At 38.8% G+C, this 144,179-nt stretch overlaps 1 protein-coding gene across 1 annotated transcript; it reads left to right on the top strand.

Annotated features, from left to right (window-relative positions):
• The first annotated feature begins 111,623 nt into the window (after nt 1-111,623).
• On the top strand, nt 111,624-111,919 carry selenow1 (selenoprotein W, 1). The gene is given in 1 exon segment (XM_051919238.1): nt 111,624-111,919. A coding segment is annotated over 1 exon segment (195 nt). The 3' UTR covers nt 111,819-111,919.
• The last annotated feature ends 32,260 nt before the right edge of the window (nt 111,920-144,179 follow it).

A 144,179-nucleotide genomic window follows, 5' to 3' on the forward strand; every position in this document is an offset into this window, starting at 1 on the left:
CGCCTGCGATAATTTTCTTGTGTTTAATAATAATAATAATAATGCAGGTATTTTTACTTCAGTAGGTTAAGTACTGTGTTAGGTTACTTGTTACATCAAAAAATAATCAGACTATATAACACACATTCATTTTAACATTATCCTACTCCTCTCAAGATGTGTTGCTGAGCGTAGCACAGTTCATTAAGCTTGTCAACATGAATTTAATGATTTCTGAAATATTGATAAAGATTATTTCATTCATAAGGAGGAATAATGTGATCGCTTTTGGAAATGTATTTTGTGGACGCTTCTACATGTGGCTGCTGAAAGCACGTACATAGCAAATAATGCTGAGACTGACAGAGTGCTACAGTCATGCGCAGACTACAAAATCCTTAACAGTAACCCGATTAAAGGTTTACATGGCCACATAATCAGATTATTTGCACAGAAATCTACCTCAGAGGCCAATAACCATCCATCCATCCATTTTCCAACCCGCTGAATCTGAACACAGGGTCACGGGCGTCTGCTGGAGCCAATCCCAGCCAACACAGGGCACAAGGCAGGAACCAATCCTGGGCAGGGTGCCAACCCACCGCAGGACACACACAAACACACCAAGCACACACTAGGGCCAATTTAGAATCGCCAATCCACCTAACCTGTATGTCTTTGGACTGTGGGGGGAAACCGGAGCACCCGGAGAAAACCCACGCAGACACAGGGAGAACATGCAAACTCCACGCAGGGAGGACCCGGGAATCGAAACCAGGTCCCCAGGTCTCCCAACTGCGAGGCAGCAGCGCTACCCACTGTGCCACCGTGCCGCCCGGCCAATAATCTGATTTCTATAATCGGAATAACATGACATTTTTAGAAATCAGGTTTCCATGAATAATCAGGTTACTGAAGAGCATGTAAACATGCTAAATATGTATGAAGTACCTGAATGCCAGAATCACTACAGAGTATTGCCATCTTATATTGGTGGAAATTGGTGACTCAATATGTGATGTGAACTCTGTGCATCTGTAAACAACATGGCCATGAGCATGTAGAAACAGCCACGAATGGTGGTAACTGTCAACAAAGCCAGAACACAAAATGCTGTCACCTGGTAAAAAATTAATAAATCCAAAACAAATAAAACATACAAAAAAAGTTACATAAATAGTGCTTGCTTTAGCCATGTAAGGTGTAAACACAAACAGAGAAGAATCAACTATTAAGACATAATATTTTGAAATTTTGTTTTGGTAAATTATAGTGCACTGTTAGTAATATTGCTAATTGGTTTTGACAAGAGATTTTTGAGTTTATTGTTAATAGTTTGCATGCTATAAGGTGTCCTGTTTCCTTCTTTTTGTTATCATTGTTGGACTAATGTCCATAACACTTTATTTATGAGCCAGTAATAGAGACGCTTATATAATTGGTGTGGTTGTGTAGGGTCTCCTAGTTCAGCCGAGGTATAAAGCTTTGTTAAAAGACAGATATGTATTATCATTATAAGAACTTTAACAGAAAATTCATAAATATTTTTAAAATGTAATTTGATGCACAAACAAATAATTAGTTACTCTTTCTACTCCAATACTGTATTGGTACAATGAGAATCCCTTTACTTTACTTAAGGTATCCCAACTTTTGTACATATACTTGATTAGACCCTTAAACGTTTGATGGGCCGCATCAGAGGGATTAATGTTTTGTTGAGAAACATATATCTATTTATTGTTTTGCAGATTCTTTTTGTAAATAGTTAAGGCAGTAACCTTAGTAATCGTATGAAGAAGGCTCCAGGAAAGAACAGCTGGGCAGCTACATGAAATTGCCCTATGAGTGGAAAGGCACTCGCCAGGTCACACAGGTCAGAAAGGTCTACAAAGCCAGTGTGTGCCACAAGTATAAAAGTTCTGGCATCATAGATATACTCTAGTGCTACTGGAGAAAGGATGTCTGCATAGTCACTACCAAGGAGAGAGCAGTTACGCTAACTGTATAGAGAACATTCATCTGTTGAAAGGGTGACATGAGGTGAGTGTCTCTGTATCTTCGGCAGTTGGCTCTTACTAATAGCCATTGTGGTATAGGCTGTGTAGTGCCCGACACGGCACAGACTTACACAGAGGCACGTGTCAAAGGAACAGAAATCTTTTATTTTTCTTCAGCCGTGGGGCACGCCTTCCACGTGTCCCAAAGGCCCAACACAGTCCTAACACAGTCCCCAAAACACTTTTAGTCACAGACCACACTATTCCTCTGGCACCACCAATACTCTTTCCAGGCAACCTCGTCCTCTTCCTCCCGATTCCGGCCCTAAGTGGTGGTTGCTGGTTCCTTTTATGGCCCTCCCGGGAGTGCTCCTGGTGTTTGCTCACCTGTTCCCAATCGCACTCCCGGATGGGGCTGATGATTAGACCAGCTGGGCTTAACAATGTCTGCCACGCTCCCCGGAGGACATCCCAGGTCCCCACAAGGTTGGGGAGAACTCCATCTCCCATGAAACCCTGCGGGAAACTGAGGCATCATCGTCAACCAGGGAGGATGCCACCAAGCGTCCCGGGGGAGGTACTGAGGAGTCCATGGCTGCTCCCCTGGAACATAAGCAGGGGACCCAGTGGCCCGCCACACCATATACTAAGAATGGCCAGGTAAGCGTTGCTTTAATGTTGCTTTTCTCTGCCAATTTGAGTCTTAGAGCAGACACAAGGACATTCTTGTAAACTTTTACTAGTCATTCCCATGTGTTATGGTAGAAATGTTCTCATGTTACAATAATTGCTTAGAAAAGGATGTGCTGCTAACAAATGCTTTGTGTTTTAGGGTGTTTTTTTAGAACAAAAAAAATATGGCAGCATTTGTAGTTTTTCACACTTACAGTGTTTCCACTCTTTGACATTGTTTGAAATAAGAAGAAAACTTAATTGAACATCTATGAAAAGGCTAAACAAGCACACAATAAATTAGCTGGCACTTGGCAGTATTACACCAGATAGGGATAGCTTTTTTACTCTTTAGCTAAGCTTAACCAGTTCTGTAAGACACTGAGTTGTTAGATAGATGGCCCCTGGGTTATTAGCAAACCACATTAAACCCCTGCCTTTTCCCTTACTTTGCTTTTTATTGAATAGTACAGTGATCCCTCGCTATATCGCGCTTCGCCTTTCGCGGCTTCACTCCATCACGGATTTTATATGTAAGCATATTTAAATATATATCGCGGATTTTTCGCTGCTTCGCGGGTTTCTGCGGACAATGGGTTTTTTAATTTCTGGTACATGCTTCCTCAGTTGGTTTGCCCAGTTGATTTCATACAAGGGACGCTATTGGCAGATGGCTGAGAAGCTACCCAACTTACTTTCTCTCTCTCTCTCTCTCTCTTGCGCTGACGTAGGGGGGTGTGAGCAGGGGGGCTGTGTGCAGCTGCTTCCTGAAGGACATGCTGCACGGTGCTTCGCATACTTAAAAGCTCAAAGGGCACGTATTGATTTTTGACTTTATTTTTCTGTGGTTATCTCTCTCTCTTCCTGCTCCTGACAGAGGGGGTGTGAGCTGCCGCCTTCAACAGCTTTGTACCGGCGGTGCTTCGCATACTTAAAAGCCAAAAAGCCCTATTGATTTTTTTTTGACTGCTTGCTTTGTTCTCTGTCTCCTGACACGCACTCCTTTGAAAAGGAAGATATGTTTGCATTCTTTTAATTGTGAGACAGAACTGTCATCTCTGTCTTGTCATGGAGCACAGTTTAAACTTTTGAAAAAGAGACAAATGTTTGTTTGCAGTGTTTGAATAACGTTCCTGACTCTCTACAACCTCCTGTGTTTCTGAGCAAATCTGTGACCCAAGCATGACATTCTAAAAATAACCATATAAACATATGGTTTCTACTTCGCGGATTTTCCTATTTCGCGGGTGGCTCTGGAACGCAACCCCCGCGATGGAGGAGGGATTACTGTATCCTTTTTTATGATAATTCCTAGTCCTCAACAGTGTAACAGGTTTTGCAAAGTCTTACTTTTCTAGCATTCTTACCTTTAATAACCATCTCATGGAGCAGCTGATTTCTCTGATCAACATGGTCATGCTTAAACACCTTTAGCGCCTACTTTGCAGCAAACCCAACTCCAACCAGGTTTGAGTGTTAACGGACAACCAGAAATGCATAAACACACACTGACAGAGCACAACCTAAAGTGTTTGCACTATTTTTATTTCCCCAGTCACCCCTTTTTGTGACTTCCATATGTTTGGTGTTGCATAGTAATACCTAAACAGAAAGATCATGAATAGAGCCCAGCAGTAATTTATTAATACTGCAGGAACCTTGGGTCTGGACATGAGAGGGACACTTTTTCCTGGGAGCTGCAATCTGCAGAGCAGCGGGGTTAACAGGAGGAGCTGGCCATGTAAGTGGCTTTTGAATGGCGTGAGAGTGGGGGAATGCAGATCCAGCACGGCATGAAACACTTTATAACACAACTTCAACTATCAGCTTGTTTATGTAGCCACTGGTGAGCCTTGGACAGACCCTGGCCTTGAGTCATCTCATGGACCGGGGATAGTGTGGCAGTCGGGTTGCTTCTGGACCCAGGTAAGTGTAGTGAAGCAGAGTCAGGTGGTACGCCTGGGCCCAGGGGATGAAGCAGCTGGGAACACATGGCACTGAAGAAGCCCTGCCAGCACAGTGAAAGTACTCTGAAATAACCAAAAGTCCTTTTCAGGGCCACACAAATGGCCTGGCATAGGGTGGCTAAACCGATTCCTCTCTCTCTCTCTTGCACCCCTCCCATGTTGTTAAAAAACTAAGAAGATTTATACAAGAATACAGTTTCAAAGTTAACGTCCCATGAGTCTGCTTTTATTTTTCCTCTATAATAGAGACCAAAGGATTTTCATGTCAATAAAAAGTACTGATTTTGTCATATAACACATTACATGTTATATATCCTGGATACCCCGTGTCTGTGTGGGTTTCCTCCGGGTGCTCCGGTTTCCTCCCACAGTCCAAAGACATGCAGGTTAGGTGGATTGGTGATTCTAAATTGGCCCTAGTGTGTGCTTGGTGTGTGGGTGTGTTTGTGTGTGTCCTGCGGTGGGTTGGCACCCTGCCCGGGATTGGTTCCTGCCTTGTGCCCTGTGTTGGCTGGGATTGGCTCCAGCAGACCCCCGTGACCCTGTGTTTGGATTCAGCGGGTTGGAAAACCCACACTTTACATGCTTCCAATGGGATCTATCATTAGAAAACATAATGTTAATTTTCACTCATACACAAATGACACCCAATTATACCTTTCTTTTAGACCAAAGCAAGTTTCTTTGATGTTGCCTTTAATTAGTTGTGTTGATGAATTAAAGGAGTGGATGGATGACAACTACCTGTCTTTGAACAATGATAAAACAGATGTTAATTATTGGAGCGAACGATGCTGATCGCAACAATATTTTGTCATCATTTAACTCATTTGGAATCACCATTCATTTTAATGAATCAGTCCAAAATCTAGAAGTTATCTTTGACTCTAGCATGTTATTTAAAGTACACATTACAAAATTGTCCAAATCATGTTTCTTCCATTTTAAAAATTTTAAAATTAAGGTATTTTCTAAATAAGTGAGATACTGAGAAATTAATTCATTCATTTATTTCTAGTAGGATTGACTACTGCAATGCAGTGTTCACTGAATGTTCAAACTGTTCTTTATACAGTTTCCAGTTAATCCAAAATTCTGCTGCAAGAATTATTGCAAGAACAAGAAAATACAAGCACATAACTATTCTTAAATCCTTACACTGGCTCCCAATTAAGTTTAGGGCACATTTAAAATCCTCCGTTTAACATAAAAAGCCTTAAAAGACCAATGTCCAGCTTACTTGTCTGAACTTATCATGACTTACAAACCAGATGCATATTAAGATCTCTAGATGCCAGTTTTCTTATGATTCCAAGGATTAATGAAAACAACAGTGGGAGGTTGTGCTTTTAGTTACAGGGCTCCTAAACTGTGGAATTATCTGCCTGCAACTATAAGACATGCCCTTTCAGTCTCAGCTTTCAAATCCTGGCTGAAGTCTCACTACCTCAGTTTAGCATATCCTGACTAAAGCTGCTGATTAACTGTACAGACTGCATCTCTGTTGTTAGCCATTAGCAGTAAAACAAAAGTAATATGATAGTTCTAATTTGTCACTAACCCTCACCTGTTCTGTTTCTCTTCTTGGTACTCAAATGTGGCACTTGGTGCCACTGCCCTACTGCTAAGTTGTTTTGTCTGCCTAAGGAAAAGCCATCTCTGATGGAGTATCACAGGAATCATCGGGTAGAGGGGTCCTTTCATTGGATTGACTGGCCCAACAATGACTCAGCTGCGGAATGGCCAATAGGGGGAAGCAGCTTGATGGATGAGGTCTCCAGGACTCTGAACAAATCCAAATCTTATTATGTGATATCTGTCTTTGAACTTCCCAAGGTTTCTTCCATGTTCTTTCCTGTATGCTTGCTGGGACTGGTGTGACCCTGGATGGACAGATGGATGGAATAATTAAACATGTGCTACGAAGATATTTCAGTCTTCCTTAAAAGTTTTGAAGAATCGGCATTCTAAGCTTACAGATGGCCTGACATTTATTATTAAACTTATTGTATGACAATTGGTTACTTGAAAGACGCGCACGTCCCAGCAAGCATCTTATGGGAGCCAGTAACAATCTCTGGACGGGGAGCCAGCTCATTGTTTGAACTGCACCACTGTGCCCCCTTATTTAATATATGCTTTAATTCATTTCACATGATCATGATATCAAGTATACATCTTAGTATTTACATTGTTCAGAGAGCTGTACGAATGTAATGTATTCAGTGTCCTGTCTGCGAAAGAGAAAGCCGGTTTAAGAAGCACATACTGATTTACACACATAGAGCACATAGAAGAACACATACAATACGACGCATTTAATGTGCTACTTTAGTTATGATGGGATTTGAGAAACACTATTAAATTAAACATTGATTTTAAGGTTAAGTTTACGTCATTCTACTTTAATGACAAAATAAACTACGAGATTGAAGTGGACATTTTGACTTTTTTTTTCAACATGTCCCTTTTTTTTCTTTTCTCTGTACCCTAATACACTTCTGTATGACATTCAGAGGGAGGGCAATGACTCACCTTTTTACGGTGACTTTGATATCTGACCACTTCTTTTGTATTTTGGGCACTGTGTGACTTTCTGAACTTGAACTTTCAAGTTTCTCTGCACTCTGTAGTACTCGATCAACTTCCTTTTGTTGTTTATGCCATTGCTTAAGCCAACAAATAGTACATTTTTCCTTGCCTCGACTTCGTATTTGCTGAAATTCTTTTTTTCATGTGCCTTTTCCCATTTTCTTTTAAGTGAACACTGAACAGAAAGGGCTATTTATATTGATTTGCATATTAAAATATGCAAAATTCAGGGAGGAGTCAGGGTGGGGCGACAGGCGTGTACATAAGAATTACTTTTCACACTGACTGGGATTTATATAGAGGAAGTACGTGGAAGTTGGCTTACACACAGTTTTGTGCATCTTAATTTTTTTGTTCGTACAGTAAGCTTAACCAGTTCTGTAAGACACTGAGTTGTTAGATAGATGGCCCCTGGGTTATTAGCAAACCACATTAAACCCCTGCCTTTTCCCTTACTTTGCTTTTTATTGAATAGTACAGTGATCCCTCGCTATATCGCGCTTCGCCTTTCGTGGCTTCACTCCATCGCGGATTTTATATGTAAGCATATTTAAATATATATCGCGGATTTTTCGCTGCTTCGCGGGTTTCTGCGGACAATGGGTCTTTTAATTTCTAGTACATGCTTCCTCAGTTGGTTTGCCCAGTTGATTTCATACAAGGGACGCTATTGGCAGATGGCTGAGAAGCTACCCAGCTTACTTTTCTCTCTTTCTCTTGCGTTGACTTTCTCTGATCCTGACGTAGGGGGATTGACCAGGGGGGCTGTTCGCACACCTAGACGATACGAACGTTCGTCTAAAAATGCTGAAAGATTATCTTCACGTTGCTATCTTTTGTGCAACTGGTGCTTCGCATACTTAAAAGCTCGAAGGGCACGTATTGATTTGTGCTTGAAAAACAAACTCTGTCTCTCTCTATCTCTCTCTCTCTTTGTCTGCTCCTGACGAAGGGGGTGTGAGCTGCCGCCTTCAACAGCTTTGTGCCGCGGTGCTTCGCATACTTAAGCCAAACAACCCTATTGATTTGTTTGCTAGAGATTGTTTTCTCTATCTATGTGACATTCTGTGCTCCTGACACGTACTCCTTTGAAGAGGAAGATATGTTTGCATTCTTTTAATTGTGAGACGGAACTGTCATCTCTGTCTTGTCATGGAGCACAGTTTAAACTTTTGAAAAAGAGACAAATGTTTGTTTGCAGTGTTTGAATAACGTTCCTGTCTCTCTACAACCTCCTGTGTTTCTGCACAAATCTGTGACCCAAGCATGACAATATAAAAATAACCATATAAACATATGGTTTCTACTTCACGGATTTTCTTATTTCGCGGAACGCAACCCCCGCGATGGAGGAGGGATTACTGTACTCACATTTCCACTTTAGTCCATACTCCATGTTTTAGTGTGAATTCTACGTGCAGTGTTATGCATGATGCCCCAGGTCTTTTGGAAAGTGAGAGCTTTAACCGGGTAATGCTAGGTTTACCCAATTTCTGGCTATACCTTTAACAAATATATTATACAACAACTATTTGTACAAAGCATTCAATAAATGTGTCTAACAAATGTAATTGTTTTCTCTCTCGATTTCAATCCAGTTATTTCAAAAACAAAGTGCAGGATCCAAATTAAAATCAATTTTACTACTCAAGTTCTCTATTACTGATTAAGTTACTTTAACATGTCCACTTTTCTAGGTCACCATATCAACAAAGAAAAAGAAATATCTTCCAAAATCATCCCCATTTGTCCACAGTTCTTCTAGTAGTTTCCTTCTCTCAGGTCGCTACTCATAAATTGGCAGGAAAAATAACAGCCTGTATACAAAGCATGTAAGGTTGTCTTTTAAAATAAAAAACTTCCACGTAATTTATTTCAGCTATCAAATCATGAATAGGCCTTCCTTTTATACAAAGTATTTTTTTTTACTTCCCTCTATCTTTTATTTGTTTTTAACTTTTTCTTCCATAGCACACATACCCAGACATCCCACCTCTCCCAGAAGTTCCAGGAGTCACCTGCAAATTGAGAGAAGCTCCCTGACACCCACAAATTACATACCATATCCCAAAAATTTGTTTGTAACAGGGAGAGTGCATGCACAAGAAAGCAAAGATCACAGAGCTTATGTAGAATCTTTGGAGAAGGAGAGCAAGTGACAGACTAATGTAATGAGGGAGTAACAGACAGAAAGCATCCTTATTGGTCTCTCTTTTTCTACTAAATAGACCTATCAGTTTTTTCTGTGGGAGGGCTTTACAGTTGACCTCTCTCTCTGAACTATCAGTTTAGTATATTGTCCAACATCACCATAGCAGACAGCACGAAAAAAAGGTATAAAATGCACTTCACTTCAGATTATACAAAGGTGTACTTCTGCCTCGTACCGGTAAAAAAAGTAATGATGGTGTTTCACACTGCACTGTTTACAACAGTGATTTTAGGATTGCCATGGGGGGGGGGGTTTAAATGATTGTAAAAGACATTTTAAGGTGAGTTTAACAGGTGTCATTTGTTCATTATCATACCTAACGTCATTTAAACTAGCTGACTAACTGCCGAGGAGCTACATCATGAGGCCAATCTCCATGTAGACTTGCTTAAAATTGTAATAGAATAAAAACGACTGTATGAGTTGAAGAATATAAGTACATATTTTAATGTCAGATTTTCTGCATATAGGCCTACCCAACTTGGTTTACAAATTAGACAGAATCACTAACCAAACTACTACAACATATATTAAGGATATATACCTTATATTTCTATTTCTTTTAGGGACCACAGCATATTAGGGAGGCTAAGTTTAGGGAAGGCTGCTCAAGTATTTCACAGTTGTTTTCAACAGAAAACCAAACTTTGACAGAGATGGTCACTAGAGCTGAGGTGTACTTTACATCTTTCATTGCTGAACTTTCCTACCATTCCAAGTGTGTATACACACAGGCAAGCTATTCTAGAAAATTTTTCTAGCATCAGAAATCACATAAGATAATGCCTACTCGTCAACCGAGACAGCAGTTACTGTGAACATGGCACTGGAACCTGAATGTTCAGAGTATCTGTAGAAGTTCATCCGTACAGAAAAAAGGCACAGAGTATTTTTGTTGATGAAAGCAATGTTACCATGTGCTTGAAGGAATGTGCCATATTAGCCAGGTATCTCTAATGAAGCACAAGATAAGCGAACAGTTGGATTTGTAGACATGCCAATGTGCAATTATGCCAAAGCTGAAAACAACTGCATTGTATCATCCATGCATGACAAAGGCCTTATATGGTCCAGCTGTGTTAGATTTAGCAGTGACAATTGCAATGTCATGATTGTCAAAAACAACTCTGTCTTAACAAGAGTGAAAGTGCAGGCCCCTCATATATACAGTGTTGGCTGTCCAACTCACTTGGTCAACATTTGTGCCAAAAATGCTGCCAAGGATGCCTCAATGTCACCTGTAGAAAAAACCTTAAACAGTTTCAAGAGTTCTGCAGTGTTGCCCAGCAGAGAGTAACAAAGCATTGTTCTACATGCTGGCTTTCTTTAGGAAAGGTTTGGACCATCTGCTCCACCAATGGCCAGCCTTTAGTTGATATTTTTACTCAATGAGTAAAAATCAGAAGTTGACACATATTCTGAAGAGACTGAAAGACTCACAAATGTAAGTATACACATTCTTTCTCCATAATGTCACACAATGTTTTGACAAATTCAATTTAATTTTCAAAAACAAGACACCTGTCCTTTTCAAGTTGGATCTGAGTGTAGAAGAGCTTCTGCATGACATAGCAAACAAATTTATTAAGCCAAATATTTTGGAAGAACAGAACATTCTGGAGATAGATGTAAGCAACCCTGAAATTCACTGCCCAGATGAAAAGCTTTTTATTGGGTACCTGACTAAGAGGCAGCTGCTAAGTGAGGAAGCACAAGACATACCCTCTTACAAGTACAAGCAGCTCTTTAACGATGCCAGACAAGTCTATGTTAAGAGCTTTCAAAAAATATTTGAGAAGTTCCCAATCAGTGGCCAAATCTTGAAAAAATATGTCAGTGATCATTGCAGAGAGAGAAGATGAGGTGAATACAGAAAGGATTTTGACTTTTGTCAGAGAGATTTCCAAATGTGATCAACGCAGGTGCCAGAGAACAGCTCCACTTAGAAGTCCTCAACTAACCTCAAAGGACTAACCCCAAACTACAGAGGTTTGCCAGTTGATGAAGTCTGGGGGAAGCTGTCCAAAATAAAATCTGTGAACACATGGCATTTGAGATTCTAAGAGCTCTGCCAGTTGATGAAGCTGCTTTTGGTGCTGCCAAATTCTAATTGTGATGTAGAAAGGGCATTCAGCATGGTGTGTCACATTAAGACAGAATTCAGGAGTCAGCTATCTCACCAAGCACTTGTGAATCTGAAGTCTTGCAAAATTAACAAATTTATTAACAAAGACTGCTATGAAGTTGAGACATCTGGCAAAACTGCTCAAATCTGCAAAGCAAGCTACATCACAGTACAAGGAAAGTTTGAAAAAGACATAGGTTAGAATAAGCTGTTTGCATTAAATGTATAGCTATTAGCTACTGAGTCTGCCAGCCATATATCTACGATGTATGTTTAATAGCTGAAGTTTGTGATTAAAGAAATTGTGTTCTTACATAGTCAGCCTGGAGTTTTTTTTGGTGGGGATACCTCCTTGAAATGTATCTTTCCTCTGTTTTCTTAGTTTCTTTTAAAGAACCCTAATCTCGATTCTGTTCTGTTTAAATTCTACTTATCTAAATGGGCATTGCAACGTGTCTTTTTTATTTACTACATGGCTTTTCTCTCTCTCTCTCTCACTTTCTCTCTGCATGTGTATTCACAGCTCCTCTGCCTATTACTCTTGAAACTTCCCCAAAGTACATTAACATTTCATTAAAGGAATGTTAGTTTACTAAATTCTTATGCATATATACTGATGTATATTTATTTAATTTAAATGAGTTCCTGTAATACCTAGATTTGGTCAACATTGCTAGATACCTTGAACTCTTATGTTACTGGAGAAACTGATCTTTAAGTAGGTTTGATAATCAATAGATAAATGAAATTTATTAAGCTATATTTAAAGGAGAATACACAGACATGGTTTAAAGAATAAGAGCTCCATGAAACAGTCCTACTCTAAAAATACATTGATTTATAGAGAGATTAAAGAGTACATGATGCATTTATAATATATACTTAACTTTAAATCAAAAGTGTGCTTTATGTGATTCAAAATTATCAGTTCAGACAAAAAGATTTTTAGCATGTTAGCTTGAGCTACAGATGATGAAAGTTGCATTCTGTCCCACACCCAAATATTGCTTTTAAAAGATTAGAACAATTTTGATGAGAACAAGCCATTGAGTGCAGCCATCTCATACATCCTATTTTCCTAATTTCTCCAAAAATGACATCAAGCTGAATTTTTAAGGTCCCCAAAGTCCTCATACTTAACACAATACTTGGTAATTTATTCAATGTTTCAATGGTTCATTGTGTGAAGAAAAACTGTCCACCCTTAGGTTTCAATCTGTGTCTTATTTTAAAATAACAGATAGGATCCACTGTACTAAATTCTTTCATAATTTTATACATTTCAAACATGTCACCTCTTAATTTCTGTTTGCATAAACAAAACTAAAACACCTTTAATCTTTCCCCCTAACTCTGGAATCAGTCTAGTTGCCCTTGTCTGGTATGGTAAAAATTTTACATCTTATTAAAGAAAGAAACATCCTCTAACAGGACAAATCTGTAATCAGGCAGGAGAAAATCTGTTCATTGTATCTTTTAATTACTCCTCAGCAAAATGCCTTGAAAGGAGCATTCTTCAAAAGCAGTCTGTTACAGCATGGTCAGAAAGGTCAAAGAAAACAAAAAATAGAGGTTAATTTTATAAACTACTTAATTTACATACAGTGTCAATCAATGCAAACATTTACTCTGGTTGGTTCGTTGGTTTACACCCAAATGACTTACATAAAATAAAAGTCTATTACAGTGGAACCTCAGTTCACGACCATAATTCGTTCCAAAACTCTGGTCGTAACCCGATTTGGTCGTGAACCGAAGTAATTTCCCCCATAGGATTGTATGTAAATACAATGAATCCGTTGCAGACCATACGAACTGTATGTAAATATATATTTTTTTAAGTTTTTAAGCACAAATACAGTTAATTAAACCATAGAATACAATACAGGTTATTTTTGTATAGCCCAAAATCACACAGGAAGTGCCGCAATGGGCTTTAACAGGCCCTGCCTCTTGACAGCCCCCCAGCCTTGACTCTCTAAGAAGACAAGGAAAAACTCCCAAAAAAACCTTGTAGGGAAAAAATGGAAGAAACCTTGGGAAAGGCAGTTCAAAGAGAGACCCCTTTCCAGGTAGGCTGGGCGTGCAGTGGGTGTCAAAAGAAGGGGGTCAATACAATACAATGCAGTTCACAGAACAGAACAATTCCTCAATATAGTAGGAAATAAAAAATATAAATTTTAGAAGTATAGAGCAGAATTTAACAGTAGATGATATATCCCATAATAAGATTTGGATTTGTGTAGAGTCCTGGAGACCTCATCCTTCAAGCTGCCTCCCCCATTTGGCCATTCCACGGCTGAAACAGTGCTGGGCCAGCCAATCCGATGAAAGGACCCCTCTTTCCCACGATTCCTGCGATCCTCCATCTGGGATGACTTTTCCTTAGGCAGGCAAAACAACTTGGCAGGTGGGCCATGGCACCAAGTGCCACATTTGAGTACCGAGAAGAAAAACAGAATAAGTGAGGGTTATTATACAATTATAACTGTCATGTTACTTATGTTTAAGTGCTAATGACTAACAACAGAGATGCAGTCTGTACAGTTAATCACCAGCTCTAGTCAGGATATGCTAAACTGAAGTAGTGAGTCTTCAGCCGGGATTTAAAAGCTGAGACCGAAGAGGCATCTCTTATAGTAGCAGGCAGACCATTCCACAGTTTAGGGGCCCTGTAACTAAAAGCTCGACCTCCCACTGTTATTTTATTAATCCTTGGAATCATAAGCAGACCGGCATCTTGAGATCTTAATGTGCGCTCAGGTTTGTAAGTCATGATAAGTTCAGACAAGTAAGCCGGACCTCGACCATTTAATGCTTTATAAGTTAAAAGAAGGATTTTGAAATCTGCCCTAAACTTATCCGGGAGCCAGTGTAAGGATTTAAGAACTGGAGTTATGTGTTCGTATTTTCTTGTTCTTGTAATAATTCTTGCAGCCGTATTTAGTATTAACTGGAGGCTGTATAAAGAACAGTTTGAACATCCAGTGAACACCGCATTGCAGTAGTCAATCCTACTAGAGATAAATGCATGAATTAGTTTCTCAGAATCCTGTTTATTTAAAAAGCGCCTTAATTTCCTAACATTTTTAAGATGGAAGAAACATGTTTTGGACAACTTTGTAATATGCGCTTTAAATGACATGCTAGAGTCAAAGATAACTCCTAGATTGCGGGCTGATTCAGTAAAATTGACTGGGATTCCAACTGAGTTAAATGATGACAAAATATTGTTGTGATCAGCATCATTCCCTCCAACAATCAACATCTCTGTTTTATCTGTATTTAAAGACAAGTAGTTCTCATTCATCCACTCCTTTAATTCGCTAACACAACTAATTAAAGACAGCATTGGAGAAACTTCATTTGATTTAAATGAAAGGTATAACTGGGTGTCATCTGCATACGAGTGAAAATTAACATTATGTTTCCTAATGAGAGATTCCAGTGGAAGCATGTACAGTGAAAACAGTAAAGGTCCCAGTACTGCGCCCTGCGGGATACCATATTGAACTTCTGTGTATAGTGATGGAGTACTGTCAGCACATTTCTGTACATATTGGAATCGATTTGATAAGTAAGAACTAAACCAAGCGAGAACGGTGCCTGTAAGCCCAAATCATTTTCTAGCCTGTGCAGTAAAATAGAATGGTCGATGGTGTCAAATGCTGCACTTAAGTCCAACAACATAATTACAGTGGAGTTTCCTTCATCAGAGCATATCAGAATGTCATTTACAACCCGTGTTAGTGCCGTTTCTGTACTATGACCAGTGCGAAAACCAGACTGGAATTTCTCAAATTGTAATGCGTAAGGTGTGTCTGAAGCTGACTGGCGACTACTTTTTCTAGTATTTTAGAGAGAAACGGTAAATTTGAAATAGGCCTATAATTATTCAGTATATGTGGGTTGTAAAGGACAGCCGGGTTCCATGCCCGGCAGGGACGCCTCTGTTGCATCTGTTCCGGGGGAGTCACCACGGGCAGCTCAATACCTCCCCCGGGATGCTAGGTGGCAGCCTCCCTGGCGGATGATGATTCCCCAGCCTGGCACATGGCTCCATGGGACATGGAGTCCTCCACAGCCTGGTTGGGGGCTTGGATGGCCGCCAGGGGGAGCTGCATGGACTTTCCAGCCCGGCTGGTCAATTCCTCAGCCCCACCCGGAAATGCAATTAGGCCCAGGTGACCAAGCACCTGGACTACGTCCGGGTGGGGTATAAAAAGGCCAGCCACCACCACTCTAGAGAGCCAGAGGCGGGAGGAGGAGGACTAAGCCTGAGGAGGAGTGGTGGTAAAAGGGAGAAGAGAGAGTAATTGTGAGTGTATTTGGGACTGTGTTGGGCCTGTGGGACACGGAGAAGGCGTTCCCCATGGCTGAAGAAGAAATAAAGTGTGTTTTATTTAAGTACGTGCCTCTGTCTCAGTCTGTGCCGGGTCGGGCGCTATATAGCACCTTTTACAGGGTCAAGGTCTGACTTTTTAAGTAATGGTTTAATGACTGACACTTTTAGTGTATCAGGTACTGTGCCATGCAATAATGAACTATTGATAATGTTTAGGATAGGCGCTGCAAGAACATCCATTGCACTTTTTACTAGTTTTGTTGGCACTGGATCTAGGGAACAAGTAGTAGGCTTCATTTTAGAAACTAAACTTAAGACTTCCTGCTCAGTTACAGGATTAAAATTACTAAAGTGCTGAGTGCAATGTGAGACAGGGTCTGCTAAGCTAGTATTTGGTTTGTACTGTGATGCAGAGATCTGGGATCTTATATTTTTAATTTTCTCATTGAAGAAGTTCATAAAGTCTGTACTGCTAATGTCTGTTGGTATTTTGCACTGTTGATCTGAATTTCCATTTGTTAATTTAGCCACTGTTCTAAACAGTACCCGAGGATTTTTATTATTGCTATCTATTAATGTAGAATAATATTCTGACCGAGCTTTAAAGAGGGCTTTTTTATATTTATTAACACCCTCTGTCCATGCAATTTGAAAGACATGTAGCTTTGTTGTTCTCCATCTGCGCTCCAGTTTTCGACACTCTAATTTAAGAGCTCAAGTGTTTTCATTAAACCAGGGAGAGTTTCTATGTGCTTTGAATGCGCAGCGTAATAGTAAACTAAATGTAAAAATATTGAATAACACTGAGAAAACCTTGAACAACAGAGAAAGCTAACACTGCAATAGTTTGCGCTATAGCGCTACCAACTGCTAGCTAAAAACACTTTTTTTTTTAATGAGTTTTAAGCACAGGGAAAAAAATGAACATTTGAAAAAATCCGTAATTTATTAAACCACCAAGAAAAGTAACATTGCAACAATGCACGGTACGAACCGATCGCTGTAAACAGAAGTGAAAACAAAATCAAGCCCAGTGCATGCTTTAACTGCCTTCCTACCTTATGCATCCAGCTCTCTCTCTCTCTCACGCTGCCTGTGTGTGTGTGTGTCTCTCCCGCGCTGCCTGTGTGTGTGCGTCTCTCTCTCTCTCTCGCAGCCTCTCTCTCTCTTTGGCGCTGCCTGTGTGTGTGCGTCTCTCTCTCTCTCTCTCATGCTGCCTCTGTGTGTGCATCTCTCTCTCTTAAGCTGCCTGTGTGTGTGTCTCTCTCTCTCGCGCTGCCTGTGTGTGTGTGTGTCTCTCTCTCTCTCGCTGCCTGTGTGTTTGTGTCTCTCTCTCTCTCTCTCACGCGCCTGTGTGTGTGTGTGTGTGTCTCTCTCTCGTGTGTGTGTCGTGCTCTCTCACTCTCTCTCTCTTGCTCGCTGCACAGGAAATGCACAGGGAGAGACTGAACATGTACAAACTGAAAGGGAAACTGGCTTGTTCGTATACCGAGTGTGTGGTCGTGAACCGATGCAAATGTTTGGCAAACTTTTTGGTCGTAAACCGATTTGTACGTGTTCCAAGACGTTCGTGAACCGAGGCTCCACTGTATGTTATATTCTGGTTCTTCTTATACCTTTGAGATGAGCCACTACCCTTGAACTTTCTGTGCATATAACAATTGTCCATTCTGGGTCTTTACAGGAAATTTGCTGATTTCTTAGTCATCTCTTAGTCATCTTTCAGTACATTTTGTTGTTCCCTTCACCTTTATCTGGTATCCTGATATACCTGCAAAGGTTTCTGACATTTATTAACCCTTTATGCTATTTCTTTAAGATGAACGCTATGTTACCCTAAAAATTATTCTTCCACACTGGACTTTCTCTAGCACTACCATGTCTTTTTGTTTAATATTGAGACTAAAAAGGTATTCCAGTGCCTCGGTAATAACTTGTCTTATTCTGCATTATCAGTTGCTCCACAAAGTGTAGTATAGTCTTCAGACTTAACTAGATTGTTATTTATACTCTTATAAAGTTAATTAATGTGTATTGAAAAGAGCAGTGGGCCCAGCAATTATAGCATAGCGCTTTTAACATTGCCTAATTCAGAAAATGTTCGTCACATCATAATCCATTGCTAGGAGAGTTTAAACCTATTTTGTGCCCATTTGCACACTGCACATTGAATTCCCATCATAACATTTCATGTGGGACATTAGGAAACGTTTTCTGAAAGACAAGATAAATAATATCATATGCACCTCTGTGATAGTATGCTTTTATTTTGTCCTCACAGAAATCCACCATATTAGTGAAACACATTATTCCCATCTAAACTCATGCTATTTACTAATACACCTATTCTTGACATGTGATGCTTGATCTTTTTCTTAATTATTACTTCTATTAATTTATTCATGATGCATGTTAAACTTACTGGGCTATAGTCATGGATCATATTTTACATTTGTATTTAGTAAGTGCAGTGGTAGTACTGCTGCCTCGCAGTAAGGAGACCTGGGTTTGCTTCCTGGGTCCACCCTGCATGGAGTTTGCATGTTCTCCCCGTGTCTGCGTGGGTTTCCTCCGGGTGCTCTGGTGTCCTCCTACCGTCCAAAGACATGCAGGTTAGGTGCATTGGTGATCCTAAATTGTCCCTGGTGTGCATGTGTGTGTGCCCTGTGGTGGGCTAGCACCCTGCCCGGGATTTGTTCCTGCCTTGCACCCAGCAGACCCCCGTGACCCTGTGTTAGGATATAGTGGGTTGGAAAATGACTGACTGACTAAAGAAATCATTTGTGTCGATGATAAAGTCAGAAAGTTCAAGACTTAGTGTTGCCAGATGGAGCAATATAGTAGATCATTTGGTGTCTCAGCCAGGAAAGAAATCAGATCTTCTCACCACTGAGACTACAGGCAATTATTTGATATGACCAGTAGGCATTTGTCCAGACTGATTGGGAAAAGGCAAGACACTCCTAGTATCTTGGTCAAAATGTTTCTGCTGAAAAAACAGAAGTTCTTCATCTACTCTTACATGCTATGATTTTGTATCCATTAAAGTTGTCTTTTCTTCATTGTTTTCTTTCTCTGATGCCTTGTTCCTCCTCACTCCATCCTATCTTGGTAACCATAATTCTTCTTCCATACTTGTGATCTATGATACTGTTTTTATATCTAATATTGCTGAGCTTCTTCCTTATTTTGTAGCTACCATGTGTTCCTGAGTCCTGTAGATACAGTATATCTCTTTTCATGTATGGACTGATTTAACTCTCCCTTCATTAAGTGCTTTCTCAGTCTGTCTTTTTAGCATAAAGTACCTGTCAAAAGTTCAGACACACCCAGGAATGTTTATATAAGTAGATAATTTTTTACCAAGTTAACTTTAAAATGATTTATAAATACAGCCAAAACATTACTGGCATTGCTAATAGCTATTACTGCTTGAAAATGACTGGTTTTCAGTTTATTATTGACATATGATTGCAATGTTCCATTTTCAGCATCCATTCCTTCTGTGCCCTAATGGTGAACTCTCTTAGCTTATCCTTAATTAGTTATATATGAATGCTAATTGGTTATTAGAGGAATCTTTATAATTATATTAGTTCTACATAAAGCTGATATTCTGTTCGTTTGGGCTACAAAGTTCAATTCTGGGTTTGAAAATGGCCAAAATGAAACAGCTTTCTCAAGAAACATGTCTGTCTATTGTATTTATGCAGAGTGACAGATTGCAAAGAAACTGTAGATTTCATACAAAGGTGTCTATTACTGTCTTAAGAAAACTGGGCAAACTGGATCAAACCAGGTTAGAAAAAGAAGCACAACTAAGAGGATAAGGACATCAGAATCTGTAGTTTGAGAAACAAACACATTAAAGATCCTCAGTTGGTTTATTTATTAAATACACTCTAAATACCAGTATCATCTGCAAAAGAAAAAAAAAATGATTTCATAATGCTGACCATAATATGCTTTTTCATTCATCTTTCGTCCAATGTCTGTATTCTTTTGCCCATTTTAACCTTTCTTTCTATTTCCTCTTTCAGATCTGGCTTTTTCTTTGAAATTGCTTCTTAGACCAGCACACAGTTGATTATTTCAAATATTTCACTCAGCTATTCTTGTTTATTATATACTTTTACCTCATGAAGTAAACTATTACATTTCTTATGAACATCCTGATTTAGGGCAGCTTACACTAATTCAGACTTTTTTCTATTTTAGTTTATATTGTTGGTTAATCACCTCATTTAGATTTTATTGTGAGAGAATTATTTCATTTTAATTTTTGTTTTAGTTTAAAAGAATAGTGAAGACTAAGAAATTAATGCTGTGCTTACAAAGCAAGGAGATTATAGAAACACAAAGATTTGCCTGTAATAAACTCAGAAAATGCCTTTTTGCTCCAGTTATCTTTACAAAGAGTTACCTTCTGAATGGTTTATAAAGTGTGTTTCTCTTGGGTTGTACAGTCTCCATCTGTTCAAGCAGTACTGGGTATTTTAAACTTCACAAATACCTCGCAGTACCTTATGAAGGCAGCAAATTCACACAACCTGGTAGACATTCAATAAATAGCACTTTCAGTACACTTTCTGTATTTTTGTGTTCAATGGAATGAGGTGATCAGAGAGCAGTTTTCTTCAGTTTGTTGACCAACAAAACCTGTCATTACACCTTCTTTGGTAGGATTATATTTTTTGAGCACATCATGTTCCTCAAACTGTTTATATAATTCTTTATGAAAGCAGCTTAAAAGTGCTGTTATTTTTTCTGATTCTTTCACTTTAATTGACTTATAGGAAGCAGTCCGCCCTGTCATTGATTATATGTTTGCTCTTATTTCTGCCAGGGTTACAATCAAAGCACTCCCAGACAGGACCTTCCCATTTATGACAAATTCTGTGTGTCCATGTTCAAAAGCATTCTGTGTGGGCTGCTAACAACCAGCATTCTCATTAGGCCATCCAGCCAAATAAATCATAGACATTTAGTAAAAAAGGATGGACAATCATTTCCTCTAAGGACAGGACTGGAATGAGCAAAGATTTTCAGTTCCATTACCCTTTGAACACCACTTACTATTACCCAATAAAATGATCTATTCATATGCAACAATCTGAACGTTTTATGCATTATAGTGTACACTTGAATACCATTTATTAAAGTGGTACATTTATTTGAACTATTCAGGCACAAACAATTAAATAATAAATTCATCCCTCAAGTTGAAGCAATATATTGAATAATGCCTGTGACCAGAAATTCAAAATATTTGCATGGGCAACTAAACTGCCTGCCTTTTTAATAGCATGTTGCATATACTGTAACTAGATCATTAAAAATCATTCAAATTTGATTTTAAATTGCTACAAATCACAACTCAGTTGCATCAGTGCTGAAAAGCACAATCCCATTCTGGACTTTCAAAAATGACTACCAGCCAGGAGAAAAACTCATTTTTATAACAAACAATGCTTATTGTCTATACATTCATTTGTTTATATAGCTACAAGAGCCTAACCTAACTTAACAAAATCAAAAATCCTGAAACCATCATGAAACATTTCATGAATTCACTGACTTGACAGCAGCTGTTCCCTCTTGATGTTCTCCTATTTCTTCAGTTGAGTGCAGCAAATTGTCTTTGCTGTTGAAGCCAGTTCCTTGCATTTTTGTGTTGGTGCATTTTGTTATAATGTTTATTTATTGAAACTGGGCTACTTGATTGGCCAATGTGACCCCACGTTCCACACCAAAACTGAAACACTTTCAGTACCACATTAAAATCACTTCTACATGCATACTGTATCTGACACAGAAGAACTACTTATCTCCCTCACTAACCTCAGTGACTGTATGCATGGAGGCTTAAACAAATTCAACATCAAAATTTGAATTACTTGTCATGAGATCTCCAGAACAGCACAAGAAACCTGACTTTGTCTCCTTGCTACACATCAGTTCTTCTAAAATTATCCCACCATCCTCTATGACCTGCCTTGGAGTTGTATGTGATGGTTTCTTGACCTTAGAAAAGTTAGAAATTTTTACTGTAGTCAGTACATCATTTTATTATCTATGAAACATCATTGGTGCCCAGTTTGATCTCTCAAGGTTTAAAGCTGAAATATTTTGTAATGGTGCCATATACAAAGCTTATTTTATGTTCAGTATGTCATTTTTTAAGATTTGTGTTTACAGTTAAACAATGACGAAAACAGATTCATAAACAAGCTGGGGTCTATATCTTTTTGGGAAATTGTGAGATGCAGTAATGGTTTTGTGGGTATTATAGTTTGGGTTTTTTATTTGTTACTCTTAATAAATCAATAAAGATGGCCTCTGACATTTACTTTTGTTCCACTTACAAACTGCTTATCTAAAATTAAAAAATAAGATCTCTTAAGCAGGAACACATGACTTCTGTGCCAAAGGTACAGTTGCAAATCACCACTATCGATAGTTTTCATTATTTATATTTGGTTTGGTCATTCATTTTTACTATGCTGGACTGATTTGAAACCCTGTAAATATTGCAAATATCTTGTAAATATTTTGTGTACTGTGACAATATGACTTGGAATCAAGCATTTTTTACCTGTTGATGCTAATTTATTTGAATAAGTGGTTTGGTGCATGCATTAGTGTTAATGTTGACCTTAAAATCCTGACTTTCTTAATTAAGCATAGCCAGTTACAGTTATGCAAATCTATGGCAGCATGATTGTTACTAGAATTTTGTGTTAGCAGAGGCCTCATGTGTAATACCTTCACACTAGAATTCACACTAACACCTGGAGTACAGAAAGAAGTAGAGATGTGCATACACACAACAAAATTCAGATGCATAAAACTGTACATAAGCAAAGTTCTACACACTTTCCCTTTATAAATCCCAATCAATGTGAATTTTAACGCACATCAAGGTTCAAGGTTGCTTTATTTAGTCATGTTTACACAAGAAAACATGAAATTTGCCTTCTCAGTTGCATTTAATAAAAAGACAGAAAGAAATGAAACAAAACAAATAGAAACAAGATAGGTTAAGGTAAGACAGTTTGATAATGCATATTTACACAATAATTTTTACAGGATACATATCAAACCTTAATCATTTCCTCTGATATTTCTTATTAAAAAGTTGTATGGCACTAGGAAAAAAGGAATTTCTAGAGTGATTTGTGTGGGTTTTCAAAGTGTTTATCCTTCCTGATTTACTGAAGTTAAGTTCTATATGTAATGGATGTCTGTCATCAGTTGAGAGTATTTCTAGTTTCTTTAGCATTGTCCTCTGACACACACTTGCCAGATCATCTACATCAGTCCCAATAACTTTAGCTGCATGCTTAGTAATCTGCTGGAGCTTTTTAAAATTTTGGTTTGTTAGACCACTAAACAAGGCAATGAAACTGAAAGTGATAACAGACTGGATCATATTGCTATAAAAGGACAACAGGAGGTCCTTATCTACTGCAAATACAGTAGTTTGAGTTTATAGAGGAGAAATAAATGCTGATTGCAATTAGAGAATATTTTTGTTTTGTATTTTCATTCCAGTTAAGATTGTTATCTAAGTTAGTTCCTGAGTATTTATATCCATCCATTTTTCAACCTGCTGAATCCGAACACAGGGTCACAGGGGTCTGCTGGAGCCAATCCCAGCCAACACAGGGCACAAGGCAGGAAGCAATCCCGGGCAGGGTGCCAACCCACCGCAGGAGTATTTATATTCATTTACTATTTCTACCTCCTCCCCCAAAACAACAATGGGTGAACATACAGATTTCTGTCTCTTGAAATCAAATATCATTTCTTTAGTCTTTTTTACATTCAGAGTGAGAAAGTTTTTATTACACCAGTTTACCATACAGTCCACTTGATTTAGATAGTTACTTTCATCCTCCCCAGATACACGTCCTATGAGAATTACATTGGGAAAACCGAACGTTGCTGCAAATTGCCATGTGATATTTGCCTGTTCAACCATAAGGTATGGAAATCTTATATATCTGGATAACAAGTGGATAATACCATTCCATACAGCTGGCATGGCATGACTCAATGATGACTGAAAAATACCCGATCAGTCAGCCAGTTCACATTGAAAAGCTCCTGTGGCTAAAAAACAGAGTGTGGGCAGAACATACAAAGGAACAGGTAGAGCACAATTCCTCAAAGTCTGCCTTTGTAAAGGACTTGGAAATTTAAATCGACTCAGTAGCCAATCTTCATCATGGGACAAGAAATCAGTCTTCTCCTTCTTCTTTCGGCTGCTTCTGTTAGGGGTTGCCACAGCAGATCATCTTCTTCCATATCTTCCTGTCCTGCATCTTGCTCTTTACACCCATCACCTGCATGTCCTCCCTCACCACATTCATAAACCTTCTCTTAGGCCTTCCACTTTTTCCACTTGCCTGGCAGTTCTATCGTTAATATCCTTTTCCCAATATACCATCTCTCTGACTATCCCATTTCTTCCTCTTCCTCTGTATACTCTCCTGTACTTCCCCATTCCACCACCAGTTTTCCTTTTCCTCCTTCCTCTGTCCAGATGTCACGCCAAGCACCGTTCTTGCTGTCATTCTTACTACTTCTGCTGCAGTTGCCCAGCTGTCTGGCAACTCTTCAGTGTCACCCAATGCCTGTCTTACCTCCTCCCTGAACTCAACCTTGCACTCTTCCTTTTTCAACTTCCACCATTTGATCCTTTACTCTGCCCTCCCTCTCCTCCCCTTCTTCTTGATCTCCAACGTCATCCTACAGACCACCATCCTATGCTGCCTAAGTACACTTTCCCCTGCTACCACTTTGCCATCTTTAATCTCCTTTAGATTGAGTCTTCTGCATAGGATATAATCTACCTGTGTGCATCTTCCTCCACTCTTGTATGTCACCCTATGTTCCTCCCTCTTCTTAAAATACGTATTCATCACAGCCATGCCCATCCTTTTTGCAAAATCCACTATCCTCTGACCTTCTTCATTCTTCTCCTTGACACCATGTCCTCTGTTCCCTTCACCAACATGTCCATTGAAATCTGCTCCATTCACCACTTTCAGTCCTTTGGGTACACATGCTCATCACTTCATCCAACTCACTCCAGAAATCTTCTTTCTCATCCATCGAACACGTCAACTTGCGGGGCATATGCACTAACAGCATTCATCATCACACCTTCAGTTTCTAGCTTCGTAATCATTACTCTGTCTGACACTCTTTTCACCTCCAAAACAGTCTTGACATACTGTTCCTTCAGAATAACCACTACCCAATTTCTCCTCCCATCCACACAATGATAGAACAATTTGAATCCACCTCCGATCCACCTGGCCTTACTCCCCTTCCATTTAGTCTCTTGTACGCACAATATATCAGCCTTACTTGTCTCCATCATATCAGCTAACTCTCTTCCTTTACCAGTCATACTGCCAACATTCAAAGTTCCTACCCTCAGTTCCACTCTCTTTACCTTCCTCCTGTCTTTCTGCCTCCAGACACGTCTCCCCGCTCTTCTTCTCTTTCTTCGGCCAAGAGTAGCCCAATTTCCCACTTGGAAATTTGTATTGTTGTCCGTCTATTGATCTGGCAAAATTTTACACTGGATGCCCTTCCTGACGTAACCCTCCCCATTTGTCTGTACTTGGGACCGGCATGAAGAAACACACTGGTTTGTGCATCCCCTGTGGCTGGGTTATTGGAGAAGAAATCAGTATGATCTCTAAATTCGTGCTCTCTTATATTTCTTACATTTGTGATTTCTTCTACCAATGCTAAAGCAGCTGTGGAAGTTGGAATAGTTTAGCCTTTCTGTGCATCACTATGTTGTTACAGAATGATTACAATCAAGTGCCTTAAATTTGTAAACAATATGCAATCAATTCCGGTGTATTTGATAAAGCCCACGTCATGGATGCACATCTAAAAAAGAAAGGGAAACCACCCAGAAACAGTACCGCTGGTTTGATGCTGGGTACTGCCCATTTACAAAACCAAGCAGAAATGTGCCTATGCATCGTCTGAGGCTGCAGTGAAAGTGTGCATAGCTTCACACTAAGTTTAATTTTTATACATCTTGATGTGAGTGTGGAAACAGGCATACACAACATTTTCATGAGTATGCACCACTTATACATGAGGCCCCAGGTGATTATAATATGCTACCTTATAATTTTGCATTTTCACAAATCTAAAAAAGTGCTTTTTTTACTCTTTAAGTATACATTTAATATATACCATATTGAATAGATAAAATAGGAGTATGTAGTTGTAAAACTATGAGGTAATTCAAAAAAAAAAGATTAGATTTGACCTAAGGCTATCAGACTGAAGGTGGGGGTCAAATCATAATAGGACAAGCAACCTCATATCATCCTTAAAACTTCATTGTGCTCTTTTATACTGAATGGTCATGGTCTGCTGATTATGACAATAAAAAACTGCAGATAAGGGCCAATTAAACTCCATATTCATTATAATAAATCTTTTATCCATTATGATCTACACAGCAGGAAAATATGACAATTAGTGTTCTTTTTTCTATTTTCACAAGTCTATCAGTAGGCTTATTTAGTATTTGTAATTCTGTCCAAAGGTGAGAAATGTGTTGGGTTTAAAATGATAATAAAAGACATATGAGAAGGAATTGATCCATGCATAGTACAGTACTGGTGAATGAACAATTTCATTAAAAACTGATTAAAACTTTTAGCAGATGTTGTTTGCCCTGAAAATATGACAGCCTTAGAGACAAAAACATAAAAGATATTTTGGAAAAGGAAACCATAACAGAGAAAAGCCCAAATGAAATATTTTAGAAGAATTAATGAAAGTTTACATCAAGTGAATAATAAATTAGAAAAAAGATGAATAATAAATTAGAAAAAAAAATACTTAAAGTGCCAGCTACTGTACCTCCAGAATGTAATGAATGTTTATAATCCTTAACTTATTTCTAAAAGCCTGGGCTCAGCCTCTACAAGTAATGCAAAAACATTTAAAAAAATGTGCAAACCAAAATAAATCTTTCTTCACTACATGAATCAATTTTTATGAGTTTTATTTGTTTGCACTGCTTTACATTTTCCAGTCAAGTGTTTCTAATTGATGTCAGTTCAGAATGTGCCACAGTGGTTGACACACACTGATGCTGCTGGTCAGATGCCAACTTTAGACCTCAGGCAATTAGGTCTGCAAGGACACTCTGATCCCAAATGACCAGTGCTTGGAAAATTCCTGGTTTACATAATCAGAATGTACAATTTTATGGGTACCTTACTACCTCTCTGTCTGCTTTGATTTATTTAGAAAATAAACACTCATACAGATAACCTTGAATCAAAAAACGAAAAAGCAAGTTGTACCTTTCAACAGTTTCCAAGCAGTATAGGAACATAAATAAGATGGAGGAATAGCTCTGGAAATACTGCTGTGAGTCTGGAGAGAAAAAAATAAATAGAAAAGTAATCATATGCGATTTGCTGTTCCCATCTGAATAATCAATACTGGAGTTAGTCTAAATGAGCTCATTGGTAGACTGAGAGATCACTGGGACCTTACTACATTATGTTAAAGTCACATTAATGCCAGCAACCAAATCCCATCACAGAATGTATTTTGCGGAACGAATGGCAATTATCTTTCAATGTATACCAAATATGAATGTTCACCTGCACACACCATTAGGGGTTTCAAACATCATTAATAGAAAAAAATAATTACCCTTGTACAACTAAATTGCCTGACTGAGCAAAAGTGGCTTCCATCTTTGATTATAATGGTGCACAATGTTTGAATCAATATTTTTAGCTTAGCATTCATTATTGCAGACCACTTTTTCAACTCATGGCCAAGGAGAGCTGAAGTCTTTACTGGTGTCATAAATGGCAAAGCAACTGGCCATAATGTAATTAGTAAATTCTATCAAGTTTACACTTTAAAGTACTATATGAAAAAAATATCCCTTATTGGTTAATTACCAAATGTAAGGAAATAAATTCAGCAACCATAAACTATCGCCTATCAGGGATATGTTTAGGATCGCCTCTAGTCCTTCACTTCATTTATTTATGAACCCACCCACATCGTGGCGGTATTAAGAAATACTTATCATTTGTTAATTTTGTAATGGAGAGGCAGAAGCAATACAAATGGAGAGCAGTCTAAAAATTCTTACATTTTTAAAGTCTTTTCAGTAGGCTAAGGGCTTTACTGGTATTTCATGTCTTTCTAGACTTTGCCTTTTGCTGCAGGTGTAGATGTCTTTGCATCACAGCATTATTTTTGAACATCTATTCTACAGCCTTAATTGCAGATAATGTACAATATATATTATGATTGACAGACCACTCATAATGGGGATTTCAGGCCGGGGCAAACGCACAGAGCAAGGGTTCCCAATAAGGGTTTAAAGGTAGGTAGGCACTGCCAGAGGTGACTAAGATCATCAAGTCAGCATAGAAGGAAGGCCCTGACAGTTGGAGGTTTCTTTTATGTCCACATGATACTCTAGAAGGGTCAGAAATCTGGGCAATTTGGAAAAATACATAGAAAAGTTACTTAGCTGGAAACAGCTTGTGTTTCCTCAGTGTGTTAGAGTAAAGATAACCAGACAGCTTTTAGAGACTGTCTCACCCTCATTTTAAAAAGAGAGTTTATTTAGGGCTGAAGGAGGGTTAAAGGACCTCCTGTCTGATAGAAGACACCACACAGTCTGGGATGCCCTTTAAAACAGACTGGTGGTTAGGGGCTATTCTGGAAACCCAGCATACTTAGGAGAAAATGGAAGTTTCATGTGTAAAAGGACAATAAAGGTCACCAGTCAGAGCTCTATCGGGCCCCTTTTGCAAAACATAAATTAGCTTGGGAAAAAGCCCCTATACCCAAGGGGATTAAAAGGGAGAGGTGAGTTGGGGAAGGGCTTAATTAGTGGGAGGATGAGAGGCCAGAGCACAGAGAAAGAGAGAGACAGAGTGGAGGGATGAAAAAAGGAGTGCTGTTGTGTTCTTTGCAGTATGTGTCAACAACTCCATTTACTAGGTAGAGTTCAATATCTATGCGTTCTGGTTCAGATGGTCAGCACATTTTGTTGTTTTGTGCTGTTTGCTTTTTGCTCTTTTACCCTTTCCCTTTTTTCTTTCCTGTCTTAATTTTACATATTAATCAAATGTGCTGTTTTGTATGTTTTTGTCTCTTTGTCACAATAGCACACCCTCTTTGTGAGAAAAATACATGTAATGGGTTTATGTGACAGTGCGGGTTGGCTCCATACTACTATTTTGGTCAGAGAGCTTCTTGAACCTGACACCATTGATAACTGGATGAGACTTGCAGATAAGGACAAACACTTACAAAGCAATGAGGAGTTGCAAAAGTGTGCTACTGCTTTCATTAAAAACTGCTCAAAACTAAACTGTCCAAACAAATAGTGCAGTGCTTCCAAATGTTCAATAAATAAATAAATAAACAATCCAAAAATATAAGTGCACTGGGAGGTTAAAATCCAATAAACAGAAAATCCATTAAAAATGAGGTTAAAAAAAACACAGTGCAGGAACCTTATTTAAAATCCACAAGTCCTGGTACCTTCCTTTAAAACTGACACCTCTCTGGCTTATGCTATTTGGATCTTGCAGCCCAGAGAGACATTGACCAACAGGTGCAGACACCCATTTCATCCAGCCAGTGTTTCTGCCACCTATCTCACAGTGTCTGCGCCTTGCTCCACCCGAAACGCTGCTGATCCTGGCTCCACACGACGAGATCACCTCCAGAGCATAATGGTCACTCCTGCTCCCAAATCGCTCAAGAGGAGCTACCCACAGCTCCCTGCTGAGTGATGGCCACATGCTACTCCTTGGGGCTCTACTCCCAACCACTTGCTTCCGTTCTCTACACCAGCTTGCTTCCTGTCTAATGCTCTCTTTCTCTTTCCTGCCTGCTTCTTCTCCCGTCCTTTAACCTCTGCTCTAGTTGTCTCTTCTTTTTTTTCTCTAAGATGACCTGTGCAGGCTCTTTTAAAATCTGTTGCTTAACTGGGTGCAGGTATGAGATGCCACTCCCTCCACAGCATCATTGAGGCTCTTGGCTGTCCCACCTGTCTGTACATGTTTATGTGGCATAGTCAGCCAGTGCCTCCAGTAACCACGAAGCAAAAGACAATTATGCAGTCTCACACCTGTTTGGAACTTGCTCCTAGACGGGGAGCAATTATTTATTTAAAACCGCCGCATTCAAAAGCTCAGTTCCATAATGCCCTCCTCAGGCTTGAGTTAGATTCTTTATAAAGTCAAGCACCTATCTCACTTGCTGCTCTGTCTCCAGTTCTTCATTCAGTCCCCATCGTCAGCTCATCCCACCACTGCCAGCATTTGTGATGGTGTGGGTTGGCCCCATGCTACTGGGTCCCACTGGGAGCCTCTTGAACCCACCACTGCTGATAGAAGAAGACTGGAAAGACAGCGGAAGTCAATGAGGCTTGGACTGAAAGCCCCAGTGTGAGCACCATGGCTTTTGGGGAGCCAAGCCTAGATCAGGAGTAGAGCTTTGCTATACCCATAGAATGGCAGGGACCTGGACCTGTGAAAGGTTGGCAGTGTCTATCAGTAGGGTAACTCCTCTGCTGTGAGGCCCATACGGGATAAGCAGAGGGGACGTCAGTTTTATTAAAGATGCATCGGGCTTCTAGAAAAGGACAGTTTCCTGCCAGGTGATTTTTAACCTTGTTTTTAAATGGGTATATTTATTTGAATTTTAACCTCTACAGCTCACTTTGTACTGGATTATTTGTTTACTGAACTTTGCACTGCACTTCTGGACACTTTTGTTTTGATTAGTTCTAATAAAAGCAGTGAACACTGTTTCACCTTCCCCTTGCTCTGTGTGATCTCCTCATTTGCTTGGCTCATCCTTCAGAAATGTCATCGGTGGTGGTGGGTTCAAGAGGCTCCAGTGGGACCTGATAGCGTGGCACAATCCCGCACCATCACAGTTCAGCACCTTATGCAACTTTATGTCAGCTTTGTTCTTAACAGAGTAATTCTTCTCATGGTTCCACATGCAACCCTACTGAGCCCATTTTCTAAAACATTTTAAAGAGCAGCTGATCAAATTACCTCACTAGTGGGTGGCAATGAAGTGAAATGTTGCACAAGAGGCCTGTCTTGTAAGAGTAGGTGGGCAACACAAGAGAATTGCAGCCATCTTTGCAGATATCATGATATGGTTTTTCAGCATGATGTGTTGCTTATGTTGAAGAGCTTTATTAATTCTTGCAAAGAGAAACAATCAAAAAGCCTTTTATTTTCTGACTCACCTGATTGCCATAGCAGTGCATTTTAGGAGTACCAAGAAACAGACTCTGTCATATCTTGTTGGCCTACAGCCAGCTGTCATAGGAATTCAATTTACTGACTGTCATGTTTATAAAAAGGAGTTGCATTAGCAGCAGCGACTGATTAAAAATTGAGTATTGTTTCACAATTTATTTTTTGAGTTCTTATATTGAAATGGATGATCCATAATCTTGACCCTTGCTTTTGTTTTCAATTTTAGATGACTTCATCATGTGAAGATGAAGGAAGAAATAATTGATAAAAAGAGAGATAATCTGGGATTCTATGAAAATAAGACCTATGGTAACTGAATGCTGAACTCCAATAAGAGGTTCGAACTGTTCTTGTTGTCAGAGGATTCATGTATCTGTTAAAGTGAGACAATAGCTTTCAAATTAGCTATCACTCTGATTATCAAAAACAATGTTGCAAATTGATAACACAACAAGAACATTTAATCCTGTCAGCAAAAATTGTAAATATGCATGATTTTTAAAAATTTTCTGGATGTTGCATAATGTCTGCTAAACAACTTCTGCTACCAATTGTAGCACCACCAAAAGAGCAGTTCTGAATTAAATGTGATACTTGTTAAAGGAAACATGCCTCATCTGTGCCAGAGGACCCTTCTGTCCACATCAGGTTAGACACTGATGTAATTTTTTGCATCTAGAGAAAGATAGCATTTTAGCTCTCCTCTTCTTTCTGCTGTATTCAATCATCACTTTGTATTTCTATGCTGTAATTATAAGTCTCCTGATCAAGGCACCTAACATAGCTTAGAAGCAGAATTATTCAATTGGATATTCAGCCACTGATAAAAATGCTCTTTTGAATATATTTAAACAACACAGGATCTTATCATACATTTCTGAATGGTCTCTGTAGTCCATACACACAGTATATTTCTTGCCCTTTGAAGACTACACCACTCAGTAATTCTGAAAATGATTCTATAGAAGACTTATCTAGCAGGTATTTTCTCTGGAAGGTGACAATGCCCTCAAAATGCCAAGATGTTTTTCTAAGATTTACACCAACAACTTATTAATAGTAACTCGGCATACAATATTTTGGCAAACCTGAAGAGATTTTATAAATATATTGTGACGGACGGCTGGAGCTCTTACCTGGATGGGATGCATCCGTAATGGAAGGACCAGGAGAGACAGCTTGCACGGGGCAGGATCTCCCCTGGGACGACAGAGGGCAGTCTGCCTGGCTTGTTATGGTGCCCTGGGTTTGGAGCATGGAAGCTCAACCCTGCTGGGGCCAGTGGCCACCTGCAGGGGGCTTATGGGGAATGCCTGAGCCCTCCTCTGCAGAGCTGCTTCCACACCCGGAAGTATGCCTGGAAGGAGATCATGGGACATCTGGAGCACTTCTGGGTGTTCTCTAAAAGGAGCTGCCTCACTCCAATCGGTGAGGCATAGTCAGGAGGAAGCTGACGAAACTTGCCAGATGGAGTGGAGATGGAAGAGAGAGGACAGGACAAGACAGCAGAAGACAAAGCGCTGTGTGCTGTGATATGTACTTTATTTTGTGCTTCTTGTACTGTGTTGCTGTGGGAATTGAAGGAAAACCATTTTTCCACAACTGAATAAAGCCCGTTTTGAGCTGGGACTTGTGCCTGTTGTGTTAAAATCCAATAAACAAAAAATCCATTAAAAATGAGGTTAAAAAAACACAGTGCAGGAACCTTATTTAAAATCCACAAGCCCTGGTACATTGGTTTTAAACTCAAGTCTGTTGTGTTGGGTATTTGGGGAGATAGGAACCCTGGTGGTTCACATTATGTATTAGGGTGGTCCAAAAAAAACCTAAACTAACAGATTCAAGGTCTCTGCATGGCCAGTTTTTACTTTCTATTCTATTTATAACAAACAAAAAATGTTATTGAAAATAAACAACATGTAGAGGTCTCAACATTTGGCAGCTTTTATGTCATTTGAACTGACATTAGCACTGTCTTTAATGAAGTTTTTCTTGGAATGGTTTGTGACCAGTGGGACAATAAACTGTTTCTGTTCCTTATCTTTTGTCATTGAGTCATTGTACTTTTTGATGAGACAGTTCACAAAATTGTTGAAAATTGGATCACCTGTCCACTGATCTTGTCGTTTCTTGAGAAATTACTGAGACGTTTATTTGCCTTTTTCTCATAAGGACATCAAAAAAAGATGTTGTTCTTTCTGTTACCATCCAGATCTTCCAAATCCAGCTGTTCCAATTCATTTCTCAGCTTGACATCGGAGAGTGTCTGCTGACATTGTCTGCTGCAGGCCTTGCACCATTTTTTCCTTTATTTCTGCTGAAATTCTGTCATCAAAAAGGTTTACAGTAGAAATTCCTACTTACTACTAAAATGTTAGTGACTTCTGGACAACTCAGAGTGACATGGTGGAAGACAAAATGACTCAGAGAGACATGGCATCAACCAGTGGTGAGCTGTCGCAGTCAGAAACCCTGCCCCTTGAGGACGTTCCAGATCCTCTGACCTCCTTGCAGTTTCAATTTAGGCAAATTCCACCCTCCTTTAAAAGGGAACAGTTGGGTGATGACTACCTAAAATTTGCTAAAAATGCAGTAGCATCCATAAACGGCCAATGCACCCACATTCCCATGCCAATGAGGCCTCTTTTTGTTATAGAGAGATTTATTACATCAAGTAGCTGAGCACGAGGGGGAAGTTCTTTCTGTTACCAGATCTTCCAAATCCAGCTGTTCTGATTCATTTCTCAGCTTAAGACATTGGAGGGTGTCTGGTGACATTGTCTGCTGCAGGCCTTGCACCATCTTTTCCTTTATTTCTGCTGAGATTCTGTCATCAAAAAGGTTTACAGTAGAAATTCCTACTTACTACTAAAATGTTCTTGAAACTCCTACTTAATGCTAGAATGTCCTGGAAACATCTACAGTACTTAATACTAGCTGTTGTGCTGTGAGGCACCTATCACGCAAGCTAGTGACTCTCAGTACCTTGTCTTCTGATTGGGTTGTGACTTTGGGTCTGCTAAATCTCTTCCTCTCAGAGTTTCTTCCAGTTTTCAACTGCCTTTGGATTGATTGGACTTTGATTTTTTTTTGCAATTTCTCTAAATGAGTAATAATCCACTACCTCATTTTATTTGTTATTTGCCATTTTCTTGCTATTATCACTGGAATATTGTCCAAGTAGTACTTCAGAGGCTGTAGTAACACAGTCTGTTCCAGCTCTACTTTAAGACAGATAGAAGGTTTTTAAGTAATACAAAGAGGCTGGGACACCTGTGCAAATTTGCTTCAACTTGCAGGCCTTAATTTACTTTAATTGCTGCAGAACATCTGAAGGATGTAACCTATTATTTGTTCCATGAAGAAGGCCCGATTGTAATATTCTGGTATTTCCTTTTTTATAATTTAAACTTTAAATTTAAATCTCTGGAAGTTTACTGCTTACCTTTTCACCATTTTAGACCATTCATTGCAAATGAACTGGTTAAAAATAAAAACTGAAAAAGCTGAGGTGTTCTAAAGCTTTTGACCAGTACTGTATATTGTGATCGGGGGGACGCAGCAGCTCTTCAGAAACCCCCTCTTAAACAGTTTATCAATGGAAAAGAAACACACTCTTAAGTACCTGTGGGAGTAGCTGCCGGCTTGCTGCGCAACATGCTCCTCACGTGGGGCTATGAACATTTAAAAGATCCATCCTGAGGTCTCTCACTCTCCTGTTTCTCTTCCCACAGACTTCCTCCACTCCGGCTGTTGCTACTGGCCCGCTTGATCCTCTTGATGAAGAAGACTTTGTGTTCTTTTGAGCAGGAGTTGGGGCAGATGTGTCAAGTTTGACTGCTGTTCCATGTGAGGCCGGATCACCTCTGTAAGAGACTTGTTTTTGGAACTGGCAGAACAGCAATAAAGTTTCTACTCATTGGAAAACCTGATGAATTCTGTGCAACTTTGCGATCCAAGCTTGACAATATATATATATTGAATAATAGTATTTCTCCACCAGACCAGGGGTTGGTGCTGTACTCTAAATCTTTCTACTTTTTCTGTCTGCAGACCAACAGAAGAACCTGCTTCTTACTACTTCTTGTACAAAAAAAATATGAATGCCTTAACAGATGTCATTGAAATACACCTCACAGCTTACCAATCTGAGTGTTTAAAACGGTCTGCTCACCAAGCCTAGATAGGGCGTTTTGCCATGCCAGAGGTTAGCTGCCACAACATGAAGCCTGCTACCAAGCCCAGGGAAATGCACACTACCACCTTGTGCTGTTTCAAGTGAAGAAAACCCAGACATACTATCCCTAACTGTTTGCAAATTACTGACCAGATGGACTACAGTTGGGCAAAGGGAGGAAGGTAATGTGCAGTTGCTAACCCCTTGTCTTTCTAATGCACAGGAGTACTATTGGTGAATGGGAATCAAGACACAGTAGTAAAAGTAGCATTTCTATTGTTGTTTTATTTTGCTGCAACAATGGTTTCCAGAGAGTACCAGTCTAACCTGTATTCACAGGGAATCTCGCTGGTACAGGTTTGCCACTTGCATCATAAATTATGAAAATACCTTGTGAGTGATACGAATTGTTGTCCACCAAAATCCTCCGTACCACTTGATACTCGGACAAGACTGGGCCAATATTAGAAGCGATAAAATGCTTCCTATTCTGGTAAAGTCTTTCGGCCTTGTCCTGGACGGTGAGGAATCATCTCAGACTGTCTCTACACCATGTATGCAGCCAGCCATGGTGACTTCTGGACAACTCAGAGTGACATGGTGGAAGACATAATGACTCAGAGAGACATGGCATCAACCAGTGGTGAGCTGTCACAGTCAGAAACCCTGCACCTTGAATACGTTTCAGATGCCCTTACTTCCTTGCAGTTTCAATTTAGGCAAATTCCACTCTCCTTTAAAAGGGAACAGTGGAATGGTGACTACCTAAAGCTTGCTAAAAATGCAGTAGCCTCCATAAACTGCCAATGCACCCACATTCCCATACCAACTAGGCCTCATTTTGTTATAGAGAAAGATTTATTACATCAAGTAGCTGAGCACGAGGGGGGAAGTTAGATCATTGTTGCTGGTTCCAAAGACCTTCCAGTGGCACGTATGTGAACTAGCACATGCCCATCTCCTAGTCCATCTGGGAGCTGACAAAACTTTAGAGCAAATTTAATTGGCTGGGGATCAATGAAGAGGTCAGTCACTTCTGCACTTCCTGTTCAGAGTGTCAATTACGTCAGACACCATGGAAGGCAGTACTCCGCTGATTCCCATTCCCCTGGTTGACATCCCTTTCGAATGCATAGGGATTGATACTGTGGGACCCCCGAACCCTGGGACCCCCCCACCATTGATCCCTCTGCAAGAGGACATAAGTATATCTTAGTCCTTGTGGATTATGCTACTTGATATTCTGAAGCCGTACCTCTGACAATGGCCACATCTATGAATATAACACACAAGGAATATTTCCACAAGGAAGTCTTAACAGACCAGGGGACACCGTTCAGTGAGGTTGCCAAATTACTTAGAATCAAACACTTAAACACTGCAGTATATCATCCTTAAACTGACGGTCTCGTAAATGATTCAACTAGACCCTCAAACAAATGCTTCATAAGGTGGTCAACAAGGACAAGAGGAACCTAGAATTAGTTACTTATTATTTTTGCCTATCAGGAAATTCCTCAGGCCTCAATGAGGTTTTCCACTTTTGAATTACTGTACGGACGACAATCCTAAATATATTATATTATATATTATCCATCCATCCATCCATTTTCTAACCCGCTGAATCCGAACACAGGGTCACGGGGGTCTGCTGGAGCCAATCCCAGCCAACACAGGGCACAAGGCAGGAAGCAATCCCGGGCAGGGTGCCAACCCACCGCAGATTATATATTATATTATATGTTATTATATAACTCTGAGATGCAAATCTTACCATTACACCACAGAAGATGTTGTATCATTCTTGAACCTTTTGTGAAAGTGTTTATTCGATCTTTGGAAATCAGGCTTCACACATTCCATAGTTTATGCCTACATTTTGTAACATTTATTACTAAAATATGAAAAAATTTATGTTTTAACAATGTGTTTACACAGACTATTGTGGAAACGGAACACACATGAAATGCATGTGTTCCAAATAACGATCGATTATTTCCACTCTAAAACTCCAGCAGTTCACTCACTCCCAGATAATCAAACAAGGCATGAGCTTAGTGAACATTCTGCAACGGTGGGGGATGGAATAGCCTGCTGCTTGCTGCTCATCTTAACCGGCACATTTAGAAGACAAAAGACGGTGGCAGAGAGGTGAGAACGGTTTTAAGGTGGGCCGGATCTACGAGTTTTTTTGTAGACTCTGGTAATTCTAGTGTTAAAAGACTCTGCCAAGGCTAACACTGCATTTATTATCCATAGTGTATACTGGCAATATCATGTTCTTCCATATGGGTTGCATGGGGCACCAGCAAAAGTACAGCATCTGGTGGAAAAGGTGATATGGCCACACAGCTCCTATAACCTCCATGTTTTGTCTATGTACCTCAGTTCTGTTTTGGACTCATGTCTGTGAAGGCCTCTTTTGACTTAAAAGTATACAGGGTGACTACCCCAAACCTTTTTCTTTGTCTTGTCTGCTTATTTTACAAATGTATTTATATATTAATCAGAATCAGATTTATTGACCAAATATGCATGCATACAAGGAATTTGACTCTGGTTTTAGTGACTCTCTTATTATAAGTTACATAATCGACATACACACAACAGTTAATCACACACCTGACAGTAATGTAAAAGAAAAAATTATTAACAATATGTCAACAGTATTGCAAGACCCTGGGAGGCCTGGTTGGATGAAACTAACCGCTTGTGAGCTTGATGGTGTGACCACACGAGGGCGGCAGAGAACCCTGAACCTCAGATCCAACAATACACCACACATAAATGGAATAAAGTAAAGGATTTTTTATTCTTCTCCCAGGCACCTTCTCAATACTCTCCCAATCACAAGCCACAATAATACAATAAAAAATAAATAAGAACAATTCTTCCTTCTTCTCCACCTCCTTTGAGTTTCACCCACTGCATCTCAACTCTGACTCCCCGAGCCATTGTAGTGGGCTCCCTTTAAAGTGAACCCGGAAGTACTTCCTGTGATGTGACATGGCCTGTTGTAAGCACTTCCGGGTTATACACAAAACAAGGAGGTCCTCCCCAGCAGCTTCCTTATTCGGCCCCCTGCGATCCCTACAGTTCTGCACTTCCGGACTCCAACTCCCATGCAGCCCTGTGGGTGTCCAGACTGGGATTCTACATGAGGAACACTGCCACCTAGAATAGTGGGGAATGAACTGCTCCCTTACTGGTTTCTGGACTCTTTGGGTATCCTGATCAGGACAAGAAAAATAAGGCGCCGCAGCCTGGTATTGCCCCTAGTTACTCCATCCTTCCATTAGGGCATCTCAACTGGGTAAGGAATCCTCTTCCATCCTCGACGGGACCCCCCATCCATTCTTTGGGGAACCTACAATGACCAGTGTGGGAAAACTATTCTTATATTTATTTGTTTTGGCGTACAGTAATCCCTCCTCCATCGCGGGGGTTGCGTTCCAGGGCCACCCGCGAAATAAGAAAATCTGCGAAGTAGAAACCATATGTTTATATGGTTATTTTTATATTGTCATGCTTGGGTCACAGATTTGCGCAGAAACACAAGAGGTTGTAGAGAGACAGGAACATTATTCAAACACTGCAAACAAACATTTGTCTCTTTTTCAAAAGTTTAAACTGTGCTCCATGACAAGACAGAGATGACAGTTCTGTCTCACAATTAAAAGAATGCAAACATATCTTCCTCTTCAAAGGAGTGCCCGTCAGGAGCAGAGTCTGTCAGAAAGACAGAGGAAAGCAAACAAATCAATAGGGCTGTTTGGCTTTTAAGTATGCGAAGCACCGCCGGTACAAAGCTGTTGAAGGCGGCAGCTCACACCCCCTCCGTCAGGAGCAGGGAGAGAAAGAGAGAGAGAGAGAGAGAGCCAGAGAAAAACAAACAGTCAAAAATCAATACGTGCCCTTCAAGCTTTTAAGTATGTGAAGCACCGTGCAGCATGTCGCTTCAGGAAGCAGCTGCACAGAAGATAGCAACGTGAAGATAATCTTTCAGCATTTTTAGACGAGCGTCCGTATCGTCTAGGTGTGCGAACAGCCCCCCTGCTCACACCCCCTACGTCAGGATCAGAGAAAGCCAGCGCAAGAGAGAGAGAAAAGTACGTTGGGTAGCTTCTCAGCCATCTGCCAATAGTGTCCCTTGTATGAAATGAACTGGGCAAACCAACTGAGGAAGCATGTACCAGAAATTAAAAGGCCCATTGTCCTCAGAAATCCGCGAACCAGCAAAAAATCTGCGATATATATTTAAATATGCTTACATATAAAATCCGCGATAGAGTGAAGCCGCGAAAGGCGAAGCGTGATATAGCGAGGGATCACTGTATATCAATTTATAATGCCTGGCCGATGAAAGAAGTTCACTAAAGTGGATGTGAGGGGTCGGTAATGATTTTCCTAGCCCGTTTCATGACTATGGAATAATATAGGTCCTGTAAGGTGGGCAGACTGACACCAATGATATTTTCGGCAGACCTGACTATTCGATGTAGACTGTTTTTGTCATGTTTCGTCACTGAACCGAACCACACGGTTATGGATAAACTGAGAACAGACTCAATGACTGCAGTGTAAAACCGAATCAGCAGCTCCTATGGAATGCTGAACTTCCTCAGCTGTCACAGGAAGTACATTCACTGTTATGCCCTTTTTATGATGGAAGTCTGGGGAGAATATAGATCCCAGAAACATGAAGTTTTCCACAACTTTCACAGCAGTATTAAGCATGGAGTGGGGAGGGGGCAGGTGGTAATATTGTGGGATCTCTTGTATATGTCTCTGGGTTGTCAAGATGTTGCAGGATGTAGTGCAGGCCTACTGTATGTTGATTGCATCATCTCCTGACTGGTTCTCTTGGTAAGTAAACTAAATGGGGTCCAGCAAGGGAGCTGAGATGTCCTTCAAGTGAGCTAATACCAGTATCTCAAAGGTGTCCATGATGTCTTGAGCAATGGGCCTGAAGTCATTCAGTTCTCTTACATTGGATTTTTGGTGACTGGTATGATAGTGGCTTATTTCAAGCATAAGGGAATTTCACACAACACTAATAATTTGTTGGAAGTCCAAGTGAAGACAGTGGCTAGTTGATCTACACAGATTTTTAAGCAGGAGGGTGAGACCCCATCCAGACCTTTTGCTTTCTTAGTCTTTTGTCCTTTGAAGAGCTGACACACATCCTCTTCAGACATATTTAACACTAGAATCCCTGAAGCTTGCAAAAATATTTATAATTCCAGGCCACCTTAAATTCCCTCAAACCTCCTCATCAGCGACTTTGTTTTGCAAATGTGTCAATCAGCACTGGCAGCTGAGACCCATCCCCCACAGAGGCAGCTGAAGTCGGACACTAAATTTTCACAGCTGAAGTCTGTGTATCTGGGAGTGAGGTGTCTGGAATTGTATAGGATAAAGAACATATCGTTATTTGAAATAAATACTTTTCATGTGTGTTCTGTGTCTACAACGATCTGTGTAAATGTAGGATGACAGGAAATGCGAGGCAAGAAATGTTGAACACATAACTAAAACAGAAACTTTTTTCTTGTTATAGTGATAGCAACAAAATTTTGATGTGAATTGTATAATGTGTGAAGACTGAAGTCCAAATATCAAATAAACACTTTCACAAAAGGTATAACAAAACAAGTGTGCTTTTATTCAAGAATATAACCAAAGAAGAAGAAATTGCTCAATTTACATGTTGCTGACAATGTGTAAAAACTGAACTGTCACTGGTAGAGCATTTTATGTGCTGCATAAATTTGGGAAGTTCCTGGCTGAGATTTGCCTTATTAAAATCCCCTAGAATAATCAGAAAGGAGTTCAGATAAATTTGCTCCATGCTCGTTACCTGATTAGCCAGTTTTTGTAGCGCTGCACTCACACAGGCTTGAGGTAGAATGTAGACACTAACAAGTATAAATGAGGAAAACTCCCACAGTGAATAAAAAGAGCTACAGTTAATAAAAAAGCATTTCTAAGTCAAGACAGTATATTTTACTTAACACAGTGACATCAGTACACTAACCTTCGTTGATATAAAAGCAGATTCCACCTCCTTTTCTTTTCCCTGATGTCTCCAATACATGGTCCGCTCTATAAAGTTGAAAGCTGGGCAAGTGTAATGCCAAGGCCAGGATGGATTCATTTACCCAGGTTTACGTGAAACACAGAGCAGAAGAAAGTGAGAAGTCCTTGTGAGCTCTGACTGCAATTTGGTTTAATTTTATCATGTCCTGGTTATCTTCTTATCCCATAATAATCATTTGACACCAGAGTGTCATAACAGGCCCTTTTTAACTATGTTGTAGTCTGGATTAAATTACCAGAAGTGATTTTGATGTTGTTACCTCTATATGTAAAATTTGTGACATGTATACAAAAAAATAAAGCATATGATATAGAATTAAAAGTATTATTTATGACTTATTGATACAGATGAAAACTCTTTAGGTTTATTTTAAATAGGCAGAGGCACATGTTAACTGTATTCTGCTCACTGACCTCTACAGATGATTTAATACAAGGCAATTCTGCAAATATTTTTCATTATATTTTGCAAATATGGATACAAAATTTAAACAAATCTGTAGTTATATGAAAAATAATTTTATGAAAAATTCATGTGGTTGGGTTGATGTGCTTTTTCTCAATGATTTATCATTGGCTTTAATTGTACTTTATTGTCTCATTTATCACATTATTTATTTACAGTCTGGGTTTTTTAGACAAGGTGAAACTGTAGTCCAACGGCACAAAAGTTTACAGTTCTTTAAATCCATGGGCAATATTTCAGTATTTAACGTGTCATCATAGTGGATAATGCTACTGACTTGTAACACCAGACTAGTACAAAGCAAGCCTTTGATTGCACATTCTCAGCTTGTTCTTATTTCTTTTTTGTTCTTATTTGTTTCTGCAGGTACTTACATTTATTCCCACATCTTTAAGACATGCCTGTTAATTTAACTGGTGTCTCAAAACTGGCCTGGTGCTTATGCAAATGGGTGTGCGCATTAATATGCCCTATGAAGGACTGCCATCAAATTTGACGTTTGTTTTATCCTGTGCCTGATGCTAATGAGTTAGCCTTTGGCAACCTGTGATCCTAAAATTGGATTAATCTAGTTCATAAAATGCATGGTTGGATGGACATTCCCATATTTGACTTTTATTAACTGAACATGTTAGATGGTGGCAATAATAAATAAAGAAAGAAGGAGAAGACTAAACCTCTGCCTCATTTCCTGCCTTCACTCTTCTTAGAAAATGAGATCAATGCTTTGCCATTAACGTGGTGATTTCTTGGAAAGTGAATTTTGTGGTCTTGTGCTTGTTGAAGTGGGATTTTTTTTCAATTAGCTTGATATTAAAAACAAAAACTGTGCAGCCATAGAGGTTGAATAATACCTTTAAGTCTATTTTCCCCTTTTTAAATAGTTTCAGTATTCCTGATGCTTGAGATACACTAAAACAAAGCATGTTAAAATGAACCAAAAATTATTACCATGCTTGAATCTTCTTGCTGACTGACTTAAATTTCTGGTAATAATTTAGTTAATTAATAGGATAAGATAATTTTTAGATCTCTACCAAAAAAACAAAACTAAAAAAAATCTGTGCAATGCCATTAGAGAGGTTAATCTGGTATACAGCACTTTTTCTTTTGAAAGACTCAACTTTATAATTAATGTTTCTCATCTTCGACTCCCAGTCTCTGCAGATAACTATCACTTCAGCAGATCAAATGAAATTCATTAAGCTTACTTAACCTGTAAAGTGCACTGACAAACAAAGCAATGTCTTGTTTCTTTCATTTTTTATTCAATAAAAGCAAATAATTTGTACTTGTTTTTTTTTATCTACTATGGAAGACACACTCAAGTTAAAAAAAAACGTAATAGCTGAATAGTTGTCAAAGCATTTGTTTAGGGCTTTCACTGCAATTATCTATCCATTTCTTAATAAAGCTGAGGGTTGTGGAGATGTGATTTTTTTCTTGGCAGCATTGGGTGGGAAGTGGATACCAGCATTGGACAGGACACAAGTCCCTCCCTGCATTTTCACACAGATGTTCACTCATGCAGTGGCAGTTTGTAACTGACGATTGACTTAACAGGATGAAAAACAGAGTTCCCAGGGAAAAGTTACACAGACATAGGAAGAATCTGCAAACTGGGAATAGACAGTGCCTGGCCCTTGGGTTCAAATTCAGAATACCCTGAAGTAACAGCACTAGCTACAGTGCCTCCATGCCACTGCATTAAAATTGCACATATTTATATTACACAGCCAAAGACTTTTTAACCAGTTATCATTACAGCCATTTTTACTGTTTCGTAACCAATTCAGAAACACCTCTTTAATATAAAAAGTGATATTTGCTTGTGGATTCTGTACATTAAACTATAAAGTTTAACATAAAATATTGTAAGGGTGAAGAGAAGTAGATTTGTAGAAATTTAGGCAATAGTAAAGAGGTATTTTACTATAGTTACAGTAGTTTTATAAAAAAAAAAATATACAGTATATTGTCATGCTATTTATCTGTAGTGGTAGTGGCTGCTGTAGAGGTAGTGGCTGCTGTTAGGAGTAATGGTGCTTTAAACGGCACCATGGTGGGTACCACTACTTTCTCAGAGCTCTGAGATCCTGGGCTTGAATCTCAATTTGAATATTCTCTGTGTGGACTTAAAACATTCTCTCAGGTGGTGTGGTCACTCTGCTGTGTATGCTAATTTTCTCCCTATATCCAAACATCCCAATGTTATGGTTACCTGATGATCTATTGACCCTAATTTGACACAGTGTGGGTGTGAACATACAGTAAATGGGCTATACAATTGACTGGCATCTTATTCATAGTTTAGTCCTTTCTGGCATAGATTCTGGCTCTTATTACCCTGGATTGGATTAGGCTAGTGAGAAACAGGGTGGATAGTGTGACCAGCATAGAGCTGCTTGAAACACCAAGGCTCAAGGCCTTGTGGAAATTTATTAAATTGCAAAGCATGCTTGATGCTTTTATTCACACAACATTTTAAATTTGCCCGAGTCAACTCTCCTTTCCCAGTTATTAGTGTAGAATTGCCAATGAAAGTCACCTCCTCGCTAACTAGATAAAGGTGTTTGTTTTCCGTAAGACAAGTGGTGCTCTCTTAAGTACATGTATTCAATTAGGCACTGCCGTTTAGGAGAAGGTCTAACTGTTTTCATGGTCATAAGCAAACTGCCCTTCCTCTTCACTGGCCCACTGATAGGCTTAAATAAGCCTGTTTAGTGTCAGGCAGAGGAGACTGTGAGGGGACATACTCCATGTCTTCAAAATCTCTAAGACATTAAATAAGTAGATCCAGACACCATTAAGGGGAAGTGCATTTTAGACTGAAGCCAGGAAGCACTTATTTACTCAAAGAATTGTGGGAACCCCTCCTTTAACCGCCACCTTATCGTGGTGGAGGGGTTTGCGTGTCCCAATGATCCTAGGAGCTCTGTTGTCCGGGGTTTTATGCCCCTGGTAGGGCCACCCAAGGCAAATTGGTCCTAGGTGAGGGATGAGACAAAGAGCGGTTAAACAAACCTCCTATGATGAAAAACAATTTTGGACGGCGTTTTCCCTTGCCCGGACGCGGGTCACCGGGGCCCCACTCTGGAGCCAGGCCTGGAGGTGGGGCTCGATGGCGATTGCCTGGTGGCCGGGCCTGCACCCATGGGGCTCGGCCGGGCACAGCCCGAAGAGGCAACGTGGGTCCCCCTTCCCATGGGCTCACCACCTATGGGAGGGGCCAAGGAGGTTGGGTGCAGTGTGAGTTGGGTGGTGACCGAAGGCAGGGACCTTGGTGGTCCGATCCTCGGCTACAGAAGCTGGCTCTTGGGACGTGGAATGTTACCTCTCTGAAGGGGAAGGAGCCTGAGTTTGTGCGCGAAGTTGAGAGGTTCTGGCTAGATATAGTCGGACTCACCTCGACGCACAGCTTGGACTCTGGAACCAATCTCCTTGAGAGGGGCTGGACTCTGTACCACTCTGGAGTTGCCCCCGGTGAGAGGCGCCGAGCGGGTGTGGGTATACTTATTGCCCCCCGACTTGGAGCCTGTACATTGGGGTTTACCCCGGTGGACGACAGGGTAGCCTCCCTTCGCCTTCGGGTGGGGGGACGGGTCCTAACTGTTGTTTGTGCGTATGCACCGAACAGCAGTTCAGAGTACCCACCCTTTTTGGAGTCCCTGGAGGTGGTGCTAGAGGGCATACCTTCTGGGGACTCCCTTGTTCTGCTGGGAGACTTCAATGCTCACGTGGGCAATGACAGTGAGACCTGGAAGGGCGTGATTGGGAGGAATGGCCCCCCCGATCTGAACCCGAGCGGTGTTTTGTTATTGGACTTCTGTGCTCGTCATGGATTGTCCATAATGAACACCATGTTCAAGCATAGGGGTGTTCATATGTGCACTTGGCACCAGGACACCCTAGGCCTCAGTTCGATGATCGACTTTGTGGTCGTGTCATCGGACTTGCGGCCACATGTCTTGGACACTCGGGTGAAGAGAGGGGCGGAGCTGTCAACTGATCACCACCTGGTGGTGAGTTGGCTTCGATGGTGGGGGAGGATGCCGGTCAGGCGTGGTAGGCCCAAACGTGTTGTGAGGGTCTGCTGGGAACGTCTGGCAGAGCCCCCTGTCAGAAGTAGCTTCAACTCCCACCTCCGGCAGAACTTCGACCACATCCCGAGGGAGGTGGGGGACATTGAGTCTGAATGGGCCATGTTCCGTGCCTCTATTGTTGAGGCAGCTGACCGGAGCTGTGGCCGTAAGGTGGTCGGTGCCTGTCGTGGCGGCAATCCCCGAACCCATTGGTGGACACCGGCGGTGAAGGATGCCGTCAAGCTGAAGAAGGAGTCCTACAGGACCCTTTTGTCCTGTGGGACCCTGGAGGCAGCTGATAGGTACCGGCAGGCCAAGCGGCATGCGGCTTTGGTGGTTGCTGAGGCAAAAACTCGGGCATGGGAGGAGTTTGGGGAGGCCATGGAGAACGACTTCAAGACGGCTTCGAGAAGATTCTGGTCCACCATCCGTCGTCTCAGGAAGGGGAAGCAGTGCAGTGTCAACACTGTATATGGTGGGGATGGTGCGCTGCTGACCTCAACTCGGAACGTTGTGGGTCGGTGGGGGGAGTACTTCGAAGACCTCCTCAATCCCATTAACATGCCTTCCAATGAGGAAGCAGAGCCTGGGGACTCAGAGGTGGGCTCCCCCATCTCTGGGACTGAGGTCACCGAGGTGGTCAAAAAACTCCTTGGTGGCAGGGCCCCGGGGGTGGATGAGATACGCCCGGAGTTCCTCAAGGCTCTGGATGTTGTAGGACTGTCTTGGTTGACACGCCTCTGCAACATCGCATGGACATCAGGGACAGTGCCTCTGGATTGGCAGACCGGGGTGGATCACTACAGAGGGATCACACTCCTCAGCCTCCCTGGAAAAGTCTATTCAGGGGTCCTGGAGAGGAGGGTCCGTCGGATAGTCGAGCCTCGGATTCAGGAGGAACAGTGTGGTTTTCGTCCTGGTCGCGGAACAGTGGACCAGCTCTATACCCTTAGCAGGGTCCTGGAGGGTGCATGGGAGTTTGCCCAACCAGTCTACATGTGTTTTGTGGACTTGGAAAAGGCATTCAACCGTGTCCCTCGGGGAATCCTGTGGGGGGTACTCCGAGAGTATGGGGTACCGGCCCCCCTGATAAGGGCAGTTCGGTCCCTGTACGATCGGTGCCAGAGCTTGGTCCGCATTGCCGGCAGTAAGTCGAACCCGTTTCCAGTGAGAGTTGGACTCCGCCAGGGCTGCCCTTTGTCACCGATTCTGTTCATAACTTTTATGGACAGAATTTCTAGGCGCAGCCAGGGAGTTGAGGGGGTCCGGTTTGGTGGGCTCAGGATTGGGTCACTGCTTTTTGCAGATGATGTTGTCCTGTTTGCTTCATCAGGCCGTGATCTTCAGCTCTCTCTGGATCGGTTCGCAGCCGAGTGTGAAGCGGCTGGGATGAGAATCAGCACCTCCAAATCCAAGACCATGGTCCTCAGCCGGAAAAGGGTGGAATGCCCTCTCAGGGTTGGTAGTGAGATCCTGCCCCAAGTGGAGGAGTTCAAGTATCTCGGGGTCTTGTTCATGAGTGAGGGAAGAATGGAGCGTGAGATCGACAGGCAGATCGGTGCGGCATCCGCAGTAATGCGGGCGCTGCATCGGTCTGTCGTGGTGAAAAAGGAGCTGACCCGCAAGGCGAAGCTCTCAATTTACCAGTCGATCTATGTTCCTACCCTCACCTATGGTCATGAACTATGGGTAGTGACCGAAAGAACGAGATCGCGAATACAAGCGGCTGAAATGAGTTTCCTCCGCAGGGTGTCTGGGCTTTCTCTTAAAGATAGGGTGAGAAGCTCAGTCATCCGGGAGGGGCTCAGAGTAGAGCCGCTGCTCCTCCGCATCGAGAGGAGTCAGATGAGGTGGCTCAGGCATCTGATCAGGATGCCTCCTGGACGCCTCCCTGGTGAGGTGTTCCGGGCACGTCTAACCGGGAGGAGGCCCCGGGGAAGACCCAGGACACGCTGGAGGGACTATGTCTCTCGACTGGCCTGGGAACGCCTTGGGATTCTCCCGGAAGAGCTAGAAGAAATGGCTGGGGAGAGGGAAGTCTGGGCATCTCTGCTCAAGCTGCTGCCCCCGCGACCCGACCTCGGATAAGTGGGAGACAATGGATGGATGGATGGATGAATTGTGGGAATCTGGAATAAACTACCAAGGCATATAGTTAAGGGAGAAATCCTGACAACCTTTAAGAATTATCTACATGAGAGATTGAGACAGATTAGCATATAGCTAAACAAACAAACTTGATGGGCTGAAAGGGCTTCTCTTATTTTCCAAATATATGTTCCTAAATTCTTCTGGGGTTACAGTCTTCTCACCTTTCCTCAGACCTTCCTGGTGTTGGAACACCTACCATGAACAAACGGTTGTTGTCCTTTGTTATTTTGCTTCCAGTTCCTCCCTGTAAACAGTACTGTTACTACTGCTATTACTACTACTGCTATTACTACTGCTACTACTATGACAGAAAAACAGGCTCTGAGTTGTCTGGAGTCCCTAATTCCACCTTCCAGTGACTTCCACTCTGCTCTCAGTTAGTCTGGCATGGGGATTTAGATTGAACCATGACAATGTATTATATACAGTAATCCCTCCTCCATCGCGGGGGTTGCGTTCCAGAGCCACCCGCAAAATAAGAAAATCTGCGAAGTAGAAACCATATGTTTATATGGTTATTTTTATATTGTCATGCTTGGGTCACAGATTTGCGCAGAAACACAGGAGGTTGTAGAGAGACAGGAACGTTATTCAAACACTGCAAACAAACATTTGTCTCTTTTTCAAAAGTTTAAACTGTGCTCCATGACAAGACAGAGATGACAGTTCTGTCTCACAATTAAAAGAATGCAAACATATCTTCCTCTTCAAAGGAGTGCCCGTCAGGAGCAGAGTCTGTCAGAAAGACAGAGGAAAGCAAACAAATCAATAGGGCTGTTTGGCTTTTAAGTGAAGATAATCTTTCAGCATTTTTAGACGAGCGTCCGTATCGTCTAGGTGTGCGAACAGCCCCCCTGCTCACACCCCCTACATCAGGATCAGAGAAAGTCAGCGCAAGAGAGAGAGAGAGAAAAGTAAGTTGGGTAGCTTCTCAGCCATCTGCCAATAGCGTCCTTTGTATGAAATCAACTGGGCAAACCAACTGAGGAAGCATGTACCAGAAATTAAAAGACCCATTGTCCGCAGAAATCCGCGAACCAGCAAAAAATCCGCGATATATATTTAAATATGCTTACATATAAAATCCGCGATAGAGTGAAGCCGCGAAAGGCGAAGCGCGATATAGTGAGGGATCAGTGTAAAGGAAAAAAATAAATTAAAAAAAAATACAAATAAGAACAGATGGGTTTTTCTGTTTTGACATAGATAAATCACAAAAGAAAGAAACAGATTAAGTCCATTTGCCATCTGGAAAGTGTCATACCTTGTCTTCTTATTACAGACATTCCAGTTTTCCCAATTTTATTGATAAGATATATTATTGTTAAAATTGTATTTAATTTTCAAATGGACAAAGTAAATTCATATTATTTTCAACACTTTTTTTCCATTACCGTTTTTAGAGGGATTTAGAGCCTAAGATGGCAGCATCAGCAGCAAAACATAGAACAACACTGAATGAGATGATAGTCCACAGCATTGCATACTCATGCACACACTGATACTCAATCATGCAAAATGAATGAATAAATCATCTAAGGTAACCTTCACACCAATGGGATGTTATAGCAAAGTGGAGTAGCAATGTGGAGATGGCTAGAATTTTCAAATTTCATACAAATGGCCTCCAGGTTGAGAATAAACCCAGATCCTTGGAGCTGTATGTCAAAAGTGTGAACCACCATTCCACTCTTCTTTCAACTATTAATTTTATTAATGAGTTTTCTGAGCTTGTTTATTTCACTAAAGGTCGACAGAGTGGCAGAATTAAACAACAGGCACAAGACAGGAGCCAATCCCAGGTGAGCTATCAGTCTGATGTATGACACTCTTACATACACACCCACAAACACTTATTCTGGCCCAACTGATAGTTACTAGTCAGCTTAGTCTGCATTTTTTGAGATGTGTTGAGTATGAATTTATAATTCATGTTGATAATGGGAACTTGTGCAGAACGTAGCCTCCTAAAGATTGAAGATATTAGCCTTTAATATGTACCCCCATGCTGCATGGAGATACCAACTGTGATGGGTAACTCAATGGACAAGGAATTTCCAAGCAAAAAATGGTGACACCAGTATGGAACCAGAAGGGGCCCCGAGAGACAGAGAGAACACACAATATACTTACAATGGCTAGAGGACAGTACACCCTGTAAGTGTAGTGGACATGCAAGAAGAACAATAGGCACAAACACAAAATGTTAAGGTTGACACTGAAATGCAACTAAATTCATTGGGATGATCAGAAGAAGAGTATTTAACAAGCAAGGATTGATAACCAGGAGACTAATTGATTAACAAATATAAAACATAACCCAAAGCATTAATCGAAAAAGGTAGGGCAAAAGTCGATAACCAAGAAGTCTTTAGAAGGGACTAATGAGGGAAAGGTTTTTAATCAGATTCCATCAAACTCAGAAAATTATGGTTGTGTCACTTACATCTTTATACCACTGTGCTAATGACATAATTTATGTAACTTCTGGCAAAGTTCCCCATGGCAACTACAGACATGAAACAGCTGACTGGAAGTAAAAGAAATCCATCCATCCATCCATTTACCAACCCGCTGAATCCGAACACAGGGTCACGGGGGTCTGCTGGAGCCAATCCCAGCCAACACAGGGCACAAGGCAGGAAACAATCCAGGGCAGGGTGCCAACCCACCGCAGGACACACACAAACACACCCACACACCAAGCACACACTAGGGCCAATTTAGAATCACCAATCCACCTAACCTGCATGTCTTTGGACTGTGGGAGGAAACCGGAGCGCCCGGAGGAAACCCACGCAGACACGGGGAGAACCCGGGAAGCGAACCCAGGTCCCCAGGTCTCCCAACTGCGAGGCAGCAGCGCTACCCACTGCGCCACCGTGCCGCCCGTAAAAGAAATTAGATGGTTAATTTGAAAATAAATAATATATTGTATATATGCAAATAAAAGAAAATAATAATCAAAAAGAAATGCATGATTCACAAAAGGAATTATGACACAAAAGAAGAGAGACAAAGACAATGTGCAATGTTTCTAGAATTATGGTAGTTACAAAGTAGTGTGATAGAGAATAGGACTTCAGGGACATTGAAAACTCACGCTGATGTAATTTTAAAGAAACATTTGGAGAAATTAGATGGATAGGTTTGATGAACTTTGTACGGGTGAAGGGACTGTTCTCGTCAAATGTGTTATAATGTTGTAATGTTCTAAGCAGCACTAATGGGCGGGCATCCCAACCATTGCCCATGGTGCCTCTGCTGAGAGAGTGAATAAGTCCAAGGAAGGTTAGCAGAAGATAAAAAAATACCTGCTGGCTTATAAAGAGAAGCATATTATCTCCTATCAGGAATAGAACTATGTTGCTCTAATAAAGGTGGGATCCATGAAGATAAAATTGCAATCATTTCTCCACAGAAAGTCAGGTGGCAGCACACAGTACCAGTCTGAAAAAAGTGTTTCCTTTTTAAGGGCTGCAGTGGACTTACGTGCCATCAAATGGTATTGTGCATTTTATAGATTGATCAGCATTTAAAGAGTGAATCTGGTCTTAGCCAGAGACAAGATTTTATACTGCAACAGGCAAGTAGAGAGAGAAAGCATAAAGATGATGATGCTTTGTGGTACTGGACCAGTTTGCAAATGGATACCCTACCTATTACATTAAGGTAGAATCTATTTAATTGTTTACTTTATTTTTCATGAGCTCAGTGTGGTCATTTTTTATTTTTGAATAATAATCTCACTAATATTGTTACTTTTGGACCTCTTGGTATCAATCTGGGTACAGAGGTTCATCATGAGCGCGCCCTCTATTGTGGCATCACAGTTTCAATAAATTTCAGTGCAATTACTATAAAGGTGGTGCTCTGGTTTTCTCCCACTTTTCAAGATGTGTGCATTAGGATGGATTAAACTATTAATATTTTGAGTCACACAGTCAGCTTAATCTACTGAAGTTTAATTCCTAAATAAATTCAATTTGCCATCTGATATGTTAAATCACATATAGTGCATAGTGTTCCATTAAAAACCTGACACATTTAACTGAATATCCTCCAGAGCTAAGCCTGCCAGCAGAAACTTTGAAAGCGCAGTCCCTACTCTCTATTGCTGTTGCTTAAATTTAAGCATTTTTTCAACTACCGCACAGCAGTGTGGTCCAGGATTAACCACAAGAAGTGAAGTGCATTTTCCATCAGGCCAGTATTTTTGCTTCCATGTTGACATATGAGATACACTCCTATACCACCCCAGGAAAGTGCTTCTGACAGATCAAAAAATAAATGTGTTCAGTCTCACACCGCAGAGGATCATGCAGCACTGACTCATTTCATGTAGTTTCCAAAAAAGTCATTTAAAAAACATGCTGGAGTAGTTGTTTCTCTGATTCAATTGGTAATAACGTGTGCCCATTTAGAACTAAAATAAATAAATAAACAAATAAATAAATAAATTACTGTGAAACTGAGAAAAGAGATATTTTTGTCATTAGGAGACTGCATTCTTTTACACCTCTTTATAATCATATTCCAAAATCCAGTGCTTCTGTTTTATTGTATGTGCCCTGCAAGCCTCAGTAGCACCACTGAAATGTCTGACACAAAGTAGCAGCGCCAAAGTGTCAAAGTACTGTAGAACATAAAATTCCCTATTAGCTTTGGGCTACAAAAACCTTCCACTTTTATTGGTGCCAATAAAAACAACAGAAGAAGGGTGGGGCAAGTCCTCATTTCTTGTTTGTGGAAAGAAATAAAACGCCTCATTGAAATTCACAAGGACTGAAGAGACAATGAGCACCTCACAGGAGCAGCCATCATTTGTACAAACAAATCACATGGTAATCAAGACAAAGTTACAACCGGCATGGGAAGTCTATTTAGAAGTATATTACAAGTCTCGCTAGTAATGCGGTGTAAAAACATGCTTGAAGACAAATAAAAGGACAGGCCCGATTCAATTACAGAAACGCGCCTGCGAGTTCAAGGCTCCTATGCTCAATGAGAAGCGGCGCTACTTTAATTAGCAGCCTTCTTTCACAATATCCGTGTGTACATTTTAAACCAATGGACGGTCGACACCAATTGGGAATGTGTTGAATGATGCTGTTCAACCACCCCCCTGCACCGAGTTTGCACAAGCCTGCATAAATTTGTTAGTGAATATGAATTAAGCTCTCCAGATTATTTTGCTGACTTTGTGTAGTTGAAAGCTGAAATAATGAATGTCTCAGAGTTGAAAGGAACCTAATAAGTAATTTCACATTTTTATGCCTCTAATGTTTTCCTGTCAGTGTGTGTCGGATGCAGTTCAGTCTTTCATGAATGTGCTATGGAAAGGAAATAGAAAACACAAATACGATGCACTCTGGGGGAGCAATAAAAGTGCAATATTCAGAGGAGCATTAGCATGAGTTTGCTTATGCAGAAAAGTGGAATACAGCAGCCCATTTTTTAACAGTTCTGATTCAAATGAAAGCAGATGACACCCCTTTCTTTCTTTCTTTCTTTCTTTCTTTCTTTCTTTCTTTCTTTCTTTCTTTCTTTCTTTCTTTCTTTCTTTCTTTCTTTCTGCAGGTTAACAATGACTGACTTTTTATGTTTCACTATGAGATACACCCCAATGCATTGTTTTTCCAAATGACTAACATTACTGGAAAAAGGTTGAAAGCAGAGATTGTTATGCTTTTCTTTTAGTGATGAGATTATAATTACAAAAGATTCAACTTTCACACTGGGATTTACTCTGAATATTGTAAAAGCTATTTTTCCAATTTTACAGACTTTCCTATCTGCTTTACTTTTGCTTAAAATAAGCATTTATATTTCATTGAAATTTTGTACAGTGGACTTGTTCCTGAAAGTCCAGCATGCTATACAGCATGTCCAGCATGCTTCTAAATGCAGCAAAATTTAAATGTAACGGAAAATGACTTGTAGCAAATGCAGAAAACTTAATGTTGAAACCCAAACAAAATAGCACCATTACAATGTATATAAAGTAACAAACATATACTGAATATATAATACTGGAATCTCAGAAAGCGGGGGGAATACCAGTACTGGGTTGTACAGAACTATCGGCCTCTCAGTGTAAGTGGAACTCCACCAGCAAGCCAGAGAGCATGGAATCCAAGAAGCATTGCCTTTTATGGCCATCTGATACCTACACAGTATTGGGGTGAACAGAACCATGAGACTTTTAGTGTAAGTGAAGTCCCACAAGTCACCAGAGAGCACTATACAGCCCTAGTACAATACTATTTGGACCACAAGCACGGCATTTCAGAGATTGACTGGAAGAAAAAGGCAAAGTGAGGGTCAGATCCGAGAGACAAACAATATAGCAACCAAAGTGAAAAATCATGGGACAAATTCAAAGTTAGGAAGGATTGTAAAGAGTTCAAAAACAAGACAAACAAAACAGGCAAAGAGTTGTAATTGTCTGAAGGGTATTGAATAATAAATTTAATAATAATAAATTTTATTTATATTGCACTTTATATTTTAGCAATCCCAAAGTGCTACAGAGTAAAAATAGAATAATAAAATAAAAAAGAACAGAAGAGTCTATAAAATACTTTAACAAAATGACTTTCTAAAAAGATGAGTTTTTAGGTTTCGCTTAAAGGCCTCAGTCGACTGTGGGGCTCTCAGGTAATCAGGGAGGGCATTCCACAGCCTCGGCGCCACCGATGAAAACGCCCTGTCACCCATTCTGCTGAGCTTAGTTCTGGGGACTTGAAGAGTGTTAGTGAGTACAGAGCGGAGGGAACGTGAGGAGTTATGGGGGGTAAGGAGTTCCTGTAGATAAAGAGGGGCATGTCCATAAATGCACTGATGGGTAAGAAGGGAGACCTTGTACTCTATTCTGAATGAAACAGGGAGCCAGTGAAGGGTTTTCAGGATTGGGGTGATGTGATCATACTTTCGCACCCTCAACAGAATCTATGTAGTCGGATGTGGTAGTATTCCCTTCAATAACCTTTTATCACATTGCATCGTGACTGGCAATGCCGTGATCTCTGAGGATGGGTTCACTCTGGGACGGTCCTGGAAACAGAAGTCAAAAGGAAGCTATCGGTAAAGACAATATGGTAACATTAAAATAGCCCAAATCAAAATCAAAACCAGAAGTAATTACCAATTAATTAAATCAAGCAAATGGGATTCCTTGCTGTAAAAAAAAAACAACAAATGAGGCAAAAGTTCACATAAAGAACTCCCTGGTGAGATGCAAAAAATATTTAAAATAAGTGACCCTAACAAATACATTGTGACACATTAGTGTTCTGCCAGGAAGAGTAAAGCAAAAAAACAAACAAAAAAAACACACAAGAAAACATTCAAAAGCACAACACACTAAACTCTTACTTCAAAATTCATAAGACTTGGATGAAAAGAAATCTGTGTTTGTTGTAGCCCTTATAAGCTATTACTCCATAATGTCACAGCAACTCACTTCTGGGTTGGTTACCTAGTGGCATGTCAGCATCTACTCCACAAAATGCCAGTGCCCATGGAAAATAAAATGGCATAAACAAAGACACCAAAATAATAAAACCAAATCAAATAAATTGTAATTAGGAAAACCATTATCAGAATTGGAATCTACAGTACATGTTCCATTATATCTGAAAAGGTCAGCCCAAGTACTACAAGAAGGCACAAAAAATTAGTAATGAGTCTAACTCAAAATACTCAGGACAGTCTGTCTGGCTGGCTCTCTCACCTGTATATTTCTATGGTGCGATGAGGTGCAAGAACACTTTGGGCCACTAGAAGAGGCTTTCAAAGTACAACCCAGGGCTTTGTAATGTCAATGGAATGAAGATTAGCCAGGGTTTTAGAAATCCAACTGAATGCTAGCATAATATTGGAGTTAGGAGTGGAGTAATAGGCAAGGATTGGCCTGGTGAAAGGAAGAAATGCAAAACCAGGAAATAAAACTTTGTAGGATAGTTTCAGAGAGAATATCAGAGTGTTTAAAAATGTACTTCAGGGGTAAGTGGGCAGCTAACCAAACAAAGTGAGACATGCTTCTACTTCTCCATATAAGCAGACCCAGATAGACATCAGAGTTGTTTTTTCTTCTTCTGTTTTGATGTTCATTTGAATTGTATGCCCCCTGTATTTCCCCCCTTACAATTTATTACAATAAAGTCTTTTTTTTTGGTTAATTAGACTATTGCAGCTTCTTTTTGGGCTCAGGAACAGCTCCTAATCAATGCTTTATATATATAGTAATGACAACACACAACAACAATAAAGAGTTGAGGACCTCATGTAATTGCAGAGAAAAATAAACATTTTTCAATTGAAATTGAAAGAACATCAGTTAAAGATGGCTGTACTCCAGTCTTATAAGTTACAGGCAGGAAGGGGCAGGTCCAGGAGGGCAGACAATGAAGGTGATGTCATCAGTGGAATGGCATTCAATCTTCCATTGTGATGAGGGAGGAAGGGAAAAGGCCTTCGACAAAGCACCAACCCATGGTTCAGCAAGAAATTACCATCACCAGAGTCCTTGAGTTATCACCCTTGCACATGCATGTGACAATATATATTTACGCATGTGTGCTGGGGGATCACCTTCAGTGTTTAAGTAAGGTAAGTAATATCTCCCTGAACCGAGATGAGGAGCTGTTGCTGTTATTTCTTTTTCACCTGCAGTACAGAGAAGGACCCAATCCAAAACTGGCCCTGCCTATGGAGTCTGGAGAAAGTCCGGCCCCCACCAGTTCAGACCAGTTAAAACGAAACGTGTTCAGAAAGGAGCATCTCATTATGGACCCAGAGACTAAGGTGGAAAGAGCTCCCAAGCTGACTGAAACAATCAAGACAATCAAGTGCCATTGTTAGGGCTGGATTGTCCAAGTTTCTGTTCTGTTTACTTTAATAACAGCATATTTGTTCTTCTTTCATTAAACAGCATTGCCCTGCTTGGCCCCCAGTGTTTAACCGACACCTCATCCAAGTTTTGTTATGAGTTTGCATACTATATTGTTAAAAAGGTACATATTTGAAACTGCCAATATTAATTATATAATAAACTTCAGTCAGTTATTCCATTTTTTTATTATTAATGGATGTAATTTTTTCTCCTTCTCTTCTTTTTTTATTTTGTTCTCATTCTTTCTGCTTTTTTTTATTATTATTTTTTAATTTTCTTACTATTAGTAAGTGTATGTGAATGTGGGTGGGTGTGTACATGAGTGGGCCCTGCAATAGTCTAATGCCACCTCCTGGTCTGTTTCAGGCTTGTGGCCAGTGTTACTAAAAAACAGGTCCAGCCCTCCACAACCTTGGCAGGTATAAGAATACATCATGTTATTATTACCATCCACTGTATCCATCCACATGTCATTAAACTCATTAAATCCAATTCAAGGTACAAGGTTATGTGAATTATGACTGCAGCCATTGAATTTTTGTTCTTTTAATTATGCTTTTTCACATAATTCATCAATTTTAAACAACCCATTTTATGAATATTTTATATTCTTATAAAAAGTAATATTGTAATACTTTGTAAGTTTTTGTTTTATAACGTACTTTGTGTCAAATTGATTTCAATAATCAAAGATATTTAATTGTAATGATTCTGATTCCTGCTCAAAAACCATTTTTCATGACTTTAGGTGCCTTTTACACTTAATGGCTCTGAATTGTCTACTTGGATACTCAGTGCTGGTCATTTGCAATTCATCTGCAAGCAGAAGTCTTTAAAGTCTGCTCGCTCAAGTGGGTGTTTAAACTAATTGAATAACTGAAGAAAAAAATGATAACATTTTTCAGTATTTGCTGCAAGTAATTTCTAAGTCCCCTCCCTTTTTGCTTCCACTTCCAAGTAACAGTGGGAACTGAATAATGATCTTTTCTTAATGGCCATATTACATTGGCACTTTCAGTATTTTCACTTTGAACATTATATTTACAACCCATTTGATCTATCTATCTATCTATCTATCTATCTATCTATCTATCTATCTATCTATCTATCTATCTATCTATCTATCTATCTATCTATCTATCTATCTATCTATCTATCTACAGTATCTGTTGTGGGTAGGAACAGGACACTACACAATAAAATGTTGACATCTCCCAGAGATCCTCAATTATTAGCAGTAGTGCTAATAATGAAAAACAAAAAAGAAGCAGAAAAATACTTGTGGAACTCAAATATTGTTTTAAGGCTCTGGGATTAGGGCTAGTGTGGCTTCAGCAGTCAGGGGTCTAAGAATGAATGTCTACTTCTGGCAACTGAATTGTTTATTTAAATCTGTGGATGGAAGGGATGGTACTTCTGTGGGCCCCAGAATTATGCTTTTCTGTTGGGAGACCTCAACACACGCCTGGAATGTGCATGCATGACTCTATCTATCTATCATATACTGCCATTCACATCCATCTGTCTATCTATAATATGGAGTCTCTCACATCTATCATGTAGTGTCTTTCCTATCTATGTATTACATACAGTAACACATTTAATATCTATCTTTCCATCTATTCCATTCACATCCACCTATCTGTCTATAATATACAGCCTTTCATATCTATCATATCTGTCTAGTGCCTTTCCTATCTATATATTATAAACAGTATATATTATGCTGTCTATATATTATTACAGAAGCTCTTTTAACATCCATCTATCTATCTGTCTATCATATACAGCTGCTCACATCCATTTATTTTAGAGTACCTTTCACATCTATTTATCCATCCTTTATATAGTGATTTTCACTTCTATCTATCTACAGTATCTACTGTTTGTCTCAGTTAAATGGTCTAAAAACAATATTAACAAAAAGCAGAACTTTATTTTAACATATCCAAATCCTGCCCTTTTCTAATATATGAATTGAAAAATTAAACTGACTTTTAACTTTTTCAGTACCAAATAAACAATCAATTAAAAAAAACATGTAAGGCTTACTATTCCACACACTTGTTTATTATTATTAGTAGAAGTAGTTTAAAGTTTAGGTTTTATTTTAGATTATCAAATGAAAAAAGTGACAAGCATTTCTATCTGTAAGATTGAAGCAGGTACTAAGGCTAAGGTGAATTTTTTGTCAGCAAGGAGCACAGTTGACCTGTTCAGCAGTTCAGAATGAATAGAAAACTAGACTACCAAGAGCCATATTCACCTATGAAAATTTTAGCTATTTTATTTGTGGATCTTTTTGTCTAAAATAAGGGACACAAAACTGACTTAATCTGATACATTTTTTCTCCTATCAATGAGATTTTTTTTTGTATGGTAAGCGTCAAAAAGCAAAATAAAACCAATTCCTTATTCACATATTTGATTTTAATCCTGGAATCAACAAGTACAGAGAATGAGATATTTGTCCTTGACCCCACATCCCCAGGCTCAGATTTATATTTTTGTTACATATTGACATTGGCCTCATTTAACTCATGGAGCAGCAAACTGTTGTATAAATTTTATGTGATTCACAATTCTATACTCCAGGAAATATTTCTACATAAATGCATAAAACTTTGTCTATTTTCCATTAATGAATACATTGAAAAGAAAATGAAAACTAATCCATTCCAGTTTACAAAGAATTTTGTTGATTTTCACCAAAAAGTAAATATGTACAGTGTGGTGGACGGCCGGGATGCCCCTTCACTGTAAATTCAGGGGGAGCAGCCCTGGAGGGTGCAATACCTCTCCCTGGACGCTAGATGGCCGCCCCTCTGGGTTGGAGCGGTGCCTCGGTTTCCCATAGGGCTCCAGGGGAATTGGAGTTGGGTGCAGCCCTGTTTGGTCCCGCAGGCACCGCTAGGGGGTGCTGTAACTGGGACTCCTGAGCCCGTATGGGCAGTGTATTCATCACACTCGGCGATCAAGCACCTGGAACACTTCTGGGTGGACTTTAAAAGGAGCCAGCGACCACCACTCAGCGGCCAGAGTCGGGTGGAGGAGGTCAAGGTTGCCTGGGAGGAGTGGTGGTTCCAGAAAGAGAGGAGCATGATTTATTTGTGTGTTGTTTGGGACTGTGTTGTGCCTGTGGGGATTACGGGGAAGATGTGCCCCACAGGGGAAGAGAAATAAATAGTTTATTTATTTTACACATGCCTCCATATCCATCTGTGTCAGGTCAGGCACAATATAGTGCCTTTCTTACAACAGGTATAAATTTCTAATACTTTAGAATGAAAGCAAAAAAGACCTCACATTACATTTATAGTCAGAACTGACTTAAAATTAAGAAAAAAGTCAAGCATTCAGCACCAGAGACTGAAACCACTCTCCACAGTGTATTTAACCAGGAGCTCTAGAAATGTTAACATGCAACAATAAAAAATCAGTTACTTGTCACCTCAAAATATGTCTTTAGTTACAAGATTCTGTAATATCAGCTAAACTGAACATTAAATGATTATTTAGAAATTTATAACATTCATTTATCCAACTATTTTCTGAATGCACAGGATCACATAGGAGCAGAAAATAGCACCAGCAAATGCAAGGTTGCAACCAGTCACGGAAATGACACCATTTCATTCCAGATATCCTTATTCACTCAGCCTTAGTTTGTCAGTTTCCATTTACCCTAACCTATCAAAGTGAAAGGTAAACTAGAGTATCCAGAAAAAAAATGATGCAGACAGGGAAAAATTTGCAACCTCTGCAGAGAGAATGATCAAGGTGGGAGTTGCAGGGATGATTTTTTATGTGTCTGGCTTTAGACATAGCTATTGTTACTATTATAATAGAAGTTTTAGATCCTGTGTCCCAGTTATCCCAGTGTTGATACAAATAAAACCTGGGTTACACCCATAGAATCAATTAAAAACCTAAAATTCCTTGTGTGTGTTCTTTCATTAACACTTACACATGAAGGGGTGCAGAAAAAAACAATATGAAAAAACATGCAGATATGAAAAGGAGGACTGTTTATCTCATTCAAGTGCACAAGCAGTCCTGAATGAGCACACATCAAAGCTGGAGAGTTCAGAATTCTACTCTTAAGTATCTGACAATGTTAAAAGATTAAGGAAGCATTGTGTTCGAGAACTAAATAACTTTTTATTTGATATGTAATTATTTAAATAACAGCATTCATCCATAGAATGCTCAAAAACTCTAATAAAAATACTGTAATGCATTACACATGGGGTGTTAATGTGTTAAATTTGACAAATTTAAAACAGATTTATAAATAATAACAAAACATTTAACAGAATAAACTCTGAAACCTCATATCAATCATTCTAGTATCCCTTTTCTTCCAATTACAGTTATAATTAGAAATGTTTCAAAGCTCATTTACATTTTTGGACAGCAGTTATAAAATTATCAAACTATAAAAACCTTCTATCAGTTTTCCAGAAAGACTATTAACCTTGGAATCAACCTGACATTCTCCAACAACAGACTTTGTCCAAAGATCTCTTAACTTTGATTTTGAACATCTGATTATCTACTATAATACAAATTGTATTAATTGTGCACTATGTTCATTTTTTTTCTCTATTAAAATACTTTTACAATATTTTACATGGGTATTTTGACTGCTTTTTCTCTAGCACCATTCTTTGTAGTTTCCTCACAGTTATGTTTCCTGCGTGTAATAATTCATTTTTTTGTTTGTTTTACAATCAAGCACCACCACGTTATTATTTCCAGTACTGCCACACAGCTTTCGATTGCCATGGAAGTTACATAGTATCATGCTGCACCTTGTGTCATAAGCGCAACCCTTTAATTCTGATGCAAACAGTCTTTTAGTATCTGTGATTTGGATGAAAACTCTAAAACGTAAACGCATATTCAGTCTTGACTTTCTGGCTTCCGATTCTATAGTTTCTCTCTGTGACCTTGATTTCTGGTTTACAAATAGGCTTTTGTGTATTAGGTTTAGTCTTTTGGTTTCAATTTGTTTCTGGTTAATAAACTATTCATGTCCTGGTCCTCTTCACACCTGGTCCTTTTCACAGGATAAATGTCTGTGTGTCTGTCTGTGTCTTACTATGTCTCTGTCATTCTAAAAGATGGCACATCACAAACATTATTTGTAATAAAATGCATTGTATTTATCATTCCAATAGATGGTGCTTTGCAAACATTAACACTGCTTTGACGAATCCCATACCAAATGGCATATAACAGGGACACATGCATTGCATGGTGCACTGCTAGTCCTTGAATAGTACGCTTCTGTTTTTAGCCTATTCCGCAGAGAAATAATTTACTCACCAATCAACATGCCAGTTTGCTTTTTGACATGACACTATTGTTAGAGTATCTTCTCAATCTGATCTTGCATCTGTTATCTGTCCTGGAACCAGATAACAACCATGACCTGTCTTTATTCCTGATGATTGTTTTCTGTGTGTCACTATATCCTTTTCCCCCTTTTCAATATTTGCTGCAAGCAACATATTTTCACCTATCTTCTTAATATTATCTTCATCTTTTACCACTTCTATTTGGGGTCAATGTGTTGGATCAATATTCTCTATATAGTTTGGTCCTGCACCTCACCCCTCAGGAAACTCTTTTCCTTCAAGTCATACTCTATCTATCTAGCCTTCCCTGCTTTCTCTTCCCTTGTACTTCCATTACCATCACTTTTTTACCCACATGTCCATAACATCTCAACCTAGTTTCATGTATCTTCTTAGATATCTCTTTTACTTTTCTAGTACCTCTGATTGTCTCATTTCTTAATTTGCCCCACTTTGCAACTCCATTGTCTTTCCTTTCACATCGTTTTTCGGTATGCTGGTCTTACCACTGCCTTAAAAACTGTGTATTTAACCCTGGCCTTAATTCATCAACTACACAATACTCGTGATACCTTCTTCCAATTGTTCCATCCACATTGCATTCTATGAGGTATCTATGCAGCCAATTCTCCACTATGGGCTACCACTGAACCTCTGAACCTAGGTATTTAAACTTATCCAGTCTTTACAACTTCCATCTAATGTTTTTACCCAAATTTCACCCATACATTACCAAAAGTGAATTTTGATTTCTGATCTATTCATTACCTTGTGGCTCTTGCTTCTAACACCATTTCCACAGCTACCACGATCAATTCAGTTCTTGGCCTTTTCATACTTCTGGTCTATCTGATCCATTATTTACTGACATCAACTCTGCTGCTGTTTATTTCTACATTTCTGGTACCTGCTTCAGAAATCAACAAGTTCTGTGGATGACGCATCATGCTTTGTTCTGTCTTATCTGACTCCTGGTCCAAATCTCATATCAATAAGTCTGCCTCTTCTGTTCTCTACTGCTGTATCCCTCAGTTGTGTGGGAGGTATGCCTGAAGGACTATTCAGTCCAGCAACAGAACTTTTCAGTTTCCTTTTTTCCTAGATTTGTCACCTAAACTTGGCCTTTATTCTTGCATCGATTCACTAAATATTTATCTTATTATTTCTTTGGCTTTAATACTTTAAACTCTAATTATATATTCCTGTACTGTCCTTCCTGTTCCATCTCCAATTTATCAATCCCTCTTATCTCCACAACTTTCATTTTGTAGTAGGCTATATATTCAAACAACATGATGTGAACATGTTGTAAAGCAGTATTTGTGGGGTTTATTTGATATTCATCTTTGGGATGTGGTTAATGGATTATAATTCATTTAACATATGTAACACATTTTTATATAGTATATGGTATGAATATAGATTTTTACATTTTTTGACTTCATTTGTCACATTATTTTTATGGTCATTATTATTGTATTTCTATTTTGCTATGTCATGACCAATACAATTTTGTGAGCAGACACATAACCTGATGTGTCTCATGCAAAGATGATTTAAGATTTACCAAAAACACAACAAAAGACTTTACATTTTAGTATACTTTGGAAAAGAATCATTTAGTTGTGGTTAGGAGGTTCTTTCACAAGGTTTATTTCGATTCTTGGAATTTTGTTTCGGTTTTGTTGCTAGTGTGTTACAGACTGCCTGTTGTTTTGACCCCATCTGCAATTAACAATTCTTTGATCTTAAAAGTATTTGGATTTCTCTTAGTCTTGACTTTCCACCATTTCATCTGACCAACGAAATTTTGAATTTCCAGAACTTTCAATTTTCTCTGAATATTATGTTCACTTTATTTTTTTAACCTTTTCTTATTTCATTTGCTACTAATAATGACCAAATCTGAATTGTTGACTTTCACTTTCTCATTAGAGTTCAGTTTTTCCTATTTTGTCCTCTGTTTTGCTGCACTTTTCATTTTTCTTTTACACACTTAGTTTGTTTTTTTCATGCAACTAAAGTAGGGAGTAAATACAACAAAATCACAAGACTCAATGCATTCTTTTTTGTACTGATTGCACTACTGCATCTGTGAATCAGTGATGTAAATATGACACAATTTAAAGACAGTCTTTCACATTTTCTTATACAGTTTTTTGTGATATTATCAACATTTTCCCAGTGTAACACTTAGTTCTGAAATAGTCTGCTAAATTCCCTTTATATATTGAATAAATATAACTACTAGACTGTTGCTTCTAATAGATTTACCCTTGCCATGGATCCCTTTACATTTGTGTGCTTTCTAATCATGTTGCAATTTGTTGTCATGTTTTATTCAATCAGTTTTTATTCCACAGAACATGACAGAAGTTTCACTTACAAAGATTTCCATCTTCTTTAATCAAAAAACTATGATATCGGCAATTTGGCTTCAACTCCCCTATTTTGTTCCCGTATTTGTCTCAAATTATGCTCCATGACTGATGCAGTTTGCCAGTTGCTATAGTCTGGTGCCTGCAAAGCTGTGACTTGTAACATTTCCCTTCTCAGCATGAACTTGCATTTTACTGATTCTGCAAATGCTTGATTTTGTTATTCAGGGCATTGACCATTTTTCGTCTGTCACTGGTACTCATTCCTTATTCGTGGAATTTCGGTTATATATTCGGGTGATGGCAGGAAGTTAATATCCGAGAAGGCTGTCAATTTTGTTAGCTTACTTATTAATTGATGGTTGTTTACCATTCTTTCTAACAGCCTTATAAGTGTCCTTACAAGCTCATTCAACTGACAATGAACATTTATTGAAACAAAGGCTCCTTAAAATTCTTTAGACCACCCTTGACTCTCTCCTCCAAGACAGCAGCATTATTTTTGTTTAAAAGTTAACTAAACCAAGAAACTGTCATATGGAGGCATTTACATCTATTTTTAATTTTGTTGAATGGTTGAACTTTGACCATATTTATTTATATTTTTATGTATATTATTAAATTAACACTTACTTTGAATATTACTAAGCTTCATCCTATAACCTCAGTTCATTGTAATAAAATTTACTTAAACTGTAACCACTATTAGTTTTTGAAGTTATCTGATAAATATTATATTGAACTCTGGTGATAAGCTGTAAAAGCAAAATAATATGTTTTTTTCAGGTTATTATTTTCTGTACTACCAAAACCAAAATAAGCAGTTATAGACAACATTATATAGTTTGCTTCTGTTTGACTCTTTAAAATCTATATTTCTCATATACAATTTAATCATCCAAGTGTTCAAAAACTAACAAATAATATTAATTATGTAGTGGAGGAGTTTATCACACCTAATGTATTTTAAGAAACTGGATAGGCTCCCATTTCTTGATATCAAAGTTGAACATTACTCCCTCTCCAATTTCAAAGTGTGTTTTCACTTATCCAATTTTCCAAATATCTGTATTGTATCTCTACAGCTTTTGAAATGTTCCTTTACATCTTTACAGAGCAGCTCAAGAGAAATCACAGTTCCTGATCACATTGATACTAGTTAAGTCAATGAGCCCTCCATTGTGTTGATTTCATTTTCTAGCAGTCCCCCTTTTTCAACAATCACCACCATGCACAAAATCTGGAGGATGGGCATCACCTGGGCTATTTTTAGCCTTTTATTTGTGATAAGCCAGTGATTCCAGCAAATTTAAATTTGCAGTGAATAATAGAGTTTTGCTTTGCAAAAAGTATTAGGAAAAAAATCTGTTTTGCATCCAGTGAAATTCACTCTATTTTCCCATGAAAGAAAGGCCTTTACTGTATATAAAAATCTTTTTCTGTCGTATACTTTTGTCTCATCTGCAATCTTGTGGCAGTGCCAAGGTGGGGACTACAAATCTCATGCACTGGGGGTCATGGGAGGACATGTTCTTCAGCATACAGTAGGTATTAAATATGAGCACTGGTAAAGGTGGGATCTTATCTAAGACCACAGCTACAGCATTTTTTCTCAGCTACTTTAGATAACACTAAAATTACTGCACTGCCATTACAGTATTTGTCTAAAAATGCATTCTTTTGCTTCATCAAGGATTCTGTTTAGCCATTTTGTAATTCCAAAAGATATTTCTCCCATTTATTTTAATTTTCTCGCTATTGCAAAATCTCATACACTCTACTTTTTTCATAAATTTTGCAAAAGCGTACAAAGTGAGACTTTTCTGCTTGGTTTGTCACTACCTACTATATTTTGTGATGTTATATTTTACATAACGTACATTGTAAGATCTGGGATGCCAGACAAGATCAATGGTGACATGGTGCATGTTGGTCAAGAGTTCATTGTACTGTGTGCGTGTCACAATAAATCTGAGATTAACTTCACTACATTTTTGTCTTTTCGAAAAAGTCAATGCTATTGCCCACCTATATTTAGATAAAAAATTTTCAAAAAATGCAAATTACGTAATGGACCTAAGCCACATGCTCCCTCCACTGGGGCCCAACAATGGAGATGCTTTCCATGGTCAATGCTTATAGATTCACAATATTGGGATTGGATTGTCTCACTCTCTCTCTAGGATATCCCACATTTGTCAAACAACTGGAATCTTTTCCTTCTTTACCTTAACATTATGACCTATAGGGTTGTTGGCAGTTTATAAATCTTTACTTAATAGAAACAATAGAAATGTTGAATAGTTTTAAAGGTGAGGAATTCCCAATGGTGAAAAGGCAATGCCTCTATGTCTTTTTCTTTGCAATAATTTTTCAGATTAGGGTGAATGACCATTTAAGACTCTGGAGTAAACATAAAAGTTTAAAAAATTTCAATGTTTTTGCCAAAGAAGTTTGTTATTTTTTTCTCCAGCTACTCCAGTTTTTGCTCTTCATCTCACACTCCCCATAGAAGTGAATCAGTTTAAGTCTATATATTTTCGATACTGTCTTTTATTCAGTCTAGACAAAAAAAAGGTTGCAGCTCCCTACAGCCCTAAAACTGAGTTAAGCAGGTGCAGCAACTGAATAGGTGGAGAAAACATTTTCTACATGGTCATAATTCTTCAAGAGAAAGTAAAAATAGCAATTCTAAAAATGTGAAGTTTACCAATCTAAAATTAATCGTATTTGATTGAAAATGATTATTCAGTTTGTAGATTATTTCCTCTATCAGGTTCAAGTATGACATGAAAAACACTGTGCTTGTCATATTCATTTTGAATATTCTTTATGCACTGGTATTATTCATAGTTCATCATAATTTAAACCTTAAACCTTTGAACAGAATTGTTAAAAAAGCTGCCATGAGATCACTCTGTGAGCAGCAGAATGAACAAAAGAAAAAAAATATTTGGAAACAGGAATCATTCTGAGCTGAAAAGTGGGACACTGTGAACTTTTCCATAACTCATTTCTTGAATTTTTATTAATATTTAAAAATTTCTTCTATGGGGTATATTTTTAAATTATCTTTTAATTTATACTTTATAAGACTCTTTCATCTCATACTTATCTTAACAATCAGAAATGCTGCTGAAAGCCAAATTTCAGTGCCTTTTGGTGCCATTTACAATTAATCGCTCTGAATTGTCTACTTGCAGAACTGTGGTCATCATTATCAATTCATCTGTAAGGATCTGTTTTGTAACTATATTCACTGTGGTGGATATTTTTACAAAATGATTAATAAAAGGGGAAAAAAGATTACAATATTTGATACATCAAATTTCTCATCAATGTTGTTTTATGGTTTTTTTTAAATTCACTTCTAAAAAGTAGCTCCTAGGTACCTGATTTACTGGTAATTTAATTTTTTTCCCCCAAGAACAACATGTTGTGATCTGTATCTTGGAGCACATAGACACATGATAAATCTTAAAATATGTAAAGGTAAATGCTTTTCTTCTATTCCTCATTTTGTACCAACATAGTAAAGGAATATGGATGGTAAACTGACATCTTATTTGTATCTTTGTTCTGAACAGACAAGTATTCTGTAATGATTTTGTGCTCTTTACATGCATGCATTGCACTAGCATCCAACATTACTGTGGATCATTGTTGCCCATGTTAGAACCATGTGAACATAGGTTTAATGTGAATGTAACCTTTATTGCAGTCCAAAATCCCCTAACCTTTATAAAATCAGTGTGCTATGGAATGTTCTTCATACAGAACAAACACACAATACTTTAAAAAAATTATAGAATGTCATAGAATTTTACCATAATTTGCATATTGCATTGATTTAATAAAATTGTTCTGTTATTTCCATAAAATGTAATATAACCTGTTGTTATCTGCAAAAAAAAATACTAAAATTACTCTTCAAGGCTCTTCACCTTCCTTTTAAGAAAATCCATAATGGTAAAATTATTTTATGTTCTTTTTAAATGACAGCTCACTTAACAGTGGGAAGTGTGCTCCTATGCCCCCTCATGTTATTTAACACATTTTTCAAACAATATATATCTAATAATTACAAGTTCATTATTTAATTAAATACAAACCAAATCTAACAATGATATATCTTTAAAAATATTTATTTAAAAAAATTACTAGGTGCCCTCCACTCTCACATTCAGAGGTATTCCTGCTAGCCTAGGAACCACAGTAGCAACAAAATGGTTAAACTACTTCATTTTAGCAGAATAAACTTCAGGTTGATTACATAGTCAGGATACATTTGATAATTACAATCTTCTTAGGAGCCATGATTGACGTGTGGCATATTTAAACAGGGATGATCAAAAATCATGTTTGCAGTGGTGTACTTGCCTTTTCATTTATGCAATGCTAAAGCCAGTCTCAGTGGGTAGGAATGGACTAGAAGTCTGACAGCTGTGCATAGGCTGGATTCAATTTTGTAAGAAAAAATGTTTGAATCAAAGAAAATTCAGTTTGGAGCAAGACAACCCTTTTGCAAATTAATAAAGAAGACTAGTGGTACCATAATCTGGCCAATAATAAATCGATAGTGCCTGCTTTGTGCAGCCTATTTTGCATCTAATTTAATTTGCGTAGCATTCAGGAGCACCTGCCTAGCTGTCCAATGCTGCTCTAAGGGCTCTTGTACAGCATGTCTGTGGAAATGTAGGGATGTTACCAACCTTATACCTTCATTTCTAATAAATCCACATCTATTAAACAGTCTGGTACATCTTTCTGGTAATAATTGCAGCCATTATTTGATTCTAAATACTCTAGTAATGACAACTAAAAAGGAACATGTAAATATGGTTGCTACCGTGTTTTACCGAAAATAAGACCTACTCCGAAAATAAGCCCTAGCATGATTTTCAGGATGCTCTGTAATATAAGCCCTACCCCAAAAATAAGCCCTAGTTGAGATGGTCAGCTGAAAAGTAAGGCGCCTAAGGCCAGGTTTATACTTCACGCGATGTGACGTGTGTGCCCGAAAAGTCCATTAAATTCCAAAGACACCTTGCAACAATATCTCTGAAAAGGATGCTTAATGATTACAGTACATCCATCAATTCGGGGATGCGCCCATTCCAGCAAGCATCAGCGCAAGACAGAAATAAAATCTCTGGACAGGGTATCAGCTCATCGCAAGGTGAACACAAGCACATACATACACTAGCGTCACTGTAGCTTCACCAAATCCCCAAACCTTCATGTCTTTGGATGGAAAACTGAGCACACTGTGGAAGCCCACCAGGAAAACATACAAACTCCAGGCAGGGATCACAAGGGATGTGACTCCCTGTGAGACAGCAGCGTTATCGCTCTACCACCATGCCACCCCATATGTGTAACTATTAACAGTATTCATTATTTAAAAAAAGTTAACAATTTATCTATAAAATGTAACATACATAATGCATTTCATCATGAAAGTGATATCAAGTATAAATCTAAGATATCTAAATGTGCAGAGAGCTGGAATATTATAAATTTAATATGTTCTGTGTGGCGATGCTGCTTGCCGCTGCTGTCAGGTCAGGAGGAAGCCCCAGAAGCGCTTAGCGATTTAACAACTGGGTCGATTTTAAGATGACGTTTACAACGGTCTGCTTTAATGATAAAGCAAACTACGAGGTTAAAGTGGACATTTCAAGTTTAAAGCCAAAATTTCCACTTTAATCCCAAGATAGACATTTTCATTATGTACTTATTTTTTTTCTCTGTGGCTCAAATACGCCACCGTACATTCTGATGGTATTGTGAAAGTGCAAAAAAAAAAAAGACGGCACAGAAGATGGTATGTGAGAAAATATATCGTGTCATTATGGGGAATATGCGACACTTGAATATCAAAGCAACATGAATACATTTGTACGTCGGCATCTTACTTCACCACATCGAACCATTCATCAAACATTGAAGCACACACATCGATCCTCGAGGATCCTAAAAGTGGTTGGAGTAGCAAGAAATTCAGGCTGGAATTCAGGGTTTGAATGTGGAGAGTTATGGCGATATTCCAGAAGAAGATGACATGACTGTATTTGGATAAATGTATATTGTTGTACATAAATAAATATAAGATATCCCCTGAAAATAATCCCTAGTGCATCTTTTGGAGCAAAAATTAATATAAGACCCGGTCTTATTTTCGGGGAAACACAGTACCATCATTTAATAAACTGAACTTAATCATTTAATTAATTTAACAAATGGTGACACAATATATTAATATTGCTCCACCAAACATCCTGGGCTAACATGTAAACACATGACAAATAAATCATCATCTAAGTACAGTAAGTGCTTACACCATATCTTTGAAATTAGACAGTATGTGTGGATATATATATATATATATATATATATATATATATATATATATATACTGTATATAAATAAAAATTTCACCTAAGGCAAAGACACCATCTGGGTCTTGTTAAACTAATATGTCACCAGTAAACTGACATCAGCCACTATTGCTGTCATCATTTTTGTTTCTCTCTGTCTCTCTATTTTGGTCCTTGGCCACCAGTAAAGACAAAGAAAAATTCTGCTGGAAGACAGGTTTTAAGTTTTAAGGGTCTTCTTTTGGGTCAGTAGTATCCAGGTAATGGGAAACCAAACAAATGTATTACTTTTTTGGCTCCAGGTGCCATGCCTTTCTGTGTTTCATCAAATTCAATGGCAGAGTTAAAATTATTCACCTGACTATAAAGTATGCATACAGTATACGCTATATTATTTTTAGCAACTCATTTTTTCTGGTAGAGGCCAAACTAGAGAAGAATGATTCCTGTGAGAATGCTAAAAGTCGTTCAAATGTTTGTGTTTCCTTTCAGGAAATTGTAGCTTTACTTCAAAAATCAACACTACTTAGTTGATTTGGAATATTAAGTCATCTAGGTGTGGAAACAAAAATTTGTGATTATTATTAAATGATCCTAAGTTTCATCCACTGGCATAGCACAAAAATTCATGGCTCCCCCTCAAAGAATCAAGGTGGGAACCCCTCCCTGAAAAAAGCATTTAAAATTGAACCCTAATTTAACATTCCAATATTTAGCATTTTCACACATTTAACATTTTTTAGATGCTGTTGTTGAACATAAAACAACTATTCTCTGAAAAAGTGTGAGTCTTTTAAGGCAACACTGATCCAAATCTGATATTTGTAGAGATGATTATCCTGAACATGTCCCACGTGTTCAAAATGAAAAAATAAAGAAATAATTGATATGGAGTTAAAGTAAAAGACATTTTGAGAACCTATTGTTATAAATTCTTAATTTCTATTCAAATACTGCATATAGTTATTTCTACCTGGATCTTGGGCTGCCTGGTTGCTCTACACATCTTTATTAATAGGCTCAAGGTCATCTACAAGTGGAAGAGGCGGGTATGGAAGACAACGAGAAGAAGCCTCTTCAGTGAAGATCACCGCAATGCTTGCAGTTATTACACTCACTGGTAGCACTTCACCAATTCTGTCTTCTACTGATGATTTAGGCATACATGTTATCTTAGGCATTGCTTGGCAATGGTTTGTTGTGTCAATTGTTGCTTCGAGCAACACTTAGTTATTTCCTTCTCATGATGTAACTCTTTGTTGTTTAATGGCTATCTTTTTCAGATTTCAAGTCAACCCATCTGTTGCCTGTAACATTACATGACATGATGCAATGCGACATAAGAGCTTTTTACTGTTTTGTTTAACCTAAAAATATATTAATATTTTTTTACCTTTTTTCAAATATTAAACATATATTCTTGTGTCTGGCTTTGTGAGGGTCAAATGAGGGAAGCTATAGGTCTGGAGGCACCTCTCCTTGCAGAAGCTGCAAGGGAGTCAGCTAGACCAGTTTTTTCACCTGGCATGAAATCCTGCTACATGCTCATTCCTTACTTGTATGTATTTGTATTCAGATCTTCCAATAGCGAGATAAGCAACATGTAGAAAAATAACTTTATTATAATTCTAGGATTTTGGAGATCAAGGAATCCACTAGTTAAATTTGTTTTCAAGTTAAATGCCCTTTTAAGTAAGCTAAAAATAAATAATGCATTTTGTTTTCTCTGTAGGCACTGTTTTCATAACAGTCCTGTGTTTAAATTTTGGTGGCTTGACACCTTTTGGTTGTCAACATGTGGCTTTTCTTGTTTTGGCATTAATAACAGTTTTACTTTCAGTTTTGGCTATGGGTTCTCTGGTTTATGAATTTAACTCTCAAACAACATCAGTGTATGTACTCATGGTACTATAGGTACATTTTTTTTCAATTCATAGTCATTGTCTTGACTCTGTTATCAGTTTGGCATTAACTGTTGGTGACAACACACCTTGATTTTTGACTTGCAGTGGTTAACCTTTCAACTTCATTGATGATTCTTTATGCCTTTTGTAGCAGACTTCTGGCTGTTCAAATTTTGGCTACATCCACACTTTAGCACTGTGATTTGACAATAGTTCTCTGAGTTTTGAACCTTAAAACCGTCAGCATGGCACTGCCAGATCTAAACATTAGAGTGGTGAATTGCTTACGTACTAAAGTGACTTTAGCTGCATGTGAAAGAAACATCTTACTTATGGGTGCCAAGTAGAGTTGTGTTGCAGTGCAGCAGTCTATTAGCCAGCGAACATGCTGTGAAGAAGTTGTCTTTTATTACGGTTCTGCCTTTGTCCAGAAACGGCTCCATAAGCTATATGACCACAGACTCAGAAAGTCTTTACCCTGGGTTGTAACTCAAAACACAGTTTTCAACAAAACATTGCTGGATGCTCGAAATTGCAACAAATCTGTTGTTTTTCACACATTCTGCACGGGTGTCTTTGTTGTCAAAGCACAAATGCACAAAATAGTCTGATAGCGGTTATGGGACATCATATCTTTGATTGCTGGTACAACAAATATTTCTGAACAGGCATTAACCACAGCGCTAACTGTGGTCATTGCTGTTTTTGTGAAAAGAATGGAGATAAACGGCATCAAGTCAGAGAGGGAGAGGCAAGTTCGTTATATCACGTGAATGTCACTGACATAATAAAACTGAATAATAAAAAAAGTGCTTTTACAATTAGCTGAAATTTACACTGATTGTTACAGACTCAAATCAAATGAATGTTTTTAATATATTATAGCAATAATAACAGCAGCTCACTACTCAAAATGTGGAGTCCCCAGACTCGAACCTGCAACATTGTGGTTATAAAAGAGCAGTTCTTACCTCTGCACCATCCAGGAATACGTATTAGCTTTCTGTTGATTGACATTTGAGCTTGGATTTTTAACTCATTGATAGCAACATGTAAATTGAATGATTTTTTTTTTTTTTGCTTATATTCTTGAAAAAAGTGCACGTTTATTTGATATTTGGACTGAATTCTTCACACATTATACACTTCAGGTCATTATTAGTATAACATGGAAAAAGTTTCTGTTTTACTTACAGTATGTGTTCAACATTTCTTGCCTGGCATTTCCTGTCATCCTGCATTTACACAGATTGTTGTAGACACGGAACACACATGAAATGTACGTATTCCAAATAACAATATATTATTTACCCTATAGAACTCCAGGCACCTCACACCCAGATAAACAAACTTGAGCTCTGAGAATGTTGTGACTGACATCAGCTCTGTTGGTGGGGGATAGGATAGCAGGCTGTTTGTGCTGACTGGCGCATTTGCAAAACAAAAGACACTGATGAGGAGAGATGCAAAGGAATTTAAGGTAGCCCGGGATTATTACTTTTTTTATATGCTTCAGGGATGCTAGTGTTAAAACAATCTAGATGAGAAAAGGCCATTCAACCCAAGAAAGCTTGCCAGTCAATTTTTGATTACCAGCTCTATCTACTCTGTGTGCACTCTGCTACAGTGTGCTCACAACATTTGTGAGGCTTCACCAAACTTAAGAAAGGTTTTACATTTATAAATAGCTCTTACTTTCATCAACTTAACACTAGAATTACCAAAGCTTACGAAAAAAACATAAACCCAGCCCACCTAAATCTGTTTGCACCTTTCCGTCTTACACATTATACACTTCATGTCAAAACTTTGTTGTTAGTATGAGAACATGAAAAAAGTTTGTCTTTTAGGTATGCATTCAACATTTCTTGCATTTCCTGTCATCCTACACTTACATAGAAATTTATAGACATCAAAACGTGAAATGCATGTGTTCCAAAAAAACAATATATTTTTTAACCTATACAGCTCTAGGTACCTCACTCCCTGATAAACAAGGCTTGAGCTGGGAGAGGTTTTTGCTGTTCTGCAGCGGTGGAAGGATGGGATAGCAGGCTGCTTGCTGCTTTTGTTTATCGACACAAGACAAAAACACAACACACAAGACAAAAGACAAAAGACGCTGAATGGAGAGGTGCGAATGGATTTAAGGTGGGCCAGGTTCACAAGTTTTTTCGTAGGCTTTGGTAATTCTAGTGTTAAAAAGTAGAGTTTTTGGCATACACACCAAAAGAAAACAAAGTTTATTATTCTTGAAAAGGAAAAGGGGTAACTCACAAAAATTGCCTGCAATAACAAAACAATGTTTCTTAAACATTTACATATTTTATTACAAAATATTTGAAAAAAATAAAACAAGACCAAAAGCAGCTCAATGATTTGTCTAACAGAGAAAAACTAAAAACTAACCATATCAGTCCATAATCCAAATATACAAGAGCAAAGAAAAAATTAAAAAGCATAGAAAATAAACGCAAGGGCATTTTAAAAAGTTGGAATCTAAAGATGAGTCAATAAACATGAATGAGAGTCAGTTTCTGAGCAGCCAGCTTACAGCCTGCTTGTCCCTTAACCCTCTAAGGTCTCATCCATTTTTTAGCGTTTGTAGTTTTTTTGATTCTACCCGTTTATTGCATGAAATTGGAATTTTATCCTAAGTGTTATATATAATTTTTTCAGCAGAAGTTGTACTTTTCAAAACAGGCTAGTAGAGCCATGCATATATTATAGTTTATCTACAAATGTGGTATAAATGGCCAAAAACATCTTTCAAATTTTCAGTTCTCCATTCAAAATGAATACAAAACATTGACATATCCAACATTTTTCGCAAAAAAAGAAAAAAAAAAAACGCAAAGACTTGCCTTCAGCATGTTTTCCAATATCACTCAGCATTTTTCACTCAAAACTCAATTAATTATATACATTTGTTTTTTTTATATCAGAAAATTATTTACATGCCCCACTATTCAAAACAGTTCCTGTCTAGAATGAGACAAAATGGTACATAACATTCCATGCATTGCCATGGAGTTTCCTGCCAGCAGTTTCCTTCTTCCAGATGTGGGCTTTGTACTGGGGCCAGTGATGGTAGAAACTCCAACAAACACATGAATGAAATGTGCCTGAGTGAGGGGAATCACGCCTCATCATTGAGCTGCATAGTCCTCCACACAGTTTTTCTGTTTCATTTGCTCTGTGTATTTTGCTTTGCAGATCCCATTCTGAAGAATATAACAATTTGTGTTAGCAATGTCAAAAAAATGTACAGATAATATGCTATACTACATTAGAATTATATGGTGGCTGGTGTAATACTAAATATGTTTATAAGAAAGATCAATCTCTGTAATGTATGTATTGAACTGAATTAATAGTTTTTGCCATGGAGTGTCTTTTATAGCTCTCTGTCATTTCATCACCCTTCACTCTTCTTTGCACAGTGCCCCCTGAATGACACTCATGTATTATTTATAAAAATGCAGATGTATATATGTTAGTAAATTTTTTAGTAATTTTTTAGGTATTTACTTATCTTCACATAGACGCAACCCCTCCTGAGAAGGCAATTATTTATTCAATGCCAAACTATCTAGTTGGGACAAACTGTCAGCAAAATCTTCACTATCAAAACTGCACTTCTTATTTGGTGGTAAATGGTTTTAGCCATGCTATTTCAATAATGCTCCTCTGCACCTTATCAGGCTGTCCATGTAAATGAATGACCATCTGTCTGCTGTACTCTGTCGTAATTCACATTTTCCTGATGATCCATTTACTCTGTGGTAATAATAGCCATTTTCCTCATCCCTAAAACATACAGAGGAAACAGAGGACAAGGCAGAGCTCTCTCTATACACATGCTTATTTTACCTGAGAGCTCTTTGATTGGGATCTAGGAAGTCAATTCAGGGCTTGATTGGTTCTGTAAAATTTCATTCTAAAGCCAGGTTTATAATTCATGTGATGTGAGGCATGCTCCAGTGTATGCTCCTGCTATGCACGTGTTTTACTGTTTATACTTGCGCGCGTACTTTACGTAAATCTGGAAGATTCCACCAAGTGGCAGTGCAAGATATCATCACAGTGAGAAAACATTTGAATTCACTGTGTTGTGAATTGCCTTTGCTTGGCTTTTCTCTGAAACACCCATTAAATTCTGAGGACACCTTGCTGCAATATCTCTGAAAAGGATATTTAATGATTAAATCCATCAATCCAGGTATGCACCCATTCCAGATAGCAATGGACACGAGGTAGAAACAATCCCTGGATGGGGCATCAGCTCATCGCAAGGTGAATACAAGCACTCATATACACTAGCGTAATTTTAGCATCACCAAATCTGCATATCTTTGGAAGGAAACTGAAGCACACTGTGGAAACCCAGCAGAAAAACATGTAAACTCCAGGCAGGGAACACCAGCAACATGACTCCCTGCGAGACAGCAGTGCTACATCTCCGCCATCATGTCACCCCCATGTGTTTAATTATTAACAGTATTCATTATTTAAACTAAATTAACGATTTATCTGTAAAATGTAACATATATACTTTAATGCATTTCATCATGAAAGTGATATCAAGTATAAATCTAAGGATTCTAAATGTGCAGAGAGCGCGGAATATCATACGTTTAATATGTTGTGTTTGGTGATCTATTGCTACTTGACGCTGTTGTCTGATCAGGAGGAAGCCCCAGAAGCATGTAACGATTAACAACTGTGTCGGTTTTAAGATGATGTTTATGACATTCTACTTTAATGATAAACTACAAGATTAAAGTGAACATTTCGAGATTAAAGCCGAAATTTCCACTTTAATCACAAAATACACCTTTCCACTGTGTCCTTAATTTTTTTCTCTGTGGCTCAAGTACAGCGCTGTACAGATGTTATGTGAGACTTTTAAAATGTATCGTGTCATTACGATGGGGAATATGCAATGCTTGAATATGAAGCACCATGAATACATTTGTATGCATTTTGCTTCACCACATTAAACCATTCATCAAACATCGAAGCAGGCACATTGATCCCATAGGCATCCGAAGCACTGCGCCCCCCAACTTTTTGCTGGGACTGCAACTCGCACATGCATTGCATTAATTGGAAACGTGTGGCAGCCATGATGCGTGTTCATACGCCTTCTGAGCGTGAAGTATAAACGAGCCCTTACACTATTTTTATTACGGTAAATCAATATATGAAACTACTGCGTAAATAGAGACCAAAATACCCATCCTACTTTGAGGGGAATGTGCATATCAACATGCGCACATATGCACGTCCCAAGACTTTTTTTTTCTGACTTTGAAGTGATGTCAGAGACACACCAAATACTTTTGTGTCATTTTCAGAGCAGCAGTTGTGTGCTTTCAGGTGAGTTTTACAGTTTTTTTCTGTATGAAACAATATCGTTAAAAAAAGTCTTAAATATAGGTTGCGTCGGAGTTCACATATCCAGCTTGTTGGCCCAACTTCTGAGCATTAAATAGGAATGTTGATGGTCCCACAGCTGCCCTTTGGGCTCAAAATAGTTCGATGATACAATAAAAACAACAAACATATACAGTATATGTTAAACATGATAAAATATATATTATTAATAAGCCAGAAATTCATTGTGACAGACAATAATTTACAGTAAATACAATATTCATTAAGAAAATATATCTGGAAAAGAAAGCAAAAATATAATCAATAAGAATATTCACAAAATATTTTAAAACAACAAAAATATTAATTAAAAAGAAACATGCCACTGGCTATATTATAATACTGACGTCTGATCAGGTTCATGTGTAAGTCATTAATTTCAGTTATAATACATCTAACTTAGTTTGAATTTCATTTCTGTTCCTGTAACTTTGCAGTCCTCTGAAATGTCACTGGACAACACACATATAATCTGAACTGGACCTCCAGAAGTAGTCTAACAAATGGCTAACAACATCTTGCACGAAAATCAAGTCATTGTGTATGACTAATATGATATGGTTTGTATATATGAGAAAAGTGAAAATCTCTAAATTATCTTTCTTCTTCACTGACTATTCAATGGCAACATTAAGGTGTGTGTGTTAAATCAAACAGAAGCATGAGTAGTTTAACTTGAGCTTTGGAGGAGGTGATTCTGATGATCCTCAAATGCTGACCACATTCAAGCATGATTTGGTTTTAGAATTCAATGCTTTCAAACCTTGCTGAACATACAATATGCTAGCACTATGAAAAACAAAACTATGGTGAAAAGAAACATGACTACCAATCCATATACAGTACACTGTGTGATATGTTTATTTTTTGCCCAAAGTAAACATAATATAGATAGATAGATAGATAGATAGATAGATAGATAGATAGATAGATAGATAGATAGATAGATAGATAGATAGATAGATATAACATGATACCATAACACTTCATTTCAACCATCTAACTGTTTACTGAACATACAGTATGTATACAGAGATATGGGATATTCAGCAAACTCCATATTGTCAATTACAGGCTGAGTACAACACCAGTCCTCAGGAGCACAGAGGAATCATTACTTACATGCTATACAACAGTGCAGCATATTCTGCTGTTCACATTATATTTTACCAGTAATGGCACATTACACGATAACGTGCAGTGAATACACTTGACTTGAGCATTCATAGTTTTCATCCTTTTTCTCTGTATGTTTAGCATTCGCTTGCTCAGCAGTTGCTGCGCTTGCTGCTTCTTGAGCAGCTCTTCTTTTTTTCACTCAAGCAGCCCGCTTCTCTTCTTTTTGCATTAAAACTGATTACTCAGAGTTTGTGTTGTATGAACTTAGTATGTTTTCCTTAATTTTTCACTTAATCTGGCACTTAAATCTTTAATCTGCCTCAAGAATGATTTAAGATATGAAGAGGTAGGTGAAGTGACAGCGAAGGCAGTAGGGATGAGAATGGCGCCCGTAAACATGTGACGCACGGCCGCCCTGCTGGCTGCTGCTGAGAGTTGATTCTACAATAAAATAAAAATAAAAAGAGGAATAACCTTGGAGGTCAATCATCTCTTCAAAAGCAGTTAATAGACGTCACGTAGTATATGTGTACCAAGTTTCAGATCAAAAGGTCAAACGGTTTGCGAGTTACAGGTGATTTAAAACCCTGGACAGACAAACGGACAGCCATGGTAGCGTATTATATAAGAAGATAACAAAATATCCTGAAACCTGCTTAATCTAATTCAGAGTTTTAAAGATCCTGGACATACCTCGACAACATGATGTGCAGAATGTGCAGATTCCATATAGACAACAATCATGTACAGGATTCAAACCTACGATACTGCCACCATGAGACAGCTAACCACTATATCACCATGTCATCCACAGGTTATTGCTATCTTCCATAGTTTATACATGTGCTCTTTACAAAATACATACAATATTAGAACGTTAGAACAATCTAGGCAAGAACCAGCCATTCAGCCATATCAGTCATATCCACTTCATTTTTCCAAAATAACATTATGTCTAATTTTGAAAGTTCCTAAAGTCCTTCTGTTTGCCACTCTACAAGTTAGCTTATGTGTACAGTTTGTAAACATATATAAATATTGTGACCAGTAGGGGGCATTACAGCATCCCAAACATGAATAAATAGACACAAGTCCCATGATCAAATAATTGATTTATTATACAAAATACTTTTCCATGTCTCAAAAAATAAACAAAACAAGTCTGACTTGCTCTCCATCACAAGCCTACAACAAAACAGTAAGCCTCACCACCTTCAGGCAGCATGGCCCCAAACTCGATATATAAAGTTACTGCTTTCACAATCCCAAAAGATGGGTAAAGATTAAAGGTCACAAATATCAAAGAGAGAGAGAGGGAAACCGTTAAAAAGTCTGGCTCAAAAAACTTTAATATATAAATATTTACTGAGTGAAGTCAAAAATATTGCACCAAAAAATGAAGGCAGGCATACAAAAAAATGAAACTATGAAGTAGCCAAATCCAAAAACATAAATAGTACCTTAAAAAAAATAGCAGGGGATCCAAACCAGGAATTCCAAAATCTGAAAAAGTACAAACTTACCAAGACAGGAACAAATCACAATGTGGAAGCAGCCATACATATAATAGTGACTACCTCTGCTTAAATACTGCTAAGAGTGGTTTCCTAGCTGTAGTATTGTGTGGCCCTGCCCTCTGAGGCCCCATATAAAGAAGACTTGACAGAAAACAAAGAAAAATAATACATACAAAATAATGTACACAGTAATATACAAACAACAATGTTTAATGAATAATAGAAAGAAAGAAAAGCAACAACATAATCAAGAGGACAATATCCATCCATCCATCCATTATCTTAACCTACTTACCCAGAGCAGGGATACAATGTCACCTTACGCTAACCCAGTATTATGCCTTATGATCCAGTTATGACAACCTCCTTTTTAGGTGCTCTGGACATCAAATTTTCCAACCCAATCTTATACTGATTGACTATATTAACCTTTAGTACCATCCATTCATCCATGCATCCAACTTCCAAAAAATATGGGTGAATGGATGGATCATTGGGCAAAAGGCAAAAACAAACCCTCGGCAGAGAGAACACGCACACATTCTCCTGGGTCAGCTTAACAACACCAATCCACCTAGTTTGCATATCCTTGAACTGTGGGAGGAGCCACTGAAGCACCCAAGGGAAACCCATGCAGACACAGAGAGAACACGCAAACTTCACACAAGGAGTACCCAAGATGCAAACACTGGTCTCACCCAATAGTACAATGCACAAAATGATATTAAAAAGATATCAAAAAGGTTAAATAAAAAGAAAACATACTTGAGCCAGGAATGAGACCCTAGCTGAAACTTAATAGAAGGCATGCCTGTGGAGTGGCACAGTGTTATAGCACTTAGCACCCAAGGCTTGGCCTGAGCATTGCATGCATATTTTTGCCCTCTCCATGTAGCTTTTCCCATTGGCACTCTAGTTTCTTCCCAGATTCCTGCAGGGTTGTTGATACAGTACTAAATAGACCCAGTAATCTTGTGTGAGGTTACAGTGTTAGTACCTGTCCAGAACTGGTTGCTTCCTTGCACCTGATGCTACTGGGATAGGCTCCAGTTCGTTTCACTCCTGTCTTGAAATAATTAACTTCAAAAACTGATTGATATGTAATATCGATGTGTCTTTATTGCAAACAATTCACTGTGCTATAAATAATTCATATGATGTAAACAATTACAAAATCATGTAACCAGAACAAGTACAGTGACTGTTACACAATACCTAATTTAATTAGAATGTTTTTAGCTTTTTTCTGGCAACATAAATTAGTTTCAGACAGATTTGTACAATTTGTACAATTGTATTGATGACAAAGATTTTATATGATTGTAGTGATGGAATACCCAAGAAAGCAAAAAAAATCAGCAAGGCTTTTGTTATGTAAAAGGCATGGTGGCCTTGAAAACTGAGAAGCAGCATCTATTATATTTGGTGCAAAAATTTTCCATGTCACCCTGCACTTCCAATATGCATAAAAATCCAACACCTGCAGGGAAAAAAAATGTACTCACATTTTGCAGACCTTATTTACTACATATTATAATATATATATGATGGCTAAGTTTTAGGTGTTTCCATCAGGGTGCTTTTTTAAAGAAAGGGATCGGCTGCTTGAAATGCAATGAAAGTATTATCTTGAATTTTTAACAAGAGAGCCATTAGATGCATGTGCAAAGTTGGTTACTGTCTTACTCTATAGCATAATTTCAGATTGTTATGTTAGAAGTCAAGGCTTTATGTGAACTTCATTACCTTGGAATAAATCATTCAATATTTATAGTTCAATGGGCTTTTGTATGCTGTGAAATAGGCCATTATTAGTAAAAGTCAGCCAGTGCAAATGATTTTAGGGGGCAGTGGAAATATTTATTCATTCCTTGTTCAAACTGACAGTAAAAAATGTAACAAACAAAACAAAGGATAACTGCTTTCATTCAAATGACATTTCTTTGGAATGCAGTCTGAGTTTCTGGTAATTATTTTGAAGTTCCCGTTATTAGCTCAGTTTTTTAAATTAATTCTTTCAGTTCCAGTGTATAATATAGACGGTGTTGTGTTAAAAATGTAATCACAAAGAAATATTAATTGATTTCCATATGTGTGGTTTTATTCATGGTAACAGAAACATAGCAAATAATTCAGTAAGGGGATTAACTTCCTCAGATTGTTGCTCAAAGATGTCTAATTATGAAATACATGGGGTGGCAAACAGAAGAAAGAGCATATTTGATTGTGCTTTATTCTTGCCATCTGCCATTTTAAAAAATGAAAATCAAGAATAATTGCACATTGTTTTGCTACATCTTATTTTCCTGTGCTGAAATTTGTCTTTCTTTATGAAAATAAGATGTATTAAAAGATTGCATATTTGTAGTAATTTTGAATGAGAGGTCTCCACATTTCAGGAGCACAAGTTGGCATGCTTGGAAAATTAATCTGATAGTCCAAAAAAGCTACAAAAATACATGTCTTATAGTAGCTTGAACCTTATTATTGTGCTACTGGGTTAAAAATTCATTATGAATTTTATGATCCCACATAATGGCATTTATGTGTCCTAACCATCCTGTTCATATCTTAGCCTTTACCAATGAATTCCTACAGTGAATCATGGAGGAAACTGGAACCTTCTTTACTACCTTATGATGCTCTCATATATTTGCTTTAGATGAATTAACTCCTGGTGACTGGCCTTTTGGGTTGTAGCTGATGTACAAACATAAGGGAATCTCACAATCAAGCACAGAGAAAAAACACCATCTTTCACCCATAATGTATAAAAGTTGATATTAAAATAGAAAAAAAACATTAGAAGTCAATATGGTTTAAAATTATAAATACAACCAGCATAACATTCAATACCACACAGTAGGATATCAAGTGAAGTATACATGGGTTATGTTATTGATGCAGAATATGTGTGAGATGGTATCTTTAGAATAAATTCCAATAAAATTAAGAAAAAACTGAATGAAATAAGAGCAAAGTTTAGCACAATATTAAATTACATTACAAAATAATAAAACAATAGCAAGACATGTTCCCATAAAACCTAAAATAAAATTTTGTAACCCACTTAATCCAGTTCATGGACAAGGGGTTTTTAAAGTTTACCGAGGTGAGAGGATACACTCACACACACCCACTTTCACACAAGACCATTTTAGAGTCACCTGATTAGTCTAACCAGGGCATATTTCATGGGAAAGTGTCTTCATTATAACACTCAGACAAGGTCAATGAGAGTCAGTAAAGCTGGAAGCACATGCATTTTGCAAACATCAGTTTGATCCAACTCAGGGATGTGGGATAAACAGTATATATTATTTGTCAAATTAATTTTTTAGACACTTACAAGAAACACTCATGCAGTTGTCAGTACAAGAAGCTGTTGAGTAGCCTTATGACCTGAGGATAAGAACGGTCCCTAAATCTCTTGGTGCAAGTATTAATGGTCTTGGACTGCTTGTCAGAATAGAGGAGGAAGAAAATTGCACAATAGAAGAGATCTTTAATAATGCAGTTGACTGAAGACTGAGCACAGATGGAGACATCGAGGCTTTCTTCAAATATCTGAGAAAGTAAAGGCATTGGTGAGTCTTCCTGACAATAGCCATGATGTGTCTAATTCTGATCAGTAATGTTTGTAATTCCATGCAATTTAAGGCTGCTGACCCTCTATACAGCACATCCTCTGAAATGAATGAAGTGCGATCTGCCTCGTGCTGCTTTCAAGTCTTTGAGCAGTTCATAGCAGTCCAGTATTCCTCTCACATTTCAATCACATTGATCTTATGTTAAATGACAGCTCTAAATTGGCAGAGTGTGAGGGGGGTGTACATGCATGACAATTGACTGGTACAGTGTCCAACCTTAGTTTTATGCATTGTGCCCACTTTCTGCCATGCTCATACCCCCCACAATCGTGAACTGGATTAAGTGAATTAAGAAAATGCATTTATTATAAATGTCAATTATTTATTTTGATAATGTTTTTCATACTGCTCATTATCACGCATTGGTGTAGAAAGCAAAATATTCCAAGCTTTATATTGTCATTTTCATTAAAGATGCTATACAGGACAAAGAGGAAACAAGAAAAACAATTATATTATTGGGCTATAGTTTGTGAAACACTTCTGATAGTCAGCAATATTAACACAACTTGTACACAAAAGTAATACTATATTTGATTGTTATTTTAGAATTATGTACAAGACATCAAGTTGCAATCAATTTTTGTGTAATACTAGCTGTCATTTTAAGAACTGTCAACTTTATAATGCAAAGAATCCTAAAGTTATAGTTTAATTATTAATTTCCATGCCACTTTACAAAGCAGTCAACATTTCAATGTTAATGGTTTTTAATATTGCTACATATAATACAGATAACTAATGATCAGTGTCAACAAAGCAGCACACACACACTGCCTATAAAAAGTATTTATTCCCTTGGAATTTTTCACATTTTATAGTTATACAACATTGACTGAGTGGATTTCATTTGGTGTTTTTAGCATTGAGCAACAGAAAAGGACATTTTAATGTCAGAGAAAACAAATCTGTGTAAAGTGGTCTAAAGTAATTATAAATATAAAACAAAATATAATTAATCATATAAGCATTTTACCCCCTCAAGTCAGTATCAATTTAAAAAAGTCAAAATAAATCCCATTTATTCAATGTTGTAATTACAAGACAATGTGAAAACATCCAAAGAGCTGAGTATTTTTCATAGTCACTGTATCTCTTTTAATATAGATTAAAACTCAATTATGTTTATTCACAAAATACAGAGGACATGTACATAACGTCATATCTTGATATGAACAATTTTTTGTAGCTTTTCATTGTTAGATCTTTTGTTTGAATGCTTCATCTTCTCTGACCATTGCTTTTCACCATTATTGGATGGGATGGGGTTGAGGTTGCGACTGACTTGATTGATTATCGCAGGAGTCAAAGCAAATGGGAGTAATATTCATCAGTCATGTGGGCTTTTTGAAGTTTGTGATCAATATGGACTATACCATCAATATCTTGAAGAATTATGTGTATGACCTTGCAGGCTCTCACTTGGACCTTGAAGTCTTTGAAACTGGAAACATCACCATGCTTCTATTATTTTTGATTGTTGTTTGTACTCTGAGTCAAAGTGGTGTGTTCAAATATTGCTAACCAGTTACAAAGTACAAGGGTGTTGTGTTAGACATTATGGATGTAATGAGAAGTCAAATAAAAAGACACCTTTTATTGGCTAACTAAAAAGATCACAATATATAAGCTTTCATGCCTCGAAAGCTTGCATATTGCAATCTTTTTACTTAGCCAATAACAGTTACAAAATGCTTTTTAAATGTTTCCCAGTCTGAAATCTTTAACTCATGATTCTGTTTTGAACTCTCCTTAAAATTAAATGTTGATAATGCTATATTTCAGAATGTAATGTTCTGGGAAATGCTTTTTCTTGTTTAATTGATCATGATCAACAACTTTAATTGACCCATAAGTAGTTTCAGCTGTCTTTGTTATGCATCACCCACTGCTCTTTAATTGTCCTTAAATAGTTACTGAATGGTAGCAGCATTTTCTTCTGTTGTTGGTATCAAAAGCTAACCAGACCTTGGGTTGTCTTCCAGACACATTCTGCTAAGGTTACATTTTTTAGCCCAACTCTTGACTGTGGCATATGAAGAGGCTGGTCTTGGTATATGTTGCCTTATCAGATTCAAGCTCAAAATATTTTGATAATCCTTCAGAAATCTGACCCATGAAAATCTGTCAATGAGCCCTGCAATGGACTTACACCTTGTCTTGGTTTGATTTCTGGCTTGGGGCCAAAATATGACAGGATAAATTCCCATTGCGATCATGATCTAGACAAAGCAGGTTTGAGAAGGTTAAGTTACTATCATGTATGCAGTTCTGGTAAATCACATTTGTCTCAGTTACTTCTGCCCATGTTTCATAGATAAGTGTAAGTTTGTGACACTGCCAACTGTATATTTTCTGTTTCACATCGTGATGGAGACAGATACACATCTTGATGAATGTTTTGTTTCTCTAGAGGCACTGAACAAGTTTTATTTATTTTTATTGAATATCTTTAAAGTTACTAGAGAAAAGCCAAGAAAAATGACACGTTTTATTGGCTAACTAAAAAGATTACAATATGCAAGCTTTCAAGGCAACTCAGGCCCCATCTTCAGGCAAGATGTAAGCACATGCAGTGTGGCAACTTGCTAGTACTCATGCACTATTGGGGCTGAAACCTCAATCTTGGGAGGACCAGTGGTCTGCATGTTTTCCAGTTGTTATAATTTGTTTATACTAATAAGTAAAACTGCTCTGTTCAACTGTGTGTTTAGTTTAATTTGTGCCTTTTATGTACAGAAACATTATATAGCTTAAAACTCTGTTGTAAGAGTTGTAAATATATGCAAGTGCCCTGAGCTAGTATTCAGTGAAGAACACTATTCAAAAGTAACTTGAATTCAATTCAAATAACTAAATTGATTGTTCAATCCCACAATCTTGAACTGGAATTGATTCAAAATGCATGGATGGTAGTTTAATTATTATGCCTTAAAAAGTAAATATTAATAATTTTAAATGAATAAACCATCTGTCCATTTCCTTTGCTTATTTAGTGAGAGAAAAGTACAGGGTACTGAGACGTATTGGTGCTGAAAAGAGATGTGCTGATGTGCTGGTGTCATCCTTGCAAATGAAGGAGAAGCGGTTGAGAATTTTGTATTCTGTGGTGTGAGAGTTAATTAAAAGATACATTTCTGCTCCTAAAAACTTTGTGTTTTCGTTGCCATTAGGGATCCATGCAGGAATTTTTAAAGCTTCTTTTCCCTTATAAGGGTTTGTTTGCTTTTTTCTCACCTGCATGGGAGCAAAAGCAGCTGAATGTTTGCAGAAGAGTTTGAAAAAGTTACTTTTTACTTGTACTTGTTATTTGTAGTTAACAAATAATTTCTAATTATTTAATAATAATAAAATTTGTCTTTAATTTGTATTTAACTAGTGTTAGCAAGGCAGGACAGTAAGCAGCAGTTGACATAATAACGATTCCTCAGAAGTAAAATAAAAGACTTCAAAGTGGTAAGAAGAAGTGCTCAGCAGTACATAGGCAAGCGACCAGCGTTAAAGTGCTGTTTAGGCACCAGACAGGTAGAAATAGCTGGGTCACAGTCACAGGGTGTAAGGTAAATGAGTGCACACTGTCCAGGGGCATCAACCCCAGAATTGGAAGAGTCAAACAGTGGCGCACAAGAGCAGGAGTGTTTAGAAGTAATCAGTGACTGTTTTTTAAAACAGTATGTTAAAGCACCAACGTGGGATGAAGCCTGTCTGGATTTACCATTTTGTAATAATCAGTGTAGAAGTGATGGTGTAGAGGTGATTGAACAACTAGGGTCAAGTGACCATAATATAATACAGTTCTCAGTGTTTTGGAAGAGTGAAGATCTTAAGACTAAAACTGTTAAGTTTAACTTTGATAGGGCAATTTTGAGCGGTCTAAGAAGGATGGACTGTTAAAGGCTTTTAAGTGCTGAGACAGCTCAGGAGCTGTGGAAGAGGTTTAAAAATGATTTACATATAATGCAGGACAGGTACATACCTAAATTTGGAATTAGTAGGAAATTTGTTAAAGCACTGTGTAATATTTCTTAAACAGTTGAAAAACTACCCGCAAAGGAAAAAACAGCTGTATAAGGTGTATAAGACTAATAAATGCAGTGTAAATCATAGGGCGTATGAGAATGTGAGGGAAACGATTAAGAAGGATATTAGGGAGGTTAAAATGCAGTTAGAGAGAAATATAGCAGTTAAGGTGAAAGACGACCCAAAGAAATTCTTTCAGTATTTTACTAGTACAAGAACAAGTGATGTGCATCGGGACTTCTAAACAGAATTAAAAAATACAGACAATGAAACAGCAGATGTTCTAAATTTGATTTTTTTAAGGGAAGTGGATAACCTCCCAGCGGTGACAGGGACTACTAAGGAGGTACTAAGTGATTTGGAAATTGTAGAGAGAGAAGTACTGCTTAGATTAAATTGCTGATATTAAATAAACCACCAGGATAAGATAATATGTACCCTCGAGTTCTTAAGGAGGTTAGGTCAGGTCAGATCAGATTGGGGAGCATGCACTGGTACAATGCATTGCCGCACCCACCACACAACAAAACAGCTCGGGATCTTGGTTGGCAACCCTCCAGGCAGACACGCAGTCCAGTCTCACTCTCCAGAAATGACTATCTATCTGCCACAGCTAGGTGTTACGTGGGCATCCTCTTGGCCTGGTCCAGCCACACGGGTCCTCAACAATGAGGATCCTGCGAGCCAGATCACCGTCGGGGAATCGTGCCACATGGCCGTAGTGCCATAACTGATGCTTCCTCACAATGCAGGTAATGTGCCTTACTGCGACACAAAGTAAAACCAGCGGTACCCAAGGATTCTCCGAAAAGACACAGTACCAAAGGAGTTAAGTATTCGTCTCAGGTCACTGGATAGCTTTCATGTCTTGCAACTATATAGCAAGACAGGAAGCACCCGGACTCTAAAGACTTGGACCTTCATCCTCTTGCATAGATATCGGGAGTGCCACACACTCCTTTCCAGGGACCTCATGACCCCCCCTCATGCTCTCCCAATCCGTCTACTGACTTCATAGGAAGAGTCACCAGAGACATGAATGTCACTGCCAAGGTAAGTAAACCTCTCACAGACAGACACACTACTGATGGCTGTGCCTAAGAGATATTAAATGCCTGGATCTTGGTTTTTATGCAGGACACTCAAAATCCCAAACACTCAGATTCCTCGCTCAGTCTCTAGAGAGCCCCAATCAGAGCCTCCATTGACTCCGCGAAGATCATAGCATCGTCAGAAAAGTCAAGATCAGTGAATATTTCTTCACCAACAGATGCCCTACAGCTGCTGAACCACACGGCCTTGCCCAACACCAAGTCCACACAAGCACTGAACAGAGTAGGAGCAAGAACACACCCCTGATTAACCCCAGATTCAATTGGGAAAAACACAGAGGTTCTGTCTCAACTCTGCACAACACTCACAGTACCAGTGTACAGGCTGGCCGTGAATTTCAGCAACCTTGAGGTGATCCCGTGAAGTCTCAGAATGTCCAACAGGGTAGCTTAATCAAACTGAGTCGAACGCTTTAGGAAAATCAACAAAGGCTACAAAGGAACTCTGCCGATATTCGCATTTGCACTACACGAGAACCCTCAGTTCCAGGATGCAGTTGATGGTGGACTTCTTAGGCGTTAAACCAGACTGCTCCAGTCGTTGGTAGGTTAGCAAGTGTTCACAGATCCTATTGAGGACAACCCTAGCAAGAACCCAGTGGTGAACCGTGCATTTCACACCTAGGCCTTAAGTAGTGCTCCGTCTGAATCAACCTATTTGGAATTATTTAATAAGTATTCATGGGCAAAATATAATTAACATCAGTTTGTGATTCAGATATTTTTTTAGGCCAGCAGAGAAGGCCTTGCAGGTCCTGACAGCCCGCCACTGCAAGAACCTTTCCCGGCACTGAGAGCAGTGTGATACCCCTGTAATTGTCACAATCCACGTGATCATCCTTCCCTTTCCAGATAGGGACGATAAGTCCCGTTTTTCAGTCAGTTGGGATGACACCCATCTCCCACATGGAAGCAAAGACTACTTGCAATGCCAGAAAGACATTTTTTTTTTTTTTTTTTTATTTTTATTAAAAGATATTAGAAAAATTGAAAACAAATCAAACCCCACCCCTGAGAAGGAGAGCTTAGCCAATGGAGAATTGCTTAGGGCTTTTTAATAAGACAACAATAAACAAAAAGAAGGTAGAAATATATATAGGTATATAAAAAATGGAGAAGGAAAATAAATGCGGTAATAGTTATTTCTCTTATTCTAAAATAATATTGATTAGATCCTGCCAGGTTTTGAAAAAGTTCTGTACAGATCCTCTAACTGAGAATTTGATTTTTTCCAATTTCAAATAATATAAAACATCGGTTTCCCACTGACTTATCAGAGGAGAGTTAGGATTCTTCCAATTTAACAAAATAAGTCTGCGTGCCCAAAGTGTAGTGAATGCAATCACCGTTTACTTGTCATTCTCCACTTCAAGTCCGTCTGGAAGAACACCGAACACAGCTGTTAATGGGTTAGGAGGGATTGTGACCCCAAGGCTGTCTGAAAGGCACTTAAAAATTTTGGTCCAAAATGATGTTAGTTTGGTGCAGGCCCAAAACATGTGACCCAGTGAGGCAGGAGCTTGGTTGCAGCATTCGCAGGTTGGATCTTGCCCTGGGAACATTTTGGACAGTTTTAAGCGAGACAGATGCGCTCGATATATAATTTTTAGTTGAATAATTCTATGCTTTGCGCATATGGAGCTTGAGTGAATTCTCTGCTTTGCTACCTTCCATTCCTTTTCTGATATATTGATTAAGAGATCTTCTTCCCAATGTCCTCTTGGGTCTTTGAAAGGTAGGAACTCTAATAAGATTTTATATAATGCGGAAGTAGTGTTTAATTCCTCGAAATTGAGCAGTATTTTTTCCAGCATGGTGGAGGGTACTAGGTGAGGAAAATCGGGCAGTTTCTGTTTAACAAAATTTCTAATTTGAGGATAGTGAAAGAAATGTTTAGCTGGAAGGTTGAATTTGGAACGTAATTGTTTAAAAGATGCAAATATGTTGCCTATATATATAGATCTCTGAGCATTTTAATCCCAAAACTTTTCCAGGTATTAAAAACTGGATATGTTTGCAAGGGTTGAAAGAGGTGGTTCTCTTGCAGAGGTGCCGCAGATAAAAGATTTTCCATCTTAAAATGCTTTCTAAGTTGGTTCCATATTCTGAGTGAGTAAAGCACAATTGGGTTATTAGTATATTTGCGATAACTTGCATTTATTGGAGCGCAGAGCAGGGAGTATAAAGAAGTACTGCAGGATTTTACTTCTATTGCGAGCCAAGCCTGTCTATGTTCATTTTTTTGTGTCCAGGTTTTTATGGCTTGTATGTTTGCTGCCCAGTAATAAAACTGAAAATTAGGTAAAGCCATGCCACCTTCTGCCTGAGGTCTTTGTAGAGTCGCTCTTCGGATATGTGGGTGTTTTGAGTTCCAAATGAATGAGGTTATTGTTGAGTCTAATTGCTTAAAAAATGATTTATTGATATATATTGGAATGTTTTGAAATAAAAAAAGAAGTTTAGGAAGGATATTCATCTTAACAACATTAATTCTTCCGGCTAGAGTGAGATGAAGGGTTGACCATCTATGCAAGTCTTGCTTAATTTTTTCCATACAGACGGCAAAATTTTGTTGATAAAGAGCCTTATGTTTACTTGTGATATTTACCCCTAGGTATTTAAACTGATCTGCTATGGTAAAAGGTAGGGTGTAAAACTTAATATTATAGGCTTGTGAATTCACTGGAAAGAGTATACTTTTATTCAGATTAATTCTGAGACCGGATAGCTTTTGAAATTCTGTTAGTGCTGTTAGAACTGCAGGCACATTGTTTTCTGGGTCTAAAATATATAAAACCATATCATCTGCATATAGAGAAATTTTCTGTTCCAGTCCTTCTCTGATAATTCCCTTTATCTGATAAGAATTTCTACAGTGAACCGCCAGTGGTTCAATGGCGATTGCAAACAGCAGTGGTGACAAGGTCCTTGTCTGGTACCACATTCTAGCTTAAAGTAGTCTGAGCAAATGTTGTTAATACAAACTGAAGCTTCTGGATTGGTATACAGTAGTTTGATCCATGCACAAATATTCGGGCCAAACCCAAATTTGTCCAATGCAGTGAAGAGGTAGTTCCATTCAATCATAAATGCTTTTTCTGCGTCTAATGATAGTAATATCTCTGGGGTGTTTGATTTTGCTGGTGAGTATATAACATTAAACAAGTGTCGGAGATTGGAAGATAGATGTCGGCCTTTAATAAATCCAGTTTGATCTTGTGATATTATCGAGGGCAGCACTTTCTCCATCCTTCTAGCTAGAATTTTTGAGAGTATCTTAACATCATTATTCAGGAGTGAAATTGGTCTGTATGATGCACATTCTAACAAGTCCTTATTTTGTTTAGGAAAGACAGTAATTAATGCTTGACAAAATGTTTGAGGTAGTATTTGGTTGTCTCTAGCTTCTGTAAATGTTGCCAATAGGAGGGGACCTAGCTGAGTGGAGAATTTCTTATAAAATTCTACAGGGTAACCATCAGGGCCTGCTGATTTCCTGCTTTGAAGTGACTTTATAGCATCTAGTATTTCTGTTAGCGTCAGAGATTTATCCAGTTCCTCAGCACTTAAAGCATCTATTTGTGGTGTCTGTTATGTATCCAGAAATGCCTTAGATTGTGTGTTGTCTTCTTTGAACTCAGTAGAATATAAGGATTTATAATAATCTCTAAATGCGTGCATTATATTTTTATGGTCAATGATTTCTTCTCCATTTGTGTTGGTGATTACTGGTATTGCATTGCAAACGTCTTGTTTGTGAATTTGTTGAGCTAACAGCTTATTAGCTTTTTCTCCGTGTTCATAGTAATGATGTCTTGACTTATAAATAAGTTGTTCAGTTTCTTTAGTTGTTAAGATGTTACGTTCTGTGTGCAGAGCCTGCCTTTTCCTGTGAAGAGCTTCACTTGGATGCCTGGCTTGTTCTTCATCTATTCTAGTAATTTCGCTTCTTAGCTCTGACACTTTCTTGGTTTCTAATTTATTTCTGTGGGAAAGATATGAAATAATCTGTCCTCTTAAGAAGGCCTTTAGAGTTTCCCAGAGTGTTCCTGCAGAAACCTCTGTGGGCGTGTTTGTCTCTAGGAAGAAGCTGATTTGTTTGGATATAAATTCTGTGCAGTTCTCGTCTGCCTATAGAAGAGGGTTAAGACGACATCTGCGAGGTGAGTGTGAGGGGCTTAATGATTTTAGCTCCAAGACTAGAGGGGCATGGTTGGAAATAACAATTGTGTCGTATTTGCACGATTTAATCGTAGGCAGGAAATTATTATCTATAAAAAAATAATCAATTCTTGAGTAGCTATAATGCACTGGTGAGTAGAACGAATATGTTCTTGAGTTTGGGTTAAGAAACCTCCAGGGGTCTGATAAGTTGTGGTCATTTAAAAACTGTGTAATTGTCTTTGCAGTGTTAGATGTCGTCCTCCCCTGTCACAGGAGTCCTATCTAATGTTACAACAGGTGCTGCGGGCTCGTGATGAGTAGATGAGAGCACATCCTGCAGGGCCTTTTCTAGCCTCGAATGATCCTCAGAATTCGGCGATCCATCGCGACCTGTATCACTTGCACCTTCGCTCCCATTTTCACTCTCGACTGGAGATGATATAATGGAGCGGGGTCCCAGGAAATCTGCGCATTCGTCTGCCTGTTCCAGGTCAGTCTCCGAGAGGCCATACCTTGCACTCGGGCCGGATGTCTGTCCAGACTTTGATGCAGCTTTAAGTTTCTTTTCTGGTTCTTTCTGACATTTCTTCTTGTTACTCATTCTTGTATATTGTAGTGGAAGTTCCTTGGTCGGATTAAATACAGGATACCTCTAAATAATATGAAATACGTGGGAAAATAAAGCCGCTGCTAGTGGAGCTCTGCTTCAGACGTCCATCTCCTATAACCGGACGAGACCAACCAGCTTTACCACCAGCCTGGAGAAGTTCACCCTGGATAATAATGATAATTTTAATAATAATTTTTTTGCATTTATATAGCACTTTTCTCAATACTCAAAGCGCTTAGCAATTGCAGGTTAAGGGCCTTGCTCAAGGGCCCAACAGAGCAGAGTACCTTTTGGCATTTTATGGGATTCAAACCTTCCGAATGCCAGTGCAGATCCCTAGCCTCAGAGCCACCACTCTACCCTCCTTCCCTTTCCAGATACCACAGATCCCTGCAACCTTCCCTACCCTCAGCTGGTTCACCACCTGTGCAATCTCATGAGATTCAGTGGTCCACAGCTAATTGGAGGATCAGCCTCAAGAACCGTGGACCCAGAGATATCCAACATCCTAGCTGGAGGATCAGCTTTAAACAGTTGCTCAAAGTAGCCAGCCTAGTGGGTCACAACTGCAGTGTCATTTGTAAGGACTGTTCCATCTGTGACTCTCCAAGAAACAGATTCAGATGTGCATAATGCTTTGATTCCTCTGTAAGCAGGATGTGAGTCACAAGACCATAGATGGTGTGTCACTTAATCATATATTCTTCTAACAAATGTCTCCTTATCTGCCCTCAAAGCCCTTGCAGCAATCCTTCTCAGTTCCTGTAACAGACCAGAGTTGCCATCAAGACAACTCCTCTCGATGATATCCAGAGTGTCCTGCGAGATGAAATACCTCCTTCTGGGAACACTCGTAACACCAAGAGAACCCTCAGTCACCTTCAGGGTCTTGTAACGGAAGGTCTCCTGCATCAAATTAGGATCAGCAGTCACACCCAAATCTGTAAGTTCCTCACACAAACTGCATGCAAACTCGTCAGAAACATTCTGATCTTGGAGTCTGGCTAGGTCCAGCCTCATTTTCCTACAACAAGTCTGTGGTCAGAATTTACAAACTGGGCAGTTCTGTAGACCCTGCAGTTTTGAAAGTGCTACCAGCATCTGCCCACGAGGATGTGATCAATCTCCCTCACCACACCATCAGTATCAGTACCACGTCCAAAAATGCGGCTCAGGGTGTTGGAACCAACCTTTTCCAAAGTGAAGGAACATGGAGCCATGGGACGGAGACTATCCTCATAGCCAGCCCTGTCAGTGCCAGTGATTGCATTGAAGCTACCCATGACCAGAGGAGGAGGTTAGTGAATATATGCATAAACCCATGACACATATTTTTAGGAAAGTCACTACACACTGGGGAAATTCCTAAGGACTGGAATATGGCAAATATTACCCTGTTATATAAAAAGGGTGACTGGGCATATCCAAGCAACTATAGGCCAGTAAGCTTAATGTGCATCACAAATAAATTATTGGAAGGAATTATTAAGGATAAAATTGACCAACACATGGTAAGAACAGTGAAATTATTTAACAGTCAGACCTGGTTCAGAAGAGGGAAGTCATGTTTTACCAACATGCTGAAATTCTATGAAGCAACAAAAGTACAGTAAATGATCAAAGTGGAGCATATGATATTATTAATCTTGACCTTCAAAAAGCATTCAATAAGGTGCCAGTTAACAGGTTAGGCATTAAATTAAAAAAAGTGGGAGATTAGGGTGTTGTTTGTAGATGGACGTAACATTGGCTCGGACACAGGAAGCAGACAGTTTTCGTACAAGGAATCCTATCAGAATCAGCTGACTTTAAAGGTTGTGTTCCACATGGTCAATGCTAGGGCCACTGAATTTTTAATATATAAATGATTTGGATAGGAATTTAAGTAACAAGCTGGTTATGTTTGCAGATGATACCAAGCTAGGGAGATTGGCAGATAATCTAGTATCCGCTGAATCATTACAGTACATCATCATTACAGAGGGACTTGGACAGCATACAGGTATGAGCAGATTTGTGTAAAATGAAATTTAATGTAAGTAAATGTTGTAACGGGTGCCACATGTGCTACTGTCCTGTTGTTGGTTTGCAGCTCCTTTTATAATGTAAAGTATTACATGTAGAAAGTAAAAATGTTAGGTTTGAAAACACAATGGGAGGTCTGAAAATTATGAGGATTTAGGAGTCATAGTGGACTTGACACTATCAACTTCCAGACAGTGTTCAGAGGCCAGTAAGAAGGCTAATAGAATGCTAGGTTATATAGCATGACGATGTGTGGAGTACAAGTCAAAGGAGGTTATCTTCAAGCTTTATAATACATTGATGAGTAGTACTGTGTACAATTTTGGTTTCTACACTGCTAAAAGGACATAGTTGCACTAGAAAGAGTCCAGAGAAAAGTGACTAGGCTGATTCCAGGGCTACATTGGATGAATTATGAGAAAATATTAAATGAGCTGAGGGCTTTTCAGTTTAAGGAGAAGAAACATAATTGAAGTGTTTAAAATTATGTAGGGAATCAGTACAGTAGATCAAGAGTGTTATTTTAAAATTAGTTCATCAAGAACACAGGGATACAGTTAGAAACATTTTAATGGTAAATTTCATACAAACATTAGGAAGTTTTTCTTTACAGAGAGAAACAGATACATGGTATAAGCTACCAAGTATAGTAGTGTGGTAAACAGTAGGACTTTAGGGACTTTCAAAACTAAACTTGATGTTATTTCAGAAGAATTAAGTGGATAGGAACAGCAAGCTTTTTTGGATTGAAAGGCCTGTTCTCATCTAGATTGTTTTAATGTACTAATGTTAATTTTATTCTATTACAGGCTTTCAATGTAGGACTCAATTTGGATGGGAAAACTACACTATCAAAGGGCTTTCTAGAAATATCAGTCAGCCTAAAGTATAAGTGCAAGGAGATTGAGTTACTCATGCACAACAAATGGACAACAATTCAATTTCAAGTGACAGTAGCTGGGCTGTGAACTGAAGCCAAGTCCAAGCTGATGTGAGCACCAGTGCTAGCTACTGTGCTACTACTCCACAATAAACCACTAAAAAATATGAATGCAACATGTTAATAACCTGCTTTGTAAGATGAGACTGACTACTTCTGTACTGGACCCCATTCCCAGCACACTACTTAAATCCTGCCTTCATGCCATAATCCCGACTGTTACAACAATAATAAACTCATCCCTCGACGCTGGGTTTGCACCGCTCACTTTTAAAATTGCTTCTGTAACCCCAATGTTAAAAAAAGTCTGGTCTTGATGCTGACAATCTTAAAAATGTTCAGCCTATTTCCCACTTACCTTTCCTGTCAAAAGTTCTCGAGCGTGTTGTAGCTTCCTAACTCACCAATTACTTGACCTCTAATAACTTGATGGAACCCTTTCAGTCTGGTTTCAGGGCGCGGCACAGCTGTGAAACTGCTCGGCTACGGGTAACCAATGATTTGCTTATGGCAGTAGACTCTGGACAAACCAGCATATTAATTCTATTAGACCTCAGTGCAGCATTTGACACTGTCAGACATGACATTCTACTGTCCAGAATGGAGAATATGCTGGGTATCTCTGGCACTGCCCTCCAGTGGTTCAAGTCCTATCTGACTGATAGGCAAGAGTTTGTTAGTCTTGGCAACAGCAGATCCAGCTCAGCACCAGTCACACAAGGAGTTCCTCAGGGCTCTGTCCTCAGCCCTCTTCTCTTCTGTATTTACATGCTTCCCCTTGGCCATATTATACGTAGCTATGGACTGGGTTATCATTTTTATGCAGATGATACTCATCTCTACTTCAATGTTAAAAGTGGAACTTCATCAGAGCTTTCTCAGCTCACAACCTGCCTTAGTGAAATTAAAACCTGGATGGAGCAGAACTCTTTAAAATTAAATTGCAACAAAACTGAACTCCTGCAAATTGGGACTAAAATGCAGCTTAATAAAATGAGCTCCTTCCCAGTCCATCTTGACGGTGATCTCATCAGACCTGCCTCTACTGTAAAGAATCTTGGTGTCATTTGTGATTCCTCCCTCTCTTATTCCGCCCACATAAATCACATTAAGAAACTTTCTTACTTTCACCTCCGTAACATATCCCGTGTTCGCTCCTTCCTCTCCTTCTCTAATGCTGAGAAACTTGTCCATGCTTTTATCACATCCCGCATCGATTATTGTAATTCCCTACTGGAAGGTGCCCCATCTAATCTTATATCACAGCTCCAGCTTATTCAAAAATCAGATGCAAGAGTCCTTACATGGACCGGCAGCAGTGAGCATATCACACCCATCCTGCTCCATCTCCACTGGCTCCCTGTGTCTTCAGAATTGAATATAAAATCCTACTAATAACCTACAAAGCCTTAAATAACCTCGTGCCAAACTACATCAGTGACCTTCTCCATCACTATGTGCCTGCCCGCCCACTAAGGTCCTCTGATTCTGGCAATCTTGTTGTGCCCCACACTAATCTACACTCCATGGGTGACAGGGCCTTCAGCTGTATAGCGCCCAGACTCTGGAATGACCTACCAAAATTAATCAGGTCAGCTGACTCCATGAATTCTTTTAAAAAACAACTCAAAACTTATCTGTTCAGGAAGGCTTTTAGCTCTGCTTGACTTTATTACCCTTCTCTCAGTTTACTTCTCTGTCAAGATGCTCATGTAACCTGTATGTGTGTGTGTGTGTGCTAGACCACCAATTATGTTGTCTGTTAGGCTTTTTTTCTCTGATTTCACTGTTGTAATCTTCTTTATTTATTTATCTGGTTTGTACAACGCTATATACTGTATACCCTGCCGTTCTTCTTATATTCTGTAAGTGCCTTGAGCATGGGAAAGGCGCTATATAAATAAAATGTATTATTATTATTATTTTATGGCACATGCCATACTTTGGTATTTGATCATTTTAAAATTCTTATTACAGGAAAGTTATAAAGGTGGAAAACAAAAAGTTGTTTTTGAGAATAATAAAAAAACAGTTGCAACCAGGTGTCTTATGTTTAACCTCGTTAGTGTTACATTTTGTATCAAAAAAACAAGTAAAACGAGTTGCATTTTTTTGGCTTGAAAAATGACATTTTTATTAAATCTTTCTTTCTATTGTAAAATGTGCAAAACACTAAAAGTACAAAGTCAGAAATGTAGAAAGTATAATAATAATAATATGAAATGAATAATAATAATGATGATGATGCTAATACCATATATACTGTCTCTTGATGTAGTATATCTTTGAACGGGAAAACTGCTTAGGTGTACAGTCACTTACCTGACACTGTTCAGGACAATGAGATAACAGCCTAACAGGATAACAACTTTTTTCATCGCGTCATCATCAAGAAATAACTTGAAGTAAGGATATGCCCCACATGGTGCTGATTTATTTGAAACAAAGTCATCAGAAACCAAAACGCAAGCACCACTTTCAGATTCATTAAAATCACTTTTGATTTCACTGTGAAATTTTAGTTTCACTGCCTGAAAACAGATTCACTTTTTCATCACTGCTGAAGAGAGGCTTCTCAACATCACTGTCAAAAGCATGCAACACCTGGGCTGCTGAAAAACTTTTCTTACAAGATGCCATTATGAGGATAGGAGAAGGTGCATCTACTCCGTTGCCCAGGTAATGCTCGGGCCTGATGCTTATGTAAGACACACTTTGCTTCAGTAACACTCTGGACTAATGCTGTTAGCACTTTTAAAGACTGAGGAATCCTCATATCTAACATTTACGTAAGACATGCCTATACAGTTGTCCAAGTACCGCTCACGTGAGACATGTCTCTACACTTGCCTGAGTGACACTTAGGGTAATGCTTTTATCACTGTTTTCATAGCCCGAGTGATGCTTAGGTCTAACGCTAAGGAGATTAACTTTCAGAGATATGTAAAATGTATGCTTCCCATTCAAGTCCTGGAGAATATAGAAGAAGATAACTCTCAAATATAAAAACAATTGAAACAAATCTAAAAAAGTAAAGCAGGATTAATTTCAAGTCGTGTGCTATGTTTATTGTATACAGTCACTCCCCTTATCTGACTTTTCTTAATCTGATTTTTTGCTGTAACATGTCTTGGTTTTTATACCACAGATTTTGTATCTAAACAGTTTTCTCTCTGAAGGCACATTTCTTCTCACATGGTTCTGAAAGAATTTTAAAAGTTGCATTGTGCAAGTGTGCCTGTTTAATAAAGCATACTGCTGATGGCTGTGCCTTTGCTCTCTTCACTACAACATTCCTCAGTAGTGGCTGCATTTATCAATACATATCTGTGTAATCATTGACTCTGAAAGAGGCAGAAAAAAGTGAAATTAATTGAAAAGCTAATGCGATTTCTTGTTTAATCATAAATTTCACTAGTACATTTTGCTATGAGGTGAGTCTACCATGCTGGATATCATGGGAGGCAAGCCTTCCCTTCACGCAAGTGTGGTAAACATCTAATTTCTCTCATGTACCCAAAATGTTGGCTAATATGCAAACACATTCTGAGTAATGACCACAGTAACATTTTCTTAAGTTGGAAATTGACTGTTTTATAACATGGAGAAATTAATGGTTGATGAAATTGTTGGTATTTAAGAACAATTTAGTAATATTTAGAAAAATTGGATTGCTGATGGCCTAGCATCACATTATTATTTTTCCCATTTAAAAAACTGGTAAATTGATTTTCTGTGTCAGCTTTTGGGTGATAAGGGATGACTGTAAAACTTTCTAATGTGTTGTTTGTTGTCTAATGTTTTACAATTGCAATGCTCTTTTTAGGATTAATTTCTGCCTTGCACCAAATGCACCTCAAATAGGACCTCCCACCCCTCGAAAAGAACTAAGCAGATTAGAAGATAAATGGAAAGTTTAAAATTGAATAAAAAGGGACAAATCAACTTTACAATAAGGAATTCCTAAAGATCAGATACTAGGATTGCTATCCTTTGCTCAGTAATATCCGATTTGCTCTCAAAAGCAAGCTTTGAAATAGAAATGAAATCTTCAGTAGGAAATGTGAGTGGTAGTGCAGATACAGTGCCAAGGAGTTTTACAACAGGCATACTGACCTTACAACTAGTTACCAAAGGTGATTTAATTATTGATGCTCTGCAGCTCCTATGTAAGGCACTTTGTCTTTGATATAAGGTTACCGTTCTTACATTTGAAACTCTCTGACTTGCTTTTAAAATTGTCTTTCTTTTAACCTCCTGTAGAGGAGCAACAATAATAATGAAATACAGCTACGGGAAAAAAAAACACAGAAAATATCAAGGAGTTTTTTCGTGTCTCATTTAAACATACTTTTTTTCAATATCAATTTTGGTTCCTTTATCCTTCTTTCTATTTGCTAAACATTAATTGTGGCTCTTGCCTGCTGCCCTTAATATTCCCATCTAATTATGCCACAATAAATCTCTTTCAAGTCTGCGTGCCAGCAGTTGTGGGATATGTGAGCAGCTCTCACAGCAGCCATGTGCCTGTCAGTCAAGTGGGCCTCAGCTGCAGCTCGCAATAGTGAATATTAGACTCCCGCTGGGATGAATCTCCCATTCTCCCCACTCCCATTGCTGTCTCTGATGGTACCACTGGGCATCTACCTGTTATCTTAATCTGGGATTTTCTTTTCCAAATGCTGTTATATATTAATTTATATTCTTTAATAGAGAAGAGGATTAAATGGACAAATAAATCATTTTAACCATTTCATTGACATGAGATCAGGTGGAATAGTGTGATGGTGTTGAAAAACGCACATAAAAACACATACGGTACATTGTGAACAGAAGCACATTATTCACTGAAGAATCTTTTTTTTCAGTTCAGTTAGTTAGACGTTCTCTTGTGCAGAATATTCATAATCCACCCATCCATTTTTTGAAATTTAATCTAGTGAATCTAGGAGCCAGAGAACAGAGGATAGAAGCCAGTCCTGTTGAAAAAGCCAGTTATGCTTTTAGAGTTTTGTAAGTTGTAGACTCCAATTCTCCATATGAAAAGGATTAATCTGTTCATTTTAATGTTTTTTTTAAAGCACTGTTATCATACTACCATTTTGTTTGTTGCTTTTGATCATGGAGTTTGTGTGAAGGAAATTATTTTTTTATGTATTTTTCAAACATGTTTTCTATATTTTTAAATATATATATTATATCCATATCCGTACAGCTACAATCTCCCTTGCCAAGGGGTGGTCGGTCCGGCTTTGGCAGCGTGACCCTGATCGCCTTATCCATGCTCAGGTACAGGATCTGCTTCATCTTATCCAAGGCTGGTTCCGAGGAGATGCCATCAAAAGTTCGCCATCAACACAGTGCTCTCTGAGATAGCTGAAGAGCTCCGGGATGAGTTGCTATGGCATGATATTGACTCGCTGAACGTCTTGGCTTGTAGATTGGAAGGCGCCCACGCTGACTAGAAGCAGGGAGGATGCTCTTGTCCAGCTCCTAGACCTCCTCAGCCACCCAAGCCCCTTCCTGTGGGCAATTGCCGCTCCTTCTTGCCTCAGCCACATACATACAGTACATATATATGTATGTTATACAGTATCGGTTAAATAATACAAAGAGTACACAACATGTGTTTTGCCCTTATTGGGGCTCATCATGTTTACGCACTTTTGTATTCCTTATGGGGACTGAACCTTGGACGTCAGTGCCTGAGGCCATGCCTCTGATGTTGCAACATGGCAGCTGGTTCACTTATTTGACAGGGTGAAGATCAGAATATTACATTCTTAGGTCTGAATCCCAACCTGATTATTTGGGTGGTTACCTACCAGGTGATGCTTGTGGCTGGTTTGGTACATATATATATGTATATGTGTGTATATATATATATATATATATATATGTATATATATATCTACTCTCTATTTACAGTGGTACCTCGGTATACGTCCTTAATCCGTTCCAGATGCTTGGACTTATACCAAACAGGACTTATACCAAACAAATTTTTCCCATAAGAAATAAAGAGAAAATGATTAATCCATTCCTATGAAAAAAAATCCTATTCTTATTGGCATATTATACATTAATGGGGTTGTATAAAATAATTTAAACACTGCTTAATACTAAAATACATAAATACAAAAGCAATTAGATTAAATAAATGAAAATTTAACCCCACTTTTCCTTGCTGAGAAGAGTCGAGTGCTTGCTAAGACTGCTCTTTCCCGTCCTTTAACCTACTTTATCTTCCTCTGTTCCTCGATCCATCTATCCCCCCCTTCCTGGTGCTGACCCGTATATATATATATATATATATATATATATATATATATATATCCACCCGCGCCTCCATGGGCGCAGCTCCTTAATTGCACGCCGCAGGAAGCCAGTGAAGAAATTGAGAATGATCGCACCCACACGTGCAGGTGCGACTCGCTCCAACTACCTCATTAACTCGCAGCAGTCGTGCAATCGCGCCCACGGAGAACGACATGGCTATACGGATTTAAAACCTGGCCCTTTTTTTTGAAGCCACGGACCCTCTATATCACAGGTAGTCTTGGCTTTGTCTCGAGAGAGGTAAACAAGGGTAGTGCGCAGTGTTCTAGCATGCGAGTCGTATTCCAAACAAAGGTCGTATACCAAGCAAAATTTTACGCGTCCAAACAGGATGTATACTAAGTTGGACTTATTCCAAAGTGGACGTATATCGAGATACCACTGTATATAAAATCCTAAGCCTTAAAGTGCAACGATGACGTTTTTAATGTCCCGTTTTTTGTCACGCTTTAAATCGGGCTTATTTTAATATATATGTATATGTATCATATATATGTTTGGTACCATTCTTTTCATGATTTATCAAACTTTAATGTGATGTTGTTAGATTTTCATTTTCTTATTCCATTTTTAAATTATAAACTAAAAAATATCAAGAACTCACATCTCACATCATGCCCGGGGCTGGAAATAAAACACAAGCAGTAGGACAGCTTCTGTACAGGCTTTTAAATGTTTGAAGCATCGCATGAGATGCAGATCAGGCAGCACGGCAGCAGCATCAAGCCAGCAGCTGATAGAGCAAAGAGGAGGTAAAAAAAAACTGTATTTGTTTCCCATTGTATCACCATTTAAGAGGGGGTTCCGGAGGAGCGACCGCATCTCCTTGGGGTGTGTTCAGCCCTCCTCTTCACAACGCAAGCAGCAGATACGTGAAGTAGCTGGGCGAGCAGGGGGAAGCCATCTAGTATGTATATATAATAACAGTCCACAGACATCAAAAAGGTTTGGGGCAGCCAACTGTATATTATGCCCTGGCTGCAAATGTGCAATTTTGGTTGAGTTGTTCAAAGGTTGGAGTTCAAAACAGCACTGATTTAAGAGTGAAAATATACCAGCTTTAAAGGCCAGGAGAGGAAGTGACGACATCAGGACCGGAAGTAACATCATCAATAGCGCCAGAACTGGAAGTGACTTTTTTCCCGGGGACCGAAATTGACATCATCAATAGTGTCGGTGTCAGAAGTGATGTTATTGGTGGCACCGGTACCGGAAGGGACCTATATATACTGCTCAAAAAAATTAAAGGAACACTTTTTAATCAGAGTATAGCATCAAGTCAATGAAACTTCTGGGATATTGATCTAGTCAGTTAAGTAACAGAAGGAGTTGTTAATCAGTTTCAGCTGCTTTGGTGTTAATGAAATTGACAACAGGTGTACTAGAGGGGCAACAATGAGATAACCCGCAAAACAGGAATGGTTTAACAGCTGGAGGCCACTGACATTTTTCCCTCCTCATCTCTTCTGACTGTTTTTTCATTAGTTTTGCATTTGGCTACAGTCAGTGTCACTATTGGTAGCATGAGACGATACCTGGACCCTACAGAGATTACACAGGTCGTCCAACTTCTCCAGGGTGGCACATAAATACGTGTCATTGCCAGAAGGTTTGCTGTGTCTTCCCAGCACAGTCTCAAGGGCATGGAGGAGATTTCAGGAGACAGGCAGTTACACTAGGAGAGCTGGACAGGGCTGTAGAAGGTCCTTAAACCATCAGCAGGACCGGTATCTGCTCCTTTGGGCAAGGAGGAACAGGATGAGCACTGCCAGAGCCCTACAAAAAGACCTCCAGCATGCCACTGGTGTGAATGTCTCTGACCAAACAATCAGAAACAGACTTCATGAGGGTGGCCTGAAGTCCCGATGTCGTCTAGTGGGCCCTGTGCTCACTGCCTAGCACCATAGAGCTTGATTGCCATTTGCCATAGAATACCAGAATTGGCAGGTCCACCACTGGCACCCTGTGCTTTTCACAGATGAGAGCAGGTTCACCCTGAGCACATATGACAGATATGACAGGGTCTGGAGAAGCCGTGAAGAACATCATGCTGCCTGCAACATTGTTTAGCATGACCAGTTTGGTGGTGGGTCAGTGATGGTCTGGGGAGGCATATTCAGACCTCTACAAGCTTGACAACGGCACCTTGACAGCCATTACATGTCAGGATAAAATCTTTGGACACATTGTCAGACCAAATGCTGATGCAGTGGGTCCTGAGTTCCTCCTGGTATCCAACAATGCCCGGCTTCATGTGGTGGGAGTGTGCAGGCAGTTCCTGGAGGATGAAGGAATTGATACCATTGACTGGCCCCCACGCTCACCTGACTTAAATCCAATAGAACACCTCTGGGACATTATGTCTGGGTCCATCCGATGCTGCCAGGTTGCACCTCAGACTGTCCAGGAGCTCAGTGATGCCCTGGTCCAGATCTGGGAGGAGATCATCATCTGATCATTGTAGTTAGTTTTAGACCTGCCCTTTGTTTCCTTAAGGCAGAAGAAGTTCAATCCAATGCACACTTTAACAAACTCACATTATGCCCATTGATAGATAAATTTATACAAGTAAAGCAAAGATGTGTTAATCTGCTGGGCTCTACAAAACTCAAATCTGATACTTTAATTTCAGGAGTAGACCTCTGATGAGGCCTATTTTCACCTCAGTATTCTAGTAGCAGACTTTTCAGCCTGTATAGTCCATACAAAAATGGGTAGAAGGCTTTTAAATTCAAATAATCCAGAAGAGGAGAAAGGAATTATCAAGCCTCTGGCCCAAATGTCAAAACCAAACTTTCTTAATATATCAAATAATTATTTACAATGTGTGTGTGGTCTTATAGTAGTTGTTACATAGAGCATTGTCCATCGCAACCTAATGTGCATAAAGTATTACTTATTGGGACTATAACCAATTGAAGTGACATTTCATGTTCAGGTGAGCTTTGAATTAACACTGCAAGCACAAAAACCTCAAAGATGATCCCCGTAATATTGAAACTTGCAAAATTTTCTACAGGAAATTCTACATTGTTAAAAATATGATCAACTTTCTGTGAAGCAGCTAAGTCACCTAGGAGCAATGGGGATCTTAATCCAGGACTGATGTAGTATGGTGTTTTTTCATGATTTATTGAACATTATTTTACATTTTAGTTTGCATTTTAGTTTATTTATTTGTAAATGTTTTGAGGGACTGAAACCCTGACTAGGGTTTTTTTTTTTTTTGTTTTGTATCCAGTGCTACTGAGATAGGCTTTGGCCTCTTGTGTTCCTTAAGAATGTTTTTGTAAATGTGTACACTATTGGGCTGTTAAACAAATATAAGCTATAAAAAATAAATCAAACAGTATAAAAACAATTTGTAACAGGGTGTCAAACAACGTTTTCCGTTCTCTGATCTCTTTTTGTTGGCAATGTGCTTATGACAAAACAAAACAAAAACAGTGCGGAAGACTAAAGAAGACTAAAAATGGATGAAGTATTGCCAAGTGTATATATCATATCTTTTCTCCAGTACTGCTAAGTAAACCTCACTGAATTTGCTTCAACTCGGGTTTGGCAAAATTGTGGAAATGTCCTAGAACTTTGCCACAATCAACAAAATGCATTGAAATCAATTGAGTGGATTACAAAAGTGCTATAGTCTTTTAAGTGTTCCTGATAGCTGGAGAAACATCTGTCAACTATGCTGGAATGATTATTGCTGCCAAAAATATAAACCGAGCAGTAAGGCAGCTCTGCTAAACAACTGTACTCCTGTGCCTCCCTGAGACAGAATTAATAGAATTAAACATCAGGACAGTAACATTTCTTGCAGACAATGGCAGTGAGGAAGCATAAATTCATTAAGACTTGCCCCTCACGATTCGATTGGAGGTACTCAGATTTCTCAAACTAAAAGTACAGTTTGTTTTTTTCCCCACTATCGCTTTTGGTCATTCATGGCCACTGTTACCAAATAAACACAACACCAAAGAATTTTTGATCTTTCACCCCTTCCTGTTTGCATCAACTATACAGCACTGTGGGTAGTATTATTAATGGGATAGGCTCACGTATTGCTTTATGTTTAAATTTACTAATTTGGCTTCCAACTTTATCCAAGGCAACTTGCAACATACACATAGGTCACATACAAAATTACCTTTAAGACACAAATACATCAACACATTTCTAGTTTGCCTCTGTGTAGATGTTTTGTGTTTAAATGTATTTGCAATGGCACCGGGCAAGTTACATCAGCCAAGGTTGAATCACCAAAAGAATGAGCTGGCGTTATATCATCTACAGCTGGAGTACCTAAAGAAATGGCAGATATGCACAGTTGCAGGGTCTTTTGCCAACAAGTGCAGCAAAAGACAAGCAGTCCTTTTAAGGATAAAGAGTAGAGAATCGATCCGCTGTGGCAGTCGGTGCTGATGGTACACCATAAAGATGCCTTCAGAGAATGAATTTGCCTATGTAAATAGAAAGTATTTCCACTCTATTAATGTGCTGCTCTATACTGCATAGAACATATGTTGCATTGTGCAAGCATGTGGCTTGCCCTTACCTGAAGAGATGCACTTTGATGAACCTGACCCTGACCCACCAAATGATCAGGCAAATTGGACAGTGTTACAACTTCATTTGAATGTAATTAGCAGAACGTAAAAACAAGGAAATCAGATGCAGCATTTATTTTTTAACCAGTTCATTTAATTTGTGGTCAATTCACAAAGTACAGTCCTTTTATGCCTTGTTCATTGGCCACATTTCTTACAGGATCTACTATTTTATTTTGTGCCTCCACAACTGCGTACGTCAGCACACAGCCAGATGGCCTCCCAGCGGTTTTCCGAGACAGAGGTGTGTGCACAGCCAGAACGTGAAGACGTGCTCAGCACAGCAGCACCATCATGTCATTGGGATGGGGATCAGCTTTTGTGATACTATCTGAAACAGAATAAACAGACGGTGGAGTGCGACTCACCTTTTCATGTCAACTGTGATATGTGACCACTTCTTTTTTATTTTGGGCACTGCGCGACTTTCTGAACTTGAACTTTCAAGTGTATCTGCCACGCTTCTGTTGCACATAGTGGTATAATAATTATCCACATTTGCATTCGCTAAAATTCTTTATTTTTTCACATGTCCTTTCCAATGGCCTTAAACCAAATACTGAAAGGAATGTGATATTTATATAGATCTGCATATTAACATATGCAAAATTCTGGCAAGAGTCGGTGTGGGGCTGTCCGGTGCGTGCATGTGTGATAGAGGTCATGTTGATTGGGATTTGCTAAGGGGAAGTGTGTGGAACTTGGTGTACACACAGATGTTTGCATCTGGATTTTTTTTATGCATATGCACATTTCTGTTTTTGTTCGTATAACATGTTTTAGTGAGAATTCTACGCACAGCATTACACATGAAAACCCAGATCTTCACTCAGAGCTGACTCCAAAACACAAAGATTTAAAAAAGCAGGCATCCATCAATCCATCCATCCAACCATCCATCCATCCATCCATTATCCACTGCTTATCCGAGGTCGGGTCGCGGGGGCAGCAGCCTAAGCAGGGAAGCCCAGACCTCCCTCTCCTCGGCCACCTCCTCCAGCTCCTCTGGGAGGACCCAGAGGCGTTCCAAGGCCAGCCGGGAGATATAATCCCTGCAGCGTGTCCTGGGTCTGCCCCGTGGCCTTCTCCCAGTGGGGCATGCCCGGAACACCCCCCCAGGGAGGCGTCCAAGGGGCATCCTAACCAGATGCCCGAACCACCTCAACTGACTCCTCTCAATGCAGAGGAGCAGCGACTCTACTCCGAGTCTCTCCCGGATAACTGAACTCCTCACCCTATCTCTAAGGGAAAGTCCAGCCACTCTCCAGAGAAAACTCATTTCGGCCGCTTGTATCCTCGATCTTGCTCTTTCGGTCACTCGTGGCCATAGGTGAGGGTAGGAACGTAGATTGACTAGTAAATCGACAGCCTTGCCTTTTGGCTCAGCTCTCTCTTCACCTTGATGGACCGTTGCAGAACCTGCATTACTGCGGATGCCGCACCGATCCATCTGTCAACCTCCCGCTCCATTCTTCCCTCACTCGTGAACAAGACCCCGAGATACTTGAACTCCTCCACTTGAGGCAGTACTGTGTTCCCAATCTGGAAAGAGCATTCCACCCTTTTCCAGCTAAGAACCATGGCCTCGGATTTAGAGGTGCTGACTCTCATCCCTGCTGCTTCGCACTCGGCTGCGAACCGCTCCAGTGAGAGCTTGAGGTCATTGTCCGATGAAGCCAACAGAACCACGTCATCCGCAAATAGCAGAGACGAGATTTTGAGGTCACTGAACAAGACCCCCTCCGCTCCTTGGCTGCGCCTATTAATTCTGTCCATATAACTTATGAACAGAATCGGTGACAAAGGGCAGCCCTGGCGGAGTCCAACCTCAACAGGAAACGACTTATTACCGGCAATGCAGACCAAGCTCCTGCTCCTCCTGTACAGGGACTGAATGGCTCGTAACAAGGAGCCTTGTACCCCGTACTCTTGGAGCACACCCCTCAGGATGCTTCGAGGGACACGGTCGAATGCCTTCTCCAAATCCACAAAACACATGTGGACTGGTTGGGCAAACTCCCATGCCCCCTCCAGGATCCTGGTCAGGGTGTAGAGCTGGTCCAGTGTTCCATGGCCCGGACGGAATCCGCATTGTTCCTCTTGAGTCCAAACTCTCTTCTCCAGCACCCCTGAACAGATCTTACCGGGCAGGCTGAGGAGTGTGAACCCCATATAGTTGAAGCACATCCTCCAGTCACCCTTCTTAAAAAGGGGAACCACCGCCCCGGTTTGCCAATCCAGGGGCACTGCCCCTGATGTCCATGCGATGTTGCAGAGACGTGTGAACCAGGACAGCTCCACAACATCCAGACCCTTGAGGAACCCAGGGTGAACCTCGTCCACCCCAGGGGCCCTGCCACCTCGGAGCTTTTTAACTACCTCGGCGACCTCAGCCCCTGTTATGGACGGGCCCCCCTGGAGTCCTCCAGCTCTGCTTCCTCGAAGGAAGACATGCTGGTGGGATTGAGAAGATCCTCGAAGTATTCCTTCCACCGGTCAATAACGTCTGCAGTTGAAGTCAGCAGGGCCCCATCTCCACTGTACACAGTGTTGGTGGAGCACCAAAAAAAAGCAAAAAAAAAAGCAGGCATATACAGGTAAAAAGGAAACAAAAATAGGTATGTCTAAGAGGTAAAAAGATCCAAAATCAGAATCCAGAGGGGATTCCTTCCATATCTGGGGGCAAAAATATGGCACATATTTATGAAGTGTCCCCTACCTACTCCCATACCTACACGATTTTGCAGAACCCTGAGGTATAAAGTGGTACTCATGATGTTTTGTAGTTTTCTTGGAAATTATGATGACGCTTCATAGTGTTCTGATCCTAACGCTATGGCTTCACCACAAAGATAATGATAACAATAATAAAACAATAAGGAGGAAAACATAACAAGGTAGGATATTGTGCTAAGCTGTTGCCACTTCATGACAACATATATTTTAGTGTGAATTCTACGCACAGCATTATACATGAGGCCCCTGGAGAGTAAATTCCATGTCGATTTTCAGATTACAGAGGAGGGCACCCTTCAGAGTACAGGCTGGTTTGAAGTGACCATTGATGGAAAATTGGTGTATTCAAAATAGAATGATGATGGGTATGTGGATAATGATGAAAAGCTGTCCAAAACTGTGAAATCAGTCAAAGCTTCTTTGAAACTCTGAGAGAGATGGATGTCTATGTTCTTGCAGGAGGCTAAACCCTCATCTCTGTTCTCCTCAGTGCATTGCTTAATGATGGCGGTATCCTCAATGAACAAGGGTGCACGGATACCCCCGATGAACTGTGTGAAGCTAATGAGGCTGGAGATTGTTCGGTATTTGCCCTACTGCGTTGAAAGGTTTTTATTTTTTTCTTGTTTACATTTTGTATGCCCCCCTTCTGACCAGGTTACATTTCTAAGTTTTTTATGTTTACATGAAATTTACACACAAATGCAAAGTAGTTATGGGAGATACATACTCAAATGCAATTTAACAACCATTCAGTTTTATTTCAGATTTAAAAATATAGTGCTTTTTATAATGGATTTGGTTGGCTTTGGAATTTTGCTATGCTCTACTTGAAGCCCTCTTTGTAGTTTTCAGCTGAAACATTAGCCATGTGTAGATTTGACCCTTTTGAAATCAGCCACTATATATGCTTTGTAATATTGCAGCATTACATTAAGACAATGCAATAAGAAAATAGACTGATTTTTTGTTTGTTTGTTTAAACATTTTTTTTTTGTTGGGATGATCATTAAAGGTAGAGGGAGTGGGTGTTCCTTCATATCAGTTTTTTGTCATTTAAATTATGCATTCTGACCAAACAACACAGGTTTTAAAGCCAGGAGGGTCTTAAATGGCAAAGTCTTAGTCTCTTTAAGGCTTGGGACTGATACAGTCTTGCTCTGTTTTCACAACTCTAAATAAAAACCTTATAAAATAAAAAAAAGGAATTCATATCTAAATTGGATTAGCAACTACTGTGCATCCATATGAGAACAAGCTTTTTTTGCATCAAAAGCATGTTGCAAAGCAGAATCAACTTACTTCATTGCTTAATTACACTTCCTACCTTCAGTTCTGATCACTGCCTATGAGCACTACATACCATGCTGCTTGGCAAAACACCTATTTGCAATCATTCTCTAAGGGGATCAGTGCTCTCCTCAGGTACATCTTCCAGGGATTATTACCCAGATTACTTACTACCACTGTCTATGACTGATGGTAACAGTTGCCTAATTTTTTGAATGAATATGAGATACACTTTATACATATCTTTGGGCAACCGTCATTGGTGGCTTCATATGCCAGGAAGAGTTTAGTTCCAATTGACATACAGTATTCTGGACAACCCATATATTAGGGTATAAACTAAAAACCAGGAATCACTTCCAAACATATAACTTAAGACATTACTGGGTTAACCTTTCAAAGAATATAGTACAGTCTATTTACATGAAATTGATATAGGCAACTTTCTCCACTATGTCCCTTTAATCCTCACATCACTGGCATGAGGCCATTTATTTAAATCATGTGGTAATATAGAGCATATCATCCATTCATCTATCTACACTTTGTCAAACCTGACCGATCCAATTAAGGGTCAAGGTGGAGCCTGTCTACAGTATAACATGGAAAGCACATATGGTGTAACTGCTCACAGTAATGCAGATTCTGAGAAAGGCAACAGAAAATGAATTTCTGACAAGTGAGGTCAAATATTCATCCATGTTGAAGTTCAACATAATTTTGAGATTAAGTTTACATTTTTAAATAAATACTCTATGTTAAAGAATGTTTGTGTTTATTGAGTGCATTATTTGAAATTTACATAGCACTCTGAATAAACTGTTGCACCTTTGAGTGACCCGATGTGTAATTTGCAGCATCACAGGGTAAAATGAACAGTTGAGGAGCACTGAACATTTACCAATATCAAAGAGGTGCTCTGTCCAGACTTAGTGCCAAAGATTTTGTAGGGAGACAACTTTTACATAAAATAATACAAATGTATATTTAACACAAAAGGACAGCTCAATGGAGCTCAACTGAGGAGAAAGATATTCTCCATATTAATGAAATGGGTAGCAGAAGATGCATACACAATACTCACAATACTCAAGAATGCATTGATCTTTTTTTTCTTTGATATTTTGTAATGAAACTGTAATTTTGAGTTATACAACCAGGATTGCAGACATATGTAACTACAAAGTAGGCTGACCTTTGTAAAAGGCACTATATAGCGCCCGACCCGGCACAGACTGATGCAGAGGCACGTGTAAAATCACAAGTCTTTTTATTTCTGTTCAGCCGTGGGGCACACCTTCCCCGTGTCCCACAGGCCCAACACAGTCCCACAAGCACTTAAATAGTACAAACAACACTTTTTCTCTCCACCTTGGCACCACCACTCCTCCTAGGCAACCTCATCCTCTTCTTCCCGATTCTGGCTAATTAGTGGTGGATGCTGGCTCTTTTCATAGCCAACATTTACATTTACATTTACATCATTTAGCAGACGCTCTTATCCAGAGCGACTTACAACAGTGTTTGTTAGTTTTTTCGCATACCCCTTTGGGGTCAGAACGCAGGGTCAGCCATTGTACAGCGCCCCCTGGAGCAATTACAGGTTAAGGGCCTTGCTCAAGGGCCCAGCAGAGTAGGATCTCTTTTGGCAGTGACGGGGATTCAAACCGGCAACCTTCGGGATACCAGCGCAGATCCTTAGCCTCAGAGCCACCACTCCGCCTATGGAAGTGCTCCAGGTGCTTGATCACCTGTGGCTAATTGCACTTCCAGGCAGCGCTGTAGAGCTGTCCATGTGGGCTCTGGGATCCATGCAGCACCCCCTGGCGGCCAACCCAGATCCCCACAGGGTTGTGGAGAACTCCATCTCCCATGAAACCCTGCAGGTAACTGAGGCACCATCGTCAGCCAGGGAGGCTGCCACCAAGTGTCCCAGGGGAGGTAGTGAGATGTCCATGGCTGCTCCCCCAGAACATATGTAGAAGGGGCGTCCCGGCCAGGCATGGGACCCGGCCGCCCGCCACACCTTACTAATAATTAACAACATACCAAATAAGAGGCCTGATGGGTTGCACTGCAAAGTAATCATCGTTATGATGTAATCCTGTCATACAAAATGGGGTGCAGAACTCAACAAACATAACACTGGGGGCCTCATGTATAAACAGTGTGTACACACAAAAATGTTGAGTATGCCCATTTCCACACTAACATTGTGATGTATTAAAACTAAACTTGGTGTAATGTGCCATGCACATTCTCACGCCAGCTAAATCCATTGTGCAAGTTTTCGGCTCAGTTTTGCAAACTGGCGGCACCCAGCGTCACAGTAGTGCTACAGTTCGTGTGTGGTTTGCCTTTATTTTTTAGATTCACATCCCTGACATGGCTTTATCAAATGCACTGAAATTAACCGCATATCGTTTATTAGTTTAAGGCATCTGATTGTAATCAACCTGTAAGAATATAATCCATCCATCCATCCATTTTCCAACCCGCTGAATCCGAACACAGGGTCACGGGGGTCTGCTGGAGCCAATCCCAGCCAACACAGGGCACAAGGCAGGAAACAATCCTGGGCAGGGTGCCAACCCACCGCAGGACACACACAAACACACCCACACACCAAGCACACACTAGGGCCAATTTAGAATCGCCAATCCACCTAACCTGCATGTCTTTGGAATGTGGGAGGAAACCGGAGCGCCCGGAGGAAACCCACGCAGACACGGGGAGAACATGCAAACTCCACGCAGGGAGGACCCGGGAATCGAACCCAGGTCCCCAGATCTCCCAACTGCGAGGCAGCAGCGCTACCCACTGCGCCACCATGCCGCCTAAGAATATAATGGTCCACAGAATTGCCAAAATATTCCAAATACTAAAGCTGCTTTAGCATTGTTACTCTCAATGCACCACTCAGAGTATTTTAACTCATTGTATCTGAGTGTGGAATCACAGCTCTACAGCAGCTGAGGATTATCAGGATACAGCATCTAGCACACAATGTCTCAGCCATTTGCACAGTCTATTTGAACTTCCTCCATATAGCAAACGCTTCAGAGCCTTTCCTGTCGGGACCTCATGGTTCAGAAGCAGTTTCATACCAAGAGCTCTAAACACACTCAATCATTCCATCAAGTGCTCCTGGTTTAACTGTTTGTACTTATAAGCAGAGGTGGGTAGAGTAGCCAAAAATTGTACTCAAGTAAGAGTAGCGTTACTTCAAAATAATATTACTGAAGTAGAAGTAAAAAGTAGTCATCCAAAAAATTACTCAAGTAAGAGTAAAAAAGTATTTGGTGAAAAGACTACTCAAGTACTGAGCAACTGTCTGAACATTATAAATGATTTATTTTTTAGAAATGTTGTAATAAGACAGACAAAAATATAAAATAATGTGCAAATTCTGCTATTTCCAAATAATAGAATAAAAAATGGCGGCACGGTGGCGCAGTGGGTAGCGCTGCTGCCTCGCAGTTAGGAGACCCGGGTTCGCTTCCCGGGTCCTCCCTGTGTGGAGTTTGCATGTTCTTCCTATGTCTGTGTGGGTTTCCTCCGGGTGCTCCGGTTTGCTCCCACATTCCAAAGTCATGCAGGTTAGGTGCATTGGCGATTCTAAATTGTCCCTAGTGTGTGCTTGGTGTGTGGGTGGGCTGGCGCCCTGACCGGGGTTTGCTTCCTGCCTTGCGCCCTGTGCTGGCTGGGATTGGCTCCAGCTGACCCCCGTGACTCTGTAGTTAGGATATAGCGAGTTGGATAATGGATGGATGGATAAAATAAAAAAATGAGTACAAATAAATAACATCTTTACAAAATAAAGATGCACAAATAACACAAAGTTCCAAATCTCAGTTTTTCACAACAAAGCTTTTGAAGCCAATACCTACAGTAGGTAACATGTATGTTCGAACAGTGCAAACTACTTACAGTGACAAGATATACTGTACACTGACAGTATAATACTGTATATTCACTTTGTGGTGTAGCAAGTCCATAGCTTCAAAAAAAAAAAAAAAGTCCAGTTTCAAATCCATAAAGCCATGTCACTCTTCGTAGGCACAATTGCACAACCGAGGGAGTTAATGAGGTAGCTGGAGCGAGTCACACCTGCACGTGTGGGTGCGATCGTTCTCAATTGCTACATTTGCTTTCTGTGGCATGTGATTAAGGCCCATGGAGACGCGAGTGTATATATACGGGTCGGCACAAAAAAAAGAAGGGAGAATCAAAGAAAAAGAGAAAAGAAAAGAGTCTGTAGGGGACCGGCATCGTCACACACTTGCCCTCCAAATAGCACAGCTGATAGAAAATAACATTAGAACAAGGCAGCTTGCGCACATACAAGAAGTCTCACTTTACCATGACTGTCTGTGTATGTTTGGTTAAAACCTGCTTGGGCTCTCAAGGTTCTTGCAGTGAAGCTGTGACCGTTTAGCAGTGAACAGGAGCCCCGCATAACTAAAAGTCTCTCACAGGCTGCAGATGCAGGAAGTTTGTGTGTGTTCATGTGACTGCATGGCCACGTCTGATTGGTGAAACTGAGTCATGTGATTATTGTTGCTACGTCTGATTGGTGAAACAGTCATGCAGTAGCTCCAGTGGCAACTTCTCTCTGGCAAAAATATAGCATATATAATGGAAAAAAAGTAACGATTCGAGTGTTGCCCAATGTAGCAGAGTAAGAGTAGCATTTCTTCTTCACAAATGTACTCAAGTAAAAGTAAAAAGTATGGTGCAGTGAAACTACTCTTAGAAGTACAATTTTTTTAAAAAGTTACTCAAGTAAATGTAACGGAGTAAATGCAACTCGTAAACTTGCACTGCAGTTGTAATATTGCACAACCTGAGCCACTTTATGAACCATTTCACCATCTGCACTATATATACATGTATATTGTACTTATGCTTTCATATTGCATATTTTTCATTGTTTTGTATCATATTATTATTATTATTACTGTTATTTTATCATTTTATAGGAAAATAAGTTTATGGAGATTTGCATATTGAATCTCATTGTACCATACAATAACAATAAAGGAAATCAATTCAATTCAATATAAGAAAGCGCGTATTTACATATGATGATGACCCGCTTCTATGTTGATTTAGATTACCAAGTGCTATCTTCTTGGAGCTCTTGATATCATTTTTAAGATGAAATGCAGTAAAGTATGTATATTACATCCATCCATCCATCCATCCATTATCCAACCCACTATATCCTAACACAGGGTCACGGGGGTCTGCTGGAGCCAATTACAGTATATTACATTATACAGATAAATTTTTTACTTTGTTTAAACAATGTACACTGTTAATAATTCAACATGTGGGCACAGTGGTGCAGCGGTAGTGATGAGCTGGCGCCCTGTTCAGGGATTGATCCTTCCTCAAGCTATATGCTTGCTGGGACTGGCATGACCCTGGATGGATAGATGGATGGAATAATTAAACATGTAATATGAAGATATTGCAATGTTCTGTAAAAGTTTTGAAGAATCTGCATTCTAAGCTTAGAGATGGTTTTACATTTATTAAAGACCTTATTTTGTGGCAATTGGTTACTTGGATAAAGAAAAGGAAGGACAGAAATTGCTATATAAAAGGGGCAGAGAACAAAGAAAACTAAAATCTGTATTAATACTGTATATTACAAAATTTTAAAATAAATAATAATCATAATACTAAAAAAATAAAACAGAAAAAGTGAAAGCGAGAGTAAAATCACTAACACAATATATAAAAGTATACTACTGACATTAAGAATAAGCTGTTTCATCCTAATCATTAAGTTTTCTGACGATACAACAGTGGTGGCTCTCATCAGCAATGGGGAGGAGTTAGCTTCTTTGTGAAGTCTGTCAAGGATGCCACCATCTCGAAAAAACAAGAGATGAACTTCTGGTAGTACTCTGTTAAAACCTATGAAGTCTTGGATTTGCTGTTTGGTCTTTGGAACGGGACATTTCAGGATGGAATCAACTTTGGCACACTACGGTCAACTTGTACCCCTGCCTTGGTAAACCCAAACTAACATAAATGTCGGGTTGATCTGCAGACCTTCTTCGCTTAGTACAAGAACTACAGCGCACAACTTAGTTGCATGTGTTCCTCCCTGGAGCCGGAATAGAATGATAACGTCATCTAAATAGGCAGCCTATAGGTATTAAGGGGGTGAAGTACTCTATCCACCAGACATTGGAAGGTTAACAGTGCCCCATGCAATCCATGTGAGAGAACAGAATACTTCCAATGGCCACTAGGGGTGATAAACGCAGTCTTCTCCTTTGCAGATTCCGCTGAGGAATTACCCTTTCGTCACGTCAAGAGCTTTACCAAGTCATGCAAGGTGTTTATCCACTTGGGCGCTGGATAAGCCTCAAATTGGGAAACTTGATTAAGTCAGTGAAAGTCGTTGCAGAAAAACCAGCTTCTAAGATGCTTTGAGACCAGGAGAATCAGACTCGCCCAGAGTCTAATACTTCCATTGATCATACCAAGATCTAGCATTTTACCGCCCTCAAGTTCCACTTTGGCTTGCTTTGACTCCAGAAGGCAATATGGGTGTTCTCAGATGACAACCTCTGCTTCTGTGATAATGTCATGTATAACCAGAGAGATTCTTCCAGGTTGTTCATTCACCTCTTCCGGGACAGAGAAGATGGCTGTTTTGACTTCAAAGTAGGAACAAGTTTAACAGGAGTACGGATCGGGTTCCCTGTCCTTACACATTTTCAGCAAATGTACGTGGTGTACTCATTCTGCTGGCTGACAGTTTGGTTGTTTGGTTCCTCTCCTTAATTTTGTAAGTGCCTTGCAAATTGCGGCAAAAAAATTTGAGTGAGAAGTGGGAATGAGGACCATGATTCAGTCTCTGAGATGGAACTAATGGAGTGTCTAGAAACGATCATAATAGCAAGCTTGTGAATGTGGATGCAATTTTTGAAAATCTATTGTGTATCTATTGTGTAACTGCACAATATTGGTGTAAGGGAGTACTTCTTTCTCCAAAACTTATTTTAATATATCCAGTATTCCCCATACAATAATTCAAACAGTGAGAAACCTGTGGAGGTTTGTGGGTCCTCCCAGTATGCAAATAGCATTGAAGGGAAGTAGCTGATCCCATTTCCTCCTATTCTCACTGATCACCTTGTGCAGCATTTGTTTAGGCATTTTATTAAGTGCTCTATTATATCCTCAGTTTGAGTATGATACACTGAGGTTATTAAGTGTTTAATACAGAGTAACTCGCCAACTTCCCTGAATGTCTCTGAGGTGAAAGGTGTCCCTTTTGTCTGTTACGATTTCCTTTGGAATACCACCATGCGCAAAGACCCCTACCAGTTCCCATGCGAAATTCCTGGAATTAGACAGTCCAAGGCTGGATTTATACTTCACGTGATACGACGCATGCTGCAGCGGACGCCCCTGCTACGCAAGCGTTGTAGTGTTTATACTTTCGCGCGTAATTTATGTAAATCTGGACAAATCCACCAGGTGGCAGTGCAAGATATCATCACGGTGAGAACATGTTCAGCTTCTCTGTGTTGTGAATTGCCTAGAACACCCATTAAATTCCGATGACACCTTACCGCAATATCTCTGAAAAGGATGTTTAATGATTAAATCCATCAATCCAGGGATGTGTCCATTCCAGCAAGCATTGGGCACGAGTGAGAAACAATCATTGGACAGGGCCTCAGCTCATCGCAAGGTGAATACAAGCACATACATACACTAGCATCATTTTTGCTGCACCACATCCCCAAATCTGCATATCTTTGGAAGGAAACTGGAGCACAGTGTGGAATCCAAGCAGGGAATACCAGCGACATGACTCCCTGTGAGACAGAAGTGGTACCGCTCTGCCACCGTGTCACCCCCATGTGTGTAATTATTAACAGTATTCATTATTTAAACAAAATTAACGATTTATCTGTAAAATGTAACATACACACTTTAATGCATTTCATTATGAAAGTGATATCAAGTATAAATCTAAAGATTCTAAATGTGCAGAGAGTTGGAATATCATACGTTTAATGTGTTCTTTGTGGTGATCTATTGCTGCTTGCCGTAGTGATTAAAAACTGGGATGACATACGACGGTCTGCTTTAATGATAAAGTAAACTACGAGGTTAAAGTGGACATTTCGAGATTAAAGTCGAAATTTCCACTTTAATCACAAAATACACATTTTCACCATGTCCTTAATTTTTTTTCTCAGTGGCTCAAATACAGCACTGTACATTATGTTGCTGTTGTGAAGTTGCAAAAAGAAAAAAAGACGGCACAAAAGATGGTATGTGAGACTTTTAAAATGTATTGTGTCATTACGATAGGGAATATGTGACGCTTAAATAGGAAAGCACCACGAATGCATCTGTATGCTGGTATTTTGCTTCACCACATCGAACCATTCATCAAACATCGAAGCGCGCACATCGATCCCTGTAGGATCTGCATAGAGGCTTTCTGTCACATGTAGATAGTAAACAGAGACTCTGACGTCATGTTCCAACTTTTATCACACTGCGCCCCCTGACTTTTTGCTGGTACTGCAACTCACGCACACGTCACATTAATTTCTGAGGACCTGCTCAGAGGATGCGTGAAGTGAACGCTGGGAACACGTAGCAGCCATGATGCGGGTGCGTACGCATTCTGAGCGTGAAGTATAAATGAGCCCTTAGGAGTGCAGTTTTTGTCACCAGGCTACAAAAAGGACATAGAAATGCTAGAAACTTTATAGAGAAGAGTGTCTAGGCTGATTTTAGGGCTACAGGCGTTGAGTTATGAAGAATGATTAAAAGAACTGAGGCTTTTCAGTTTAAGCAAAAGTAGATTAAGAGGAGACATGATTGAAGTGTTCAAAAATTATGAAGGGAATTAGTACAGTAGGGGCGGCATGGTGGCGCAGTGGGTGGCACTACTGCCTCACAGTTAGGAGACCCAGGTTCGCTTCCCGGGTCCTCCCTGCGTGGAGTTTGCATGTTCTGCGTGGGTTTCCTCCGGGTACTCCGGTTTCCTCCCACAGTCCAAAGACATGCAGGTTAGGTGCATTGCTGATTCTAAATTGTCCCTAGTGTGTGCTTGATGTGTGGGTGTGTGTGTGCGCGCACCCTGCGGTGGGCTGGAGCCCTGCCCGGGGTTTGTTTCCTGCCTTGTGCCCTGTGTTGGCTGGGATTGGCTCCAGCTGACCCCTGTGACCCTGTAGTTAGGATATAGCGGGTTGGATAGGATGGATGGCTGGATTAGTACAGTGGAGTTCATCAAGAACACAGGAACACAGTTGGAAACTAATTAAGGGTTAATTTTGCACAAACATTAGGAAGTTTTTCTTTACACAGAGAATCATAGACACATAGAATAAGTTACCAAGTGAGCTGGTAGACAGTAGGACTTTAGGGAGTTTCAAAACAAGAGCTGATGTTATTTTGGAAGAATTAAGTGGAGAGAACTGATGAGCTTTGTTGGGCTGAATGGTCTGTTCTCGTCTAGATTTTTCTACTATTCTAATGAATATACTCTAGATATCGTGTAACATAGTCCACTATCACCAATATATACTTATGGCCATGAGCAGAGGGTTCAAGGTTCCTACTATATCTATCCCTATGCACTCAGATGTCAATGAGTGGGATGAGGACCAGAGGAGCATGGTTCTTCAAAGGACTCTGTCATAATTGACATTCCAGAGAGGAAGCACAAAAATGGCGGACTTCCTCATTAATCCCCAATCAGTAAAAACAGAGCTTAATCCATTCTAGTGTCTTCTCAGCTTCCAAATAGGCACCTAGTAGGTGGGTATGTGCTAATTCGCAAACCTGCTGACGGTAGGATTGCAGAGCTAAGAATGGTGACCTCACCTCAGCCTCATGTTCAGCTACACATAACAACAAGTCATTGTTAAGCACAAATTGCAGACTGACAATGCGCAATGCCCTGCTTTCCATCTCAGTGGAGGCTCTGTGCAAGATGACGTTACGTCACTCATGTCATACTGCACGGCATGGAGACAGCTTGAAAAGTGTACAGATGGTATGACAATAAAAGCATCTATCCAACCACTCCCAGAAGATCCCCATAGAATGCTAAGGAATGGTGTTGAAAGAAAAGAGTAGGGTTCAAGGGGTTTGCAGCTGAAGGCCGAGGGATGGCAGTGGGAACTCAAGACAAGAGAAGGATGATTGCACTTTCTAGTCGACATCTCTTCTTGCGGAGGATACTTTTTAAAGGGTGAGCAGAGGAGACTTCAGTTTGCTATGAATACACCTTGGCTCATGATGGGTTTTATCAACCAGTCCGAGTATAGATTTTAACCTCATATTTATTTATTTGTTTAATTACTAAGTTTTAACCTCCACAAAGGCACTTGCTTCTATTCTGGATTATTTATTTATTTACAGAATCTGCAGTTTGCACTGCACTTTGTTTGGACACTAATTGTTTAAAAATAAAAGCACAAAGCACATTTTGCAACATCTCTTGCTGTGTTATGTGACTTCATTGCCCAATTCAGCCCGTTTCAGCCTTGGTTGTGACTACTGATGTCCTGGGTTCAAAAGATCTCTCTGTTTTACAGGTTCACTCTATGCGACATCCGTAATATCAGAGCTTCAGAGTTGTATACAGTACAACCCATAGTCCAGGCTTAGTCTTTTCATGTCTGAGTTACTGCAAGTCTCTGCTGGAAGGGTAGTGGCATGAGTCAGCAAGCCACTGCAGATCTTTTTCAGATCACTACACTGGCTCCCAGTATTAAATTGAAATTCTTGATGCCTCCAATGTAGTCAGCAGATCAGCCCCTATAAATATGGAGACACTTGTGAAGTCCTATGCTCCTTCTTTTCCACTCAGGTACCTGGTGATTCAACCTCCTTGTGTTATGGAATTTCAGTCCAGACTCTTTTCATGTGTAGCTCCTAACCAGTGGAACACACTGTCCACTGGCATTCAAAATTCTCACTGCCTCAATGTGTTTAAGAAGCATTTGAAGACTCTCTTGTTTGGCAAGTTTCTGTCTAACTGATTTTAACTGTTAGGTTTTTGTAACATACAGAATTGTAATGAGCTTGCATTTTGTTCCAAGCTCTTCAGTAAAGATGATCAATATTCTAACCTTGTCCTGTAACTCTTGCTTCTAAACAGTCTACCAAACTGATGTTTACTTGATTATGTTGACCGCTTTTGTAAGCCACTTTAGAGAAAAGTGTCTATTCAGCTAAAACATAATTTTAAATGTAATTGTAAAATTTTATTGTAAAGGATAACAAAAAATTAAATAAAGAAAGAACACACATGAGCCAGAGAGGGAACCCTTGCTGAAATATACAGTACCTTCTTGTGTTCTAATAGTAAAAGTCACTTAATCAAATGTTTTCATCAAAATAACACTAAAGAGATTCCTCAAACCAAACATTTAATATAGATAATGAATCAAGGAATTTAAAAAAAAAAGCAAGTTATTTAAGTCATGAAAGCTCCGTCAGGTTAAAACAAAAAAAATCTGCAGAGTTTCTCTCTCATTCAGCAGTGCTAAAGTGTCATTCTGGCAGACATATCCCTCCAACCCCACCCACTCTCTCTCTTTGCATTTTTGACAAGAGTAACACTGGAATATGTGGCTCACCACATGTGACTCTTCTTGGTCATGTACTTTTCTTCATTCCTTGTTTTTTTTTTCTATTTAGGAAGTATGCCAAGTAGCAAGCGGAATTCCTTAAACAACGTCATCATCTCACTCTTTCCCTGTTGCCAGATTGTTGAAATAAAAATAGCCCAAATTTCCTTAAAAAGCTGCCCAAAAACCAAAGTTGTAACAATGTCTGAGTTTACTCTTTTTAACACTCTACTAAACTTAGCTAGGACACCAAATTCATATTTTTATAGAAAGGGACATGACATAATGATAATTCAGAAGTGGTTGTGGAGAATATTTTTAAGTGAAGAGATATGTCATTTAAGAAAAGTAAACTAATTTCACACGAACTTTCCTCATACCATTTGTGGGTTTTTTTTTTAAAATAGTCCAAAAATCATTATATTCATAAAATAAAAACTTTTCACTGGGACATAAGTCTGAGTAGGGCAGATGTTTTATCTTTCAACTACAGTTTTGATTTAGTTTAATTCTTTGTTAATTTTACTCTTACCCCAATGTCTTGTGTACGTTTTTTTTTAAAGACTTTGACTAGTCTACTGATGAGCCCTAAAAGTAAGAACTTGCTTGATCTCTGCTAAACTCAAAAGTGTCAGAGGGGATTTTTAGTTCTCTTTGAACATGGCAGTAACATTTTTGTTTTATATAAGCTTAATTTAAATACAATTATATGTGTATTTCAGTGTAACTGTTAATAATACAGTTTCCTTTTTCCTTATTGCCTTATAAAATTCTGCACCAACACAGATTCATCCCTACCCCCTCCTATTTATTCACACCTGCCATTAAACCAACAATAAGCAGTATAATAGCATGTTAATGACATTAGAATGCAACAGTATTAGAACAGTCTAGACAAGAGCAGGTCATTCAGTCCAACAAAGCTCACCAGTCCTATCCACTTAATTCTTCTAAAAAAACATCAAATGTAGTTAAAGTCCCTAAAGTCCTACTGTCTACCACAGTACTGCAAATGAGGCCTCACCAGTGCATTATAAAGACTGAGCATTACCTTCTTGGACTTGCACTCTACACATTGTGTGTTACATAACTTAACATTCTGTTAGTCTTCTTAATGGCTGGAAGGTGATAGTGTAGAGTTCACTATGACTCCTACATCCTTCTCATAAGGTGTACTTTCGATTTTCAGACCTCCCATTGTGTAGTCAAACCTAACATTTCTACTTCCTATGTGTAATACTTTTACATTTAATGACATTAAATTTCATTTGCCACAAATCTGCCCAAGCCTGTATGGTGTCCAAGTCCCTGTGTAATGATTGAACAGATTCTAGATTATCTGTCAATCCACCTATCTTGGTATCATCTTCAAGCTTAACCAACTTGTTACTTATATTCCTATCCAAATCTTATTAAAAATAGCAGGAGCACTAGCACTGACCCCTGTGGAAAACCACTGTTAACATTAACACATTCTGATAAGGTTCCTTGCACCATAACCCTCAGCTTTCTGTGTCAAAGCCAATTTTGAACCCATCTACAAACATCACCGTGAACTCCCACTTCTTTAAGTTTGATAATATTGAACAAATAAGATTGTTTCAGGGATTTGTCATTTTCCTTAGAATTATGAGTTCAATAGCACTTCTAAGAAGACTTTAATGCTAGTAGTCTTTTTCCTATTCTTCCCATGACTTTGGTTTGAGATTACAGTTTGTCTGCTCATTTCTTTCCATCTCCCAATTTTACAGCCTCTCTGATATCATAACAAATGCTCTGCAAGTATCCAAAATGCCCACTAGATACGGATTTACTGTCAAATCCCAGCCAGATATAAAAGAAAACACTGGAGCTTTATAAAATTAAGGATTTATTTTCACAAAAATACTTTTCAACAAGAATGAAGCTATGTTGGAGCACAAAAGGCAAAAAGAAGTTACCTAAAATAATAAGACAAAGCAATGCAAACAATGTATCAATATAAGAATCCAAAAGCTGGTCAAAAGGCACAGAAAACAGTTAAAAAATTCAGTAAATCACAAAACAAAGGACAGAAAAATCACAGTGCCTCACCAAAAACTCCTAAGAGCATTCAGATGAATTGCAGGGAACTGAGGCCAGTTACTTGCAGTGATGGGCAGGTGGCCGTGCGTCTTGTGGTGCCACCCAAAAAAACACATGGAATATAACACAGGCATAGGGAACAAAACAGATAATTAACAAAAGTGACATTAACATAATAAATGACACAAAAATGAACAGAAAGAACATAAAACGAGGAACTGAACCCCATCCAGAGGAGAAACCCCGACAGAAATATAACACTTAAAGTTCAACCAGGGCTCTGTTCCTGACTTTAGTTTATTTGCTGATATTTTTGTGTTTTATGTAATTGAATATGATTTTGTTTTCTTTTTGTTTTTTATTTTCATGTTCTTGAGAGAGAGAGAGAGAGAGAGAGAGGTTAGGAGCACACGCTGATACAGCGCATTGCCTCACCCACCACATGACAAACCAACTCAGAATCCATATTAGGACCCGACTGCAGCCATGCAACGGGTGACACCTCAGCACCACACTAGTTCAGATGGAGTGGAACAGTGTGAGGTTTTTTGTGATGGCTAGAGTGCCAATTCTGCCACCAACCCCCAAGTGTTTCTCTGCAGGCTGGAGGAAAGTGCCAATTAATCTAAATATAAAAACAAAAGCCAAGAATTCAAAAAAAAAAAATACACAAAACAAAACTAAGTAGTTCAAAAATTATCCATGAGGAAATAACACTGACATATTTAAAACCGACCTTACTTATTCAACAATCTATCTATCAATGGCCAAAGGTCTAAATGCAAAATACTCAACAAAGGTGAAATGCCAAACTATTCCAAACCTCAAAACAAAACACAAAAAGACAAAAAAATAATCTAATAGAGAACAAAAAGGGAGACAAAAAAGAGAAAAATTCTCAATGTTTGTAATGCACTATCTGTTGGAATAACAAATGCAAAGCATTTTATTACTACATGCATTACAAAATACATTCCAGTAAATACTGCACTGCAAATGTTAATGCTGAGGTCTAAATCGATTACTGAGATTTCTACCTGTGTTTGATGTGTAGCACAGCGAGTGTAATATTTAAAGAAATGTCATGTTGATTCATTCGCTCATCCAATAATCGAAATGGCACCAGTTTCTTCTTCACTGAAAATATAGGTGATTCACTATGATCCTGCAATTATTAATAGGGAATTGAATAAGATATCTGTGAAAAATAAAATTCTGCTTACTTCATAATCCAATACCAAATCTAAAGTATGTTTTTTACAAAGTTTGATCTGTACAACATACAGTGCATCTGGAAAGTATTCACAGCACATCACTTTTTCTACATTTTGTTATGTTACAGCCTTATTCCAAAATGGATTAAATTCATTTTTTTCCTCAGAATTCTACACACAACACCCCATAATGACAACGTGAAAAAAGTTTACTTGAGGTTTTTGCAAATTTATTCAAAATAAAAAAATTGAGAAAGCACATGTACATAAGTATTCACAGCCTTTGCCGTGAAGCTCGAAATTGAGCTCAGGTGCATCCTGTTTTCCCTGATCATCCTTGAGATGTTTCTGCAGCTTAATTGGAGTCCACCTGTGGTAAATTCAGTTGACTGGACATGATTTGGAAAGGCACACACCTGTCTATATAAGATCCCACAGCTGACAGTTCATGTCGGAGTACAATCCAAGCATGAAGTCAAAGGAATTGTCTGTAGACCTCCGAAACAGGACTGTGTCGAGGCACAAATCTGGGGAAGGTTACAGAAAAATGTCTGCTGCTTTGAAGGTCCCAATGAGCACAGTGGCCTCCATCATCCGTAAGTGGAAGAAGTTCAAAACCACCAGGACTCTTCCTAGAGCTGCCCGGCCATCTAAACTGAGTGATTGGGGGAGAAGGGCCTTAGTCAGGGAGGTGACCAAGAACCCAATGGTCACTCTGTCAGAGCTCCAGAGGTCCTCTGTGGAGAGAGGAGAACCTTCCAGAAGGACAATCATCTCTGCAGCAATCCACCAATCAGGCCTGTATGGTAGAGTGGCCAGACGGAAGCCACTCCTTAGTAAAAGGCACATGGCAGACCGCCTGGAATTTGCCAAAAGGCACCTGAAGGACTCTCAGACCATGAGAAAGAAAATTCTCTGGTCTGATGAGACAAAGGTTGAACTCATTGGTGTGAATGCCAGGCGTCACATTTGGAGGAAACCTGGCACCAGTCAGGATAAAGGAAAAGATGACTGCAGCAATGTACAGAGACATCCTGGATGAAAACCTGCTCCAGAGCGCTCTTGACCTCAGACTGGGGCGACGGTTCATCTTTCAGCAGGACAACGACCCTAAGCACACAGCCAAGATATCAAAGGAGTGGCTTCAGGACAACTCTGTGAATGTCCTTGAATGGCCCAGCCAGAGCCCAGACTTGAATCCGATTGAACATCCCTGGACAGATCTTAAAATGGCTGTGCACCGACACTTCCCATCCAACCTGATGGAGCTTGAGAGGTGCTGCAAAGAGGAATGGGCGAAACTGGCCAAGGATGGGTGTGCCAAACTTGTGGCATCATATTCAACAAGACTTGAGGCTGTAATTGCTGCCAAAGGTGCATCGACAAAGTATTGAGCAAAGGCTGTGAATACTTCTGTACATGTGATTTCTTAGTTTTTTTATTTTTTATAAATTTGCAAAAACCTCAAGTAAACTTTTTTCACGTTGTCATTATGGGGTGTTGTGTGCAGAATTCTGAGGAAAAAAATGAATTTAATCCATTTTGGAATAAGGCTGTAACATAACAAAATGTGGAAAAAGTGATGCGCTGTGAATACTTTCTGGATGCACTGTATAAATCTCTGCTAAATCTGAGAAAAGGACGAATAGCAAACTACATTTAATATTGCCATGGGGGATAATGAGTATCCGATAGTGTGCTGTGGACTGGCTAATGCCCCTGTAGTATTTCAGTAATTGGTAAATGATGTGTTTTGGAGGGTTTCAAGGAATTTTGTTTTAGTGTATATTCATGATATATTTTCTCCTATGGAGACTCAAATCTCTAAAGTCTGTGAAGCCCTTTCCTGGGTTCATAAAAACAGCTTCCATGTGAAATTTGATAAATGTGAGTTTCACAAACATCACTCATATTCTTGGTCTGTGAAATTTCTTGTACAGTTCTATCTATGATAAGCCAAGGTTAAAGTAATTCAAGATTGGACATAACTTTCGTTGATGAAACAAATACATTGTTTCATTTATTTTACAAACTATTTTAGGAAGTTTAATTAAAGATTTCACTATAAATGTCATATCCCACCCCCCCCCCCCCCCCCCCCCCCCAACCCCCCAATAGCAGCTTTGACTCACAAGACCTGTAATGCATTTTTGTTCGGATTACTGAGCCAGAAAAATGAATTTAAAAAGTAAAAGAATTATTTACCACATTTCCAGTTCTTTGCCATCCAGTCTGCCATTTGAATCTGAAGTAGTTGTATCCAGTGTTGGGGTGGGAAACATACTCTGGCAGAGTCCTCTTGCCACAGGAAAGCTCCAACCTTTTGTTTTCTATTCTGAGCAACTATCATTGGAGAACTGTTGGTTATAAAACTGGCTGTAGATGAATAGACACATTGGATAGAGAGTGTCCAGTATGTTTTGGTTATTTATAGTAATCACGAGAACCTGGTTTGTTTAAAAAGAGAAATGCATCATAATTTTTGGCAGGATTGTTATTTTTCAATCAGCTTGACATTGTCATTTCGTAGAGGGTGGGTGTGAATAATCAAAAGGCAGAGCCATTGTCTCAACAATTTCAGCAGGAGAAGGACCTTAGTTTGGCACCAGTTCTTAATATACTTCAACAATCATCTTTATCCACGACTATAGTTGAAGATATATGTGATTTGTTGTAGAAAACAGCACATGCATGTGTCAGGATCAAATTGCCTTGAAGAATTTTGCAAAGGGTGCAGTATGATCTCAGTGAGTCAATCAAACAAACAGTTTTGGCCTGAGACATGATTCTCTATTAGAAGGCATAACAAGGAAACGTAATGGGTGCTATTTTTGGTGGTATTTAGGCCTCCTTGGGCCATGAAACAGCTGTCCAGAGGGCTACATAAAATTTTTAAAGCTTTCTTAAAAGTGTTATTGTTTGAATAACCTTAAAATTTCACATTCAGATATCCAAGTTCAAAATTACCCATACTTATTCTATTTTCCAGAAAATCGAACTAGGCCACAAGTGTAAGTTTTTGCAACAGTAGTGTTTCTGTATTAAGGGCCAATGGGACACACTCCCACTAGATGTTGCACAAAATAATCAATATGCTTCTCTAAGTATTTAATTTATTATTTACATGATAATAATAACCATCAGCTTTGTCTTCTTATGTAATTATTTCCAGGTTTCTAGCATATTCTCATTGTAATTACCTATTTAGCAAAACATTGCTGCTTTGAGTATGTGAAATTGTGTTCAGGCCAGGTGCTGCAAACCTGTTTCCAGCTATGGGGCTGGAAATTGCTTTTAATATCCTTGGGTGTGTATGTACATTTGCAGCCCGAACTTTCCAATTTAGCAATGAGGCTTGAAGTGACTGAAGGTCATTACCTGTGTTAAAATGAAAATTACCTGTTATTTATTTATTTATTTATTTTAATGGTACATTTACATTTTCTGGTACAGAAAGAACAAGTTTGTAGTAGAAATCAATTTTTTCAATTGTTTGTTGGCATTCTGCTGCACCTGACAGCACAGTAGTTAATGTTGTTATCAGGCGTGCAGTGTGCTGTTCGAGTCATGCAATGTGTGCAGTCTGTGGGTTCTGTACTTATTACTGTGGCTCATTATCCAGTGCACAAGAGTAAGGGGGCAATGAAAGGGTGTGGTACAAGACTAGAAGCTTTTAGGTCCCTAAAACAGTCAGAAAGACTGTGACTGCAGAAATATATTTTAATGTTCCCACAGTATGCTAAAGCGCAGGTAACTCAACAGAGGACACAGATGTCACCTAATTCTCCTTTGAGAAAGAGGGGCACAAGATCACAGAAGTTGGACAAGAGGCAGACTAAATCCTGGCCAGAAGACTGCATGTGATTGCAACTTGACAGGAGCCAATATGCACGATTGGCTGAAAGGCACCAGCCCATCAAAACTATGTAGTCCATATATGTTACGCAGCCCAGAGGTTTCCTTAAGAGATTTTGCCCTTTAAGAGATCTGATGTGTGCAAGTGTAAACTGTAGTTTTAAGGCCTATCAAGCTAAGAATTAGGCGGTGAGTTGGACAAGGTGTCTCTGGTTGAAGGTGAGAGAAAAAAAGAGAGAGAATAATAAAAAAGATCATTAGAAAAGTTTTAATTTAGTACAGGAGGTGTGGACAGTTGGATGCACCAGGGGGGAGGAGGGCTTTATTGGTTTTGTGTTACTTGAACTTCTTTTTTCTGTGGTTTATTTTTTTTATATGATTAGTTTTATATTTTGGTGTTCTTACATAATTTTGAGTAAGAAGAGTAACTACAAATGAACCTAGTCCATATTACACAGTAATGAACAAAATCCCCACCTATGTTGTAATGTGATATGCTCAGTACAATGCTACAATGCTATAACCTTGGCTTATCAACAATGCTAAAATGCTACAACAGGAACAATATAAAAATTGTTTTAGTGAATGATTACATTTTGCTCATTCATTGTCCTCCATCTACTAACCTTGTAGCAACATATCCAAGAATTTTGACTATAAGGTAATTAAGATTTTTTTTTGATTAACAGAACAACATTGTTGTTAAAATGCAATATGTGAGTTTCAGACTTTGTTTAAACAATTTGGACATGCAGTAAAAAAAATGCTGAAGAGATGAAAAGGTAAGTGCAAGACTGGACCTTTATCAAAAGAAATACTGTCTTTTATGTTGGTTTTGGAAACCAAGAAAGAACCACAAAATAGGCCTTGAAAATATTTAAAATAAACAGCAAAATTGCAACCAAAAGTTTTACTTTGAAATGGTTTTGGGCTCAAAATATAGCATTCAGATTTTCTGTAGATTGAAGACCCCAATAGCCGATGGTTTTGTGTAACTGATTGTACAGTTGTTTTCTATACCTTCCTCATGCAGAAAAATCTCAGAGGAAAATGAAGTAAAAACCAGGCCAGATGACCGCAAAGAAAAAGCACCAAGATTTCAAAGAAAACCGCAGCGTGGCTGTAAAAAAACATGAAGCTAGAGGAACCGAGCTCTACATTCTGCTGAGTAAGAGCATACTTTACATGAAGCATGCTTCAGAATTGGAATGGATCCTTGATTTCCAGTATGAGATAAACATCAGCAACCTTATACATTTATTGTTTTTTTAATTTGTTGTTTTTTTTTGTTTTTTTACAAAACTAACATTGTTATGAAGCATTATGCCTGGAAGTTAGACTACTGATCAATCTAAAAATATTGCTACGAGTAGATTAGAATAAGGAAGTAAATCAAATAATTTAATAGCAGGGAAAAATACGCCTAGCTGTCAATGAACCAAAGTCAGGACCAGAACCCCAGGACTTCATGGAAGTTGTTTAGTAATAGGTCAGGATTTTCATAGTCAGCTTGATGTTAAATTAGAGAAATTAGGTGAATAGGATTTTTGAGTGTCTTGAGATGAATGGTGTGTTCTCATCAAAACTGTTTTGAGTGATAAATGTTTAGTCCAGTCTACTGGCAGCCTTTTTGGTCCACACTAGTTAAGGAAAAAACTGTGAAGAAGCAGGTTTATTGGAGAAATTATTCTGTGTTTATAGTGCACCCATAATTATTTGCAAGTTGTGCTTAGCTTTGTAAGCATACCTTTCTTGCATTATCGTCATGTCTCTTTCATATTGAGGTACTGTGGGGAAAGCAGATGTACAGTATAGTATTGATTTTTTTTATCATTAGAGTGACTGAACATATCAAGGTGTCAAAGTTTTGGTTTTATGGACATTAATATTTGATATTTTAATAATTGTTTGCAAGTTGTCATTTAAGACTTAAAAATGACAAAGTAAGAAGCAGCTTTCTTTAAGCAAGCTTTTGTGATTTTCTTCCTCCTAAGCTTTAGGAATGCCATTACCTTTTGTTAATTACTGCTTTGGAAGTGTAATTTATGGCCGGAAGGGTGGGAGAATGTATTGAAATGGTTTGGTAAGGAGCTTTGTTACAAATTTGTTTGGACTTTACATGAACCTATAAGCCACCCCCTCAGGAAGTCCAAGAACTGCAACTGAACAAAGCAACTGGAGGATAGGTTGTACCTGAGGGCTTTCATTGGTGAATAGTCCAGGAAGGGACAAGTAGAAATATTCTATTCATTGGAATTGCTTTGTGGCTGAAATAGGATTGGATCAACCAAGGAAGTTGCCTGCACCCACTGGTTTAGAGGTACAGAAGACAAGGCTCACCCTTCCCAAAGTCTCTTCTCTGTTCACCTTTCTCTCTCTCTCTCATTATCTGGTCATAAGGAGAAGATCACTTCTCTCTCATACCATTTCTCAATGGTGAAAATAACTCTGTTGAGGCAGCCATATTGAGACAGCCATGCAACCTGCTTAAATATTCCATTTGAAGGCCATGTGCTAGCAAAGAAAAAACTAGACTGAAAATAAGCCGAAACACACCTATGGATGCAAGATGCACTGCTTTTTAGGCTGTAATGGTGTTTTTGTCACACTTATTTTATTTTACTTATTATTTTGGGCATATTACCTATAACACATAGTTAATTAGATGTGTAGATCTTCCTCTTGCTTGTTTCTTTACTTTGCCTAATTTCCTGAGGTTATAGTATAAGAAGGAAATGGGTGAGGAAGCTCCAACCACAGGGTGTTAAGGTGTATTGGGTCACCAGACAACCCCATACAACAGAACACTTGGTATTCAAGTTAAGCCCATAGTTGTGACAATAATCCAGTGATGAGCATGGCCATTTTCTGAAAGCTCATTGTCTGAATCTGGTTTGGAAACAGTACACAGCAGGACTATAAAGCTGCGCTAAGAGTGGTACGGTCAGGTGAGCTCTTCACTGGGTGTGCACTCTCAAACTTCCAGGACATCTGTATTAAGCAATATCAAACCATGGCAAAAAAATATTAATGGTATCAGCCATCCCAGCCATGGCCTCTTCTCTGTGCTGCAGTCAGGGAAATGGCACCACTACCTGAAGACCATTTCAAAGAGAATGAGGAGGAGCGTCTTCTCATCTGCATTATTAATGATGACAGTACCTAGAGCTACATGATGCCCTATTGCTATTTCTTTTATATTAAGTTATTTTTTATTTATGCTGCCATTGTGTATATTGATTTTTATTGTTTATTGTTTTTTATATTCAATTTCTAATGTATAGTCTTGGAGTTTAGGAACTAAGCATTTTACTACATATTGTATCGTGTGTATAAGTGTATGTGAACAATTTGATTTGATTTGATTTTGATTTCAGATTGAATTTGCAGTCCAAATTAGGGCCTTCGCTTTGCTAACAAATAAATGGTGTTTTAAAAATAAATGGTGTTTATCAGCCAGCAAAATTAACACCAGTAGCACAGATACTATCATCTCAACTGCAGCCCTGTTCTCCATGTGCAGAAGCACGAGGAATTAATTATGTTGCAAAGCATGGAAAAGGAAGGCACATAGACAACATTTACCTTTTTCAAGGGCAGTTCTTCCTGGCAAAAGTTCATTGGACTGGTTGCATGGCAAGGATCTTGGCTTGGATTAGCTTACAGAGTTTGGGGAAAGTGAGCGCAGATGGTGTTACATCTGATTATAAATGAGTAGTATGAGGTGGAAAGAGCAGCATGAATGTGCAAGCAGGCGGGCATTATGCAAGGCAGATGAGAACACATGGAGCAGCATGGAAAGAGAAGTCTAGGATCAGGTCTAAGCAGCAACATTAAAGGGTGGCTGAGAATATAGACAGCCGGATAACCCTAGGGTGCAATATTCCTTACTTTCATCCCCAAAAGACACCCTTCCTCACCAAAAAGTGAGTTTTGTATTTTCCTCTTGTGAAATCACCTGCAAAATTAATTTTAGGGGCAATTTCACAAAATTGTCAACAAAATTAAACTCCATTGTTTCACTTATCACTACAATGTGACCAGGAATTGAGGAACTACAAGAGCTAATCTAAGGTTTTGGCAGGTGATCTCTGACATGAAGGAAACAAGGAAAAGTTAAATGTTATATCAGAATGATGTTGTAAAGCCATAAGTAAAGGTTCTAGCCTTGTATGTCATAATTAGGCTTTACAGAGTTATTTCAACTGCCAGCAGTTTTGCAAGTAAGAATAAATTGCACATCTGGGTCGTCCTTCTAAATTAACCCCAACTCTTATTTTCACTCAGTGAAAAATTGCTTCTCTCTAAAGTACTAGATTTTAAAGTATAGTAGCTAAATATATCTCACATTTTCTTTAGAACAAAACACTATATACCGGCGTATATAGATTTCAAATATTCAAATTGAAGTACATCGAAAGAGTAAAGTCTAGATAATAAGCTTTGCTAACTTGTTTTATTATAAAGTAGTCACTTAAAATGTGTTGTTTATGAAAATATGCAAGTCCTAATTTGATTTAAGTTTCTTAGAAAAATGTAAGTTAGCACTGTGGTTCTGTGCTTCATGCTAATGCCTCACAGTTTTGAGAGTTCTTGTCACTGTCTGCAGAGTTCATATATTCTTGTTGTGCTTCCATGAGTTCTTCTTTAAATTAACTTTTGATTTTGAATTGGCCCAATATGAATTGGATATGTACTTGAGTGTGCTCTGTGTTGGTCTGACACCCACTCAACCCTTGGTTTCTAACTTGTTCCCAGTGCTACTGGGGCATCCTGCTGTTACCTTGGGTTGTAATAAGTGGGTTGTAAAACGCATGGATATGGATAGGAAAAAAGCAAAAATATTTATAAGATGAGTCAATTCATAACATAACATCACTTGTAAATTTCTAGTCATTTAACTTCTGCAAAACATGTAAAAGTACGATTAAAAGTCTGCAATAAGTTAATTTCACTTACATGTACCTAAGTAACTTCATCAAAAGCATCATTGTGAATTAAAGTAAGGAACATTACAATAAATTATTTCATTAACAGCTTCCATTTGTTTATTTTTCTTTGTCCTTCTTTAATAACTTTTGGTGAGGCAGTGGGTGGCACAGAATAAGTGCTCTGGCAGTTTATTTGCTTTCAGCTATTTTGCTCTTCAGTAGCTCTTAGTAATGTCAAAGTTGCTTAATATGAAAAAAATACAGTATATTAATATGATATAGTTTCATTCTTCTCTCTTTTAAAATAATTATTTTATTTCTCCTATTGTGAATTTGCCTGATCATTATTAAGCTCTCCAGTGTGTTGCATTTTCTTCTCATTCTGACAGATCTGCTTTGATCACTCACACCCAGTTCTTGTACCATACTGTACCAAAGAACATGCAAGCTGCATTCACACCTTCCACAATAGGGTCTGACTATAGACCTCAAGTGGTAGATCACTCTGAGTCTGTTCCAACCACAGGACCCTATAATGTCATTCAGCAGCCTGAAGCTGAACTTGTAAAGTAGAGAGTTTGGGAACAGGGCTGTTTTGAAAATAGCAGGTCCAGTGAGTCGCTAGGAGTAAAACATTAGTTTAGTGCATAAATGTATTTTGCCAGGTAAAGGCAGATATGGATGTTAAGTATAAATAAATAAATGTAGCTGCATTACAGTCATAAAGCCTAACATCATAATTAACAAGTGTACGTACTCAGTAATAAAAGATACTATGGACACTATGTCTACATTTGTAATGTAACGGAAATCTCCTTAATACTACTTTCACTTATATGTGTTTAACCAGCTAATATGTAAAAGTACTCTTATTATATAGCATAAATTCTTCTGTGAGATGGTTCATAGTTTAATATTTAAAAAGATTCTTGGGTTAAAGTTTCTGTGATTATTTCCATAAGACAATGCCACAATTTAATACATATACTGTACGTATAATGTTACAATTTCAAACTTACCTTTGTGAGTTTGAGAACTTAATATTTTTGTAACATGTACCCAATTAAGAGTCAAATGCTGCTGGGAAACTTAATAACAAAAAGAAGCAAAACAAAAAAATATGCACTCAGTGGCTGCTATAGCTGCAGAACTCAGCCAGCTGATTGTACTGAATATGGGTGGGGCTCAATGCCCAATTAACAGCAACCTGGCATACATAGAACATAGAGCACTGCATTGCATAAGTTTTTAGGAGAAGGAAATAGGAATGTCACTGTCCAGTTATTGCCCTTATAAAACTGGGATCAAATATACTGAAAATGTGAAACACTGCAATTTTTTAAGATTGAAAAGAGAGAGAAATAATTTCTTTCAATCAAAGTGTACATCTTATTTCACTATAAATGCTCAACTGTCCAATGTTTATCAAAAAAGATCTTTTATTATGCAATGGAGGCTGATTTCTTGCATTCAAAACTATAAACAACAAGCTATTAAATGTCTTCAAGGAAATTAATAGAAAAATAGAATGAGAAAATTAGGTATTAAACTAATTAATTTAAGAAAAGAGACAAAATGCACAATTTGAAAAATGTGCACATGTTTCAAAAGAAACAATGAGTAATAAAAAAAAAAAAAATAGGGGACATGTTCCGGAGGTCACTTCACATCAAATCATCAGCATAAGGATTTATAAGCCAGCACCATATGCTCCTCTATGTCCAATACTGTAGAGGCTTTCTGAAAGTCTAGCATATTTCTCCTGCTTCTCTGACCTTGATTTCTGATTTACATTTTATCACTAACAAAAGGTAGACTTGCTTTTCAGGTTATGATCGTGCCCTGCCCATTTCTAACTTGCTTTTCATCATCAGAACCATTTTTCTCTGCCTATGTGGCCTGCCATTCTTCATCTCTAGGCAAAACAGCTACAATAAGGGAATACTGCATCCCTCTATTGTCTACAGCTGCCATCAACAGTGCCTGAATGCGTATTTTTTTAAATTCAGCTTTAGATTCAGCAATAGTCCATTACTAAATAGAGAAATTTGTAAAGAATGTTACACTCTTCATTATACCTATACATGTTTGCAGTTATTATTATTTCATTTTTTCCTTTATTTACTAAAAAAAAATTCTAGGGATGTGGAAATCCATGGGCTACCTTGAGAGCATTGGACACATGACAAGAATCAACCCTGGATGGGACACACCAATAGATATGCCAAGAGTAAGTATTTGTCATGAATTTGTGTTATGGCTTTTTTCCAATTTGTTTCATTTTTGGATTTTAACATGTGTACAGTGCCTGTAAAAGAGTATTCATCCCCTTGGAAGTTTTCACATTTTACTAATACAACATTCAATTACAGTGGATTTATGTTTGTCTTTTTTGGTACTGATCATGACAAAAAGACTCTTTAATGTCAAAGTGAAAACAGACTTCAGCAAAGTGGTCTAAATGAATTAAAAATATAAAGCATAAAATAACTGATCACATAAGTATTCTCCTCTTTAATATGACATACCTAAATCACTTGGGCAGCCAATTGATTTTAGAAGACGCATAATTAGTTCAATGTAGTCAAAGAGTTTCAATTGATGGAAGTGGAAATGTATCTGTAATTAAGGTTTACTGAGTCAGCATTGTGTCCTAACCTACACAATAAAGATGGATGGATGGATATACTGAAAGATAGAAGGATATAAGAAAATATCCAAGTCATAGAATATTCCTTGCTGTCCAGTTAAATCAGTCATTTAGAAGTGGAAAGAATGTGGCACAGTTGTGAGTGTACATAGAGCAGGATTTCCAACTGAGATATCATGCAAGATGACAACTAATGAGTTGTGCCACAAAGAGACCTATGATAACTCTGAAGTTAGAGTTTCAAGCTACAGTGAATACATTTGGAGGGACTGTGCAGACAACAACTGTTGCCCAGGTGCTTCACCAGTCTCAAGTTTTTGGGACAGTTGCAAGGAGAAAGTCACTGTTTAAAAGCAAAAGCTCACATGACATTTTGGATGGAGTTTGCCAGATGAACATGCGAGACTCTAAGGTCACCTGGAAGAAGGTTCTATGATGAGACCAAAAGTGAGCTTTTTGGCTATCACACTAAACCCCATGTTTGGCATAGGCCAAACATTGCATGTTATCAAAAACACACCACCTCCACCGTGAAGCATTGTGGTGACAGTCTCATGCTGTGGGGATGCTTCTCTGCAGCAGGCCCTAGAAGGCTTGTTTAGAGTGAAATGAATGCAGCAAAATAAGGGAAATCCTGGAGGAAAACCTAATGCACTCTGCAAGAAAGCTGTACCTAGGGAGATTTGTTTTCCATTAGGTCAACAACCCCAAGCACAAAGCAAAGCTACAAATGAATGGCTTAAAAACAAAAAAGTTAATATCCTGAAGTAGCCGAGACAGAGTCCCAGTGTCTGTATTTATCAAGTCCTAACTTGCTCCTAACTGGCTCAAAAATCTTAGTGACACAGATTTGTTCCTACTCTTAGGTGTACGAATAAAAACATTTTATCAGTTTTACTAATTTAGGAAACTACTCCTAACTTCACCAGGATTTAGGAGAGCTTGAGAGCTGTCCTAATTCACTGGGAGCCGCCAGTAGATGGCATTCAGTCAGTGACAGGCACACACATCCTGTGAAAGGCAGAATGTTTTCAAAATGCTGGACAACAATGAAATGGTAAAAGGCTGTTGGCTTGACAGCAATGAAATAATACTTGTAATAAATGTCATACATTATGTCTTTGTTCCATCTACACGGAGAAACCATACATACACTGTTTGCTGAAACTGAAGTGTTGGCAGCTTTATGTGTAAAATGCAGCTTTACAAAAGTGATAATTTGTTTATGTAACAACCAACCAGTCCTGTGATTTTTCACCGTACTTTGAGCGTGCTTATTAATGTGCTTACATGCACATTAATATATTGCTTTACCAGTCTATGTGAGGTTTTGTTAAAGCAAGCTGCATTCATGCAATTCAGCATTCACAAAAATATCACTACCCCAAGTGTGGATGAGTATGCATAAATGAATAGTAAGCAATATCACAGTATCAATTAACAAGTGTTCATGGATGCAAAATGTATTGTATAGCCAGCATATTGCACTAAACAAATGTTGGGCAGAATAGGTGATTGAATGTAAAATGTCACACAGGTACTCTGAGATCTGCATTTCATGAAACTCTGGTATAGCAGGCAGAGACTGGTGGGGCACTGGATGAATTAGAGCCTTACAGAAGATATGAGGGAACATGAAGAGAGGCACATCACACCACTGCACACTGAAGAGTGATGGTGACTTACATCCATGGCTACTTTCAGTATAACTGTTACTTTATGAGACACTTTCCATGACCAAAACAACAGCAAAATGATTCTTCTGAAAGTATGGATTGGATCATTTATTGCTGAATAAACTTGCCTAATACTGGCCTTTACTCTCATTCAGTTTGTGTGTCTTGGTGTATCCATCCTGGTGCTCATTATAGACTTTTTCTTCTAAATTATTTATTCTTATCCTAGTACGAGTTTTAGTCTAGTAGGAGTAATTCTGAGGTACTTGATAAATATGAGCCCAAATGTCAATTGAGAATTTCTGGCTGAACTTGACAAAAGCTGTCCACTCATGATCCCCATGCAACCTACAGCAACAGAGCAGTTTTGCAAAGAAAAATGAGGAAAAAGTTCAGTTTCAAGATGTGCAAAACTGATAAAGCTAGAGTTAGGTCCAAACAGATATTTTGTGAACAAGCACATTTCATGCAGATGGTGACCAAGCTGGAATCTGAACCCAGTATCCTGGAACTAGGAGACAGTACCCCACAGTGACAGCCTTCTTATGTTTTATATAAATATAGGCATGTACTTGTATGCATTTATTTCATTGTGTTAAATGAGTCTGATTAAACTGTCTAACTATTGCATTAAAAATTAACCAGTGCTGATGACACTGAAAAGTAAACAGATGTTTATTTCACCGTTATTTATCATGCACCTTGTATTTCTTCTTTTTTTTTGCATCTTTTTCCTTTGAACTGTTTTCTTTATTCTGTGATGAACTGCCAGTTGTCCAGGGTTGATTCCTGGATTGTGCCCGATGTTGCCATAATAGGCTTTGCTCTTCAGTAACCCTGAATTAACTGGGTTTTAGCATGTTATGTTATTTACTCTTATATACTTTTTAAAGTGCTTTCCTGTAGTGCAAATATGGAAGTAGTTAAATAAATTAAATATTGGATGGTCAGTGTAGATTAATTTTATGACTACTCTTAAAAGATTTGAAGACTTTTCCAAGAAGGTCTTCCGTATAATCGCATACACCAGGAGGAATACAGACACACTAGACTTACTGAATAATATTTATTTTCTTTAAAATATGAATGTTAAGATTTCTGTGCCTGTTGTGAACTGGGAGATAAATGCTAGTAGACAAATACTGTAGCTTGAATTGTTAGTGGTGGACATATTCTTTTGGTATAGCCCCAACCCAGTGAAAAAATCAATTTATTATACTTACAGTGAAGTTTCTAAAGAAGCTTTTAGCATAAAGCCATAAAAGACAGAAACAATTTGCAGAATGCTGAAGAGGTTATGAATCAATACTGTATATGGGTATTGTTAAAGTTTTTAGACTCTGAAAAATTCCTTTGATTTGCATGTGTTTATCAGATTTACAAAGTACAGAGAGGCAATACATATAGCATTACCAGTGTAAAAGGAAAATGTACTGTTCTACAGTAAAAAATGCCATTGCCTGGAGAAATGACTTACTAAAACTATGGCACTGAAAATTTAAATTCTTAATATTAGCCAAATTGTGACTAAATGAAAGCAAATGTACACGTGGACAGCTGTGTGAGTACTGACAAAATCTTGAAAGTGTGCAAAGGCTGCCACACTTATTCTTTTACCCACTTTCAGTACATACAAAATAAACTATAAAATCCATCCATCCATCCATTATCCAACCTGCTATATCCTAACTACAGGGTCACAGGAGTCTGCTGGAGCCAATCCCAGCCAACACAGGGCGCAAGGCAGGAACCAATCCCGGGCAGCGCGCCAACCCACCGCAGGACACACACACACACACACACCAAGCACACACTAGGGCCAATTTAGGATCGCCAATCCACCTAACCTGCATGTCTTTGGACTGTGGGAGGAAACCCACGCAGACACAGGGAGAACATGCAAACTCCACACAGGGAGGACCCGGGAAGCGAACCCGGGTCTCCTTACTGCGAGGCAGCAGCGCTACCACTGCGCCACCATGCCGCCCAACTGTAAAATCTGACTTCCATTTTCTTCTACATTCATGATACACTGTATGTGAGGTTGGAAAAGAATTTGGAATTATTACTCTAATCCATATTTCTATATTTTTTCAAACATAATTTAAAGAAAGACCAAGTACTTGGTTAAAATAAGCCAAACAACTGACGCATCTTGTAAGTCCTTGGTAATTGTCTGCAGTGACCCTTCATTTCTCCATCTAAACACCCATGAGACTAGCTTAGATGATCTTTAAGCATTTGCCTCTCTCTTAATCACTCGAGAATAATTTTGTCTAGATCTAAGTAGGGTAACTTGTGTGTTTGACCTTGCTGCAGTGTAAATGCAGCAATTATTACCAAAATTAGATATTAAAGGCTACCAGGAGGGAACTTGTATTCTATCTGTGGTCAGAATGCTTTCTTAAGACACATTCACAGCACATGGTAGCATATAGAAATCTAATTTCTCCCACAGGATTTTAATTTGTTTTGTTTAGACCCTGTTGACTACATTGTTGTCTTGGAAAACCGATTTAAGGACTTGAACAATTTGTAAATTATGCTTATAGGCAGACAAAAAGAGTAGAGTTGTAATTAGCTCTTAGAGCAGTGAGTTAGGATACTGAATGTGGCTGGGAATCATTAAAATGTAAAGACTGTAATATTTACAATTAGATATAGTAAAATAATAGTAATTTGTTCCCCTTTTCTCTGTAAATTTTAAACTATTTGAACAGATCAGTGGTGCAAATTGTATTTGCAATAATCTTTCTATTACCTCATAAGGCATGCAGCAAAGCAAATAACTGCATAAACTGCTTAGGTGTCACTGATATCTTTTTCTGTATATCTTACAAAATGTATTTCATATACAGAATATATTTGTTAACATACTGAAGGGACTAGTTATAGAAAACAGGTTTATATTAGCATAAGGTCTGTTATTTTTGGCTGAGTGAATCTATACATGGGTAGGGTGAATGTCTAAATTTATCCAAGAAATGTATAGATGCTACAATTCATTTTCACATTTCTATATACATACAGTAACAAGTGCTCTCTGGAAAGTTTAGGTATGTACCTTAGGCAAAAGTAAGTTCAGAATAGTAGAGGAGCTCATTGATATAGTATAGGCATTCATGGTCCACACAATGTTTCAGAGACAAATATCAAGAAAGAAAATTGTTTTAGGAAAGTAGGAACTTGCTCTAACCAAAAGTAAAGGAGATCACTAGAGGAAAAGCTACACCACACATAGAAAGGCAGAAAATACTTCTGAGAGACTCTATGATATATAAGGTAAAACTCCTCTGTAAAAAACATTTTAAAATTACATTGGTGGCTGGCATCTGCTAAAGCTTCCTTTTAATACATTTTCTTGTGGTCGGTTAATCCCATCTTGTAAGAAGATCTTTCATACACTAGACCAAAGGGTGAAGAAAACATTATCCATTTTATAATCTGCCTATTCAATTTTGGATTGTGGGAAGCTGATCC

The sequence above is a fragment of the Erpetoichthys calabaricus genome, chromosome 15, assembly GCF_900747795.2.
Source record: "Erpetoichthys calabaricus chromosome 15, fErpCal1.3, whole genome shotgun sequence".
NCBI classification, from domain to species: domain Eukaryota; kingdom Metazoa; phylum Chordata; class Cladistia; order Polypteriformes; family Polypteridae; genus Erpetoichthys; species Erpetoichthys calabaricus.